This window comes from Dermacentor variabilis, chromosome 1 (assembly GCF_050947875.1).
Source record: "Dermacentor variabilis isolate Ectoservices chromosome 1, ASM5094787v1, whole genome shotgun sequence".
In the NCBI taxonomy this organism is placed as follows: Eukaryota; Metazoa; Arthropoda; class Arachnida; order Ixodida; family Ixodidae; genus Dermacentor; species Dermacentor variabilis.
The window spans coordinates 237,035,796-237,179,974 of record NC_134568.1 but is presented as its reverse complement, the minus strand read 5'-3'; the positions used below and the strand labels follow the sequence as shown (position 1 = coordinate 237,179,974).

The 144,179-nt window shown below is 43.2% G+C and overlaps 3 protein-coding genes across 6 annotated transcripts in view; 2 read left to right on the top strand and 1 right to left on the bottom strand.

Annotated features, from left to right (window-relative positions):
* The window catches only part of LOC142560047 (alanine aminotransferase 1), a 45,131-nt gene extending 3,437 nt beyond the window's left edge, over nt 1–41,694 (bottom strand). The window contains exons 1-9 of the mRNA XM_075671823.1: nt 41,236–41,694; nt 40,411–40,500; nt 30,833–30,941; nt 30,379–30,509; nt 30,144–30,257; nt 14,415–14,544; nt 9,885–9,964; nt 9,678–9,811; nt 1,245–1,353 (exon numbers count right to left, since the gene is read on the bottom strand). Coding sequence (XP_075527938.1) covers nt 1,245–1,353; nt 9,678–9,811; nt 9,885–9,964; nt 14,415–14,544; nt 30,144–30,257; nt 30,379–30,509; nt 30,833–30,941; nt 40,411–40,500; nt 41,236–41,490 — 1,152 coding nt within the window. The 5' untranslated portion in view covers nt 41,491–41,694. The remainder of the gene's footprint in view (nt 1–1,244; nt 1,354–9,677; nt 9,812–9,884; nt 9,965–14,414; nt 14,545–30,143; nt 30,258–30,378; nt 30,510–30,832; nt 30,942–40,410; nt 40,501–41,235) is intronic.
* Nucleotides 18,431–27,335, top strand: LOC142574679 (uncharacterized). The gene is made up of 4 exons (XM_075683716.1): nt 18,431–18,721; nt 18,797–19,052; nt 19,502–19,771; nt 27,002–27,335. The coding sequence occupies exons 1-4, from the start codon at nt 18,592–18,594 to the stop codon at nt 27,333–27,335; spliced, it is 990 nt and encodes a 329-aa protein (XP_075539831.1). The 5' UTR covers nt 18,431–18,591.
* Nucleotides 41,695–42,935: 1,241 nt separating the features above from the next.
* On the top strand, nt 42,936–121,191 carry kappaB-Ras (NFKB inhibitor interacting Ras like 1). Of its 4 annotated transcripts, XM_075671833.1 has the most exons (10): nt 42,936–43,154; nt 43,276–43,409; nt 43,490–43,609; nt 57,089–57,184; nt 67,475–67,525; nt 71,997–72,044; nt 101,380–101,475; nt 101,558–101,651; nt 113,860–113,946; nt 120,937–121,191. In XM_075671833.1, the coding sequence occupies exons 2-10, from the start codon at nt 43,359–43,361 to the stop codon at nt 120,999–121,001; spliced, it is 708 nt and encodes a 235-aa protein (XP_075527948.1). In that variant the 5' UTR covers nt 42,936–43,154; nt 43,276–43,358; the 3' UTR covers nt 121,002–121,191. The 4 variants fall into 4 exon arrangements, with proteins under 4 accessions (XP_075527948.1, XP_075527974.1, XP_075527966.1 ...); XM_075671851.1 differs by lacking the exon at nt 43,276–43,409 and having other exon boundaries at nt 42,942–43,154; XM_075671841.1 differs by lacking the exon at nt 67,475–67,525 and having other exon boundaries at nt 42,942–43,154.
* Nucleotides 121,192–144,179: the final 22,988 nt, after the last annotated feature.

Here is a 144,179-nt window from a genome sequence, read left to right as displayed (position 1 = left end):
TTTTCAAGGACTAGTGATTCAAATTAGCATAGTCATTAGGATAGCAAAAGTTTGATTAAGAATTACTATTACTGTAACTGCTATTCAGCTTCTTCCCCCCTCCCCCCCACCTCCGATACATATTTGAGCAATCTTTGGAATAATCTTTGGAATGCCATCGCTTATGAGTGACAAGGAAAAATTCCGTCATCTTTTAGCAATGCATTTCTCAAACTCTACATAACCTAACCTGTTATTTTTTCTTGAATTTCCTGTTATTATTGTGCTACTACCCCTTAAATACTGCTTCATTATAGCCAAATATTGTCCCACTTGCTTTGCAATTCTATTGGTTATATTTTACTTTGTGAAAATTTCTTGTTCACAGACTTCCCGCGTTCTAAAGCATTCAGTTTGTCTTTTGCACAATTTTTAACACTACATTACTGCATGTTAGCACATTTCTTACACTGTATTTCTTGTATATGTATTCACATATGTATTATAATTATTGTATAACCTTTGAGTGTACTCTCCCCCATTACACAATGCCTCTAAGGGCCTGTAAGGTATCTGTAAATAAATAAATAAATAAATAAATCCTTTGCATGAAAATAAACTAGTCCTACCTAGAATGTGGCAGAAAAATGGGTGTTTTCCCCCCATGATCCTGTGGTGCTACCAAGTTCCCAACAGCTTAGGAAAGATGATATATTTTAGTAAAAGCATCACTAATAGCAGTGGTAGTCCAAGCAGTTTAGGCTTTGGAGCAGCCACACCAGTCTTTTGGAACAGCTTTCAAGCAGAAAAAATTTGCTTTTGGAAAACTTGGAGCAGTATAGAAGTAATGTGTGGTTATTTGGTGCAGCTTCTTATTACTGCGTAATCGGTAAATGATGCTCAAGGGTAAAGGAAGACGCAAGGTCAACAGTCAGTAGCAGTAACATTTCGAGTATAAAATATACCACAATCGTGATAGCAAAAAAAGTTACTTAAGAAGCATTTTAATTATCTTTGGTGACTAATTTGTCTTAATTGTGTGCACCAAAGAACGTAAACTAGCTTTGAAAGCAGATTTTGCATAGCTAACATAGCGTTTTTGTTAAATTTAACATTAGTTTAATATTGAAGACCCTGTATATCCTGCCTATAATATCTTGAACAATCAGTTACAACATGCAGTAGTTAGATTATAGTAACCCTTTAATCATAACAAGAAATTAAGCTACTGTTCAAATCACAACTTAAAAGCCTCCTCTACTTACTTGGCCCAACACGGAGGAACATAGTTTGGCAGAAACTGATTTCAAGAGGACACGCTTGACAGCTGGATCAAGATTTATCACCTCTACGTAGCCACCACGTAATCCACATCTGCACGCATTAGAGTCAAAGAAATGATCATCCAAATAAAAATACACAAGTAATACACCAAACTTTTCATACTGACAACATGACACTACCACAATTGTAGTGAAGGAGAGGAATAACTGCATGAAAGAGGGGTAACAAAGAGTGCACCTGACATTACCAGTGCAAACCACCAGACTTATTAAAGGTAACCTGTATGAAAAAGCAACTAGAAATTATCAGTGAATAAAGGAAAGCAGGCAAATAATACACCCGATTTCAAATGCATGCTTTATACAATAACAAAGATGCACTGTCTTGTTAATGCAGTCATGCTTGTCTTTACTTATCTGACCTTTTTCTGCAGGGTTGTAGGCAAGGAGAACAAGGAGGGGGGTGCATTTCAGGATGCTCTGTTTTCCTGTGCTTTTCCCTCCACAAACTTCTAAACCTGTTGCACAACTGCGTGGCAAGGCTTCTGAGGAGCTTTCACTGCTACAAAGCTTTAGAGAACAAGAGGTCCAGGCCCATTATAGGGCCCAGTGCACAGTGCAATACAAAGGCACATGAAAGGTACTGTCTGGCTATGCAGCAGGCACGACACAAACATGGCTGCATTTTTTTTTTGTATGCTGTATGCCGCCAGATGGCCACAGGGTGTTGGAATCGTCATTTTGTATTGCCTGCTAGTGCCGTGATGCATTGTCCTCCTGTATTTTACTGCAACCTTTCGTGTTCTGCTTATTTTCCTTCATGCAATTGTGTACTACAATAAAGGCACAAAAGGTGCCTTATGCCCATGCAACACGGGCCGGATGTCTAGTGAAAATCTGGCCAAATTATAGCACAAAAAATTAGGTGTGGTTCAGTCAAATGTGGAGTGCAATTTCACCATCTAGTTTGAGCAACAAAACATGTTTGTTGCATTTAAAACCTGATCTTGAAAACAAGGAATGTATTCTGCCATCTGTCCCATGACAAGAGCACTGCTGTCGAAGGATGCTTGCCTGTATAAAAATTAAAACATCACATGAAATGTTGAAAATAGTAATGAGCCCTCAGATGATTGACAACCACTGTGCCTTCTGCAGGAACGTTTCTCCGAGACGTTGATGCAGGCCAGCTATGAAGTGCCTGAAGAAGCTGCAGTGTATGTTTCGGAGTTGCTAAGGGGTTGAAGTCTCCATGTCAGTTGTAACTTGTGCACTGACCTAATACAATGATTTTTAATATCCACTTGGCAGGGTATAATTTATGTGAAATTTGCAAAATTAAAAGTGTGTTTTTGTGCGACATGCATGCGGGAAGCTTACTCAATGCAGCACATTGTTTAATAGCAAGCCACGTGAACGTCTTTCTTGGCTGCATGAGCACACAAGTATTTTTCCAGCCTGGTTGCAGTGAGTGTTACATATGCAGTGGTGGGAATGGCCAAGAGCATTTTGGAGCACTTTGCAGCACTCACAGGAACTATTCCGAGTGGTTGACGGACGGACACTATTCTTGCACATCAGAAATGGTTCCAGAGTACCGGAGTATATCATTGCAAATATTCTAGACGAAGATAAACCGCATACACAACCATTCACAAACAAATTGAAACCATGCAGTCACACCGAGTCAACCTGCATGGCAGGAGAAAAAAAAGTGAGTGCTCAGTGGTAAAGCAAGTTACACAAAGGCACAAGAAAATAATGACAATACCGTCACAGGGTATGCAGGATGGCTATTACAGCAATTTTATTTTCGGCCTTACGTCTAGCTAGTGAAAAAGCTGAGCTACAAATCCACTACGCTACGAACATACGCAGATAAACGCAACACAGCAAAGCAGCTAATAACATGCAAGGGTGCGTTTCAGCTTGCCAAGTGCCATCACACAGTAGCCGCGCTGAACGCCTGGAGTGCATGTCATCAGCTGAGGAACACCTTCCCCACCAAGGCAACATCGCTGCTACAAAGTATGAATGCGGGACACTCCAACATTGTGGAACAGGCCAAGTGTACTCTACTAGGCCCAACAGAACTTCATCCTAAACTACACACAACCTGCAAATATGGCGCATAAGAGTTTCCTAATGGTGGACTGCGATCATGCGTGATTGCACACTGGATTAGATTACCTCAATGACCCTTTAGCTCATTTAACTTTATGGATGGCAGGAGACACGACGGCATTCTTGGCTGGTGGCGACTACCACCTGGCATTAACCACAACTCCTCTTCACCTTGGCGTATGAGATTGTGCAGTGGCTCATCCTGGAGCAACTTTGGAGCAGTTTCTCATTTGTAGCACGGATGTAACAGCTTTAACGGAATGTAGCAGATTGGAGCAGATGTAGCAACATTACTGCCACTGCATACCCCTTACAGAATTCAGCACTCCACAGAAGCAGGCTTTTATATTTATTTCTTAAAATAACTTGTGTTTACTTAAGTAAACCTCAACCTTTGTATACTCGAATACAATTAACATAACCCCACAAATAGCAGCAACCAGCATATTATACATCAATAATTTATCTGCTATCGGATTAATTGTATTCAAACAAGAAATGTCGCTGCAGCCAATGTTTCGACAAGGGGACTTGTCTTCGACAGGGCCCTGACGAAGACAAGTCCTCGTGTTGAAACCTTGACTCCAGTGACATCCTTTGACCACAGTTAATCGCCTGAAGCCTCCATCTTGCTGTGAACTTCATGTGCTACAATTTATGTCTGGCCATTAGGGCAAGTGCACACACAGCTTGAGCCGCACATTTCCTTCACTAACTAAATTAAACCATCTGGAATTTTTTCCGTAACTGTGGCTTCTCAACAATCATTCAAGTCAAACCCCCCCCCCCCATAGCATATTTATGCCAAAAAAGAAAAGTTCTTATCACCTTGACTGTTTGAAAACAATATGTACACATTATAGGCGTGTTTCCTTATTACCAATCATGATCGCAGAGAGTGCGCCAGAGTGCCATGCTTTTGCACTTGAAACTGACGCCCTGTGAGCCATGGCGCCATCTGTTGAGAGAGGTGGAGACTTCAATCAAGAAAGCAGTGTGTTCCTGGGCCTCATTAAGTACCTGTCCATTATTCTGCTATAGTCTATTAACAGCTCTTTTAGAAAGGCTACACATGAGGCGACTGTTGAACAGGGTTTCTTCGACACTTGTCTACAGTGCTTGAGCATGCCCAGGTGCATTACGACAGTTTTGCGTAACTTGTGCGTAGCTTGCACGTTGGCAAGCACACGTGTGGTCTCGGCTTTAGAGTAAATGCAGATCCCCGGCTTGAAATAACAGACATTGCACTTCACCAGCATAGACTTTAAATACAGACAAGATTTCCAGGAGACCCCTTGTGGACAACACACCACATTGGGCTGAAAATTGCTTCATGAACTTGCTCAACAACTCTCCTCCACCTCAAGATACCTTAATAAACTGACATTAAGCAGGGAGCAATAATCCTTACTGTTAATAATGAAAGCTAAGAATTCTGTATAGTTGCTTCAACTCTCATAATCACACATAAAGATAAGCAATTTTCAAGGGTCTAAGAAAATTTTTTGTCGCCCTAAACAACACTTGAGCAATAAAAAATGCAGCATTATATATTGCAGAAAACTAATAATTTGCTATTCGAAATACACATAAGTTGCACAAAAAATCTAATTAATTGTACACAAAAATTTGTGTACGTCCTTGGCCATGTGGGCTCAGAGGCCATGCATGCACTGTCGCACCCATGACAGCACAGTGGTGGCACGAATGCACTTGTAGTGTTTGTGTAATTGCTATCGAAATAAAAAGCAATAAAAATTCTATGTCTACGAACATATCAATGTTAAAAGAAATTTAGAATATATGTTCACACTCATATGTTCCGCGAGGACTTTTCTATAAAAATAGTAATCGGCACATAACTATTCTTCGGGGACAAAACACAAAAAGGATAGTCTTTCCAGTGCCCATGTCAAGCTGTTAAGCAGTTTCTCAATCTTGTGAGACAAAGGCAGACTGCATTTCTAGCAGCACACATTCATTTTTTTGCACTCCAGATAACACAGCTGGAAGTTTTGCCTCTTCTACATCTTCCTTGGTCAGTGTTGAAGTTCTGGCACTAGTTTTTGAGTAAGAAGGTGTTCACAATCTTCACTATCGAGCCCCAGCAGCTGCTGGACAAGGCACTTCTGAACAAGTGGCTGAATTTGACTTTTCTCTCAAATTGCAACTGGGCAATTCTACAAGAGATCCACATGGGTCTGAAACTTTATATTTTAGATCCCACTGAATATTTTATATTTTATGCACATATCACTCGGTAGCACGAATGTGATTTTTTTTTTTTTTTTTTTTTGCAAATGGATAATTTAAGAGGAAAAAAATACTAAGGTTTTCCAGTGTCCAGGCACCATTTTCATGCACTGGGCGTCCTCGCAACTTCACAACAATGTAAAATGCGAAATATTATGGCTACAAAGAATACATTTTCTTGTAACATTGAAGTGTTTTTGAAAAATGTATTAATTTTCACCACTTTTCAAAAGTTGCTACATTTACTAATTTTTATCTCCTCGACCAATGGATATAGCCTATAGAAACTTGGTTGGCTGTGAGAACTTAACCTGCTCTGTGTGCTGAATATTGTTGCTATATTGCTAATCAACATTTTTACAACATGCCTCAAATTTCTAGTTTTGACAAAAATGAACACTAAAAACCAAAGTAAAGAAAAACCATTGTTTTCTCAGAATCTTGTAAATATCTGTTCACAGACAATGCAAAAGAACATTAAAAAACATGTTGCATTATTAGACAGTTTTAGTTTAGCGTATGCAACTATAGCGTACGTTATACGCTATAGTATAAAGTACGCTAAGCAGCACACGTTTTTTACAGTTTTAGTTGGCCTGCAAGATCTTCGGATCTCAGAGGCCATATGCCATCGTGGCTACTTCCCAACTAGCGATAGGTGGTGCTGACATCTCTAATGTTTCTTTCGTTAGGCTTCAACTCATTCGAAACGAGGAGCGATCTCGAAAACACCACAAGGTCATCCATAATACTCTGTCGTCGAAGTGGCCTGAGACATGTTACACAGTCATTTGCTAAGTGTATTTTACAAAAGCAACACCAAATTCAATTCGAATAGGGCAGCCAGTACCGCCATGATGTTTGACGCAAACTCCGCAAACCACGCAAAGACACTAACGCTAAATCTGAGAAATAGTGTGCGCACGCTATACACTATGGGTCGTTTAGCATTCTGCGCATGCGCAGTCACGACCCATTATGTTATAGCCTACGCTAAACTAAAGCTGTCTATTTTGTTTGCGTTGACAATACAGGTGGTGGAATGAGAGCTTTGCCAGGATGCAGTGAGGTGCTGAGAAAAAGTGAAATCTGGATAAAAAACATGGATATGCCTCTGACTTGCCTAAACTTGGCCATCGTTGCAACATAAAGGCAGTTCATGATGAAATCAGTGACTGAAATTGTTCACCACTGATGATCTATTTTAATAGGCATGGTAATAAAAGAATTAACTGGTCTAACCTCTGAATAGGGTATGTGGAATGGGTCAACAAAATCTAGTGACAACAAACTGTTCTGTAAGCATCAAACCACAATGTACAGCCACATACCCTTTTTGGAATGATAGCTCGAAAAAGAATCCCTTCATGTCATTTTGTGGTGGGAGAAGAAGCATGGGACTCGGCCTTTTCAACTCTAGAAATTTTACCAAACCTACCCTGATTTTGTATTCAGTCTTGAAATTCTGAACTGCTAATACTTTTTTCTGAGTGCATGCTCGGCCTCATGACAAAAAGATTTAACTTATCAGATATGACACATCTAAGCTCCCTCTCAACAAGGCTAAGTTAACCAACAATATAATGAAGTTGGTTAAATCAGCAATTTGCTTTATTATATCGAAATTTCATTCTACTGAAAATCAACCTTTTATGCAAATAAATAGTCGCCGATCGGTTTTTCTGACATGGAAAGGGCTCCAAGATTTTCTGAATTATTGGGCAATTGAAGAAAGCTAAAGTGAGAAAAAGAAATGCATTTTGTTGAATTTGAGTCAGATGAAAGATGCTGTTTTATGCCGCGTTGACGATATCTTCACATCGGCGGTACGAACTAAATGAAGCTAGCCACTTTTTCATGTCCGGCTGATAGTACCGCACACAGTGTGACGACACTATCATGAAAAGCGCTGGCAGCATGCAATGAATGCTTCATCTGAATGCTTCAGTTTCAACAAGTTTCTGAAACTCGAAATTAAGCAACCTACACTACTAAACGCATATGAACACCACGCATATGATGCCATAGCATCTTGGCGCATCTACTGTTTGGACACGCAGCAGATTACCTCTAAAGCTATAATATAGTGTACGCTAAACTAAAACTGCCTAGTAGAGACATTTAGCGTGTCCGCTATGCCAGGAATCGGGGGCGGTTTGGGTGGACTGCCGGATGTGCAGGGGCGTAAACATGAGCAGTGCAGCCGCCTGGTGGCGTAGAGTTCAACCAAACACAGAGCTAGAATTGCAGTAACCCAGTATATCCTGCTTCGCTGCTGGTGCAAGTTTTCGGCAGTGAAGTAATCGTGTTTACAATTACGCCGCTGCCGAAAATTTACACCAGCGGCTAAGCAGAATATAGTAATTGGTTTTGTGTTTGTGTGGTTGAGCTTTGCACCACTAATCTGGCCACTCGCATTTATGCCCCCTGCTCAACCGGCAAACTGCCTGTGCTTGCCAGAATACCGGATGCACTAAAATTCTCTAATGAGCAGCAATCGTCGGCTGACCCTCGCAAGTCGACATGGCAAAAGTACGTTGTATGCGCCCGATTCAGAAAAAAAAAAAAATTTGCCGCTAATTTCCTTTACTGTTGCCGATAGTAGATTGTAGCGCGGTCTATTAATAGCGAACTTCGTTGCATTAGTAAAACAGGTAGAAGAAAGTAAGGCTGAAATAAGGTCCGTTATATCCGAAAGCCTGTTGTACCCAGGTCCGTTGTAACGAGCATAGATTGCACACACACACACACACACACACACACACACACACACATATAAACTAACTACTACATAATTTGTAAATAAATAAAATAGATCCAACCTGTGCAAGGTCGCTCGTCAGGTAGCATGTTGTAATAAAAATAATGTACACTAAAACTCCATTAATATGTTATTAAAGGACCACAGAAAAATAATGCATTATGCAGGAAAATTAACATTAATTAATAAATGCGGCAGCTCTACAGAGGAGGCGAAATGCTACTCACACACAAAATCTTAGGTTGAAAAGAAAGTAAGCTATCGAAAACCAAGTAAATAAGGCTAGCTACCTATGCCTGGCAGTTGGATTGAACATCAATTTTTTATAGCAGCCACAGCCATGATTCAGGCTAAACAAAGCCTCCAATTTTTGCTTGGTATTTAGGTAGAACGTTTGGTAATTGTAACAGCCTTTTTTTAAGCACTCGCAGCCCTTTTTCAATTTCCCCGTATATTAAAGTAACTGCACAAGGTATCAAAAGCTTTTGACAGCATCTGCAAGCCGGGTTGTGGCACACCCGCTCATGCCTTCACTCACCTCCTCTTTGCAATCAGCATCAAAAGCTGTACCGAGGTCAACGCCATGTCCAGCACGATCAGCGATTCTGATATTCGGAGACCATTACACGACACATATTCACGATGGGCGATATCGGCTTCTATTCGTGCCATAGCATCCTCAAGTTCCTACACCTCTTCAGCTGACTTGTTGGTACTGTTGATGTCTTACACAGCTTTGGCATGTTTTCAGCGGCACCGAGCAGCAGTCAACATAGATGCTGTCGATGGGCTACAACACGTATGAAGTGTGCCACTGAAGTTTTTGGACGTAACAAATGTAAACAAATGCAACTATGGCAATTAACCAGGACCAGTGTTTCAGAGCGCAAGAGCCAAGAAGACATAACAAACACGAATATATCAATGAGGTTCTACGGTAGTTGAAACAAAGCATCGAATATGAAAAGTAACTAAGCACACGTCGGTTATGATCTAAACACAAGTTTGAACTTGCAATGAAAACTTTACGAAATGTCTAGTAGTAATTAGACAATGTGGACATAAAGAGGTCCTTTAAGACATTGCACATATTCTTTTGCATATCCTGTGCCCTTAACAGCTGAATAAGGGCATCATCTTGTGTACAAACACCATAGGTCGATTTCACTGGTTCACATGGAAAAGTGTATTGCTAGTATGTAAGCATTAACTGTGCCACCACAGCACACCACGAAAAGCTGCTGTGCTCTACTTCAACACTTTCAAGTGTAACTCACTCTCCCATGTAGCCTTTTGAAGCAGACATAAATGAAGCAAGCTCCATGTCAGAGTAAGGGGGACCCATGTTGTGCATTATCTTGTGAAAACTGTGGAATGCAGCCCCTTCAGCATAGATGTTATGCTGATACACCTGCAAGTATCAAGAGAATGCAAGAGGCATTTGAACATATAATAGAAGTAATACAAATTAAATTACTTATTACCTCATCAGCCATAAGGAAAAGCTTGTGCTTATAAGCGAACTCAACTACTTGTTTGATATTCTGCTCTGTCAAGACTGACCCTGGAAGAGAAGAAGTTGCAGAGAATCAACACACTGTTCATTTTTTCTTTTGAACTGATACTTAGCATATTCAAACTTATATATTTAGAAATCAATGTAACAGCTCCTTTTAGCAAGAGAAAAGTACAACATTTTTTCACAGGCAAAGATAGTTAAATGAACCAATGAGCATTTCTAGCCAACAAGTCGGAAGATTTCAGATGGTAACACATCGGATCTCAATAATTCAAACTCGAAGGGGCCTGAAAATTTGTTTTAATTATAAGAAGGACTTGTTTTTGAAGTATTAGTGCACCATAGCACGATGAACGAATGGTGCGAGTCGTGAAATATCGCGGTGCACAAGCACACGGCGAGCGAGGACCACGAAACTGCCCATGCCGGCCAACGCTCACCTTCCCCGATAACGGCAGAAAACGAAACTTCAAACAGCAAGCTGGTGCCGGGCTGCCGGGGCTGGCGACACACCGGCGCGGAGGCAGGCGCTGCTGGGCCGCCGGGCACGTGTGTGCGGAAACCATCGAAGATGACGGAGTTGAGAGGGAGGGCGAGGGGAGCGGATTTGCTTTCCTACCAGTTTTATGGATGGCGCTAATTACCTCAACACCTTAAGGTGCCTGAATAAAACTAAAAGGTAGCGACATACTTTTATATTGCCGCCGCCACTGCTGCGAGGAGGCAGGAGAGAAGGCCTGCGCCTCTCAATTGGTTGAGTGCCGTCATGTGGTATTTTTTCGCCTTTTCTTTCCTATTTTTTCTTCCTTTCTACGCCTCGGCGCAATCACCATGACAGTTAGCCACCATGTTACCGCGGCGAGGCTTCCACAAGGGATTTCGGATGTTTTGGTTAAGTTTCGTGGCAAGCCGCATCATTGAAGAACTCAGTTTTTTTTGTTTCATGTTAGGGATTGATTTTAAGAGTACTGGGGGTGCAAACATGTATGAACGGAGCTGTTTCCTTTGATGACAGGGTACGGAACTCAGGCATGGGTAAGCTTATGCACGGGTGCTATTCTCAGTGCTCATTCAGATTTGTTTTCCTGATCCCACAGTTGCCGCCGCCGCGAGCCGCAAAAACAGGCCCAGGACTGATCCCTCTTGCGGCGCGCGTTTTACCACTAGTGCGGATGGGGCATTACGGCACAACACAGAAACGGCGACTTGCTGTTTGAGGGACAGTAAAATTTCTGCTACAGTTTTTGTTTTTTAAAGCAATAACGTTAAGGGCCTCGTGTTGCAGAAAATCCGGCGTCGGCGTACCTTGTCAGACATAGTTTCGGCAAACAAAATTTTTGAACCACCCATACCAAAGCCCTCCATGTGGCGCAAGGAAGTTACTGAACTAATTGCATTTCTTAAGCTAAAATATATTTAAAAAATCGTAAAGTATGACTTACAACCTACGGACATTGTAGGTCGGGTTGCAATTTGAATGTACGAGAAAACATAATTCTGTTACGCAAGAACAAAAACACCTTTTCCAGCGTTTGTACCATTTATAGACCAGCCACGGAGTTCGCCATTTGCGCGCGCAGGCGCACAAATATTTCGGAGTCCACGGAATGGCGTGCCCTTTTCCTTAAAACACTTGCAGATGGCGTTCACCTCTGCCGCATCGCAGCCCATGCAAGAGGTCGCGTTTCCACCACAATGCGCGCCTTCGTGTTTAGCGTTCACCACGAATGTTTCCCGGTAAACCTTACGGTTACATATGCTGCAGTTGCCGGGAGGCATGAAAAGCAGTCAGGTATCTTTGAATGCTTTTGCATGACACACTTAAAGGCGAAGCTTAAGAGTCCTTCAACATTCTTTTTTTTTTTTTTCGCGCAGCGTTGAGGGGTCTCTCCTAAGCTTTTCCTCTATGGCAAAGTCAGAGCTAGAGTATACTAGAATATGGTTGGAGTGGGACGAGCAGCTGGGGTGGTGCATGCTTTGCAATCGAAGTGGATTGGGCCACATCAAGGTTGCGCCGTTGGAAACTGCTGGCAATACTTCTCGGAAGGGTCAATTCATACAACTTCGCACACTGGTATGTGCGTCCAGACCACTCAAACGGTGCTTATAATTGCATATTACATGTATTTATGCCTTAGGAATAGATTCCTTTCTTTTCTTTATTTCATCTTTTTTTTTTAAATGCCACTCAGTGATTGCATGTGCATTGCAGCCACAGTGTCGACCTTCATTCTACTATTTTATTGTACGGTTGCCTTTGGAGAACAAATATTTTTCTTGTTCTTCAAACAGCATATAGTAGGTCTTCGAAACGCCGATGGAAAAACATTATGCAAAAAAGAGGTGAGGTGTGCAGACAGGACACAAGAGTAGAGAAGTGGACAACATGAACGTCCGCTTCTCTACTCTTGTGTCCTGTCTGTACGCCTCACCTCTTTTTTGCATAATGAATCCTTACTAACTAGCTCAGCTTTCTGTCGTTCTATGGAAAAACATATGTACATTTCCTGCTTACCGCTTCAAACAAATAAAACGTGCCCCATCCGGCCCCCTGTACTCAGATTTGCAGGAAGTATTCTTAAGAAAAAGAAAAAAAAAAAAAACTAGCACAACGTTTCATTCATTTTTTCATCTTCCTTACATAACAGAATACAGAGTAATTGGTACGGGCTTTTTTTTATTGCGCTCAGGCCTCGGGCGCCGAAAACAGTTCTAGGAAGCCATCATATATGTTAATCTTTGGCCTGTAAGCAGTGCGACATTTTTTGTTCTGTCCATGCTTATAAAAAAAATAAAAATAAAATAAAAGCAGTGTGGCAGCTTAATTATAGGCTGCGTAGTGGATATGGTGGTGCATTGTTAAATTCGAGCTCACGGGTTCAAACCAGGTTGCAGAATTCAATGGGAACAAAATGAAACTTCTGTTTAGGTGCATGTTAAAGAACTGCAGGTGGTGAAAACAGAACAAGGTGCCTCATAATCATATCGCCAGATCTAAACTGTCAGAATACGTTTAATTTTAAATAAGAGAGAGATAGAGAAGGCAACTGCGTCCTTTGGCTTTATTCTAGGGGTATAAAAATAAATTATTCTCGAGTCCAATTTTGGAGAAAAACATGTTGCGCTTATCTTATATTTCATCCCTAAATGTAATGCCGTTCCCAACTGTACGTCTGCTGAACTAAGCAGCTTCTGCATTATAAACGGCTTTCAGTTATCTGGTGCACTATCACAAGGACAATAATGAAGCAATTAGAGGAATGGCACGCCTCACATACATGTAGAGGTATCTCTAGATCTGCTGTTTGTTGAATAAGTATGGTACCACATTTGGCACCCAGTTTTAATGAGTTGCAGACATGGTGAGACTGTAAAAAAAATGTTTTCCTTGCCTGACCTTAAGAAAGGAAAGTCATTTACAGTATCGCGCACCTTATTCTTTCATACAGAAATACAACTTTTTTCTCATTTGGAAAAGACAAAAGATTTACTCCCAATGCACTTGTGATAAATATGAAATTCGCAATTTCGTGCAAAAAGCGAAGCATTGATTACGATGGCAAACTAGTAGACAGCTATACGAAAAGTAACGATAGTAGTTTTATTGGACGTGTAAACTTTTAAACATTCGCTTACTAACTAAATTAAGAAGCATGGTGCCACGGGCACACAAGCATGAACACGTATCACTCAATGACCGCGGAAACTCTTTAAACGCTGGAGTGAGGAAGTGAAGTAGCAAGAGTGAGGGAATGGACTTTGTGCGGCCTCTCGCTTCGATGCAAACTAAGTGACGAGAACACAGCGTGGTGCGCCTAGATGCTTATACTCTTGTCTCTGCCGCAGATACTTTCAAGATAGGGGCCACGTGGCCGTGCCATACGTAGCAACTGCCGGGGTAGAATGCCTCTCCTGTCTGCACCAGTCCCGCACACAAGTTTCAGGAACTCCGAACGCCCGTGATGAAGCACAATTTCCGTCCGTCCGGCACACGTGATTGCTTTCCTTTTAATTGCGGCATCGTGAACTCTGCATGTCTTTGCAGTTGGTACTTCCATGCTTATAGAGCAAATGCAGAAAATGGGAAGACGGACGGTGCACTATTGCCCAAGCACACATACTACATCACATGAAGAAAGCTACGGCAGCTAGGTTCAAAGCACGTATGAGACGGCCATTTTTAAATGGCGATGGCAATATGGTAACACAGATTTAGGGTCATACCCGATTCTAACACGCACACAATTTTTGGGCCCATTTTATGGGGAAGGAAATGCGCGTTAGATTCGAATAAATATGGTAACAAGTTACGGTGTAAAAGGATGACAAACGCTATGAAGTAACGATTGGACAGGAAAAACCATAAGTTTCACAAACCAACTAAACCAGCAACAAGTGGCGATAATTGCAATATGCTGTACTAGATAAAATTTCTAGCTATGAACCTGCTGTCTGCACAGAAACCAGTGCTTAACAAAACTTTTGTGCAACTCACCAGTAGGGTTTCCAGGATTGATTACAACCAGGCCACGGGGATTGCAAACTTTTTTAGCTTCATTGAGAGATCTTTCGAGTTCTCGGATGCTCAATGCCCAGTCATTCTCTTCATCCAAGTAATAGTTTATCTGCAGACACCAAAACAATGTGCAATTCAAACTGTAGAAGTGCAAGCTGTCACAGAACCACTGCCAGGTTAAATTGATAAACATAAAATTATTCGACAGGCTGTTCCTAAAATATTGTTCAACCAAGCTAAACAAGGAGTTGCTTAGTTTTCATTGGAATTATAGTAAGACCTCCTTAATTCGGATTTCACAGAACCAAAAAAATGCCAGAATTAACCGAATGTTGAATTATTGAGGGTACCAAGAAAACAAACAAATGCTTACTATGCCAACACACTTTTATTTACTGAATCAGCAAATCCTGTTTCTATTTTGCATAAAAGCAGTCCGGAAGCTGCAATTCTCATCTCATGACTGGTTAGTGCTCGCAGCTGTGAAGGCCTCGTGACTTCCTTTACAGCGCGGCCATGGCAAGTCTTCATCTGAGACATGCTTTTTACTATCGCACGCACATCCTGATTATTTTTTTTGCCAGAATGAATGAATGAATGTTTGATGTTTAATGACGTTTAAATATGGCCAAAGAGCACCATGCCCGTGGTAATGAGTTCACAGTGTGGTGATGAGCTCTATGAAGTTGGTGCGACGCGGCTGTAGAGGGGCCTTAAAATTAATCGTTCTAAAATGCATAAAATCTGTATAATAAGGTTATGGCCGTGACGGTTATGTCATAAGGTTAATAAGGTTATGCGACGTGTACTATGAACATTAGAATGCATTTGAAAAGAATGATACGATTAATAAAATATATATGATTCTAAAATTGGCTAGAACACTACTGCCTCCTTAGAGCCCTTGAAACACAAGGGCCTGGAGGCATGTGCTATGCAAAACAGTTATTGCAGCGGCATCCTCTGTAACGAGGATGCTCTATGAATTTATTGGACTTATAACATGTAATATAACATCATTAAGGAAACCGAGGACTGCCTTGGTGTTAAAAAGCGGTTCCTTACCAAGAAACATAGCCGGGTGAAGAGGAATGTAATAACGGTATGCAAGAGGAAAATGTTTCCTTCTCTCCACTTCGGCTTCCCGGCACTCCAACAGCACGTGGAGGACGGTCAGCCTCTCACCACATCTACCACAGGTTGTAGGTTCATTTTAAGTAAGTGATGGGTCCCAAATGTGTGTCCTATTCTGAGACTACAGAATAGGACATCTGTTCACCGTGATATTGTTGCAGAGGTCCAAGAACCTAACTGTGGCGTAATCACATGCAGTTTGTTATTTATTTCTACGTCCCACACGAGTTTACAGTGGTTTCACAATTTGTTTCGTATGAAAGGTTTCAGATCTGTGACGGGGACTGAAGCAGTAGCATTAACAGCATGCGATGCAATTGACATGCCCATCTCGTCTGCCAAAACATTACCTTTGATTCCCCTATGGCCAGGTACCCAGCATATAATGATATGCTGGTTAGATAGATAAGGTTTACACAGGTCGGAATAGATCTCAATAAGTACGGGATTTTTGTGATTGCAGAGTGACATCAAGGCGTTAACCACACTTAGGGAGTCTGCATATACAGTCAAACCCGGCTATATCGAACTCGCAAATAAATGCCTATCAGTTTGATATAGAGCATAATTCGATATAAGCCTGCTGAATAATTGGATGTCATAAAAGCACATACCATATATAAAATCACTTTATTGATGAAACTAGCTTAGTTTCACATGAAATAGTCCTGCATTTCTTTCTACTAGGGCAATTTCGCTGCCTGCGACGCATGCACTTCTCCACATTGTCTAAGGAGTCGGGAGCAGCTGATGCCGCAACCTTCCGCATTCGCACAGAAGCACCGGACTAGTGCGAGCGCACCAATCACTTCGGAGGATGTAGGCAAAGGACCGTCGTTGCTTTCCTCATTGTGCCCACTTTCACTTGTGCTCGGTATGATGTCGGCAATGTAGTCTTCGTTTTCGGGCTCTCCCGTGGTCGCGACACCATCATTTGCACTCACAAACTCATCCACTGTTGATTCGTCAACAGCTCCCGGAAATTCTGACAGCTCGCTCCAAGTTTCGGCAACACCGGCAACGGCTGCGTCGCATTCACCAGAATTTACAGTCATCACCGAGCACGCAGAAGCCGGCATGGCTGAAGCAATTTCGGATGAACCACTCGTACACGGCCGTGCGTACACGTCGGGCGCCACGGGCACCGGGGCGAGAGTTTGGCCACTTTAGCCCTAATTTCCCCCTTATTCTTCAAGATCGTCCTGAGAGTGTTCCTCGGAATCATTCACGATGCGGGGACACATACAACTTCTCATCGCGTTCGACCCGATTTATGATTACTAGCTTCACGACAAAAGGCAAATTCTGCCGCTTCATCACGGCAACACTGCGGGAGAAGGCCCACAAGGCACATACACAATGGACCAGAAAAGCACAGAGACAACTCACACTTTCGCCATTTTGCACGACGAGGGCACAAGAGCCTCTGATTGGCTGTCTGAGCAAGCGCTGCGGGCGGGCCAGGATCATTTTTTGCAGGGGGTGTCAGGCAGCGCGGTCATGGTAGGGAGAGCGGTTGCATGGAGCCACACCGTCGGGTTTCCCCGAAACCGCGAGGGAAAGCCAACTTCTGGGGGCACTTTTCCGCCGCTCGACGTTCAATATTTCGGGAGTCGCTGCTATTTTTGTTCGATGTAAACGTAATTTTTGCTATATACACTCATTGTAACTATACCGTGCCCAGAAATTGTTCGATATATAGAATAATTCTATGTAAACGGGTTCGATATAGTCGGGTTCGACAGTATAACAGCTTTTTGGAGTTTTGATTTCCTTATATGCTTTACAGCAGACAATAGTGCATTGGCCTCGGCCGTAAAGATACTTGTTTCTGGATGTAGTACATCGGATTCTGAGAGGGATGGACTGACGGTTGCATAGGACACACCAGCATGTGACTTGGAAGCGTCTGTATAGAACTCTGGGCACGAGTGCTTGTACTGAAGTTCTAGGAAATGCATTCGGATTTCGACCTCTGGTGCGTGCTTTGTAACCTTTAGAAAGGATTCGTCATATTCTATCACCTGCCAATCTCAAGGCGGTAATAGCTTGGTTAGGTGCATTAAGCGATGCTCGAGGAGTGGGACATGCATTTTATCGCTAAGCTCCTTCACACGCAGAGAGAAAGGCTGTCTTACAGAGGGACGATTGCGAAAAAGTGTAGCACACATCATATCAGTAAAAATATTAAAACATGGATGTTCAAGATTAGAGCACCACTTTAAGGAAATATGATCTCTGCAGGTGGAGTGACCACTCATTCGATTCGGCATATAAGCTTTCAATCGGGCTTGTTCTGAAAGCACCCGTGGATACCTAGATGGTGAACGGGATCTAGCATCTTTAGCGCGCTCGGGGTGGCAGAGTTATATACCACGGCACCATAATTCAATCGTGACCAAATCAGGCTCTTGTAGAGATTCGTTAAACACTTCCTGTCACTACCCCATGTAGTCTGGGATAGAAGTTTCATTAGGTTCATTGTTTTTAGACATTTTTCTTTAAGATGTTTAACGTGTGGAATGAAAGTGAGTCTATAGTCAAGTATAACACCTAGAAATTTGTGCTCTTTGTTTACAGGTATTTGTTGTCCACACAGTTCTAAGCAAGGATCCAAAAACAGGCCTCTCTTGTAAAAAGAACGCAAGAAATCTTGTGAGGATTGAATTCATTTTTCTCTGCCCACTTTGACACTTTGTTCAAGCCATGCTGTACCTGTCTCTCGCACACTGCGAGGTTACAAGATTTGAAACCTATCTGAATGCCGTCCACGTAGACGGAATACAAAATGGCCGGTGGCAAGGAAGTATGAAGTGTTGCCATCTTAACAGGTCTCCTCGATTTGGTTACACTTTCTACACTAGTTCAGGGGGTGCTGCACTCTAGCACTCGATTTGCCAGTGCAGCTAGCGCCACCTGCACTTCGGCACTCGATTTGACGTCGTGCTGCACGAGTTCATGTACACTTCGGCACTAGACGCCGCGTGAGTTCTTTTCTCGTGCACGTAGTGCAAGGCGCTTGATGGCAGACGACGCGTACGGCTCCGTGGCCATGCGGGTATTGCTAGACGGCATCGAAAAGGCAGTGTTTCCCGTGACAGAGAATGGCTGTCACGTGCAGTACGACGGAGCATTTCTGTATGAGACAGAAGGTGAGTGCTGTTATTTCAACACGTTGGCGATCGCAACGTTTGTGATGATTCTCTACAACTTTTCTTTTTGCTTAGACGGCCTTCACATCACCATTAGAAATGAGGCAGCGCGAGTTTCATCTCCGCTTGCGGCAGCGGCTGGCTTTGATGTCGCCAGTCAGGCCATGCCGCCGACAGCCACACCATCCATGGCCACACTGCCGCCGACAGCCACGCCGCCGCCACTGTCCGCAGACAGTGAACGCGAGGTGTGGAACACCAACAAATCAAAATTCCTCATCTCAAAATATAAGGAATTCAAGGAGGTAATTGGCAAAAAGGGCGGCTTCAGGTAAGTCGCCTCCATTGCTACCAACATGTAAAATGGCAACTAGAGAAGCGCTACTAATTTTGTGCACGCTTCAGTAATTGATGTGTATGCACGATAAAACATCACATAACGCAGCTGCAGCGGCGCTTGTTATTAGTAACGCAGCACGGACGCCAGTTTTCTTCAGCATGAGTACAGAGCATCTTGTTAAGGGCGCTTTTCGGGTTCGGCTGCTGCCAAGTGCACTAGAGGCCGGGATTTTACCACAGGTCACAGTCGTTTGTATTACTTTTTACGAGCTTACCGCTACCACGACATTAAGTTTACGCGAAACCACGTCGGTCCGTCGTTTGAAACGTCGTACCATATATGATTCAGAAAGGTGTGAAAACCGCGCTTGGTCATGCTTTCTGAATAATGCCGAAGTTCGAACTAATTTCCAGGTACTAATACATGAATTTTTTCCACAGGACCAAAAAGGCCATGTGGGAGAAACTGGCCCAAGAGATTAATCAGGAGTTCCAATGCCATATGACGCCTTTGCAAGTGGAAAACAAATGGAAATCAATGGAACGAGCGTATAAAAAAACAAAAATAAAGAATAGTTCATCCGGCCATTCCCGTGCAGCGTGCGAGTACGAAGGGTATGGGCAGCAGACGTTTTCACATCATTGTTTTACTCATGTCCCGACCCAGCATAATTTTTTCGAATGCGGTTTCTTAACAGAGAGCTTTCCAAAGTGTTGGAGCGGGAGCACCACATCACCCCTGTCGCATTGCTCGCCCCGGGGAGGATTGTTGCGCAAGTTTGCATTTAGCATCATCTTTATCTTATCCTCAAAACAATTTTAAAACGTCACCTGATGATGCATGCAAATTTTGCTAACATATTTTAATTCCACTTTGTGTGCATTCACACATAACTTAGCCAGCTTTAAACTTGCATATTGTGTGCGTGCATATTTTTTACTTAAGACACTGCTCCCATTAGTATGGCATGCAAGGACAATTTATTATTTATTTGTACAGAATTGTACAGAATACAGGACTGAAATTCATGTTTGTTTAATTTGTAATGTGGGGGTATGCAAAGTGAGCAAATGGTGATGAGTTTGTTTAGGAGAACAACACGAACCGCCACTTCTTCAAAGGGCGTTTGGAGCTGTAAACGCTGACACGCAATGCTTTTCTGAATAACAATGGCAACACCGACCGGTGATGTGACAGCATCATCGCGATCTTTGAGAAATGTAACATACTATCAAGGAAAGTTTGTGTGTTGTGATTTTAGGTATGTATCCTGTAAACACAGCACTTTTGGATTGTGTTCGTGGATGAGTTCTTGCACATCATCAAGGTTTCTAAGAAGACCTCTGACCAGGGTGTCTACCAAGTTGACATTTCCAAATTTCCCGAGTTTTCCAGGTTTTCCCTGAGTGATGCAGAACCATGTTTTAAGTCAAGACGGGCTGAAACCATATCGCCCGATGCTGTTACTCTCTAGTACGCATACGAAAATTTTTTTTTAGAAACTACTTAGTCCAATCTGAATACTAAGGAGTAGTGTTTATGTTATTCAAAAAGAGAAGAGAAGGGAGGGGTTAGGAAAATGCACATAAAATAATACGTCATAGAAAAAAAATGCAAATAGTCGAACATTCTCAAATACGAATAAAAAGGAGATTCATACAGAAGCAAATATTTTCGAATATGAGCCGTTTCTATCAACCGATAGCAAGCTCAGTGGTGTGAGGCCCGAACGTTGTCACAATTGAGATCATCTCTCGACAGCTCGTGAGTCAACTTCAACTGTCCTGACATACTCTCAGCCCGCGCACGACGCCTCAGTGTTGTGTTTCACTGCTTTAAAGAAGTTATTTGGTTTGGATGAGGGAAAGCTGCATCTCGGCATCAGCCAACACTTTGCTTTTTGAGCTCAAGCTCCTTCAAAATGGCGGCAGCATGTTTCCTTTCCCGTTCATTCCTCAATTCGTAGGTCCTTTCTGTTCTTCTCCACTTTCCACCACTTGTTCGCCCCACGGACCATTTGAAACATCTTCTTTGTCAGTTGCACAGTCCACGTCCGATATTTCCAACTCCCTAGGGGCCGCGAAAACATCCGAAAAATCGGCCAGTTGGAAAAAATAAATGCATGTCATTTACTGCCCTTAAGGGCTCAAACCGCCACAGGCACATTCGAAAACGCTTTGAAGGCCTACCGGTACACGTATTAGGCATATCAGTGCTCATACTGCGACAGGAAATACTGGGTGCACGCGTGTGTAATTAAGGAATACACACTGTGTACCATGGCAATAGCCCCTTCCCATGCTTGTTATGCTTCACTGCAATACTTTTGGGTATGCTTTACCAATTAACATTTGTGTACAGAGGCGAAGCTAACTTTCGGGAACCGGCATTATGCAACACACCGTGCTTTCCAAGCTTCTAAGCCAATCGCGAGGACCACAAAGGCGGAGTCCGTGCCATTTCTGACAGCAGTGAATTATTTCAATAAAAAACATGGCATCCAACGGCAAGAAGCTTCATAGCAAACGAAGCAACTAGGCTTAGCATTGCCGCCATGGTGGCTATGGCTGCCAGCGGATCTGCGTGAAAGAGCGCCGGTTCGAGGCGGCAAGGTAATCAAAATGGCAGCAGTGGTGGCTTTGATTAATGCTGTTTCGGACCTGCGGTCACAGCAAAACCACTAGAAAATTGGACGGCGAAGAGTTCTTATGTCCGAAATTTCAGACATTCTGATACATTGACTCTATGGGGCACGTGGTGGTGCCACAAAGCCATCCAATTATCGGGAATACGGAAAGTCGGGCGTTGACTGTACACTGGCAACTCCTCCAGCCGATGACAGGGCATCAAAGACGATTCATTACGATTCCTGTCTGTTACTCGAGCCAGCATTACCTCGACTTTCGACCCTTTCAATAACATTACAGCTAAATTTCCCTGATAGAAGCACAAATTCCCCGAGTTTTCCCTGAGTTTTTCCAGACTACTCAAAATCCCTGAGAATTCCTGGCTTTCCCGGATGGTAGACAACCTGTCTGACGTTCCATTGAATAATTTGTGTATCTATATTGGAAGTAAATTGGTGCTGTGTGTACAGAAACAGAAGTAGTGATTACATAGATTACAGAGATTAAATTACAGAGCTCGGGTTTTGTCCTTCTGGAGCGTTCAAGGGAGCCTCGCCGCTCCTTAGGCGCTTGGTGCACCGTGAGGACAGGTGTAGTGCAGTGGCGTAGCCAGAAATTTCGTTCGGGCGTGGGGGAGGGGGGCTCACTTTGTAGCTCGGTCTCCTCCTCATGAGGAAGCTTTAGCTCAGGTGCTATCTAAATACACGTAGAAGGTGAATTCGTTTGCTCAGCAACCTTCGCACCAAATTTGATGAGGTTTGTTGCATTTAAAAGAAAAACGAAGTTCTACTGACTTCTGGTTTCGGATTTTACATTTAGGTTGTCAATTCTTTATTAAAAATTGGCAAACATCGAAAATTTTCAGAAAACGAAACTATCACATTTAAGACTCTGTAACTCAACAATGAAAAATAATATCACAATTCTGTGAATCGCATCTAATAGTACATCTACAGAGGACAAAATCGATATGTTACAAATGAATCTCAAAAAATTTAGTATTATCGAAATATGGCTTTTGTAGAACCCTTGTACACCACGTAACCAATTCACGTAAGATAAGAATTGACATACTAAATTTATCTGCTTTGATTTTTATAATAGATGCTGCTTGAATAACCGCGATATCTGTTCTTGATGCACAGCTATTAATTTGTAAACCTCGTGCTTCTATTTTCTTTGCACTGTCGAATTTTACAAGATATGTTAAACAAAATTCAGGCCCTAAATCGAAATTCTGCTTAAAAAAGATACTAGAATTTAACTTTATCTCTCAAATGCAACAAATTTCATTAAAAGCGATCCAGGGGTTATCTCAGAAAAGCGTTTCTGCGTTTTACATGTATTTGAATAGGCCACGTCGGAGTTTGGCCAGAGATAAAGCTTCCTCTTACAACAATTTGTCGAGGGTTCAAATACATAATAACTGCATTGCCATTGCCAAAGATGCTGCAAACGAATTCTTGAACACTGTCAAAACAAAGTAATATATGTATTTCTTCATAAAAAGATATACTCGTATGTGCCAGAAATTGTGCTCAAAATAACTGATATCAATACTTCCATGTTTCTGTCTATTTAATAAGTAAAGAAAATATCACACAATCGTTAGAACTATATAAGTCCGAAACCAGCAAAGTAGTGCATGCCAATGCCACTGATATGAAAAATGTAAAGGCCATGAAATGAACAAGTTGAGGACAAATATGTTGATGAAACCTTGTCATTCAAGAACCTTGTCTACATTTTTGTACATATGCAATGACCAGTGAAAAATCTCAATGACGCTGTCATTTATTCCAATGTATTACGCAGGAGCAGCTGTCACTGGTCGCGTATCGTCAGCAATTGCGCCGAAATTATTGTCCCAACAGAGAGCACGTATATAAAGCCGTTCTGCAAAATATACGAGAGCGAGTCAAATGAAAGTGAGCCAATGCGAATATATGACAAACGGAGTACTTTATTTGAAAGTAGTCTCCATCAGCATTTAGAAATTTGTCCCATTCATTAACGAGTCGGGTGATTCCCTTCTCATAAAACTCCTTGGGTTGCTGCTTCAAAAAATCTGCAACTGACTCTTTCACGTCATCAACCAACATGAATCTATTTCCCTTGAACTGTTCTTTCATATGTCCCAAAATGTGGAAGTCACAAGGCGACAGGTCTCAGCTATATGGGGGATGCTGCAGCGTTTCTCACTTGAACTTTACCCGTTTTGCATTAACAACATCAGCGACGGGGGAACGAGCACTGTCATGGAACAATTAAAAATTAAATTATAGGGTTTTACATGCCAAAACAACTTTCTGATTATGAGGCATGCCGTAGTGGAGGACTCCTGAAATTTCGACCATCTGGGGTTCATTAACGCGCACCTAAATCTAAATACACAGGTGTTTTCGCATTTCGCCCCCATCTAAATGCGGCCGCCGTGGCCGGGATTCGATTCCGCGACCTCGTGCTCAGCAGCCCAACACCATAGCGAGGTCATAGAGCAAGATGACCACATTCGTCAATTTTCCACGTCGTTTATTTTTGATTGCAACACAAAGGCGATCCGGCGTTTCACAATATCAGAAACGATTGATAGTCTTTCCAGCTTTAGCAGATTCTATCAGTAATGGCCCCTGCCAAAGGAAAAAAAAAGTCAACAACACCTTTCCGGCGGAAATTACATCCTTTGCTTCTTTTTTGGGTGGTGAATTCGAATCTTTACACTGTAAGCTTTGCCGTCGTGTTTCAGGCTCGTAGTAGTGGCACCATGGTTCGTCCCCGATCACAGTTGCAGACAAGAAGTTGTCACCCTCATTGTGATACCGGATCAAATGAGTCAAGGAAGTGCCGAACTTCTCCATCTCCTGGCGGTGGTTCAAAATCTTGGGCATCCATTGCGCATACAAGAGCCGATAACCAAGATGTTCATGAATTATGGTGTGAACCGAACCGTGACTCATGCTCACACGCTCTGCCAGTTCCTCGATGCTTATCCTCCGTTCTTGTCTCATCAGCTCATCAACCTTTGCAATTTTGCTCGGGGGGATTGCGCGATGGCTTTGGCCTGGTCTTCGATAGTCTTTGCAACTTTCACGTCCTTCTTTCAACCGTTTGCTCCAACGCTTCACAGTGGCCAATGAAATGCAATGTTCAATGTAGACAGCAGTCACACGGCGACTAATTTCTTTTTGGGAAACACCTTCAACTGTCAAAAACCTCACGGCACCACGCTGCTCAACTTCTGAAGCGTCCATTATGTCACGCCACCATGTTCAACCCGGTGTATAAGAGCATTAAAGAACATTTACCCTCACACCTGCATGTCACTTGTGTAAATGAGAGAGGCCTGTGCGTTATGCACATGCCTTGCAGATAACGAACCGATCCATTATTGCACAGGGTGGGTAGGCTCACTTTCATTTGACTCGCCCTCGTTCATTAGAAATGCGAAGATACAATGGAATATACAAATGCTTGATAAAGGGCAAAAAAGTGTCACTGGAAAGAAAGTTCACAGCACGTATACACAAAACCTCGCAACAAGATATTTAAATGTACGTATAAGTCTCCAATAAATCTACGTATCTAAGAAAAAGTCACTGTATATAATGCCTCAAACAAGGCAAATAAATATGTTGCCCAATCACAGATTCACAGAATCCTAGATCCTGTGCGACGGAAGGCGGCCCACTTGCTCCCCGCTTTTCTCCTTTGCGTGCACAAGACTGAGCCACCATCGTCGGCTCACCCATTCCACCACCCCCCCCACTCTTTCACTCGCACATACAGCATGCGGCGCGCGGTCACGACGTTATCACCCAATACGAAACATGAGGGCGACGGCGACAGCAGGAATCTGCCTGGAGCGTTCATATAATTGCTATCGCAATAATATAATAATAGTATCCGGCAACTGAAGCGTGCCGTGGCCGATTACTTTCCGCAAAAGAAGAAGTAAACTTTCACCATGCGACAATTCACTGCGCCGCAACAATCTATTTTTCTTTCTTTTGTGGGGCGGGGGACCAAAATGAAAAAGAAAAGCACGCAAAGGAGAGTATGTTGGCTACAATCCAATGCCTACTTTGGGCAATTAATGTGGCTACTGAATGAATATCAAAGAAAACGTGATACGCTTCGTCCACCGAGAACCATACGCATATATTGCTCGTTATCCTACACCGGCGAGACAAGATTCTCGGAGAGGTTGGACTCAAGCGAACGCGGTGCAATCCATTGAGCCTTCAGTGATGGCGGTAGGCGACCATTGTTTCTTTTTCTCGTCTGCTAGCCAGAAGGCGTCCAAAACTCTGCCAGGTGGAAATCCACTCGGCCAGAGAAAACCAAACGCACACCGAAGTGCACCGTGCGGTGGTCGGGGCAACACGAGAAAAATGCATGCGCTCTGGCTGGCTCTTGCAGCCCGCGGGTAGGGTAGTGAGAATAAAAAAAATTAAGAGGCTCAATGTGTCCTCACGAATAAAAGTCAAGCTAGAAAAAATAAATAAGAACATAGTTACCCTGGCTGGCTTTAGTGCCTTGACATGGATGGTTTGGCATAGGTGAAAAAAAAAAGTTGATATTTTTTTTATGTGACATGACAGCCCAAATGAACCATCACAACGCTTCGTCTCATCGGATCTTGCTGCGTGTTTTGTCAACTTCTCCGATAGTGTGTTGATTTGGCTTGTCTCATTGTATGTTCCGATCTAAGACTTTAGAAAAGTCAATGCACCTTTGGCGTCAAATGTTTATAACAACATTAAACCCACAAACTTCCGCAATTGAATCTCTGAAGCACAACTTTGGAAATGTCAATGCACGTTTCGCATCAAAAGTATATAAGAACTTTATGCCAATAAAGTTTCAGAATTGAAATCTATGCGCTCCTAAGATTCCGCGGCCTCTGCGCGATTCCGCGGTGAGCCTGTTCACCATCAAAACGCCCTTGAAACTGTGCTAGGATGGGGCTGCTTGCGTTATGCGACTCCCGATGCATGGGCGTTGCCGCGAAATCCAGCCCGAGTTCGCAATGTTAGCGGTGAGATGTCTTTTCGAGCGTGAAAAAGACATCGTATACAAAATCCAGAATGATTTCCGGCGGTGGGGGTTGCTTTGGTCGACGGTGCATGGACATCATGAAAAAATTTCGGGGTGGGGGGGGGGGGGCTGGAACCCCATAAGCCCCCCCCCCCCCCGGCTATGCCCCTGGTGTAGTGTCCATTGCCTCTTGTAAGGTGCCGGACATGCGCTCTTGCGAGCGAGAATTATTTGAGAGAGTTCCACCTTGGAGGGCAAGACCCCTGCGCCCACCAGCCCGGAGGTCGATGGGGCTGCCTGTGGGATTGAGCTGCGCCGGCTGTTGCCAGCGCTGGAAGTGGCCGTGGAGGCTGAGGCAGCCTTGGCTGGGCCCACCTTCGGGGCCGCTATCAGTCCTGCGGGATCGCTGCATGTAGCACAGGTTGCTACAGATAACTTTTGTGGGGCCAGCGACCCAAGGGTAGCCTGGCCTGTTTGCTGGTTGGGTGGAGTAGGCTTACGTACTTCCACCCTGGGGGCAGGAGCCAAAGGTACCAGTTCGCTGCATGCGGGCTGGGCACTTGGCACTGGCCGCTGCGACGTCGCCCCCCGACACGATGCATCAGCATAAGGTGTACTGTGGAATGGTGAGCACCTTTTACATGCTTCCTTGAAAGAAATGTTCTCGTTTACTTTTAGAGTGATGATTTGCTTTTCTTTTTTCCAGTTTGGACAAGATCAGGAGTATGCTGGATGTTCACCATCACAGTTCACACAATGAGGTGTCGCTTCACACTTGTCTGAGGCGTCACACCTTGACCTCCACATTTCGCACATGTGAGTTTACCATCGCAGCTCTGTGATCCGTCGCCAAATCTTTGGCATTGGAAGCATCTTCTTGGATTAGGAATGTATGGTCTGACAGTTATCTTTGTGTATCCAGTTTCTATGGTTTGTGGCAGTTCGCAAGTGGCAAAGGTCAGAATTAGGTGCTTTGTAGGAATTTCCTTATTTTCTAGTCTGATAATGATGCGCTGTACATTGGTTACATGTTGCTCTTTCCAGCCATTAAATAATTCTGTCTCGGACAAGTCGATCAGATCTGCATCAGACATTATTCCGCGTGCTGTATTCATAGACCAATGAGGTGAAACGGTGACAGGAATGTCTCCAAATGCTACAAGTTTGTTTAGCGTGCTGTTCTTTGTTGTGGATCTCAAGCAGGAGGTCTCCGCTCGCCATTTTTGTGACCTTATAACCTGGGCCGAGGGCATCAGTCAAGCCTTTTGCAACAAGAAACAAGGATACGGTTCGAGCTGGTTTTTCAGTTTTTTCGCTCTGTACAACTTTAAAGCGGGGGAAATTTCTTTCGGTTTGAAGAGGCTTAGTATTTCATCGGTGCGTCCCCTCTTTTGAGGGTGACGATCAAGTAGAAGTGGAAAAACAGGTGTTCCCATAATACTTCGTTCATTTTCGGCGGCAATGGCGGCCACCCACCGTGGAGCCCAACTAGGGGATGCTGTAGCCCTTAACCTGTAAGGCTGCAGACGCCAGCCGTGCATTGCTGCTATAACCAAATACAACATACCGAAGAGAGGGCATATACACAAGGTTAACCCAAGCCGCCTACGAAAATGTAGAAGTAACAGAAGAGAAAAGAAGACAGGACAGCGGTGAAAGTATACAGGAAAGAAATAAGTTCAGAGAGGGGGACAGGAAAAAGCAATTAGCCAATTTTCCCTGGAGGGGTCAGCCCAGGGGTGCCATCTACGTGAAGCAGAGGCCAAAGAGGTGTGTTGCCTCCACCTGGGGCCTTAAAGGTCCGAACACCCGGCATCCGCTCAACTCCCAGGATCCCCCTTTCCCCTGACACAGCTAAGCCGCACACAGCTACGCGCGGGAGGGTCCAACCCTCGTGTGCTCGGGTATGTGGTGTCACAACACACCAAACGCCTGCTGACGCCGACGCCCATGCTGGGATTTTTTCGCCAGTGTCACCAAGTCGCCGCCCATTGCGATGTAGATGGTACTCTTCATCCTCGAGAGCTTTGCACCAAGTAAAAACGAAACTACTGCTTGCCGCAATTGCTGCGGACGAAACAGAGGCCACTGTCGACGTGATCATGGATGGCGACTACGCAGTAATGAAAGCATGGAGCTGACGTACGTACAAAGTCAAAATGAAACTACTGTTTGCCGCAAAGGCTGTTGATGAAATCATGGACGCTATCGAAACAACTGTGCATGACTACGCAGTCATAAAGGCATGCAGCCGATGCGCACACCGAGTCAAAGCAAAACTACAGAGAACAGCTGCGGAAGAAACTGCGGCCACTAAGGACGTGACCATGGATGGCGATTATGCAGACATGAAGGCCTGTGGCCAATACGGTGCCACGCATGGCGGTAAACGCAAGAATGAAGGTTTCAAAGGCACAAATAGGCACAAAGCGTTCTGGTGTTGCAGTCAATCATGTACAACTTCCACTGATGACTATGGAAATGCAAACTTCGCTGCTTCGTTTCGGTGGACGCCATTTTCGCTCTTTTGTGTCGCACATTTGGTGCGTCACATTTGTCGCATGACGGCACGATCATGCCGTCATGCTGTCCTGGCATAGATGGTCCATGCATGGACTGTGCATTGAGGTTTAGAAGGTCTCCAGAGATGCACAGTGTGTTTGGCTGCAAAAACGACAAAGCCAAGTGGATGCACAATGGCGCTTGGCTCAATGGGCTCTGCCAATGTCAAGGCAGCATTTTGGCTTCCACTGCAGACATGAGCGATACTTAAAAGCTGTGTGCATACCATGTCGTGATGCATACACTGGTCCGAGCGGAATAGACATTATTCACCTATCTAAATTTATGTAATCCTTTCTTTGGATGTTGACAAATGCCAATAGTTTTCCTTCGGTCACATCTCGTGCACCATCAAGGTGCGATACCTGCAATGCCACTGGCACACTCCTCATCATGCCAGCGTTCCGAGAAACCTTCAATGCAACGCTCAAAACTAAGGGCTCCAGTGATCAATAAATGAAATTCAATAATGTAAGCACACAGTCTCAGACACATTCGGTATATCATGATAATGAACGAAGAAACTTTTCACTTAGCAATTGGTCATGGTGACGTCAAAGGTGCTCGTCTACTGCCATATCTTTTTCTTTTTCACAATTCCATTTCAAGCTTAAATTGTGGAATAATCCATGAATGCAATATTTCACAAAATGGTCAAAAATTGTAAGATGGTCAAGATGCGAATTCTTTGCAGGACCTTTTTTGTGTGTATTTGAATGGCAAGTAATAAGTAAACATTTTTAAAAAGTGAGCACTTGCAGCAACCTTCAAGGTGCGTGATGTACTATGCACCTTGTACTAGCATTACTGCGCTTCATTTCTTGCTACATGAACAAAAGAAACAAGTATACCATACCTGATGTATACCATATTCAGCAAGGGTTGCAGAGTAGAGGGGATACTGGGGGATTGGAATCATGACTCCAGACGGTTTTCCATCCTTATGCACATTAAGCAAGTTCAGCACAGACTGGAAAGACAAAATTCCCAGTTAGAAAGGCTTGCTCCATGACAGCAGAAACTCAATGCAGGCTCACAACAAAAATATCAGCTTAAACAGAAATAGCAACAAAATAATGAGATCTACAAACCCGAACAGACTCGCTGGCACCAGTTGATAGAATCACATCTTCATATTTTGCATTCAAGCCATCACGCTCACTTATATACTCGGCGACATGTTTCCGAATGATTTCGACACCTGCACTATCACTGTAGGCACCTGGACAATAAAAACATAAGCAGGTGAACAATGAGATTCTGAAGTGCTCTCATGACAAGGAATACAACAGTACAGAACTATAAAACATTTATTGCATCTAAACCTTATGGTACATTAAAATGCACCAGCCCAAATGTATAACAGCTTCATAAAAATACACACTCGTGGTTTAGCATTTTCGCTAACATGATGAAGCACAAAGCACTTTTGTGTTATCTGCACTTTGCTGTTGTCATACTGATAATTTGTTTTGCTGTGCACAATGCAAAGTTTTTTAGCTCACGGCCAAACCTTAGAGCATGCTCCAAGTGCCTAGTGCTTACCTACGCTTTTTCCTCCACAGCCCTCTAGAATACGTTGAGCTCTTGACTTTACGTCAGCTGGAAGCAAGTCTCCTTTCATCAAATCAGGTTTTGCACACGCTGCTATGACCTAAGAATCAGGGAGCAGGGATGGGGCAAGATTTCAATACCATTTCTATGAATACAGTAGACACACGCAACACAGAATTTGAGTTAAAAAATTTAGCAACTTTACACAATCAGAAATTCCAGACTGGTACCTTGCTGACCTAACAAGTTTTAAGCCAAATTCCCTTTTAAAGAGCTCAATTTTGAACGTTCTGAATGAATACGAGTGTAAAGCAACTAGCAATGATCACTTCAGATTATTGTGGGAACCAAGAGGTATTGTGGGAGTCTAAAGGTTTGGCTGAATGTTTTGTTGTTATGGCAGTTCCATGCCATCAGCAGCAGGGCTGTGCTGCACTGATGACAATAAACTACTGGAGCTGACAATGCCAGCTGACAACATGTCAAACTGTTGCAGCTAGGAGGGGAACCGATTGATTGATGGGGCTTTTCATCCTGAGGTTGTACGATGAGCTACACAAGGGTGATGCAGTGAAGGACCCCAGATTAATTTTGTCCTCCTAGGGTTCTCGTAATGTGTATCTTTTTATTTTACACCCTAGGGATGGAAACTGGCCATGCTCAATAAAAGAAGACAAAGAACAACTCTGATGTAAAAGTTCTAAACATACGACCATTTCTCCGGGGACCTGTTGCTGCATACTGCAGCTAGACGACAGTTAAAGAAAAGAAGAGAGGGTGCCGATTTGAATTTTTTTCAAATGCCTTGCAATTGCACCATTTTACCTTTGAACAGGAATTTTTGTGAGAAAGTGCTTCTTAGCACCTCAAAGTTTTAAAACCTCCAGCGCTTAATGTTTTCAGCTTGGTGTGGTGTTGAACATATAAACGTTTCTGCTTCACTAGAGGCACGTAAAGGGCTGTCATAACAAGGTAGAGGCACCAATTCCCTCTGGAAAAGCATGTGGAACAAACAACATGGCCACACAGGGGTATAGTTAATTAAATGGGGTGTAGTGGTGCAAAAGCGACTAAGGCTATGCTGCGCCAAACACAAGGTGTTATAAAATCAAATTTAATATCTGCGAAAGCGCTGTGGTGTTCTATAGCTTGCGTAAAAAGGCAATGTTGTATAGAAACTTAAGCCCGTCGGGTAATGGCACGAGTCGATCATTTCCAAAAACTAAAGCAGTATGTGAAAGCATGTGTCGTTTATATAAATTGTGCAAAAGTTTTCGTCTTTATGTTTAAATATGTGTACCTGTCAGTAAAGTGTGCAGAACTGTTAGCTGTTCTTGGCACTTCTCACATGTTGGTGGGTCTCCCTTTGTAAGTAAAAAATTGTGTGTGAGGTGTATGTGCCCAATCCTTAGCATAAAACCGCTTCAATAAACAGTTTCTGGTGATTGCATGACTTCCACTTACCAAGTACAGCTTTAGTAAAATGTAGCTTGTTTGCACAATAGTCCCATTCATGTTGCCATTGTGTCATTAAGGCCTTCCAAATTGCTCAGATGCAATCTTTGTATGTAAGTGTTGAGTTGGTTATGCCTTTGTACGCTGCCATGGATGCACATGTGTCTGCTGCTTCGTTACCCGGTATTCCAACATGGCTTGGGACCCAGCACAAATGAACTTATCTGCCGGATTTGTCAGAAGCCACCATGTTTAAGATATCCCTTAGCAGGGGTTCACACTGATTTCGGATCTAGAACCAAGCGTACTTAATAAATCAGTGTATATGACTATTTTCATGCTTGTCAGTGATAATTTTTTTTAACTACATGCAGGAGGATAGAAAACATGCAAGAAGCTACAAAGGTAATATAGAGAACTGTGCATGCGCCACTGTAATGTTACCTTTCCATCTGTTACAAAAAAAAGGACAAAAAAAAAGTGGAATAAGATGTAACAGAAACTTTTAAACATGGGGCTAAAAGATTTTTTTTTTAAATTTAATTATAGGGTTTTGAGTGCCAAAACCACTTTCCGATTATGAGGCATGCCGTAGTGGAGGACTCTGGAAATTTCGACAGCCTCGGGTTCTTTAATGTGCACCTAAATCTAAGTACACGGGTGTTTTCACATTTCGCCCCCATCGAAATGCGGCCGCGGCGGCCGGGATTCGATCCCGCGAGTTTGTGCTCAGCAACCCAACACCATAGCCACCGAGCAACCTCGGCGGGTATGGGGCTAAAAGATTAAATGCACAGCCAATGTCCAGTTTGTTGAATATGATGTAGAAGTAACTGTCACGATAACGGTATGTTACTGATCTCAAGAGTTCTAAGTTCTAATTGCATTGCACATTTATAGTGACCACATTCATAAAGAAACACAGATGCTGCTGTGATGCATGGCTGTGAAATAGGTCTGTATACCACTGAGAGCCCATGACCGGCTGTAAATGCAAGTTAAGCCCAAACTACATGAGAGTGATTTTGTGCGCAATGGCGACAAACGACAAAATGGGCTGTCATGTGAACAGACTGCTTGCTCTTGTCACTCTTAACGCTTGGTTCTGAAAAATCTAGAATTTGTCGCTTGTCACCCAGAAGTGCCATGAGCGACTAGCCAATAGCGCAAAGCCGGAACTGGATATACATCAGTCAAGTACTACAGATTGTCACATGGAACGAGTAAACAATTAAATTTTGATACGTGCAAGAGTAAGAACCTACTACAAGACCTTCGGAAATATTTTAAACTGCTCTTTACAATAAAATACATCAACTTAATATAATAAAGCACACGTCATGCCAGTTTTGGCGCGCATTTGCTGCACTCATACTGGCGACATTGGGGAGACGTCGCTCAATGTTGTTCCTTGCGTAGGGTTATGCCTTGTAGGGTACGAGCGAACGCGACAGCCATGTCCACCCCGTCGCTTGTCACGCGCAAGATCGCTTGAATGGGGTTTGTACTTTAATGATAACCACCAAAAGAAGGTTATAACAGCTTCACATGCCAGGAACTTGCCTAGTTATTACTTTAACATAACAAAAAATTTCCGTTTGACATCTTACAAGCTCCTAGTATAATTTTCTACTAGGAACACTTTCAAATGCAAAAAGATTCACACAACACTGGTACACTGCCTTTATCTCACTGCACTCCTCTAATGTAGTTACTAGTTACTACTATAAATGTTGCCTCATTTGGCTTTCAGTTTCCCTCCCTTCATTTGCTCCATGGTGCTCATTAAGTTCCCTTTCTTCACATGCACATGTGAAAGCAAACACTCAGCAGCAGGTGGTTGTCCACCTGTTTGCATCATTACTTTAAAGAATTGTTTACTGCCTTTGTGTTTTTGTTCTTTACCCAGTGAAACAAACAGCTAAATATTTAAACATGCATTTCTATACAGAAAGGGTTGCTGATGGCATCATATGGAAAGGAAATGAGATCATTTCTTGAATGAAATTACCTACAAGTGTACAATGGGCCGAGGTGGCTGAAGATTCTTGTAGAGTTGTCCCTGTGATCAGCAGTGATGTAAAATCTAATATTTGTTTACAAATCATATGGCTTACCTGAGCACTTTAAGTATGGCCCTTAAAGGCCAACTGTAAGAAAATTTCGCTTTGGCTAAATTAGTCACGAATGAGCAGTATACAGCGTGTTTCATGGAACCTGAACCAAAGATTTTAAAAAAGCAGTTAACCACAGCTGAATGAAACCAACAACATATAGTTTGCTGCCATGTGGCACTCTTTAGAGTACCTTTTACACTCCGTTTATTTATTTTAAGAACTAAGATGAATTCAAAATTTATAATATTCACTTTAGAGCCAAGTGATTTCATTGTGTTGTAGAGGGGGTTCAGAAACAACCAATCAAATTTTTTTGTGGCAACGTACATGCTGTGTGGCAATTTTTTCCGGCGTTTAAAGAAAGCCTGCAAAATATGAAATAAAACCGCATGACTGCACTCATGCGCTATTGTATTGCAGCGCTTTCGACTGTGCATCAAGCCTATTGCTTATCAAAGACAGCGACCCGTCTTTTCAATGTGCCACTGCCAAAGATGCTGGCGCACAGTAAAGCCGATGCTAGAGCCGTGGCTGCTCACTTCGCCATGGTCCGCGCGCACAGTTCTTTCGCACAAAGCACGGTTAAGAGAGCTACAATATGATAGCGGATGAGCGCAGTCACATGGTTTTATTCCATATTTCGCGGGCTTTCTTTAAAAGGTGAAAAGAATGACCAGGCAGCATGTACAATGCCACAAAAAAAATTGGATCGGTAGTTTCTGAACCCAAAGCAACGCACTTGGCCCTAAAGTGAATATTAAAAATTTTTGCATAATTTGCCTTAGTTAAATAATTAAATTAAGCAGAATATAAGAAATACTCAAAGGAGCGCCACTTTACAGCAAACCATATGCTGTTGGTTTCATTCAGCTGCTGCTAACTACTTTTTTAAAATCCTTGGTTCAAGTTACGTGAAACACCCTGTATATACCGCTCAACCAATCTTGGAAAAGCCACAGGACTAGAATTGTGTATAGTTTTTCTTGTTAGCAGCCTTTAAACAGCATTTAAGTTGTTGATGCTAGCATCTGGTGTTTGTCGTTATGACATAAATCTCAACACGCCACCTCCAAGATTTTTCAGTGTACCGTGGGTGCCTGGACTGGCTCGCATTTCTAAATGCCTGTAGCTACATCACTCACAAATACCAATCGGAATACCCAGTTGTACGAGCATCTCAACAGTGAGCGGGCTTGTTGCAGCACGCTGGGCTGGCTACAGTATCTACGCTATGCAGCTGACGCAGCTACCTGCAACTGCTTGAGTACACGCTCACGCTCGTGTTCTCCAGTCTGGTCATGCTATGTGGTGCGGACCAGCTTTGTCCTGCACCAGCTTGACTGACAGATAGTAGCCAAATCCAGACTGCGCATTTTGAAGCAATATCAATAACAAGCGTATGGTACGTGTGGTCTGGGCTTATCGCTAACAAACGCCAACGTGACGTTTGTTAGGTCATATGTCCTTTCCGGCGAGTGGTCAGGGTGGTGTTTTTTCTTTTCAGTTTTGGCCTTAAAGACAGCTATTTTGTTAGCTTTCTGCGACGCTTCCGCTCATATTTCTAACGTCGAATGTTGCATGGAGGCTCCTCTATATCTACAGTACCTTAAACTAGGCTTTTATGTGGTCCAAAGTTTGTTGCAGTTGGATATTTAGGGACTTCCTCAGTAAAATCAATCTTATTTATTTATTTTATTTATTTATACAATACTGCAGGCCCAAATGAGGGCCCAAGCAGGAGGGGCAGAATACATAAATATTTACATATGTACGTATATATATACATACACATGCACACATGAAAAAGAAATACAAACGCAATGCAACATATGTAAATATAAAAAGAAAATATCAGAAGAAAACTAAAATGAAGGCGACAACTAATAAAATTAAGAGAAGGTACACTGAAGGAAGACAACCCAACAAACATTGGAACAGTATCACACACATATATGAGCACTTGCAACCACTATCAAGAGAGGAAAAAAAAAAAGAGGGAAAAAAAGAAAAAAAAAAACACCAGAAGTTGAACGAGCAACCATTGCAAAATACTGAAAATAATAGAACAAGGAACATCAAGAAAGTGTCAAACAAAATTCACGTTTAAAAAAAAAAAAGAAAAAAGGGGGGGGGGGACAGTAACAAGGCTTGCCGACATGGCAATACCCCTAGTATTCAAGACACATGCGTTCAATAGAATCGGTGTTTATCAATTGTGATAATGGCAGGCTGTTCCAATCTGTTACAGTGCGCGGGAAGAAGGAAAACCTAAAGAGGTTAGTTCGGGTGTTATAAGGTGTTAAAGAATCAGCGTGGCAATGCCGTGTTCGGCACGCTGTAAGTGGTTTAACATAAGCCTGTGGGTCGAGAAACAAACAGTTGCTTTTAAGCAAGAAAAGAAACTTCAGTCGTTGTATTTTCCTGCATATTTGTAGCGTTTTAATATGTTGTTTCATTAGGCTAGTAGGAGAGTCACTCAGTCGATATTTAGAAAAAATAAACCTGACAGCTTTACGTTGGACCATCTCTAAATGGTAATGTTAATTTTCTTATAGGGATCCCACACAATGCATGCATATTCTAGTTTTGGTCGGATGAGTGAAGTGTAAGCCAGTAATCTAGTACCAGAGGGAGCGTGTTTTAGTTTGTGCCTGAGGAGACAAAGCTTCCTGAAAGACGAGTTACATACGTTAGAAATGTGGCTATTCCAGCTGAGGTCACTGGTTATTGCGATTTCAAGGTACTTATACTGGCTGACTTTGGTCAGCGGTTCAGAGTCGAGGTTATAGACAAACGACATTTTATTTATTTTTTTTATTATGGACATGTAAACAGTCTTTTCTCTATTCAATTCCATGCCCCACCGACTGCACCAGGAAAGAATGTTTTGAAGGTCCGAGTTAAGCATTAATTGATCTTCGTGGCAAGTAACCTCGTTAAACAACACACAATCGTCAGTAAATAGTCTAACTTGAACAGGATGAGAAATTTCGTTAGTGATGTCGTTTATGTATATTAGAAATAGTAATGGTCCTAGCATGCTACCTTGAGGTACTCCAGAGGTTACTGAAAGTTCGTTAGAAGAGTAAGTATCAATTGAAACAAACTGCTTGCGATTAGAAAAATAAGCCACCACCCAGTTAATAATATAGGCTGGAAGGTCTATCGACTGTAGTTTTTCTATAAGTTTATTGTGAGGAACAAGGTCAAACGCTTTCTTAAAGTTTAAAAATATTATGTCAATTTGGCTTGACTTGTCAAAAGCACTTGTAAAGTTGTGAATAATTGTGGTTAATTGTGTTACAGTAGAGAAACCCTTCCGGAAACCATGCTGATGTGGGGACAGTACGTTGTTGTCACTTAGGAATTTGGTTATTTCATTAGCTATAATATGTTCGATTAACTTGCAACATGATGAAGTTAATGATATTGGACGATAACTAGTTACTAGGGTTTTGTCACCTTTTTTCGGTATGGGAACGACACGTGCAGTTAGCCAGTCTGTAGGAAGATTAGCCGAAGATAACGAGGAACGGAAGATAACAACAAGGGGCTAACACTTCAGCATATCTGCGCAAAAACGCGTTCGGTATGTTGTCTGGTCCTGGAGATGATTTAGTTTTGAGGTTCAGCAGCATCGACACAACACCAGGTTGCGAAACAATATCAGAGGTCGAGTTACCTGACATGCGGTTAAGGCTTATAACACCATCGAAATTTGAAAAAACACTCTGAAAATAATTATTGAAGTGCACCGCGATACGTTGTTTTTCGACAATGACATGGCCCTCGTGAACAATTAGGTCAATTGGTTTGGTTCTTGCGCTTAAAAAAGCCCAAAATTTTTGGGGTGCCGTTTGAATAAAATTTGGCAATGTTTGGTGAAAATACCAGCGCTTAGCTTGCCCTACTTCTTGGTTGAGCTTATTTTGGATTTCATGAATTGAAACACGTGAGGCACATCGTCTCCAGCACTTAACTTTTCTTTTAAGGTGCAAGATGTTTCTCGTTATCCAGGAAGTAGTCTTGGAAGTTTTTTTAGTTTTATTAGGAATAAAGTTGCTAAGGCAGTGAGTGATAATTTCTTTAAATTTATCCCAAAGCACAGTAACATTGTTAGTGTGAAAGTTATCAAGGCATTCTTCAAGATAATCCAAGACACTTTCGTCTCTGGCACGAGAAAAATCTTTAACAGTGGTTGTTTTAATTTTTTTAGTGTTAAGCACTTCCAAAGAACAAGAAAAATATACCAGACTATGATCAGAAATTCCAGGCTCAACCGAGACAAAAAAGTTTTCTAATGACCGACTTACAAAAACGAGGTCAAGTATGGTTGCTGACGTACCATAGGTGCGCGTTGGCTGTCTCACAACCTGTTGTAGATTGTTAGACAGAATGATGTCATGCAAGTAACCTAAGTGTGAATTAATCCCGGTGCAGAGAAACTCGTTCTCCCAATCAATATCTGGTAGGTTAAAGTCGCCTATAAGTAGTGTTTTATCGCTAGTGAATGAAACCATGTGTGCAAAAAGATCACGAAAGAATTCTGGGGGCGAGTCAGGTGCTCAATAAACTGCAAATAGCAAGAATGATTTATCCCAGCAAGTAAGCTTTATTGTAACAGATTCCAAGTTACCGGCCTGACATAACAGAGTAGCGGATATAGTTTCTTTTACCAAAACCGCCACCCCGCCCCCTCTAGTACACCTGTCACGGCGATATACTCGATAAGATGGGGGAAACATAACAGCATCTTCAATATTGTCATGCAACCACATTTCTGTTATAACAACCACATGGGGATTGTAACACATGATAGTTGCCTCAAGGCTTTCCGATTTATTAACGACGATTTGACACAATACAAGCACCAAAATCATATCATAAAATTTCTGTTCAACTTATTGCACCATTTTCAGCTGCCTCAAGCAAGCGGCATCTGTTCATTGCAACTGGCATTGATTACAATAATAAAGCAATGTTTTTCATTACATTAAATTTACTGGTGGTCCAAAAAACCTGCGTTTCTTTTTATTTATAAATTGTAATCACTTATCACAACACTTACTCCCTAGGACACTTAAAAGAGGATAGTAGGTCCACCTGGACCAACATCATGCACACATGCATGTGACTGTCAAAGCATAGTGCCAAAGCATATGTTCAGTCACATGCATGTGTGCATGATAGCTGTCACATGCATGTGACTGAACTATGCTTTGGCACTGCCCAAAAAGAATGCAATGGCTGTACTGTTTTTGACACATATTTTCTGTGCAATAAGTGCCAGTAATGTTTGCTGCATGCCACGTGTTACACATGAAGTCGCTTGCATTACTTTGGAAATCTTTAATGCAATGTGTATTTAAGAGAAATGCCATTATAGTCGAACTTTCCATAGAAAGCATATACCGAAGTCTGTACAGTGCTGCATCAGAGCATGAGCCTTGAAAATAATGTGCATGACTTTTATTGCCAATAATCCATGATCAACATTTGAGTTGCAGTAGCAATAACTAGTCAAGTATGTCAGGCTACCTACATCTTTGCTGCATGTAGTTTAGAGCAGTGGCGATTTGCAACACTAAATATTGCCAATATTTACACTGAGCAGATGGCTTCATTTAAATTAAGTTTACTTATAGTCAACTATAGTGAAGTTATTAGAAACAGCCAATGCTAGCGGCATTGCGAGCATGCACGTGTGTGAACGCACAATCACGATGAAAAGTATGGTGATACGTGCTGCACGAAATCAAATTGCACAATGCGCGTGTCCGACCAATGCAGTCATGTCCGAATTCCAGACCGCCATGGCCGCGCAAGAAGAAATTTAAAAATTTCCCTCAAATCGTGGTCTCTCCAAACTCCCTCTTGCAGCAACAGCAAATAAGGGGGGCATTTGGGGGGTCTTACAGCTGACAGTATCAGAAAGCTTTGGACTATGCTAGATACTTGCTCAAGTAGGGATTAAAAAAAAAGTTAAAAGATATGTACCTGGCGGAAGAAGGTCAATGGCACTTGACCCATTGCGTGGCAATCACCTATGTTGGCTCGAATCACTTCAGTGAAATTGAACTTCTTGCCCTAGAAAAAAAAAAAAAAGCCTTGCAGTAGACACAAAAACACTTAACTATGCTTATGGGTGCTAATCCGCTGGTTCACACGGTCATGTTTTAATATGATGTGCCCTGCGGCGCTCAATCAGTGTCATAACATTTAGCCGCGGGGAACTTCATAAAACTGACCAATCTTCCACGTCGATCTTCACCGAGATTACGCCAAGCACAAAGTTCACAGACCGTAAACTTCTCGACACGCCCGCGCAATCACAACCGTGTAATGCCGTCAATCACTTCTCCTTATCTGCTCCGTAATTCGCACTTCGCGGAAGACGGCCTCGCCATGGCCGCTGAAGCGAGCGCGTATTGTTTAGCGGACACTGCCTTTCCAAAAATTAGTACACATGTATTCCGTTGCTCGCGACTACTGCTACACGAAGATGGACCTCCCCCCCTCCCCCCCCCCCATCTAAAGAAGATTCAAACAAAAAATTTCTTTGGGTCACGTGCAGCCATACACGGAGACTGACACAGCCGGAGATCGAACACATTCCGTGTATCCGTCCGTGCGATTGCATGTAACCACTGAATTCCTCTACTGCGCCACTTTTCAAGCAATCGGTACTTGAAATTTCGCGGGCATGGAAGTATCAATCGCATAGCCTCCTGTAAGCGTGTGTAGTCGCTTCCAAAATAGACACGGGCCGCCGCAGTATGACGTATACGCGAAGTGTGGTGAACGGAAATGCACCGCACTCACTGCTTTGAGCTCCTTTTCGATTTCTCCTGCTCGTATAACGATGGGACCGCGAACGGCATACTCCATGGTTATGAGGTGAGGGTTCATGTTGTCAAGAGTTACTGTTCTTCCAGCCATCGTTGATGCGGCACGACCAACAGCTGCTCCAATACAGAAGTTGTGAACTTTCAGCGCTGCTACCTGCAGCCTGGAGTCACGTGACAACCGAGCCTCCGATAGGAGGCGAGCTTGCCGAAGAACTGCGCGCTTATGCATGCCTGTAGCACAGCACGCAGGCTTTTCCAGAATAAAAGCTGCTTTCCTAACAAGCTTTGCAGTCTGCAAAGTATTGCCGACTGTTCCCTTTGAATGCACGCGCAGAATAAGAGTGACACAGAGATTAAAGTTCACGATCACGGTTGCAGTTTGATAACCGCGTCGACGCGCAAATAAAAATACCGCAAGGTCAAAGCAGTTCCGCAGCAACTCTAAGCACGGGATATCAGCTGAACTATATTTAAACGTTGTATCCGTCACATGGTCGTTAATATGTTTTTATTAATGTAAGAAAAGTTTTTGGAGATTAATATTTTCTTAACATTTCTAATATGTTCTGAAACATCCAGATGAGGTTTTGCAACGTGACATGCGTATGGCTGCAGCGAACTAGTCAAATTTACCGCCAGAATTTCGACAGAAACAGCTCAACAAGAAGTTGTGATACCGGCTAGGTAGGCTGTTTGCTAGTAAAGAATTTCGTTGTTGTTGTTGTGTTCCTTTTTTTTTTTTTTTTGCGCAAGACGCCGTTGCGCCTGAGCTGCGTCGACATTCTTAAGAAACAAAACTATGCCATCGACAAGTTTGTGTAAATATGCTTCAAACGGGGGCAGCGCGACGCAACGCAGACAAAAGGAAGAGCTAGAAAAAAGAGACTACGCTTCCCCATTTAAATCTGGAGTCCGCAGCAAAGCCTTTCAGTGGTTCCACAAGAGCAGTAAAATTGAAACTATCAAAGGGGATCGTGATTGGCCCGAGAGCGTTCGGTTGGTTGGGGAGAACCATGCACTTGAAAAACTTGTTAATAAAACAAGCTGAAAATAAATATTTCATCGTGTCATAAATACAGTCGGGCAAGCAATACATACGCAACATGGCATGCATTTCTTAATGAACGGTAAGGATGAAAGTTGAATGAAATAAGAGGTTCTTGGCAGTCATAATGATGGCATGTAACTATCTCTCTTACCTTTGAAGTAAATATTTTATATCTGCAATGCAACAATTGACACCACATTGGTTCACTCATCATGACTAAACAAAAACATCCGTAGTAGTGTAGTAGTGATAGCTACAGTGTCGTCTGCTTCATTCCACTTTTATTATTTTCAAGTTCCGGTTTCTCAAGTACAAGACAACCTTGTGATTTAACAAAAGCATTCCGCTGCTAAGGGGACTAAAAGTGTTAGAATATATATTAGATTTTGATACAGTGGGTTGCATTATGTCGATGTATTCTTGAGCAATATTGAGATTTGTGTAAAATCAGCGCCTGCTAAAATGCAATGAGGCTCCGCATAATAAAAAAAAGATAACAGTGTTGTAAACTCATTTACCTAAAAAAAACTCAAACCTTTATTATTGACTTTTTCTGTAGTCCATTTAAAGATGAAAACATGAAACCATCGGCTATGGCAGGCTATGGGTTATGCCAATGCATTGGTTATGCTATAGCTATGCCATTGGTATCGGTATCATTTTGTCTGGTTTCGGGATTTATGGTTGTTGCTGTTGCGATGGTATTGAGGAAGTTGAGGTTGTTTTACACGAATAAAGTAGTGATTAGTCGATAGAACATGTCTGTCAAAGAAGAAGAGTCTCTGTAAAATCTCACTGGGAGATTGCCTTTTGAAGAGGTGCCGAGTGGCATCTGTGCTGTAAAGGTAAGCGTCACCTTATGCATGCCCTAGGAATTCTGTGCAAGGATGCTGTCAGATCATGTCAGAGTAGCTCGCCAGCTCGGCATCCGTAACTTACTGCGGCGTGTCTTTGTTTTCCTTTCAGTGAATTCTAAACCGAATGCGCGCAAGTCACCGTCCTTTGTTCTTGCTTGATATAGTGCTGTCCTAGTTGCGAATGTTTCTGTGATGCTTTCTGCTACTAAAAAGCGACGTGGGCATGGACAAAAACAAACAATTGTAATTATGCTTGCGTAGTATTTTGCTCGTGGTAGGTATAAGCTTGTGAATTGGACTGAGTAGCAAACTGCGGCGTGCAGATGCTGAAGTCATCAGTGTCATCGGGAAAGACAAGCAAGATCATGGTTTGCGGACACAAAGGCTGCGGCAAGACTTCGGTGCTGGAGCAACTGATATATAACCACCATCCCCTAAAGGCGGTGAGCCCACCTTTGCCGTTTATTCGTTTAGAAATCGTAGATGGCGTTTTAGTGTATGCCAGTGCTGCCTGTCGTCACATATTTAACGTTACGCTCCACGAATATAATGAACTGCCACGAACCTGTGTCAGCTTTGCGCATGTAGGTCCTCCTCATCGAGTGTCATTTAGCTGCGAAAGAGAGTTAAATTCTACGCGGTAATTTTTGCGCATGCGAAGAAGAAGGAATTATTGTGTACAAGTCGTTGCATGCGGTGTGTGTAATGGCTTGATGTACGTATTTAATTAAATTTTTGTCCTCTCATGTCTAAGTGACAAAGAGGAAAACATAGCAGTGACTGAGCTTTGCACTGCAGCAGAATAATTTCTTACTTCTTGATGAGCTCATTTTAAGTTTTCACTGTTACAAATTTGGGGAAGCCCATTTCTAAATGGCAGATCACTCCTAAAACATCAGCTTCATTCCTGTCGCAGGCTGAATGTTATCATTACCCGATTTGTGTAATAGGATTATTGGTGCAGTTGGACTTAGTAACGTTGTCCAAACAGTCTTCTTGTGATTCAGTATTTCCAGTTAAATATTACTGGAAATGCACATGTACATACCGAATTAGTGTTCCAAAGTTCGGTTTTTAACAACAATAAAACTACACTTTATAGGGTTTAGCAGCAATTAAAATATTAAACGTTAATTAATTAATCAACAGCAATTAAAAGATTACCCGTTGATTAATTAATCAATTACTTTTGCTATTATACGTGATAAGGGCATTGAGGGCAACTCTATAGCATGTTACTTGAAAACAGAAGCTACCCACAAATGTGTGGATACAACATTTTTGGCAGCCACACTTTGCTTTCTTGGCCCATGTGAACCCAACCAATTAATATGATTATTAAAAAGTAGGGGTGTGCAAATACTCAAAACTTTAGAATAATGACTCCAATATTGTTGTATTTAATTTGGTCCCCGAATTGAGTTGTCACTATTTCAATATCTGACTATATTTCTAAAAGTTGTAAAATGCCCTATGTTGGTGGCTGCACACAAGAAAATACGAAATTGAAGCAAGAATGTGATAACCAAAAACTAAGCACAAGTACCAGTACGTGCCCTGTGCCACCAATGTGGTGTACCAGTTTCCGCTGCAATGCGGCAGTGTTTACATTGGCCAAACTGGTCAATGTATTAATGATAGACTGCGGCAGCATTTCCGCTCCTTGGAGTGTCATAGCGGCGCCAATCTCCCCCAACATACTAGGGAATGCAAAGGTTGCTATCCCAAATTCAATCCAGCCATTATTGTAGGACTGGGAGACTCTATAGACTTAAGCGAGAAATTATGGAAGCAGCACACATGCGCTGGCTTAGACTAGACATGTGTGTAAATGAGCCTTCGGTGGCTCTCCTAGATAAAGAAACCCAGTTTTTGATTAACCTGTGATAGCTGATTTTTTGCCCCTTAGCACTTTCCAGTCATATAGGGTGCTTTCTATCGCACGTTTCATTTTGTTCATCAGTATGTCAAGGCACGCTGCGCGCAGATGCGACATTTTACTGCTCTGTGTTTCATGGTAATAAACCTCAGTTGCTAGTTACCGCTCGTCCTGTCCACTCCTTTCTCATGTCCGATCTGAAGTCGCGGTTCTTTTCCTCTAAAAAATGTGATAACTTTCATTCCATGCATAGTGGACATGACTACTAGAGCACGCTTTGTCGCTCATGCAGCTAGACTTTTCTGGCAAAACCACAATCAATCGCAATAAAATTTTTTTTAATCATAGAATTTGGCAGTGGGTATTGACTCGTACTGTTTACAGATTTAGCACCTGTGTCCTCTTATCAGATTAACTCTTTGAGACACTGTGTACACACTTGTGTACATTGTGAACTCGCATGTGTTTTTCCAAGCATTTTACAGATGCTGCCAGCTTCACATTTCCAGTCAAATTCCCCACTCTTTGTTTTGCAACTAGGGATTTTTACTGCATTATATATTGAATGCAGATAAAACGAATTTACAAAGTATTCCACATTGCAGCACACAGTTTGGCCTCACCAGATAAGCAATTTTTCTTAATTTTTTCTGCATTCCTGGCATTGTCTCCACAGTTTAAAAAAAATTACCAGCTGATATAACAATCATGAATGTCTCAAAATCAAAAACAGCACCTGCATACAGCGAGTGTCATCTCAGTGCCGGAATTTGTGTATGGTCATAAACGTGTGCAAAGCGTTATGGTAGATGTATTTGGAACGCTTTAAGCGAAACCACGCACAGCATGGAGCAGTGCTCGATTCAGCTAGCTAGTGAACTGCTCGTATATTGCTGCAGAGTTTGTGGCACTGACTTCTTCATTTTATAAGAAGAAACTGAACGATACGAAAAAGCAATGTGCGGACGAGCTCCTAGAGAAAATGCATCGAGAAACATCTCGGACGTTAACTCAAGGGGAGACACTCCTCGAAACTTTTTTTTTTTTTTTTACTACTTGCATTAAAGGTTGCAAAATTCAGTCAAGTATAGATTTTGCTATGCAGACTTCAAATATGGCACTACTTTTCGTGTAGCTGTTATAGTTTTAGAGTTATGTGATGCACAATGGGCAAAATATAGTCATCTTTATGGGCACTTATTTATGTTATAAATTTTCACAAAAGCATCGAGCTTTAGCTTGTTGACGTCTTTGTAAATCGTAAAGTGCCGATATCTAGCCAAACAGTGTGTACAATTACTGAAATTATGCAAAAAAGTAAGAACATTTCAACTAATTTTTTTCTCTATTCTCTGAAATATAACCATGTACTTTTGCAACTTACTGCTTGGAAATATTGCAATTTCAAGTAGGTATTAGCACTACATACCTTCAAAAGTATGTATGCCAAATTTCGTTAGTATACGGCAATTTAAGTGTACACGGTTATTTTCATGTGGTTGTGAAAGAAATTAGTTGAAGTGTCCTAATCTTTTTTATAGTTCCAGTAATTGTACACGCTGTTTGAATAAATATCGTCACTTTGCGGTTTACAAAGAGCTAAATAAGCTACAGCACAAAGCGTTTTGCAAAAATTTATTACACAATAAATTGGCCGCAAAATCACTCGTTTGCCATTGTGTAGGGTTTAACTCAAGAACTATAGCAGCTACACAGAAACTAATGACATATTTGAAATCTGCTTGAAATGCTTTATGAGTGGGTGGATTTTCAAATCTCTAGTACAAATATTTAAAAAATGTTTTTTCGAGGAGCATCTCCCCTCAAGTGACGAGACAAGGATGATGTTGCCCGAGTTAAGTTCATCAGTTCCATTTGCATTGAAGACGCAGATGAACAGAATGTGCAAGACGTATAACTCACAGGACCTCTGGTACTGCGAAAAATTCTGAAAGAAAATTTTGAAGAAAGGAATTGCCTTTTCTCCCTCTCCTGTAACACCACCGTCACTGTTAGGATAGGCCTGAAATTCAGAGTAGCTAGTTTGAGCAAAGCTCCAGCTCGCTGTCCTTTGCCAGGCTAAATGGCTTTCTTGAATGAACGTCATTGTGTGCACCCATGTCCACTCTGTTGAGGATGTACTGGCTTTCGGTCTGTCTGGCCCAGGCCATAGTTGGCACCCATGGCCACACCCTGAGATGACCTGACTGTACAGCAGCAAACCACGAGAAGGGAACCTCCCAAGGAATTCCCTGTTGATTGTCTCAAATATACAGCGACGGACCAAAAAAAAAAAAAATCTCACGTGAAATTCTCCACCAATTCTCAGGAGATGTCTGAACCACCCCTCGAGCTCGGTCAAATAACATGGTCCACGGGCAGTATACGCTGCTGTGAACATCTCAGCCAAATTGTGCTGTTGTACACGGTGCGTGGAGCTCGCAAGCAGATCGGGAAGTCATCTTTCTCTCAAACGCTCTCTTTTCAGCAGAAGGCCCTGCCCTCACTCTCTTCTAGACGCACTATTTTGTCATTCCCTTATGTGGCTGCTATGGGCCGATAGTTGACATCAAGCTGTGGTTGGCTAATGGTGTAGATACTGCGGTTGCCATAGAGTGGTGCCACAAGCACACTGGCTAAGTGCACTGCAGCTCGCTGTGAACAACTGCATTTGGATTATGTTTAGCGTGTCGTAGGCACCAGAAGTGGAAGTCGTGGCATCTACGTTAGCATCCAAAATTAAATTTGAATTGTGTGCTACAGCGACATTTAGAAGGGGGAGTGTTGTGGGGGGCACACCCTCTTGCACCGTAGCTTCCGCAGTGCAAGGCATTGAAGAAGGAATGGGAGCACAGCAGAGGCCATGTTTGATTGCGAATAGCTCCGGTTCCCCTGAACGCATTGAGGTACTTTTTGCGGCAAAGTATTACTTCAAGTGCCTTTTTCCACTTCGGTAAAAAGTGGTTAAAGGGACACTAACGATTAATATTAGGTCAACGTGAACTGTTGAAATACCATCCCAGAAACCTCAAAATGCTTGTTTCATCCGAAGAAGAGACTTATTTTAAGAGAAAATGCGTTCTGAAGCGTCCGCGTACCTCTAGCGCAGCTCAAATCGCCCGCCCTCCGATCGAGGATTGGTGACATCATGGTCTCATAGTGACGTTCCACCGTCGGTGAGTAGAACAGCGCCCGCAGACGGCGCTAAAGGTTTTCTGCGCAAAACACAAATGCGCGGCCAGAAACAGAGCCAAGACAGAGCCGACAGCAGCGCGAAAGCGGAACTATGGTGGCTAGCAGAAGGGAAAGCGCACGATGATAAGCTGGTTCTTTATTTTATGACGCCAACTTTGACGCTCTTTGCAGTGGACGTCCCTGACAATGACACATTGGCTCGCGATGCTGGGCTTGACTTCAGCGATTTAAGCACTGATGAATGTGACCTGCTACTGAGGGCTCGCGCTGCTGGCGTCGTTGCGTACTACTACGACAGCAACTGTATGTCATGGCTATACATATTCGCACATTTGTAGCTTTTCCTTCGTGAAAACCAAATGCTGCACTCACTGCCCCGTCTTCGACCTGCAGTTGTTCTTGCGCTTCAGAGAATGCAGACAAGACCGACGGAACAGCGCTACGGGAAAGCATTGCTTTGAAAGGCACTCCACACGGCTTCAGTAAGTCGGTGTTGAACTCGTAATCCTCTGGACGAAAGTGCAGCGAGCACACTATGCGATTTTTTTGCTCTTTGCCAACGCTCTGTGGCCGAGGTACGGCACTTAACCACTTCGAACAAAGAGGTTCACTCGTTGGCACACAGTGATAAGTAACGTTGGATTCGCCGCTGAAACTGCCCTTGGCCAAGCTTCGCGGACCGTTCACGCATCCCACGACATCACATGGACGTGGCATTCTCGCTGCTTGTTCCAAATGCAAGTTTTGCAAGCAAGCAGAACCAGCACAGCACAATGCGATAATGAAACAACTGAAACTCCAAAGCACGTGCGGCGCAGAGTCGAGCGCGCAGAGTCGAGCGAAAACGAAACCTTTCGACCCTACTGAAGGGTAACGTCAAAATGTTATTTTTTCTTAGAATCGACAAGTAGTATTTTCTTCCGTCTTATAACCTAATGAAATGATCTTTTTAATACGAGTAGTTGAGTACTAGTGACATAAATTATGATGAGGAGTGCCTTCGTCATCGGGCTAGTACCGGAATGTCGCTGGGGGGTCTCAAATCGTGTCCTGCATTTACCTCAATTTCTTGGTTACTAAAGCTCTATTCGTGATTATATTGACACCTTAGACGTTCTAGAGCATTGCTTTATCACTTTAACTTGACTTCATAGTAACCTTTAGTGTCCGTTTAAGGGCTCCTTTAAGGCCGTTGGAGTCCTACTGTTACCAGAACCACTCAAGACTTTTTGAGAGTCACTACCTTGTGCACTCATGTATACATTTCTTGTGTTTGTCAGCATGATGCCCATCTTCATCGTCGTCTTTCGATTGCTGCGGTGAAAACTTGCCTCACTCGGTCCTGGTTGTATCGCCACCAACACTGTGCTCAGTGCACAGCCCAAAAGCCTCTTGAATGTAAATAACACCCAAATGCCACACATTTTTTGGAGGTACATGCCTGAGTCCGTCATAAATTAATTTGTGAAGAAGAACACATGCAGTATTCAAGCAAAACATGCAGATATGAACATGACTTTCAGAGAATGGAAGAAGAACAAAACCAGAAGCTCACGACCGTGCCAGAAGCAGTACCAGCTCAGAGCTGTCTAACCATAAATTAGAAGGCTGCAGAGGCTGATCAAGGATATGCCACTGTACCTGATAAAATACCACAACTGCTTTTAGTTTCCATGCCGGAGACCCATTGCTGAATTTTGTGATGACCATGACGCTTTTTACACAATTGTGCACATACCATATTTTTCTGCATATAACGCACTTCCACATGTAACCCACACTCCCAATTACAACTCCTTCAGAATAAGAAAAATATCTGTGTGTATAAAGGACAGAAATAGCTTTGTACAACAATTCTCAAATCTTTGTCAAAACAGTATTCATTCGCAGATGCATGACTCATTCACACCGTATCTTTGTGCTCTGTTCCCCACCTGTTCGGTGATGCTGATAATCTCCACTAAAGGACTGTCACCAAGTGCAACTTATTGTAATCCGGGTTCTGGTTCACTGGCACTTCTTGCACTATTCGTTAACTAATAACAAAATGCAAAACGGCGATTTGAACAACAGAGAATGGGTGTCTATGTAAAAGCAGAAAATGTAGCTTCAACATGCGAGAGAGAAGTTCTCAAGGAGGTAATGAAACTGGGATAATGAAAATGGCAGAGAACTTTGGTGCCTCAAAGTGTGGACCTTGAAGTGTGGCTTCACGGCAGCATGCGTCAAACTGTCGTGAAGCCACATCTCAAGACTAAATGCGCATATAACCCGCACCTTGATTTTAATGTAAGGCTTTTTGTATTTTTGGTGCAGTTATAAGCACAAAAGTATAGTACATGTAAAAAAATACAGAATGGTAGTTTATTGTTTGCCACTGACCTATTTAGATTCACTGAAGCCTACTTAAGTGGCCTATTCTGAAAAATATCTTTCTTTTTTTTTTTTTTCATTCAGCAGTCACTCAGTTTTTCATTAGAACTCTTCTAATGGTAAAATAATGTCAGAGGTGAAATAACTTGCTTCAAGCAACTTTATACAGGCAAGTCCCCGAAACAGGTGACATTGGCAACAACAAAGTCAGTGAAAAAGTAACCAAGATCTAACACCTGTGTCTTGCTTGCCAGCCTCTACTGTTCGAGTTTGCTGCTGCTTGTGTGCGGCGCCTAAAGGTAAATCATCGTTAATGAAGTGCTTATGTATCACACAGTAGGGATGTGCTCAGTGCAAGCTTTAAAGGTGCCCTGAAACACTTTTTGAACGCAGTAAAACAATGTTGCCGATCTGTTAACAAGGCTTGTGTGAACATGTGAGCCAAATATTATTGCACTGCATGCAGCAGAGTATTTACAGTTTCATGTCAAAAGCAGTAAACAGTCGCTTGTTCTCACATTCATAATGTCATCGAAGGCAGCTGGTCCACCGATGCTGTTGGCCAATTTCATAATCGCGAGGACATTCTCAGTAATACATAATTGCTAATTTTGATTTAAATAAATTAAATATATATATGTCTGCGATCTCAGAAAAATAATTTCATCTTTGTACTGCGCATAGCTGTGTTTGCCGCACGTGGCATCCGAGATGGCGTGCTGCATAGCGGGCTCTACTGCGGCCAGAAGGGGGTGCTGCAATGAGCCCTTTCGCTGCCGCGACATTCAGCTTTTGGCCAGCACTTTGCTCTCTTTGCTTCTCCACTGTGTAGCTTCCAGTGCACTAGTGGAGACGAATAGAGACAGAAAGCCGGGTATCAGTGCGATAACTCCACCTATAGTTGAAGGGTTCGAAATATTTTTGCTGCATGAGATTCTTAAGACAACGTCCTTTAGTGGTGAGGCCATTCTATGATTACTTAGATAAAGTGTTTTAGGGCCCCTTTAAAGAAAAATGAATGCTATTCTGCTCTTCCCACTTTCCCCCTCCCTGCCCTCAATGTCATGTTTGCGGGATTTTTACTACTTTTAATGTATCCACGTTGGCAGATATGTAATTGTGATTGAAAGATTAGTTGCATGTAGTTGATCACTCATCCAGCTGTATTATTTGAGGACATTATGACTCGGAGGAAGAAAGTACCACAGAAACAGTACAGGTATAGTAAAATCGGCATGCAATAAATTTAAATTGATTACTATCGCAAAGAATATGAACTGAAATTACAGGTTTTCTGCACGCATGACTAAATAAAAGCCTCTTAGCAGTGTGCTTAACTTTTGATGAACCCTTTAGATATTCATGCAGTTTTTTTCTTAAGCTTCATCATATTTTAAAATTTTCACGGAGCATATAGTGCAATTGTGTCTGTCCAGGAGATTCACCTGAGCAGGCAGACATTATTTGCACAACATATTGCTGTGTCCAGGCAGTCAATTAAGAATCACTAACTTTCTGATTATTCACTTTAGGACATGCTGCAATTGCAAATGAAACTATGCAGTAGTGAAATTATCACTCCTTAGCAGAAATGCTAAGAGTAGCACCATTTAGGAGATACCTTCCTCAAGATATGTTCAAAAATTGCATTGCTGGTCCAGTTAAAATTGTCTCGAACTGCTAGAAAGACACTCTTGAGAGTCTTGGAATGCCAGTGTACTTTGTAGCACATTTAACTTTTTCATTATTCAAGTTATTCTCCGATCATTGATTTCAGCTTGTTAAAAACTGTTATTTAGATACATAAGGTTATCTATTTTGTTAGCCTGGGAAAAGGGTTTTCAGAATAAGTTTTGGTTTGAGCTTGTCCAGCAGCTGCTGGTGCTCAACAGTGGAGGTTGGGAATGCCTTCCTACTCAACTACCAGTACCATAACTTCAAAACCAACCCAAGAAGATGTAAAAGCAGGGAAACTGCAAGCTACACTATCTGGAGCACAACACTGGAACAGAAAACATTTTCTTGCAGAAATGGTTTGCAGAAATGGAGTTTATCGTTGCCTCACAAAGTCTAGAAACTTCACAGCATGGCACGGGCACTGGAAGGACAATTAATTTTTTTTTTTTGCTACCAAAATAACAATTGTGTGCTTAAAGCTTTTTCAGAAAAGTGTTCTTGAACCATCTATCTGTGAAGTTTACAGTTGTGAACAAAAAGATATGAAATTTGGCATTTGGGTCATGTGAGGTAAACTGTTTCAGAATGTTGGTGCTGCATTATGCCAAACTGCTAGCCTAGGACTATAGTATCTTGAGCACGCACTGCTAGCGTACTTTATTCGCTGACATAGCCCACCCATCATGTACGTTTTTTATCTATTCCAAGAATGTTTCACAAGAAGTCCGTAATATCAACCGTTAGGGAAAATATGTGTACGCTGGTGAGAGAAATCTTAATGATAGGTGTGGAGGTGAGCTGAACAAAAGGTTCTTCAAAAAGCTGCACCAGGAGTTTTTCATGTTGCTCTGCAATTTTCTCATTGACACTTTTCATCTAATTATAACATTTGAGAAGTTGATTAATTAAGATTAATTATGTAATGAGGCGGAATGCAAAAGATAATCTGAGTATCTCCAAGCAGCAGCAAACAACATTACCTTGGTTCTGTCCAGCTACGTGGCACTCACGCATTTTTAAGTCTTGGTGCATGATAGTTGGGACACCCTGTATATATACACTGTAAAAAGAGAGGAGGGAAAAAAAGTTTCTTATGTTGAATTCCAATGGCGGAGTCGGAGCAGCCGACGGACTCCGCGAGCGAGCACTTGACTCTGGCGCAGAGCAACCCCTCCGGATCTGCGAGTGGAACACAACCTGCGGCGCCGGAGCAAGGCGGAAGCAGAAGTTCTATCACAGAGTTACCCAGGATACCTTGCGTGTTGTCACTTCCTTCCGCTGTTTGCTCCCAGCACCGCCGCACCGGTCACTTATCTCTTAGCGCCGTTCACCTGTTGTTTATTTAAAAGTGCGGAATGGATATCTCGCCAAGCATGCAGCAGCTTTTGCTTCCTCGCAAGTCGTGACCGGTGGCGCCTCCCAGCAGACAAACGTGGTAAAGGAAATACGTCACGCAGAGTTCCGGTCCACTCCGCCGATTTTGGCGGAGCATCTTTTTCTGCTCCACGGGGTGACTCCCGCTCTGAATCCCCTCCGACTCTCTCATTGGAACACCTTACTCCCGCCCTCACTCTGCCATTGGGACAAACTTGCTCCGAAACGAGCAGAAAAACTTGCTCCGACTCCGCCATTGGAATTCAACATTATTCACAGGTGCTGATTTTTCAAAAAAAGAAATAAAAAGTAAAGGTAATTGATGGTGTCTTGCATCCCAAAGCCACAGTTAGCAGTGAGGGACACACCGTGGCGGTGGCTACAGACTACGTCCATGCAGATCTAAGCACTCAGAAGCACAGAAAAACAGAGGCACAAGAAATGAGGAGTGGACAAGAAATGGGCAGTGCCTGCCATATACATTTCATGCCGGATGTACTGCACATAAATTGACTCATGCAAAACTGTTAACTCCCAAGTATGAGCCATAGTCGTCATAGCAGCTTGTGCCATTTTCCTCAAATGTGGGTGCTGCTTTTCTAGACCATTTCTGGCTTTTTGCAGTTCTCCTGGAAGGGGGTGGGGGAAAGTTTAGAAGTGGGTATTAAAGGGAAGCTGAAACGGTTTTCAATTTCCATGAATTGCTGGGATTGGGAAGAACAGACCTAATAATTTATGGTTCCGAAATTTTTTTCTTCGTTTTATTAATATAAGGGGCGGAAATCGCTTTCTAAATCACCCCCGCGGACACGCCCCCATCGCTTCCCGGAGCGCCGGGTGAGGTGGTTGCCAGAGGAGAGAACCGGCGAGAGTGACGTCACTGGCGGGGACCGAGCTGCCGGACCGGCGTGCTGGCATGCGCTGGCATGCCTCTTTCCGTCCTGCGCTTTACTCAACGACGCTACCAGATATTTGCCGCCGCCGCCGCCGCTCACGTTTGTTTTGAGATTTTCGTTAACTGTTCTTTCCTTCTGTGCTGCGTGAGTGCCTACAGCCAAGGGCGCCCAACATGCCCTCGTTCTGTGCAGCATTCGGCTGCGCGAACACACGCGGGTGAGACGATGTGGTGTTTCACAGGTTCCCGAAGGACAAGAAGCTTGCAGCGCAGTGCGGTGAGGAGAGATAAGTTCGTGCCGACGAAATCAACTGTGCTGTGCTCGGACCATTTCCGCGATAGCCGGATAGCCTTACGACAAATGCGGAAACGCGTTGTTGCTAGCGTTGCTATACTCCGTTTCATACATCAAGTGCAATGCTGTGGAGGCTTGAGATACTTCTTGCAGTGGCTGCGTTTGCACTTAGAAAAAGTTCGGTGTTTCTTGACCCGATTTTTGAGAAAACTTTTCATATATAAGCTCAGTCCTGAATGAAAAAAAAAGAATTTACCCATAGAAACAATCCGTGTACTTATACGGCTGCTAACACGTTTTTTTAAATCAATTTTCTTTTCGGCATTGTTTAATTGCAGTCCGTCGCGGCAGCTTCACGTGCATGCTCGCGCGAGCAAATGCCGCTGGCACGCTGCGAACCATAGACGGAAACGCGCGGACTAATAAATTTTGGTAACCGGACTTCGTGCGTAGCTTCCACAGCGTTGCACCTGAGGTATGAAATGGAGTATAGGCTTGCCTAGTGACATTCGACGTACGGTTGCAGTTATCATGTTTACCACACGGCGGTGCTAAAACTGCCTAATATCTTTATGTCAACACTAGCATGGAGCGCGCATACCGATTCTTGATCGAGCCACAATCGCAAAGTCGTCGAACCATATTCTGAATATTGCACATATAATCCCCCTGACCATCTCGGTCTGGATGTGTATGATAAGCAACTTCCATGACTGTACTTCGCAGCACTGCATGTGCGCGCTTTGAAACGCGCACTTATGTTCGCGATCGTGTATCAACGCTCACAAAACCACGGGACTTTAGACAAGCAGCGGCAAGGTGCTTGACATCGCGGAATTGTACCCGTGTTTACAATCTAATGAGAAGTTAGTGCTTCGGCATTCTTCCAGCAGCAAGTTCCCAGTGACACTTTAGCGCATTTTTTCTCCCGTCATTGGAACGTGCAGCTACACGAAAAAAAAAAGCATACGTAACAGCTAAGATTTACAACGCGCGAGAAGGTGCACACATCACTCTCGCTTTTGGCACACTCAACATCGTCGTTGCCGCCGTTACCGCCATCGTTTTCCGTATCGGCTGTCGGTTCGAACATGTACGGCGAAAATACAAGCTGTCCGAGACAGCGAGAACGTTCCATAATGCTTACAACTCAGCTATGACGCCAGAACAGAACAGCGTGCTAACGGCGGCGCCGACCGGCGACCGCCGCCATTGATGTCACAGCGGCTCCGACCAATCACGGGCAACAGCGGTGTTCGCGCGATATCCTGAGGCGCTGGTGCGCGTTTTCATGAAAAAACAGCCGCTTGCGCTTGTTTCCGCCCTTTTTAAACGAGTTATTCGTGTTCAGGGGACTCAAAACTGTAGAATGCCGCAGAGAACTCATTTTTTTCGAAAAGTGTTTCAGCTTCCCTTTAAGGGGTGGGGATGTGTTGACGCTGTTTGGCGCATATGAGGGGTGATCAGAAAAGCTTGCAACTTGTGTATTAAGGAAACTGCTAGGGGTGTCAATGTGTGTATATATATATATATATTATTTTTAACATAATCCTCTGCCATAAACTGACTAAATATAGATAGAGACTACTTGCATCAAAACCTTGTGTGGCTTGACACATATATTCAACATTTCCTTCTTTTACTTATAATATTTATGAGTCCTTATTTTTAATGTCAAATGCCAGCGAGCTGTACCACTTGAGCATGGTATGCCGGGTGTTTCACATAACTTGAGTCAAGAATGTTAAAAAAGTTGGTAAAACACAGCTAGGTGAAACCAACAACATATTGTTTGCCATCATGTGGCGTTCTTTTTGCAGTATTTTTCAGTCCCATACTTGTCATTATAGACAACCTGGTATTCATTTTTGTCAACACTAGCTGAGATACAGGAACATAGAAATATAAGTTGCGGCTGTTTCAAGAGCTAGCATTTCTCTGTTGACGTGCTCATACATTGTCTTTTCCGCTGCTAACCGTATATAAGGCTTTTCTTTTGGCTCTGCTTTGAAAATTTCCTCAGAAATAAGTGCAACCACAATATTGTCATACATGATTACATTGCAGCGGTGCAGCTAGTGTTGTGGTGTTAGAGGGGATGGAATAAGTCTACGTAAGTGGCGAGGTCAGTCACATTAAACAGTAGATGGCCACCTTTGAGGATCAGGGGAATGCGCTATCGTTTACTTCATTTATACACTGGACTATACTACTTTTCGTCATCATGTTCGCAGGACATTCAGCCAACAATTGAAGATATCTACTGTGCTTTAGTCGACAATGACCGAGGAGGGAAGGAGAAGGTGCAGTTTTTCGACTCCCGTGGTGTGGTAAGCAGCTCTTTTATGATGTGTGCTTTGACTTTGGACTACTGGTGTTGAAACAATGACACTTCCTAATTCCTGACACGAATATTCAATAAAAATATCTTCAATTTTTGCATTAAAACATTGAATATTTTCTCATTTCTAAAATCAGAAGCCCACAAACAAAGACACAACACATAGTGTCTTTGTTTTTTGACTTGTGTCTTTGTTGGCTTCTGATGATATGATTAATAAAAATTGGGCCCCTCGGTTAACCCCTTTTCTTCTTGTTCTCATTTTTAAACAGTTATATATAAAGCATATTCAGATATATTGTCTACTGAGCAGCCCATAAATGAGAAATAACTGAGCCCATCCTATCTGGTGCACCATCACAATGACCATAAAGAAACACAGGAACAGCATGTCACCAGATGCATTTAATGTGCACTGTTCTTGAATGAGCAAAGTGTAATACAACAGCACCGCACATCATATTAAAGGGGTGTGAATATGGTAGGATCATCCAAATATTAAACTGCTTCATCTGAATGGAGAAATCCTAAGCTGCCTAAAGGCAACGCATTCGTATTATTTGACTGGAAATTATTGAGCTGAAGTACTCCATTTGTTAGCTCAGCGACTGGTGCCTCTGGGCAGTAACTGCGGCTCCCCTGCAGCAGAACTATTCCAAGTAGTCATTTACATCTGCATTTCGCCCTGTAGACACTTATTAAGTATTGTACATCTCTTGTATTTCAACGTAAACGAATATCCGAAAATTTTAACATAAACGAATATCCGACATTTTAACATAAACGAATATCAGACAACTTTTAATTGTGAATTCGCTAATTGAATAACAATCAAATTACATGTACTATTTCATTAGAAATTTCGAATCTTTGCATACCCCTACTTTCGACACATCTTTTCCTGTCTTGGAACTAACATAGTTGCTAATCTTCCAGTTTACCTGTTCAGTGTGTGGATTTTCAACATTTCATATGGTCACGTGGCTCACATAAAAAGCTTTCACAAATTCTAGAAACCTGTTGGTGAGTGCAGAAATATAAGCCCTGGTGGCTTGCTCAAGCCTTATTACCATTGCTACCAATGTGCAATTGTAGTAGCACTGCACAGTGCACCAACATTTACTGCATCATCAAGGAACTGGCCTTCGAAGTGGGGTGCTCTATGTGACTCATTTTCCCCTGTGGTGTCATTGAGAAACATCTCGATGATTGCATTACAGCAAGCTGTCTTTCTTTGCAATTGCATTTCAGCTTCTCTATTCTTTCTCTGCCGCATTAGACCTTTTTGTCATCAGTGATGGCTAACTGCCAAGAGCTGGAGGAGAGGTACCTGCAAATGTTTTTAAAGCAGTACACTGCAGAATTTCCATACATCAATTGAAGAAAGGCAAGGGCCTGTGTTCTGTACTGCTTGTTGCTGTAAGTGTCCCACATGGTGGGTAGAACACTATTGTTCTTCATACTGTTTTGAAAAACCATGGGAATCACCTTCACTAACAGGAGCAGCAGTGACAACAGGGGCAGGTTTTCTCATAACAGAACATAGATGTCATTCATACAGAGTGTATCCTTATTGTATATTTATTGGAACTTTACATTCTTCATTGATGTGTGGTTCCCTATGCCCAACCCTTGTTCGCGAGATCTTCCAGATTTGCCAGCAGTATACCTGGCACGTATAAAAGTATTTTTGATAGTAGTTATTGTCAATAACACAGAGCAATTCTAACGCAAAGTAACTGGTCAATTATATTGCTGCGAGCTCATAGTAACCATCCGTAATGTATCAGTAGCAATCGCAGTTTAGAGCCTATTTCAATTTTAATTGTTAAGTTTGTGCGAGCAATGAATCTGAAAGTGCAGCACCTATTGATGTAGTCATCAGCATAAGTCCTCTTTGTAAACACTATGATGTCACAAGTTTCAGCGATTGATTTCAGTGATGTGCAAGATCATTGGCTTGTCTTGCCCTTCGGAAGACGTTTCAGCACTGTTTGCATTGAATGTCTTGCGCTGACCACACACAAAGCACGCTTACATGCACACATCAAGCGTACGTGCAAACGTTTACAGAACGCCAAGTTACCGGTGCTGTGGCCAGCAGTCGCAAGCCTGGTGGTGACATCTTGTGACAATTTGTCCAACTACAATGTATTCAAATCTTGTTTGTATTGTGTTAGTGTTACTGTCCAAGGGAATTATCATAAATGTACAATATGTTAACGATTATGTTGCTACCAACACTTTACACCAGCAGTTAGGCAGAATACATAAGTTACAGTACTAGTTCTGCGTGCTCTGTGGTTAGGTACTGCATTACCAGATGTCGCCAATAGTGTTGTTCTTGTCATACACCTCTCCGGTTACCCAGCAAATTGCAAACTCTTATTGTTTGTGGACACACCAAAATGTGGCTAAAGCTCTCTAATGTCAAGACCATACTTCGTAGTGTACTTGTGCCCAGTGAAGTATTACAATGGTGTAGCAATGCACAGGTTTCCTACCAAACTATCACCAAAATAGCAGATGAAATGGAGCATAGATGGCATGGTAGACTGTGTGCTAGCAAACCTCATAGGTCTGCGTGCTCATGTGATCATCGCCTGGCCTCTCCTAAGCTTTTAGCATGCCTCTTAAATTACGGGGCGTGAAGTGCTTTTTGAAATCAAAACCATGACTGGCCGTCAGATACCAGCATGCAGTCGAATCTCAATAATTCTGTTATAACTGCAGTGTTCTTCTTATCATTTCTCAGCTGAAGTCTACAGCTACACGTGCCAATCTGGTTGCCTATCTTATGTTTTCTTACTTCGCTTCCCTTCCCCTCCTTCCCTAACCTGTCTTTATATTCCGACGTGCACTGCAAATAAACGCCCATTCTTCCAGCTTGTCAGCGTGTGTCTGCCTCGCCTACGTCAAGCGCAGTGTCCGACTTACGATGTAACAGTGGCGACGAGAAACAGAAAGCAAAACCCCTGGCAAAACCTTGAAGTACAGGACGGCAGCTACGCTATGAGGCGACGACTCGACGATGGCACACCAGCAACTGCCCGACTTCGACGACGAAAGAGACAACTGGAAGGCCTATGTTATCAAGGCAGAGGCATACTTTGAGGCAGCGGGCGTGAAGGAGTCTGCAAAGAAACGGGCGCTTTTGGTGGCAGCTTTAAGCACGCGCACCGTTCAAATATTAGCAGGACGAGTAGCGTTGAAGAAGCCGAATTCTTTGGAGTACGAAGACGTCGTGAAAGTCTTGGACGAGTTTTTTGATCCCAAGCGCCATGAGATTACCGAAAGCTTCCGCTTCTTCAACCACTGCCAGCTTGATGGTGAGTCTGTCCAAGAACTCATTACTGAAAGTCGTCGAATTGCGGACAACTGCAATTTCGGTACCATGCTCGACCGAATGCTACGGGATAGAATTGTGTGCGGCATAAGATCGAGTGCACTGCAGAAACAACTCCTGACAAAGAAAGATCTGTCCGTAGAGGAAGCTGAAACGATGGCACTGTCGGCTGAAGCTGCAGATAAGGACGCCAATAAAATGGCCGCAGACACGTCGGCGGTGCTTAAAATTAAGGCGCAGTCAGCCTCAACGAAAGAGGTACTGGCCGAATGTGGACGTTGTGGCAGCATAAAACACAACAGTAATGCCTGCCGTTGGAGTAATGCTCGTTGTTATCACTGCGGTCGACATGGTCACCTAGCAGTAAAATGCCGGAACGAAGAAAGCGCAAGATCTCGAACTCGAGAAGGAGCCCGGGGATTTCGTGGCAGAGTACTGGCTGTTAAGGAAGGGGAGACAGATGAAGACATAGAGGATAGCATGCACATTTGGACGCTAAAATCGACGCTGGAGGTACATGTGAAACCCCCAATGCGATGCACCTTCACATGGGGAGGTGTGGACGTGTCAATGCTTATCGATATGGGTTCCCCGGTCTGCGTCGTGTCCCGACAGCTATTTGAGCAGCACAAAAACACTTGGCCTTCGCTCCGGCCTTCACGCATGAAGTTATCATGCTACCTCGGAAAATTGCCAGTTTTTGGAGAGCTCCTCTTGCCGTTGTCGTACGACAGTGCAACTGTGGAATGCACATTGGTGGTGCTAGATTGCCCCGGTCCAAGCTTATGTGGTCTAGCCCTAATTTCCCTCCTGAGCGATGCAGGCTCCCCCGTCCTCAGCCTCTCAGCCAAGCCGCTGACCGCACAGCCGTCTACCGCCACGCAGGTCACTGCTGACGTGTTTGTCGAGTTTCCAGATGTTTTCAGCTCGGATCTGGGCCTCATCAAAGGACCCGCGGCACACCTACAGCTGAAGGAGGGAGCCACGCCCAAGTTCTGTAAGGCCCGATCTATTCCCGTCGCCCTACCCGACAACGTATCTGAAGAGCTTGATAGACTCGTGGCATTAGGCGTCTTGTCACCAGTGCCGCATTCCAAGTGGGCGACGCCCATTGTACCCGTCCTTAAGAAGGACGGCACCGTTAGGATTTGTGGCGACGTCAAAGTCACTTTAAATTCGGCATGTGAGCTGGAGCAGTACCCATTGCCAGTAATCAATGACATGTTCGCGTCCTTAAGCGGTGGAAAACATTTCAGCACACTAGATTTGCGTGACGCATATAACCAAGTCCCTCTCGATGAGGAATCGCGCAAGTTATGCGTGATTAACACGCATAAAGGTTTTTTCTTCTACAACAGATTACCTTTCGGCATTGCCTCTGCGCCAGCCATTTTTCAACGCAGAATGGAAACAATTCCTCCAAGGCTTATCAGGCGCGCAAGCTTATCTGGACGATGTCTTGGTGTCCGAAAGAGCAGGAAGTGACGACGTGCTCAAAGCCGTTCTACAGCGTTTCCGCGAGAATGGTGTTAAACTGCGCCTCGACAAATGCAAGTTTCGGCAAGTGTCCGTTACATATCTCGGCCATCGAATCGATCAGCAAGGGTTGCACCCAATAGAAAAGAATGTCAAAGCTATCACAGAAGCCCCTAGCCCGAAAAATGTAGCCGAGCTTCGTTCTTTTCTTGGCATGATCACTTTCTACCCAAAATTTTTGCCGAACATATCGTCTCTGCTCACTCCACTGTATCGGCTGCTGGAAAAGAACAGACATTGGCTCTGGGAACAAGAGCAACAAACGGCGTTCGATAAAGCAAAACGGTGTTTGCAGCAAGCAGGTGTGTTCGACCCTTCACAACCGCTGAAACTAGAGTGCGACGCATCGCAAAAAGGTATCGGCGCAGTGCTTTTTCACACGAAAGGGAACGTCAACAAGCCAATCGGATTTCGTTCAAGGACATTGTCGAAAGCAGAAAAAAATTATTCGCAACTTGAACGTGAAGCACTGGCCCTCGTATTTGGAGTAATGAAGTTTTGTGATTATCTTCTAGGCCGAGAATTCATCCTGGTCACAGATCACCAGCCGCTCCTGGGCCTGCTGAGACCGGATCGGCCCACTCCGCCTCTGGCTGCTGCTCGCATACAGCGCTGGGCGCTGTATTTGGGAGGATTTCGCTACAAGTTACAGTATTTGCCAGGCAAGCAGCTCCTGAACTCGGACGCGCTTAGTAGGCTGCCACAAGAAACTTTGGAGCCAACCACGGAAGGGGAGCCAGCTGACTACGTTCTGGCACTCGCATCTGTCCAGGAGGGGGTGGTCTCTGTAGAGGAACTGCAGGCGCTGACGGCAGGTGACGCAGTACTTTCAAAGGTCGTGCAATACACAAGAGATGGGTGGCCTCCAAGCTCTAAAGCATTAGAACGAATCTTACTCCCCTTTTACGACCGCAAACTAGAACTGTCATTGGCCCACCGTTTGCTGTATTGGGGCCGTAGAGTTGTCATTCCAGTTAACGCACAACATAGAATGTTGCACATGTTGCACGAGACACATCAAGGATCATCGGCGATGAAACCAATCGCTCGGTCAGCTTTTTGGTGGCCAGGAATAGACCACGACATGGAACAACTGTCAGCGGGGTGCACAAGCTGCATCCAAAATCGACCAATGCCGGCATCTGCTCCGCCAGTTAACTGGCCGACCTGCCAGGAGAACTGGTCAAGAGTGCATCTAGATTTCGCGGGGCCAATCAAAGGAAACATGATCCTTGTTCTCGTAGATGCTCACAGCAAATGGATTGAGGCCGTACCAATGAAACAGGCGACCACATCTTCGACTATTACTTGCCTGCGCAGCTTCTTTAGCAGGTTCGGCATCCCTCGCACCATTGTTTCAGATAATGGGACGCAGTTCACTAGCCAAGAATTTACTGATTTTGCGAACAACAATAACATAACCCACCTGCGCACGGCTGCGTTTCATCCACAGTCGAATGGCCTAGCAGAGAGAGCTGTCCGAACTGTTAAAGATGGGCTGAAAAAGATGAACCAGGGCAGATTAGAAGATTGCCTTTGCAGACTACTTTTCAACTACCGGAGAACACCCCTTGCATCGGGCAAATCTCCTTCGGAACTTCTTCTTGGCTACCAAATCCGGTCCCGCCTCGACACATGTTTTCCTCCTTTGGTTGCAGGAAGATCGGGAACATCGGATGACTGGACTCTTGCACCAGACACAAATGTTTACGTCCGTAACTTTGGTGAAGGTGATAAGTGGAAGACTGGCACGGTAAAGTCAGCAGACGGAGCTAGGATGGTGACAGTGGAAACGCCTGAGGGCCTCGTTCGGCGACACGTTGATCAAGTTCACACAAGGAAAGACCCAACGGCTACCTAAGGCCACAGGTAGCCGTTGGGTCTTTCCTTGTGTGAACTCCGGAAGAAACTTCCGAACCATAGGCAAAAGCCGAAACTCGTGAAACGTCACCACCACAGCGTGTCATCACCCCAACCCCTGGACGCACGAGAGAGAAACGGTGAACCTACAGTGGCCCCGGAACTCCGACGCTCAACACGAGAGCGCAGACCTGTGCAGCGTCTTCAGTATTATTGATGGAGAAATGTTATAACTGCAGTGTTCTTCTTATCATTTCTCAGCTGAAGTCTACAGCTACACGTGCCAATCTGGTTGCCTATCTTATGTTTTCTTACTTCGCTTCCCTTCCCCTCCTTCCCTAACCTGTCTTTATATTCCGACGTGCACTGCAAATAAACGCCCATTCTTCCAGCTTGGTAGCGTGTGTCTGCCTCGCCTACGTCAAGCGCAGTGTCCGACTTACGATGTAAGAAATTCGAACTCGAAAGGACCTGAAAATTTGTTCGAATTAAAAGGAGGACTTGTTCTTGAAGTACTCGTGCACCATAGCACGATACATCAACGGTGCGAGTCGTGAAATATCCCGGCGTGCAAGCAAACAGTGAGTGAGGACCACGAAACTGCCCGTGCCAGCCAACGCTCACTTCCTGATAACGACAGAAAATGAAACTTCAGGGACCTGGCTAAGCTGACACGGAAACGGGCACGCGCGGGGGGCTATCGAGTGTGTGTGTGGGGAGGGGGAGTTGCGAGTTGAGAGGCAGGGCGAGGAAAATGCAGTTGTGAGGAGGAACGGGAGGGAAGTGCATTTGCTTTCCCGCCAGCTTGATGGATGGCCCTAATTAGCTCTGCCACCTAGGCTTACTGCCATGTACGCCCTTATACTGTCACCCAAGGCTATCACGGCAGAGTTGCTGAGAGTTGCTGAGGCCGGACTGGGCCTTCGCCACTGCTTCCCTCTGCGTGCTCGCATGGTTTTTCCCTCATCTGCTGACAGATAGCCACTGCATTTACGATCTTCGTACTACGTTCCTAACGCACCATGTCTTATGAAGATGACAAAGTCATTGCCACTGATCATAATCATGTTGGTGTGCTCCCTTCTGTTGCAGTGTCGCCGCGTGTGAAAGATAAGAAGAATGAGGTACTGGGTGTCTGCTTCGTGTACAGAATCGGAAGATGTGCACTGGCTCCGACAACCTTTCCATCGGGATGTCTCGGTTAGACTCATCATTGTGAAAAAAAAAAAAGTTGCAATTTCGCTCGAAAGGCGAAGCATCGATTGCGATAGCAAATTACTGGACAGCTATACGAAGCAAGGATAGTAGTTTTATCGGCCGTATAAACTTGTAAACATAGGCAGTAAACATATGCATACTAATTAACCACTCGATGACCGTAGAAACTCGCTTTCAAAACGCTGGCATGAGGAAATGCGGCAGCAGCAGCAAACCAAGTGACATTTGTGCTGTCTATCACTTCAACGAAAAGTGAATGCCGAGAACACAAAGCACTCGCAAATCTAAGAACCGCCGAAGTACCTAGACTCTGCCCCCAATGTAGATCGCTCTCAAGATACGGCCAGGCAACCGCTCGCAGCCACCACACGTGCCGTTGCAGCCGGAATAGAGCACCCCCCCCCCCCCCCTGTCTCCTTCCCCCTCCCGGTGACTCGCAACGTTGGGTGCCTCGCACACGGTGGAAGACGGTGTGCCTCCTCCCCACTTCGTCTATTTCACGCAGGCGAGATTGAGCTGTGATCATCGCTTTCACTCGCATATACAGCGTAGGGTGCGTGGCGACGGTGTTACCGCCCTTGGACTTTATACGGAACCTCGTGCGCAGTGATGTGGGGCCTCTCCTAAGCTTTTCCTCTATGGCGGGGTCAGAGCAATGCTTGTTGGGGCGCTGCCACTTGATTTGTCATGCTTCTGAGAGCATTGTCGGAACGCGGTATGTTCGAATTAATCATCGCAAATGCTTGCACATTCGAATTGCCGGGCGTTTTGTCCCATTGAAATGCATATAACTATGGCAGGACCAAAGCGTCAGTTCGAATAAATCAGAAGTTCGAATTAAGCATGTTTGAATTAATGAGATTCGACTGTATAACTAAGCAATTGTTGCGCACTGTAGCAAACGAGTTTCTTTAGCATGATTACTGGGCTAATAGCTACTGATTAGTTGGAAAAAACAGAACCCAAGAAATTTTGTGTCAGTGCTTCATTAAGGCAGCTTATCATATTTTTTACTGAAGAGGTTGATTGTTTCGCGGCTTGAGGAAGCTCAGCTTTGATATTAAACACAGTGCTCAGTGTCCATTTACATATGACATGTAAGAACAAGTAGCTGTGATAGGCATCTTGTAGAAAGCAAAGTTCCACCTTTTGGTGCAACCACTCCTTCCAGCCCTCCACATTTCTTTAGGTAGCCTTTCAAGTTTTGTGCTACTGTAATATATTGAGTTATAGCTGGCATTTCTAATTAATTCACCCTATTTGTCACAAAAGGGTGCCTGGCCTCAGTGCTTTGTTGTTGAAGCAATTTCTCAGTGCCATTGCAAAAAATGGTCATCAATCAAGCATGCAGAATTCCTGGGCACAGAGAGTAAAAAGATGTATCAGATGTGTTTTTCAGCAGTGTGTCAGAAAGTTTATTTCATTCAGTGCCTCATCAAAGGTCACCATCCAAATAAAAAGTAATACAAGGGCTGTGGAACCTAGTACTTGGTTTTCAAGCACCGCAACTGCAGCAGTATCATTTGTGCATGCCATTCGCTACAAGGGCTGATCAAAAAGTTTTGGAACTCTTGTGTGAAGAAAACTATCTTGGCTTTGAAAAACATTATGCAGAAACCATCGATGGTTGTCAATGGGAGTGAATAACCTAAACATTCTGGAAAGCTATTTGCTTCATTAAAAGAATAATCTGCTTGACGGTATATATTTGTTGCAGTGGGGATTTTCAGGTAGCATTGTTTCATTACATAATTCCATAGAGTACAGAGTTGTTAACGAGAACATCTGTAACACATCTGTAGTATAGGTGGCTATACATATAAACCAATTCATCATGTGTGTTTTCTCCAGTGATGTGAGTGCCGGCGTGGAAGGCAACTGCCATTTTCCTCTCCTGTAATCGCCACAGGGGAGGAGGCAGTGGGAGAGGAGGAGGGCCGTCCTTCTCAGGCACGCCACCATGGCAACTAAACCTTCAGACTCCCTAAAGCTCTCATGTGGCGGCAAGTGCGTTTAGAAAAGCTATAATATCGTTGGTGTTCGAACGCGCTGTACAACTCAGTTGTGTGAGAGTATGCATCCTTTGCATTGGCACCTTTGTTTCGGCAGTGAAAGGCCGACCACCACTGACATCCACGAAAACTAGCAAAAGAGTTAAAGAAAGCTATTCGCTTTTAAATATGTAATTTTGTGATAAAATGCGATAAATTGCAAAAATAAATAAATAAATCTTTCATCTTGCTTGTCAAATCACTGCTCTGTGGAAGTTTGCAGTGTACTCAAGTCGTTGAACCTTGTTCCCTTGATGTGTACCTTCAGATTCGAGAACAGAAGAACGTCACTGGGGGCCAGATTAGAACTGCAGGGTGGGTGAGCAAACTCTTCAAAAGCACTCTCCCGAATGACAGTATGAGCAACACAAGATCTGTAAAGCAGAGCGTTGGGCAGGACGAAGATGCCTCTTGTCAACAATCCTCGTCATTTTTTGCAGGATGGCTCCATGCAGTTTTTGGAGAATGTTGGCATAATATTATCCTGTTACTGTCATGCTATTTTCCAGGTAATCAATCAGCAAGGTCCTCCTTGCATCCCTAAAAATGGTCGCCACCACTTTTCTCCCCAAGAAGAGGCTCTTGAATTTCTGGGGCGGGAGCAATGCAAATGCCTCCACTGTGTTGACCCTTTTCACGAAGCAGTTTGTTCTAGAAAAACGAGATGGCGTTTTTGGTGGCGTGCCGCACATAGCCTCAGTGATAGCGCGCGGATACAAAACCACTACTACTTCCACCTTGCTTCTGTGCAATCAGCTGTCAGAAATGCAACTTAGTTCTGCTAACATACTGTGCTTCAATCATGCTGCATCGAATCATGTGGAGTGAAGATATGTGCAGTACTTGGTTGCAAAAGTAGTGACTGGCATATTAAGGAATAGAATGAATCTGTGTGGCCAAGTTCGTGGACCACTGCTGCAACTGTCCGTATCTATTACCAGCACTTTGAGATGTACGGCTTTCCTCGAGGTTACAGAAATTTGTTCACCCACTAGCGATGTATTGCTAACCTTCAAAGAAAGTGCTTCAGCCCCAGGGCATTGGCAAGAGTGAGTACCGCTCGTTAAACAATGACAAAGGGAGTAGCGCCGCGTCCTGTCGTAGTAAGTTTCGTGCACAATATCAACACACCTCTACTGCATCTGGCACGGAAACTTATGCCCACTCTATCGCCAACGTGTCAATGAGTGAATGGGTGCACACTTGAATATATGCACAATGAATGACTGACTAAACCGATAGTGCACGAATTGTCGAAGCTGAATGTTTCATGATGGTCCACAAGAGTAAGCGAGTTACTAGTGATAATACATCTTTGCTACAAGGTATTGCAATGTACAAAATAGCTATGTTTCAAGCCTTGCACGCAGTAAGAACAAATCTATCAGAACTTAGCACGCCCGTGAGTGATTAGGCAGAAAATAATCAGATAGCGACCGCACCGAGGAAATTTACTGAGTCTGCAGTGTGACAAGCCGCTACTTCAAAATATTTGCCAACTAAAGAATGAAGATCAAAACACCCTAACCCTGATTCAATTCATGAGCAGAATGTTTGGATAGCTTGGAGTACATATTCATCCCCGCTTTTAGAGCAAGCACAACGTGCACTGCTTGCGCTGTTTGAACATAGCTTAATCAGATCCGAAAGCATTTTTGCTTGTTCTCTGAAGCTGTGGCCAAAGCTTTGTATCGTCCACCCAGTCACCATCTACGATATCCCTCCCAAAACAGAGGTTTGCTAAGCTGCACCGGCGTCATACACACCCGTTGTAAACACGGAAACAGAGGCAATTGAGGCAAGCAATGGACGCGTCACCACGTGATCAAACATGGCAGCGCCCACGGTATCGCCACGAAAAGGGTCAATAGACTGTCGCATTGTGTCTAGACCCACTTTTAAACCATGTTTCATTCCCCATTCACAAGACGGGGGAGGAAATCTTTGGGTAACTTTCATAGTGGCTCAAAAGTTATTTGATGAATGCAGGCAGTGGTGCCAATATTGCATAAAGAGGTTTCGATCCACTCCTTAAGCCAAGACCTTAAGCTCAATACGTCATAAATGATTGTGCTCAAATTATTATACAAATGTTCAACTTCATGGCAAATTTAAGCACTTTCATTTGACGATTGTTCATGAGAAGGCTTTCAGATCAAGCTGAATGATCCAAATTGGGCGAACCAGTGGGTCATCTTGCGCCATGTCTGAACTCGTTGAACTAATGACTTACTGTAGCATACCGAGGACATTTACTGCCATAAACATTCACTATTATGCTGTAAATTTCCCTCGTGCAACTCCCTTCTTTGCACAGGCACTTTACACTCAAGTTATTCTCAAGTTTTAAATCATGGATGGATAACATGTGGAGCAATGACAAAAATGCAAGTCTTGATATTGCTACCATGTTTGGCTGGATAGTTGAGCTAACTAAGGGAAAGATCAGTGTCTGACTTCTGGTTATCGCCTACTTGCAAAACTTTTTGATCGCCCCTCATAGCTTTGATGACATGTACTGCATTTGTGGTTCTTGCGAGAAGTATGGAAAAGTAGACATGGCAAAAAAAAATTTCATGGACAAGCGGATAGGTCTCCCTATGATTGCCCTTAGGCTCCCTTGCCCCCAAGTTATGAACTAAAGAATGCTTTCATTGCAGCAGGTGCTGCACTTGCGAGCTGCATGTTGGACATGGGACTTTGGTCCCTGCCACTTCTTGAGCTTGGTGAATGATCGCTTCTCAGACAGCCTAGCACAACGGTTACACATAGACAGATGGCTTTGCAAGTGCCTTGCCCATCAGCTGTGACTTTCATTCTTGGTTCTCTTTTTGGGCGAATAAGCACACTTTCATTGGGGATCTCGCTCTGTACCATGTTAGAGAGTTGATAAACCCTGCCACAGTGTCTTTTGTGTGCTGGAAATTGTGAACATGTGTCATGCTGCGTGGTCATTGCTCCAGCCTATCTTCACAAGCTACACATTTCAGGGGTTGCTTATTCGTCAGCATATTTTATGAGGTTTGCATCTCGCAGAAAAGGAGGGTTTGGTGATGGCTCAGGATATTACAGTGTGTACATACCTCCAACACTCTAGAGTTGGGTTGGGGATGCTACTTTTCATTCACTTGCTGAAACGAGCAGAGCGTTCGAGATTACCAGAAAACCTTTACTACAAATGGCTGTTTATGCTGCTGCGCTACCTGCTTTACTTAAACAGCTAGACAGAAAACAAAAATCCTAATTATGACCAAGGCTTGAATCTGGGTGACTTATATGAAGAATTCTACCATAATGCTGTTCAAAGGGATCGAGAACAAGCCACGGCACGATTATAGAAACACAGGAAGAGGCTATTTGCTGTATATTTAGTTTGCTAAAAGTGTGCAGTTTTTTTTTTTTTTGCTAACTTGTATTTTTTTTTCTGCAGGTGGGAATGGCAGTAGCATGTCGCATTTTCTTATATAGGCTTTTTTTCTCAGTTGCTTGTATGCTAACACTGTGATAAACATTAAATGTTTCCAACATGCCACCTAACAGCTTTGCAGTTCCACACATGGTAGTCCAATGTTTCCACTAAGTCTGTAGAGACCTTTTGTCAGGTAGGGCTTAAAAATTCAACAAGCTACATGAAGATGTGAGGTTTGCGTTGGCATGTAGAAATTGTACGGTCAGTTCCCTCCTTTCACCCAAGAACGTTACCATTAACTACTAAGTGAAATGCACAGGCGTAGTTCAGTCTGGGCGGTGAGAAGGTCAATAAAGGTTTTGGCTATGTTTAAACATTCTAGAGTCTGCAGTCTATAGGCTAGACCATTAAATAGCGATTTTTCCGATAGGTAAGAGCGAAGCAAGAAGACACAATATCTTTAATGCTACTCGCTGCATGCTAGGAAAAAGTATTCGAAATGCTGGATTCGGAAAGGGTAGGTGTGAGATTTAACGGGGAACATGTCGGCAAACTGCAGTTTGCACATGACATTGTCCTGTTCAGCAATGCTAGAAATGATTTGCAGCAAATGATTAAGAGACCTTTACCAACAAAGACTAAGGGTAAGTGTGAGGATTAATGTGCATTTGTATGTGATGTGACATTAATTTTCAGTAGCCTGGGATAAGAGTTTGGGATTGGTAGTCAGCCTCTTGAACCTGTGCAAGACCACATTTATTCAAGCCTAGCAGACACAAAGGACTTTGGTCATAAGAAGGAAATCATTAAAGCGGGTTGGAGAGCAATTGGCAAGTCATGAGCAGCTGTTTAATTTTGCCTTCAAAGAGAAGTTTATGCAGTCAGCATCTTCTACCAGTATGAATTCTGTGGTACTAAGCCATTGGGTTTAAACTTTGAGGATAACAAATAATCTTAAGAAGCTAAAGATCATTCTTAACTTGGAAAGAGCTACAAATTCTTCTTAGAAGAAGTTCCTAGCTACTTTTAAGAAGCTAAGATAACCGGTCTTGAAGAATAACAGAATTGGTTCCAAGGAAAGGAAAATGCAGTGGAGGATGCCAGAGGATTAAGTGGCGTAATGAGATTACAAAGTTTGCAGGCATATGCGATGAAGTCATTCAGGGGTAGTTGGAGATCACTGTGAAATGCACTTTATGTTGTTCTGCACTGGATGTAAAATAGGCTAAGGAAAAGCCAAACTGCAAAGGTTACAATGGCTATGCCATGAAATTTGTTATATTTGGTGATGCAGCTATGGTATTGCTGCATTGAAATATTGTGTGTTAATGCTCAAGAGGAAGGTGGTGCAGAAAACAATGTTGCCCTGTCTTTTTCCCAGGATAGCTCTGACGCAGAGGTTTCAAAGTCCCACCTGGCACATGCAGATGCAAGTATTCACATCATGTTCCCAAGTTTTATCTAAAGAACCATCTACCATAACAATTTCATACATGAAAACTTTTATTATAGTTGTATGCCCACATAACGATTGACACTGCTTGCACAGGATTTGGTAGCCTGAAAAATAAAGTTCCTTGTGGGCAAATTTGCTTAAAAGCAACAATAGTGTATGTAAATATGGAGAATGTTGAATGTCTGGCTCTTGTGTGTTAAAATTTGGCTGCTTTATTGGCAAACTAGGTGTGTGTCTACTGTGCCATGTGAATTAGAGCTCAGAATGACATTGCATGTTTTTAGACATGTTGGCATAAACAATCACTTTTAGCATTGAGCATGTTCCATTATTTAATTATTTATTTATTGATTGATTGATTTTTCATTTCCTCAAAGCAAAGCATTTTAAAGGGGAGATAGCAAATAAACCATGCACTTAAACATCGAAATGGTGAATGCAATAAGCCGCAGAAATAGATGTGGCCTGAAGGCAAATCTGCTGCTGTACATAAAGGTGTGCCAATTGTTGAAAAAGAAGGGCTTATCCAATCTGTCGCACATTGCTGATGCACTTTTTCACTACCCTTGGGCTCTGGCCTGGTATAAATGCAGAGAGAGCGGTATCAAATAGAGGTGTGAAAATACTAAAAAATTTCAAACAAATTGAACACATTTCTATTCAATTTGGTGCCTGAATCAAATAGTTAATATTCAAAACACAGAAATGGAATAATCAGCTCTGACATGCAAGCACTCAAAAAAAGGAAAACTAAAACGGGGAGGGCTCAATTTTTTTCAGTTTCAACCTTGGCCTACCCAAATCGGGGCTTAATGCATAGCCGAAGCTTTCATACCACTGTGGATGCAGTATTTATCTCAAGACGATATTCCTGCTTGATACTTATGCAACACCGATGCTCATGTTCGATCAATCTCTAATATAGGGTTCAGCATTTTCAGTCTAACAACCCCCCCCCCCCCCCCAAAAAAGTATGTCAAATGTTTTTTAGGAATTTAATTTTATCTGAAAATTGGTTATTGTCGCTGGCTGCTCAGGCATTCTTTACTCTTTCTTTATTTATGCTTGTTTCGCGCGTTGTTGCAACAAAAATGAGCAGCAGGGAGGGGGAGTATGAAGAGGGGCCAGGGTCCTTGCAGTCTTCATGCTGAGGCCACTGCTGTGGATAAACTGGACAAATTCACTGATAGGAACGAGCAGCTGTACTTCGTCATTTTTCTTTAATTATTATTTATTGGATCTCCCTAGCTGGTTAATGTTATGTTCCTTGTTCTATTTCTGCTCTAATATCTAATCCATTCTCTCAGTTCCTGCATAGTCACGTTGCTTTGTGGCGTTATGCCCTTGCTATAGACTGCTTCTCGAAATCTTTACTATTCTATATATAGGACTCAACTACAGTGTTGAAGAGCAGGATGTGCAGTCATACAGCACATTTCACGGTCAACAGAATTAGCAAATGAGAGTCACCGGGAAGAAAAAACCGGTAAGCTTGTCACAAAAATTATATATAGAAAAAAAGCCAATTGAAGCTGATCTATAACAATATATTGACTATAATGCAGAAAAAACTTTCATGTAAAAATTAAAGCAGATAAAAGTACACCAAATTTTTTTCAAAATGAAATCTGAAAACGCTGAACCCTACTCATATTATTGTATGTTTAGAGGCTTGGTTTATCTCTTGCATTCTTTCAGGAAGATCATGCTTTCAGTAGTATTCTGATACTTGTGCTTTGCTCGTTAATCTGTCGTTTTCTTAAACATTTCATTTTTTTTTTTAATTTTTAATGCCTGGCTTTTGTTTAAGAGATGATTACAAAATAGCACCTTGAATAGTCGGTCACAGCTGTATGGGAGCTCGTTTCGGTGCATAGTGTTTCAGTCTTCCTTTTGTTGTAGGCCTAAATTTAGGAATACTTAAAGTAAAATTTTTTAGAACACGAGCATTGTATTGAAAGAACGTGTCTTATTCGAAAAGTGTTTGATTTGTATTCAATTTGGTTTTAAAAATTACTATTCGCAAACCCCTAGCATCAAAGCAGTTTTCGAGAGAACGACTAAAGACTGAACAAACTTGTGTTCATTCAGTCCTTTGTCACGAGGGCTTCCTTCATGGCCACCACATAATTTTATTAGTGCATCGCAGCCCACAACAGTTCTTTGCAATAGAACACAATATAACCGCAATCAAAACTACCAATGTAGGTAGTGCACCCAAACTGGCACAGCAGTGACTGAAGAGGCAGCAGCCTCTTATGGAAAGTGCTAATGCAGCAGCATGTCAAATAACATTTTTTAGAGAACAGGAAGGAAGTTACGGTTTTGATCTCTTGCAAGCTTGAATGAGATAGGGTAGAATATAAATTGTGAATCAGGTAGTCTAGCATGCAATCAACCTTGTTTATAGAAATCCTACATACATCTTTCAGCTGAGATTACAGGTGTTGTGAATGTCGGGATAGTATTTGTGAGAATGATGCTTTCAAAGATATGTAAGTTGGCACAGTGCAGGAAAATCAGCTGACCTGCATGAATTTGCACTTGTTCATGGTCAATGTCATCTGCCACTTCTGGTACCTGGTAGAGATGACATAGAAGGGACAAGAGGTATTCTCCATAATACTTACTTTTTTTTTTACAGAAGATTGATGCAAAGTTGGGGGCATAATAATTATGTGGGAAGATTTCATAGGTTCTACACAAGTAGGAATGGCAAAGGCCCTTAATTTGTGGACACTAGCTGAACCTAAAGCCACTGGATGAATTCTAAATGAAGTGACTCTGGCCTGCCCTATTCGGAGTCGGTGTCAACACTGGTGTCAGGACAAGCAGATGGCTTTCACTGCAGTGATTTTCGAGACTAAAGAATACTCAAGAGAAGAAGAAGAAAAATTACATTCTTGATGCCCATTGGGGGGGGGGGGGGGTGCGAGCATTATGCTTCTAAATACAGTAGCTTATACTCTGGAATACCATATAGGTCAGTGTTAATAGGAGCAGTAGCTTGTTTAGTGGGAAGGGATCTAAAAAATGAAAGAGAAGTGCTGATCTCACTTTCAAATTTCTGCACACACCAACTGCGCATTGTGGATTTTCACTGTGTCTGCTCCGAGACAGTTGATTCTTTGCCTGTAATGAAGACTACATTGCAATCAAGAGCAGCCACAAATGCAAACTGGCAATGTTTTGCAACTGTTCCTATGCAAAAATGTCCCAAATCTGCAGAAATGCTACAGGCTTGTGGCATCATTCTGACATTGTCAGTAACATTGTTATTATGTGAAATTTGGAGAGAATTTGCCCTCTATTTTTTTTCCTCATTAATTCAGCTTCATCTGCAAAAGAAATGCAAATAAAGTTTCCAAACGACTCTCTACTGTGTTGCTTTCATGTCCCTTTAGCATCAGACTGAATAGCAAGTATATTTCCTTGTTTAGTAGTTGTTTCGCAATAAAAAATGTAGTCACAAGCAAGTATGCGAACCAGTCGTGATGCATAGTTAGGCAAGTCGATAATATGTAAACAAAGTAAAGAATTATGGACAATCTCTTGCAGTGCACCAGATATAGCAGTGGCTAGCTAACGTTGTTAACTCTGCTATATTTAACAGAAATTTGGGCATGGCACAATATTAAATGCCCACATTCATTTGGTAATTACGTTTCATGAGAGAAAGATCTTTAGGTCATTTAAGCTTACCCTCAGTGGTGGTGTAGTGACTTTGGCATTGTGCTGCTAAACCCTAGGGCATAGATTCAAATCCCGGCCATGGCGGGTGCATTTTGATGGGGGTGAAATGCAAAAAAGCCAGTGTATTGTGCATTGGGTGCACCTTGAAAGTGGTGAATATTAATCTGAAGTCCTCCACTATGGTGTGCCTCTTAATCATATCGTAGGTTAGGCAAGTAAAGCCCCACCATTCAATTTTTACTCATTTAATCCTAAGCTCAAGAAGTTTGGGGGGGAGGGGTGAGGGGTTTTGATGTAAATATGTTATGTTTTAATGTTCTTGGTGTTCACTTTGTTGTCATTTGGCAATTATTACGTGTTTGTTTCTTGTAAAAACTTAATATTGCCTTCCAAATTATAAATAATTTGGCATTTAACATGTCGACTGATGCTGTTCTTTCATGAAGTCCTAATTCCTTTGCCCATCATGACGCACCAGTGGACTTCATGCCAGGTGTGCCAGGTTAGTGAACAACCCATTTGGCCAATGGCCAGTGGCCCAGGTTTCACCTAAAAACTTATACCAGCTGCATTAAATATAAGATAATACCAAAAGGCCTCAGAATAAATTTTACATGTTCCCCCAGCTCTTTACCCTCCAGGCTATTATTGAAGCAGAATGCTGTCCTAGAAAATGTATCGCTTTCTTAAATTGATATTCCAGAAGAACACTGCCGGGAACAACTTACGATAATTACTTATCAGCTCAACAGAATAAATTGATCTCAGCCGGAAAAAATAGAACTTGAGCAATTCGCCGGAACTAGGGAGGAAAACCTACTAGATAAATACCAGTGCAAAAGTGTTGGAGCTGCAGATCCACCCAAGAAAACTACCATGACCCCTACAGCACATAGCTCCACCGATAGTGCTACGAGTGAGCATCCAGAGCACTGCAGCAATGTAGTAGACATATCACAGAGTTTAAATCCTGATGAAGTTAATATCCCCAAATGTGGTCTAACGTTTTGTCCTACAAACAATGCACTAAATGAATACGAACTCCACAAAGATATAATAGATAGGTTGACATAGGAAAACAGGATAAAGACTCTCTTGGACCACCTAGCACGTGGACATCAGAAACCGAACAGTGCCCAGACCTTGATTTATACATAAAGCTAATCTTAAAGGAAATTCTGCCGCATGCGCAAAATTTGTGCCCTGCTCAGTACCAAATTCTTAATGAACTTGTGGAAAGAAAGGATATTGTAATAAAACCAGCAGACAAAGGCAGCAGTATCGTAATCTGGCCTATAGAAAAGTGCAAAAGTAAGGCCTCCGAACAACTGAGCAACCATACCCGCTACAGAAAACTCAACTTTAATCCAACTTCAGACTACAGCAACCTTGTGCAAAGTACAGTTGTGGAGCTCCTTTCCAGAGAACTAATCACCCAATCTGAATATCACTTCATGATGCCCAAGAACAAAGCATGCCATTTTTATCTTCCTAAAATACATAAAGTTCCCGTAGAAGAAATATTTATAGCAGAAATCCCCACGTTGGCCTATAGTATCTAATAACAACGCACCTACCGAGTCACTATCTAAATTCTTAAACCACCGCCTGTCAAACATCCCGACCACCCTTCCATCGTTTGTTCAAGAAAAGCCCCACTTCCTTCGAATTATCAACTGCATTAACATCAACCAAATCCTTTCCGACCACGCTATTCTAGTCATTTTATATGTTTCTACCTTTACATTAACATACCCATGAGTGAAGCAATTAAAGCCATATCAAAGTCCCTCGCAGTCAATACTCAAGCGCACGCTCCTGAAGTTTACCTGTCACTCCTTCAATTAGTTCTCACGCTCAACTATTTCAAATTCTATTCTATTCACTACCTGCAAACTTTCAGCACAAGCATGGCAACACCATTTGCTCCCACGTATGCCAACATGTTCTTGAAACAGCTTGAAGCAAACCTGATAAAATCATATCCTTCAAAACCCTACACCTATCTGTGCTACACTGGCGACATATTTGTAATATGGGAACAAGACACAAGCACGCTAACCGACTTAATTAGCCATTTCAATCGCTTTCACCCGAGTATTAAATTTACTGCCTACCACTTTCCTAGTCAAACCAACTCCCTCGACACGACGGTCTACATAGAAAATGGAAAAAAGAGGACGCTTAAGCTTCGCCTTTGAGAGTGGAACGTGAGATAGCATTCAAAGATCCTTACTGCTTCTCGTGCTTCATGGCAACTGCAGCTTATGTAACCATAATATTTACCGAGAAACGCTCGCAGTGAATGCTATGCGCAAAGGCGGGCTTTCTGGTAGAAACGCGGCCTCTTGCGCAGGCCATGATGCGGCAGAGGTGAGTGCTATCTGGAAGTGTTTCAAGGAAATGGGCGTGCCGCTCCGTGGACTCCGAGGTATTCGCGCGCCAGCGCGCACAAATGGCATACGCCATGGCCGCTCTATGAATTGTAGAAACACTGGAAAAAAGGATTTGAGTTTAGAATTATGTTTTCTCGTATATTCAAATTACAATCTGATGCTGTCATGTCTGCAGGTTGTGTGTAAGTCATACTTTACAATTTTTCTACATATTTTAGCTTGAGAAATACAATTAGTTCAGTAACTTCCTTGCACCACATGCAGGGCATGGGTATGGGTGGTTCGAAAATCTTTTTGCCAAAACAACATCCAACGCTGGATGCCGGACGCCGAATTTTCTGCGACCTGGGGCCCTTAAAGCTATCGTGTTAAAACTGAGAACTGAGAAGGTCACTTTACAAGACACCTACAGATAGCCAGCAATATTTAGACTACACCAGTCATCACCCGCAACACTGGAAGCAAGGAATTTTTGTCGGACAAGCAAAACGAATCAAGAAGAATCTGTAGCTAAGACAACGATTATATCCACCACCTAAATGACCTTAAAGCAACACTAGCAGAAATAAACTATCCCCAAGTTTCTCTCAACGAGGCTTATGACATCGCATCAAGATTGGAGAGGCAGTCAGAACTATTTAAGAAACAGGCTGCACCAGACTTGGAGAGACCACCAGCCTTTATAACGAAATATTTTAATGACCTCCCAAACATAAATAATATCCTACGAAAATATCATCCAATATTATCAAGTAATGAGTGTCTGAAAAAAGCATTCCCGGTGGTACCAAGGGTGACCTATCACTGCAGCAGAAACTTTAAAGACATGTTAGTGTACACAGAAAATCAGCCAACATCATTCCACCATAATAAAAGCATGTTCTTGCCTCAGGTGGAAAACCAGGAGGCACCTTCAAAACGACCTTACAATAAGTGCTATATACATGAAGTGAAAACTAGCTTTACTTGCATTAGTTCTGTTGTAATTTATATGCTTGAATGTTCCTTCTGTAAGAAACAATATATAGGTGAAACGGGACAATCAATAAACGTCAGATTAAGCGGACATCGCGCGGACACAGCTAAAAAGCTTATCAAAGCTGTTGCTGTACATTTAAACCAACCAGGTAATAACTTTGATGAACTGAAACCCTACCTCTTACAATCATATCTCTGTTCTGCGCGAGACAAAATACAGAGAATCATTCCTCATCCATAAGTTTGAGATGTTGCGGCCAATAGGCATAAACTTTTCAAAGGGAGCTTTAGAATCTATTCGCTATGCTAAATTTCAAACTCTAGACAACAGCACCTTGGTTGGGTTGCTTAGTTTTTTTCTTTCTCTTCCTTCCTTTCGGTTTTTTATTTTGTAATTTTTTTGCCACGAGCACCATTGTCTGCTGCTACTTTTATTCTCTCTTTCAGAGAGACAATAGTTCACTGACTTCCAATAGAGCAGATAATCCCCTCCCCCCCCTCACGTCGTCCAGGCTCCTTCCATGAAAAAAGGAACCTACATTGACACGTCAACCGGCTGACACCCCATGACGCTACCTCACATTCCTCTACCGACGTTGAATAGCGCACCTCTATTTCCAATTCTACACCCTCACTGCTAGCACACCCTCATACATTGTCTCACCTGCCTGCCTCATTCCCCTCTCCCCCTCAGAAAAACCGTACCTATATACCATGCTGAGGAACGCATATGTTGCCTTGGAAAAGACAAGTCCGCTTGTCGACATGTTGGCTCTGGCTTTCACCTTGTTGTCGTTTTGCTAGTCCATTGCAGATCATGGCATTTTCGTGTTGCCAGCAGTTCTTTATTCCCATTGCAAACCATATACTAGAACAATAATTAGGCAACTATATTAGTTTTTCACGTAGTATATAGTAGGTTCTGCAATACAGTTAAAAGTCTGTGTTCTCTTTTCTTATGACTCTTGCCTTTTTCGCCCTGCTAATGCACACACACACACAGCAGAGATGCCTAATGGGACCCACTAGTGGAACTTGACACGGTGACTGTGTCAATTACATTATAGTGCAGGCTGTTAAAAGCTAATCAGGAAAAGTAATATTAAGAAAAATAAGCAGGGAAGGATGCTGAAAGCAATTTTATTTACCTGAAGTGCTCATCTATTTAAAGAAATCACTGACACAAAAACGTTTGTTTTTTGCTTTATTAAATAGCTTCTTATTCTATCATCTTAGTACGGAGCCTCAATGCCTCAAACACATAATATATATTCAACTTATATCGTCTTTTAATGTGATCTATTCAAAATATGTGCCCAGTGGAGCACATATTCATGGCATAGGGTTTCATCATGAAAACTGGAGGTGGTGGTCACATAGGCCACGATTTTGTAGTGGTACCTTGTCCAATTCTATTACTTTGTGCTTTTCATGCTTCATCAGTGGTCAGAGCGAAGCTCAACCCGTGTTATCAATAGGATCAGTCTGCCATGAATGGTGGATAAGAGGGGCATAGAATCGAGCAGGAGGCATTGCTATAAAACTGTGGCCATGATATGACACACACAGGTATGCTGGCTGCAAACTGCACCATAACAGGGTAACTGTGTTGTTCTTGGATGCTAGACCCCATCAATTTAGCTACCTGCTAAAAAAACTAATATTATTTAATAAGTAATAAAAAAATAAATTGAAGTGCCCAGAGCCAGCTGCCAGTGACTATTAAATTTTTCAGTGTCTCAAATTTTAATGTTTATTATTTACATAGTAAAAAAAAAAATCTGCTTCTCTTCCACCCTGTGAAAGTGTAAGTACAGCGAAGCTGTTGCTGATGTTAGACGAAATTACAAAAGCACCACCACCGCAAGCAACACATGTCACTAGCACACGCCCATGTGGGGAAGTGCAGCCTACATCCTCATCCTTCTAGGCCCTCTGCCAAGTATAAGTGCCTTATTGAACTAAATGAATGCTTAAAGGCAAATTGTGTCAGAAAATGTGTAAAGTACAACTTATGCACAAGCTTCAGACATGATAGCTTTGGATTGAAATTCAAATATACGAGAAAACACTATTGTGCTATGTATAAAGTGAAAGACAAAGCCCATTTCCAGCTGCCAATTGAGGTCTGTCTGAATGAATGTGGCCACTAGGTGACAGTGCCACTTTTCGACAGTGTTCGCCATAACGTCTGTTACGCCCTCTGCCTAGCGCATGTTTGTTATTGAACTAATTGAATTTATTAAAGTAAAATGTGTCACAAAATTCATAAAGTACAACTTACACCCAACCTGCAGACATGATAGCATTGGATTGTAATTCAAATATACGAGAATTCCTATAAACGCAAACACAAATTGAATAGGTTTACGGTAGCGCCATTAAAAGACACGACAAAAGAAGACACACATGGGGACACATGACGCTAACATCCAACAATGTTTATTATTGAAAACCAGGTCATACTTATACACTCAGCCATCATGAGTCAACCCAAGTGAACAGTTAACATTCAAAGCGAAACATTCTTTTTATACACAGATATCTTAAGGCATGCACAAAAATTTCATTTCTTTATCAGATATTAAAATTTTTTAATGTGGAAAGTTAGTTAGTTAAATGTGGTTTAATGGCGCAAAAACAGCTAGGGCTACGCTGCGCCAAACACAAGGTGTTTTAAAATCCAGTTTAGGAAGGAAAAGTGCTAACTGGCAAACGTTTTGTGATAAGCTAAGTGGTACGCTGGGCACCGCGAGAACGTGGGCAATCCTTCGGTCGCTAATAAATCCGAGAAACACGAAATCCCATAAAAACCGGCAGCTTCAAATTTTCCTCCACCAGTACGGAGGAGACGGAGACCAGCTCCTGAAGGACCTTGAACAAAGGTATCTCTCCCATAACTCTAAGCCAAGCTATCCGGACTATCCGTATAGAGAAGAAAGTGACCCGCTAGGCACTGACATAACTGTCCAAGAAATCAAAGCCGCACTTGCAGACATTCATAGGAACACCGCACCCGGAGAGGACGGGATACGTTACACTCTACTGCGAAATCTCCCGGACGAGGACCTGAAAACGCTCTGTGCTATGTACAATCAGCACTGGCACGCCGGCACTCTTCCTCTAGAATGGCGACGTGCCGAGATCACTTTCATGCTCAAGCCCGGAAAACCCTTGTCGATCCAAAATTTGCGGCCGATTTCCCTCACATCGTGCATCGGAAAGCTGCTCGAGTATGTAATCCTAAAACGGCTTCAACCTTTCTTGGAGATGCAAAATTTCTTCTCCCACACACAGTTTGGATTTCGCCCCTATTTGTCCGCTCACTATGTTCTTCTTCAGATAAAAGAGGATCTCGTTGACCCCTTCATCAGGGCCCAGACGAGAGCTCTTTTGGCGCTTGATGTCAAAGGAGCTTTCGATAACGTTTCCCATGGTCTCATCCTTGAGAACCCGGCCCACTCCCACTGTGACTCCCGTATTTACAATTACGTGCGAGCCTTTCTCAAGGACCGTGTAGCCACAGTGGGAATGGGCCCATATCGGTCAACAGACATTAAAGTTACCGGAGCGGGGACACCTCAGGGGTCGGTGGTCTCGCCGACGCTATTCAACATAGCTATGGCGAGACTACCCCAGTTACTGGAGAAGGTTGAGGGGCTATACCACGCGATATATGCTGACGATTTGACTCTCTAAACGTGCACCGGCTCGGACGGAGACATTCAGGACCGCCTACAGACGGCGGTGGATATAGTGCAGGCGTACCTCGCGACTGGAGACCTTGAATGTGCGCCAAATAAATCAGAACTATTACTAATCCAACCCCAAAGCACCTATGAAGCGCCAATTCCAGTGATTGAAGTGAAAATACAAGGCATACCAATTCCCACTGCACAAAGGGTCCGAATCCTTGGTTATCACCTACAATCCAATGCCAAAGCTCACTTAACGGTAGATCTCCTTGGTAGACAGTGCGAGCAAATCATCGGTATGATGAGACGTGTTAGTAACCGCCGCTCAGGACTCAAGGAAGCCGATATGCTGTGGTTGGTCAAGGCATGCATTATCAGCCGGTTAACCTATCACCTCCCATACCACAACCTGACGCTCTCCCAGACCAACCGTATAAACACAATTATTAGAAGAGCCGTTAAACAAGCACTCGGAATTCCTGTATATGCTTCCACGGAACGACTACTTGCTCTCAGGGTACACAATACCATCGAGGAACACATCGAAGCACACAGAATGGCACAACTCGAGCGATTGAGACTCACCCCTACAGGCAGGCATTTGCTCTCACGGCTGGGCTACCCACAGCATTCACCCTCTACGCGAGAGCATGTCCCAGTCCCATCAAACATCCGAACCTTACTCACCATAGCGCCCATACCGCGCAATATGCATCCAGAGCATCATAATGGTCGCCGGGACGCACGTGTTAGATACCTTCGGAAACTGCTCAACGCCCAGCCGGAGGGCACCGTCTATTATACCGACGCTGCCCACTATGCTCTTGCGACCAGAAACAAAGAAAGACAAGTGTCGGTGGTGGCGGACGATCAGGGGAATATCGTCACCTCGTGTAGCGTCCAAACCGAGGCTACGCTCACAGGGGAGACGTTGGCCATAGCACTCGCCTTCAATCACATCGTCGGTCACATGAAAAGATCACCAAAACACGACCACATCATCATTACAGACTCACAAGACGCATGTCGAGCCTACCTCAGGGGTCATATACCCCAGGAAGCCAATCGCGCTCTCACCAGCACACGTAAGCTCCCCGCCATTCCAGATCCCTCAGTACCACGCATCAGGCTGATTTGGACACCTGCTCATGCCTCACTGTCGGGCAATGACCGCGCTCATGCGGCTGCCCGAGAGCTAACCTGCCGGGCACCTGGCAGTGAGGCGAGCAACCCATATCAAGCCTCCCAGAATTTGCCCAACACATACCGGGACACTCTAGACTTTTACAGACTAGGGCGCTTGCAATATCACCCTCCTCCCAAATCCTTCTCCCGGAATGAAGCCGTATCCCTGAGACGGCTTCAAACCAACTCATATCCGAACCTCCTCCTTCTCAACAAGCTTTCCCCAACCTTATATCCCACCACGTGCCCAGGGTGCGGTGCACCACCGACGACGTTCCACGTCACGATTGAGTGCCAGAAACCACCTAAGGATATCCGACTTATACAATCCCCCCAACCAACATATGCGCAGTGGGAGGCGATCCTCCGTCGCTTCGAGCCTCAGGTCTGGCTGGCCCTGATACGACGAGCACGAGCGGTAGCGACAGCCATTGGGGCCCTGGACTGAGGGCCCCAACCACATAAATCATTCCACTTTATAATAAAGTTTCTTCTCTCTCTCTTACCAACAAGCCCGCACTGCAACCCTCGTCAAACACAGATCCCATTTCCAGCTGCTGTGGTGGTGGTACTGTTTTTTTGGGTGAGCGCAGACCGAAAAATCCTGATCAAGTAGAGGCTAACAACTTCTCTGTCAAAAGAAAGGGGCCAGGACACCAATCAAAAAAGATGTGAAAGCTTTTTAACATTTCAGCTCCCCCACGTAACATTGTTTGCAGTGAGCGATAACCGGCACAGTTCGCAATTTGTATGTATGCGCATGACATCATTAAGGGGTGACACGGCTTTCGCATCGTGAAAAATTCCCAATAAATCGTTTTGAAAATCACATTTTCAGTATCGTAACCCTTTTTCTATCTATTCCGAAATGTCACTGTAAACCACGTAGAAGTGATCAAGAAAAATTTGTTTCATCAGCTAAGGTGACGAAAATTTCGCAGAAATCAAGAAACAACAGTGTTTTTCAAGCCATAATATCTCCATAACGGCGCAACTGAGCGCCGCCATCTTGGTCTCGTTGGAAAGTGCATTTCTCCGTCTTCAGATTTACTGCTTAAGAGGAAGGTTTAGCTCGAACCCAACTCCGACGCGGCCTATCCAAATACATGTAAAACACTAAAACATTTTTCTTAGATAACCCCTGGACCGATTTTAATGAAATTTGTTGCATTTGAGAGAGAGATTTAAATTCTAGTGTCTGTTGGAAGCGGAATTTCAATTTAGGACCTGAATTTTGTTTAAAATATTTTCTAAAATTCGCAAATTGAAAATTTTAGAAGCACGAAGTTTACAAATTAATAGCTCTGCATCAAGAACAGATATCGCGGTTCTGTAAACGGCATCTGTTAGATCCTTAAAAGCAGACAAATCAAATATGTGATTTTATATCTTACATTAATTTGTTACGTCGTGTACAAGGGTTCTGCAAAAGCTGTATTTCCACATTACTCAATTTTTTTAGATTCATGTTTGACATCAATTTTGTCCGGTTTAGATGTACTGTTAGGTGCAATTTACGGAATTGTGATATAATTTTTCATTGCCGAGTTACGGAGTTGTAAACTTAATAGTTTTGTTTTCTTAAAATTTTCGATTTTCAGCAATTTTTAGTAACAAATTGACGACCTAAATCAAAAATTCGAAACCAACAGTCGCTAGATTTTAAGGCTTCCTTTATACACAACAAACCTCATCAAATTTGGTGCAGTGGTTGCTGAGAAAAACGAATTCTCCTTTTACATGTATTTAGATAGGAGCACCCAAGCTAAAGCTTCCTCTTATGCCATCTCCTCCTTACAGAAACAAGCGCATAAAAAGCAAATAAGTTATGGTCGTGCCGAAGTTTGCGATTGGTCGCGCCCGCCACGTGATTCTAGCGCGGTTCACCATTGGTCCGGTGCTCACGTCGTCTGCTCGGCTCTTTGCACCTCGCGAGTTCGTACGTCTCCACTTGCCATGATCTCAACATGTCAAAACGGGCGCTACACAGACATCGCAGTAGCGTGGTCAATCCCTACGTTTGTGGACGTCTCAGACCTGCGGCTAAGCATACCGAGCATCGGCGACGCGGACATCGTGACCAAGATTCGCGCACGCAATCCTCGGACCCGCAGCTAAGCATTTCACGCATAGGAGTCTCCAACTCGGCAATCAAGCACATCGTTCGCGGTCTTCTCGGACCCTCGCCTAAACGTTTTGTGCATCGGCGTCTCCGCCTACGCCATTAAGTACATCGAGCATTGACTCCTCGAGCCCGCATCTAGGCATTTCGCATGTCGGCACCTCAGACTGCACGACTAAGCACGTCGAGTGTCGACTCCTTGTATCTGCGGCTAGGCATTTCGCACATCGGCACCTCGGACCGGCAACCAAGTACATTGCGCGTTCACTCTGTCACAGGCGCGTACGCAGGAATGTTTTTCGGGGGGGGAGGTCCAACCCAAGGTAACTTTTTCTGTCCAAATGAGGGGGTGGGTTACCTTTACTAGGACAAATGTAAATAATATTCGCCATTCACCGTAAAGACTCGTAAACCCGCAAAATAGAAATGAAATAAGGTGTATCTCACAGGTACACCTGTTAGGTACACCGCTCCTTCACTTGACAAACAAGGAACCACATCAAATGGACTCGTGCAGTAAAGAAGCACAGGAAGAACACTGCCAAGAACAAGTAAACAAGTAAATGTGTAAAATGAAGATTTCTATAGTAGATTACAACTTAAAAAAGAAAGAACAGCAGGTGGCAACCAAGGCACACGTACCGCGCAGGGTTGTGTTACTCCGCCAGCCAATCACAGAAGCAAAAAAATCATCGTCATGCGGCCTTTTTTAAATGGCGTCGTACTTGATACCTCCGGAGCGTCTGCTGTTCTTGAAGAGTCTTTTCATTGGCGGAAGTAATGAGGTGTGCAATAGACATAGACAAAATGTATGGAGTCTGAGCATTCTACTCTTCAAAAGTCTGCGGTATAGTTCATTTCACTGCTGAGCCCGTTTTAATCATGAAACTTCGCTGCCACCTGAAGAGAAACTTGACAATACATAGTTGCAGCGAAGCAAGCACTTTATTTCAGTTCAATAAAGAATTAGGCTTTCGGCATTCCACTATAATAGGCAAGGGAACACATATAAAATTACGCGCTAATAAGTTTATTTTTGTGGTTACCGCCTTACTTGGGTAACACGAAAAGTTTGAAGTATGAATTATTTGCAGCCTCACGAATGAACAGTGGCTGGCGGTTATGAGGGCGTGGGCGGGGCTTCACAGCAGACTAAGGTTGTATCTGACTGTAGTAGTGCTTTTTAAAGCGTAAGCCTTTAGTGGTTCATGAGTGTCCGGGTGCATTCCGCGGTGGACGCAGGAAAGCGGTGATCACCGGCGAGCGAGCTTTCCTGTTTGGCTGTTACCTTGGCTCTCTCCCTTAGCAGATGGCTTAATTTCTCAGCTCCTTGTGACTCTTGTTTCCAGTTGCCAGTTTTGCGCGAAAAGTGCTGTGCAATTAGGGAAAAACCAGATGAGGTTACGGGTGACAGTCATATTGCTTATGGGTCTAAGGGTTATTGCAGGCTTTGATGATGGACGCTGTTGCGCATTATTTTATTTTCCACCTTGAGCCGGCACTCGAGGAAGTAATGAAGCAACAGGAAAAGCTGAACGCAACTGGCATTTTCTCCAGCCGCAACTAATTCCACGAGCATACAGACGAGCTGACTACGAACTGAATTCCTTTCCTGGTCTCTGGATCAGTCTGAACAAAGAAGGTTGAACTAACGAAGCAACAGCAATGCGCATGACTGTTGAATGGACGGTGACAACAGAACGCATCTCGAGTTAATCGTGCGCAGAACGCATCTCGAGTTAATCGTGCGGGCACAAATTCTATGAGAAAACTTGCCTTCACACCCCAGGAGATGCAGATAACCATCGCTATCCAAAAGTAGTAAAAAAGGTAGCAAAATGCTGACAGCCGAATAGCTGTCCAATCTCAACATTAATGTGGCGGCGGTTTAGGGATTTGTGTGAGGAGTGGTGGCGTGGGCGGGGAATGGGAGGGGGGGTGCATGTCGCTCAATTTCGGGGGGGGGGGGGGGGGGTTACGTGCCTGCGCTGTTATCATATTGTCACCATATCTCGTAACAAGATTTATCATACCACTCTTTCATAAAGAGAACCTCATCATGAGCTCTGTTCACTAGGCCCCTTGGGCTGGCAGAGACAGTGGCTGCAGAAGTGATCGAGGCATCATATAAAAGTACAAGCTGGAAAGCACCTAGCAGCTGCATATCACTGGCTCTCTGATCCTAAGTTCCACAGCCATTGTCAAGGAAAGATCACATGGAATGCTGCTGAGACTCTGAGCCTTCAATTAGTAACATGGTCGATTCTTCCAAAAGAAAAAAATTCCTCACTGATTGTACTGAAGACTGCTATCAATGAGGCAGCCTGCAGGTACAACACTGGAACTGTATCCATGCCTACACAGAGTTCTGCTCCTCACTTGGTTTGAAACCCAGGCACCATACTCTTTGTAGAGCAGCAGCAAAAAATGCCATACGAAAAAAAGGGAGGTGGGGGAGGGGGGGGGGAACAAAGGCAGACCAGAGGCCACATGTACAAAAAGCCCCACATCACAAAACACCCCAAAGACTACAAATTTGGGGTTGTTTAGAGAATTGAAGAGAAGGTAAAACTTTGAGAGCCGTTTTCCCAAAACTGTTTTTTTTTTTTGCATAATTTCTGGAGCTGATTTCTTTGTTACCGTTTAGCATATTTTGACTGCTTTTTTTTTTTTTTGTCATGTTCCTTGGGCTACAGTGCAGATTGTGACATTCTCACTTTCTGGACTTTTTATAAATTTATGACATGGCTATTCGTCTAGCTCGAAAGTGTGCTTGATTTGAAGCTAACATAAAAAATGACACTCCAAAAAATTTGTGTAGCGAAAAAAAAAAAACAAGAATGTCACGACCTTCAGCACACATTTAGCTATGCAGTCAATACTCAATGAGCCTTCTACTTTGTTTTTTAAGCTCCCCAGGCCCTCTAGAAAGTTTGAGGGAGAAAAATTCTGCTCAATAAAGTTCAATAGAATGTTCTCAAGGTATCACTCTGAAACATTTATGGAAGCATCAGGGAGACATTCTAATCATTTTTGACAATTTTCATCAAAATCCATGAAGAAATAAGGAAGTTGATTTTCAAAGCCACGTCCCCCCTTTAGGCATCTGGCATACACGGGCAGAAGATATTGGTCATTACGATTACAGGTGTGTGACATGGTTTAGATGAACAATGACTCCAGATAAAGGCGTGAAGATAGACTTTTTTCCTTGGCAAATACAAGTGCTTCTCCCCATTGGCACAACATTTGGCATTTGACATTTCCTGTGCTGTTCAAGTCGTGCCCTGAAGTTGCCAGTCTTGCCTATGTAAATGTATGAGCAATCTGCACATGGCATGACGTGTACAACAGCTGGGAACCTGGCCTTTTTTTCTTTTTGGTCCTTCATGTTGACAAGCATGTCTGAGTTTTCTAGATTGAATGTGCATTACGTGCATGTCACAAAGCCTAATCATGGCATGTGCCGTACATAAAAACTGCACACTGTGCCGCTTTTCACCCATTGGCAACAAGGCTCCTGTGAGGGAGTCTAAACATTAAAATGCTTTTAAATCTTTTTGGTTGGTGTCCTAGCCCCTTCCTTTTTACTTGTATGTTATGGACTAACTTCAGTTTCTCAATACAGTATTTTTCTCATTGAAGTGCTAAAGAGGTCATGGGTTATCTTAAATATGAAAGCGTGCCACTAGCCACACATGAACCAATGAGAAAAAGGTTAACCAAGTTTCAGTCTGTAAGTTCTACTGCTTTTCAAGTCACCAGTGCAGTGCCTCTGTTGCATTGACATAGCTAAAACATATACAGAAAAGCCTTATTGATACGATACTGTTGCATACTATTTTTTGGTGCTTACATTTGCAGTCAAGAACACAAAAAATGACCCAATACAGTTAAGCTTCTTTTTTACTAATTGATATGTTCCCAGAAAACACTATCTCAGCGCCAACATTCAGCACATCGCCAAACTGTGATCGCATGATACATTTTCTGGCAACTAGAAGACATGTACGCAAGAAATTGCGGAAGGCGTATGTGTTGGAGAACAATAGCCTCCCGCCGCAGCAGCTTCTCAGCTGTACTTGCCCGTCGATGCCATGTGAAAATGCCACTGTGCTCTCAGTTTACTATTCTGGTACCAGCAAATATCGCAGCCGTCGTGCGCTGCGTTCACAGATATTGCCAACCATATTGTGATAAGCATCTTCACCTGCCTGTGTCGCAGCACGCATGATGTAGTGCCATTGGGAGCATACTGCACACTTTCAATAGGTGATAAACCAAATGAAGCGAAGTGAGCTTCATGTATCGCTCTGGTGGCATCATATTCTGGCACTGCCCACCAGCTTGATTTCGTTTCAGTTTCCTGCAACTGTCTTAACTCTTTCGTTACCGCACCTATGTAGATCAATCAGTTTGATCGACAGTTTTTCTGCACACTGTTAAACATTTGATTTGGAATTGTTCTACTAGCAACATCACCCACCATTTGAAATATGACTGAATTTTAACTTTGTCAGATTTGACAATGTTCGGCAGATTAGGGAGTCTGGAAAAATAATTCTTTGACTGTAGGTATTGTTGAAACTAGCTTCCAATGCTCCAAGGTCTTCAATAAAAATGCGCTAAGTTTGCATTTTGGTTCACTCGGCAACATAATTTTTAAACAATAGCAGTGGTGAAGACACAGAAGCTGCTCTCGGGTTGTCAGTTTTCTGATCCGTCATATAGGTTGTTTTGACGATGCGTCAAACAACGGTAAATTCTCATGAGTGCATGTTATTTTGATAATTGTGTTCGACTAATATCAAGTGCAATTTTATTTCCCCCCCGTGGTTTGGTTTTATCCATCAGTGCTTTGACAGCATATGTACAAATTATTACGAATAGTCCTTCCCATTGTGTGGGATTTTCACTCGCACAAGAGCATGCACTCGATTTGAGACGAATCTTCCACTGAAGCTTGACTGGCTGTCTAATCTCTTACATTTTGAACACTGCCTGTGCAAGGGCCCTTATTCATTACTGCACAATATTGTGCAACACTCCTCATTACTGTACAGCACTGTACAGGAACTGAACAAAGCACTGGGAGGCTCCAGCACCATTTGAACAGACACTATACCACCTTGCTTGCACAGAAAAGCTGATTGAACCAAATAGTCAAGTATGAGCAGGGTTCTGCATGCACCCTGACCTGATAACCATTGCTTCATGAGCCTAAAGAATGCAGTAAAAACAAACAAGGTGCCTGCTGCAATGAGTAAGAACAAATGCTCCCTGTAGAATAGAAACTTACCCATTTCCCCATTTGTAAAGCTCCCCGCAGGGACGTCTGCGTCGGCAGGCATTTAGTGTGTTCCGACACCACGTACCCGAGCACACGAGGGTTGGAACCTCCCACGTCTAATTGTTTGCAGCTTTAACCATGTCCAGGGAAAAGGGGATCCTGTGGGTTGAGCTAATGCCCGGTGTTTGGACTTTTACGGCCCCTCGGCAGCGGCAACACACCTCTTTGGCCCCAGACTGACCCACCCAGGGGAAATCGGTAGTTCCCTTTTCCTGTCTCTCTCTCCCTCCAACCTTTGTCTTTCTCTCACTTTCTATCTTTCCTGTCTTCTCCTAGCTTCCCTTTACTTCTAATTTTTCCAGGCAGCAAGGTTTAACCTTTTGTGTGATAGCCAATCTTGATTATAACAGATTTGGTTATAGTGACAGTGTACAGCTGGCATTAGCAGGCCTTGTTTTAACACAAATCCTGTCACATCTGCTTGTTGGGCTCCATGGTGGGTGGCTGGCACCACTGCCGAAAATTCCATGTTACTTATGGCAAGCTCTTTCCCCCAACTCCTCGATCGCCCTCAGAAAAGAGAGCGAACCAATAAAGGAGGAAAGAGGAGGAAAGAACTTGATTGGGTCCTGAGGAACCCCTTCCCCCCCACTCTTGGTTTAGTGGTCGGCAGGTGTCGCGGGCCGCACCCACGTTGGGACGGGAAGCCTGTGAGCCACCGCCCTTTCGTGAGCCCACTGGACGGCCCGGAGCTGGGTGTTCGTTTTTTGGGTGGCACAAAGAAAACCTTCCAATATATCGCCTAATACATTCAGAGAAACCAGAAAAGACAGTGAGAATGATCTCACCTTTCGTAGTTGCCAAATCACTTACTGAAATTCTTGGCACAGGCATCAAAGATGGTGATCAAGATGGCCTCTGGAGCTCCATGAAAAGAAGCAACATGAAAACCTATCTAAGCTAGTGTCATTTGGAGACATCCCGGTGACAGTGACCCCACACCGTACCATGAACACAATTCGAGGCATTGTTTCCAACTATTTGATGGAATTGACCGAAGCTGAACTTTCTAGAAGGACGGAATGATCAGAATGTGATTAACGTCAAGCGAATTAAAATGAGGCGCGACAGTAAAGAGATCAATACCAAGCACTTAATGCTTACATTTGGCTCAAGCATCCTGCCTGACACTATCGAGGCAGAGTATGTGAAGATTTCGCATCAGACCGTATGTCCCAAATCCTCTGTGATGTTTCAGATGCCAGAAATTTGGCCACAGTTCGCAGAACTGCTGAGGCTGCCAAACCTGTGCTAAATGCAGTGCTCATGAGCATCCATCAGAATCCTGTGAAAATACTCCACACTATGTCAACCGCCATGGGGAGCGCGCCGCCTACTCGTGATCCTGCCCATCGTTGAAGGAAAAAAAGGATATTGTAAGTAGCATTGTCAAAGAGAATATTTCATTTAGAAAGGCACAAAGGCACGTGTCATACCTGCCCAAAAACAACTTTGCCGATGTGCTGCACCAAGGGGCAGCCACATAACGGCTTCCGGCGACTGTCTGGCCCACATGCAGTGAGCCGCCAGCGACGCCATCTGCCCCCTTGGTAGGTGCAGCTAGCCCTGCTCTGCCACCCCAGCAGATTGACCTTCGGGATGGTGGCTCTAAACGTCTTGTCTCCTGAGACAAGGCCTTCACATCAAACAGAGCGCTCATAAGAGCGCGTGCCCAGTGCCTTGCAAGAGGCAGCGGACACAACAACCAGCCAGACGGCGCTGCCAGTGCCTAAGGAACGGCGAGGTTCTTGCGATCACTCCAAAAAAGACAAATGTCGCGTCACGGCACCTAGAAAGGGCCCGTGAGCTAATCTTCATCTTTTAAACACTCAGCGCTAAACACATTAATCATACTGGAGACAGAAATACTACAATGGAATGTTAAAAGACTTCTTTATAACCTCGATGACATTGGAGAACTCCTACACAAACATCATCCAAAGTTGCTGTGTGTTCAGGAGACACATCTTAAATCTACACAAACTTTCTCCGGCAATACACTATTTTCAGGAGAGACCGAGATGATGCTGCTGTATTGTCTGGTGGTGTAGCAATAGTTGCGGACAAGTCTGTAGCTTGTCAACATGTGGCCCTTGAGACTCCCCTTGAGGCAGTGTCACTTCAGACAATTATTTTCAGTAAATTGGTAACTGTATGCCTTATTTATGTACTCCTGAATCATCACCTCGAAAAAACGGAGTTTTATAACCTCATTGATCAGCTTCCTGATTTGCTTGTGGGTGATTGTGGGTGATTTTAATGCTCACAGCACAATATGGGGAGACTCACGATGTGACGCGAGAGGTTGATTCATAGAGAACTTTTTAGTAAACACCGGTACATGCCTGTTCAATAAGAATGAGCCAACTTATTATAATGTGTTTCACAACTCTCATTCTTCTATAGACCTATCTATTGACTCTGCAGCTCTTATCCCTTACTTAGAGTGGAGCATTATTAAAAATCCTTACGGAACTGACCGTTTTCCTGTAATTTTAAACTTAATTCAACAACACGAATGTCCTCCACATGTGCCTCGGTGGAAGCTAGCTTCTGCCGACAGGGATCATTTTAAGGAATTGACCTACCTATCACGGCATTTTATCACAGATTTTAGTATTGACGTTTTTATCATCGAGGCAGTAAATAACTTCATTCCACAATCAAGCGGTAGCCCATCCAAAAAACGAGTTCCGTGGTGGAATAATGAGTGCAAGGAAGTGCAAAAAAAGCAAAATAAAGCGTGGGGCATACTTTGCTGATCCTCAACTGCAAAAAATTTTATAGAATTTAAATATGTTAAATCACAGTGAAGGTGAACACGACAGCAAGCTAAGAAGGCAAGCTGGGAGAGATTCTTGTCCGGCATTAACTCGTACACTCAGGAGGCAAAAGTGTGGAATGGGCTAAGGACGCTTAAGGGACAACGAATTCATCTATTGCCCCTGGTTGATAAAGAAGGAAACAATTTGGAAGACCAGGCCGACACTCTCGGTGAACAGTTCAAGTACGTATCTAGCTCCACTCACTACTCGGAGAACTTTCTGAAATGTAAAGCAATAAAAGAACTTAAGCCACTGAATCAGAAACGTAGCCGAAACGATCCTTATAACCGTCCTTTTAACATTGCCGAACTTAAAGCTTCTTCATCAGCATGTCAGAGCTCTGCACCGGGCCCCGATAGAATCGTGAACGATATAGTTAAGCACCTGCACTTCGACATGCAAATCATGTTACTCACACTTTTCAATACTATCTGGGCTGCTGGCTATCTCCCATCTAAATGGCAAGAAGCTATTGTGATCCTAGTTGTAAAGCACGGTAAGATACTTCATTACTGACGAGCTATCGTCCTATAGCGCTTATGAGCTGCCTTTGTAAGCTTTATGAGAAAATGATCAATCTCCGCCTCGTACATTTCCTAGAGTCCAGCAGAGTGCATGACCCATTTCAATGTGGCTTTAGGGAATGCCGATCTATGACTTACCATCTCGTGCGCATTGAAACAAACATCCATGATGCATTTGTACACAAGCAGTACTTCTTGTCTATATTACTCGATATGGCAAAGGCGTACGACACGACATGGCAGTATGGTATATTACGAGATCTATCGCATATGGGCATTTGAGAAAATATGCTTAACACTATAGAAAGCTACCTGTCCAACCATACGTACTTTCCAAATTAGAATCGGCAATATATTGTCCTTTCTATTTATACAAAAAACTGGTGTACCTCAAGGAGGCATGCTCAGCTGCACACTCTTCATTGTTAATATGACCTCGTTCCGTGCATTGCTACCTCCAGCAATTATGTATTCTGTCTATGTAGACGATGTACAGTTAGGCTTCAAATCTTGTAACTTCACAGTTTGTGAATGACAGGTACAGCAAGGCTTAAACAAAGTGTCTGAGTGTGCAGAAAAAAACAGATTCAAGCTTAACCCCCAAAAAAGTTCTTGTATACTTTTCTCAAGAAAGAGAGGGCCAGTTCCAGATCCCAGTATCGTACTGAATGGGCAATGAATACCCGTGAACAAGGAGCACAAGTTTTTAGGTATGCTTGATGCAAAATTAACATTCATCCCACACATTAAATATCTGAAGGCAAAATGCCTGAAAACAATGAACTTATTGAAAATTCTCTGTCATACAACACGGGGAAGTGACAGGAAGTGCCTATTGAACATTTACAAGAGCCTTGTTCAGTCACATTTAGACTATGGTGTCGTGGTATATCACTCTGCCATGCCGAGTGTGCTAAAAATACTGGATCCCGTGCACCACCTAGGTATCTTTCTGGCCACAGGCACCTTCAGAACAAGCCCTTGAGAGTCTATAAGTTGAATCGAATGAGTGGTCCTTTAACCTACAGTGAACATACAGGAGTTTCACATATTTCCTCAAGGTACAGTCTAACCCTCGACATCCTTGCTACACATCTGTTAAGGATATGACATATGCTGCACTATTCCATAATCATCGCTCAATGAGGGAGCCTTTTCCAATGCGGGTCAGGAAACTCGGTGAGGAAATGGGTGTCGCAATCCTAGAACATTGTCTGACGGCTCTAGTGAAGCTGTTGCCACCATGGCAATGGCAACTTATTGAATTTGACACATCATTTATTGAGGTAAGGAAACACGCTCTAGGTGTTCACATACAGATGCACTTTCTGGAGCTTCAGTCGAAGTACAACTGCCTAGAGTATTACACAGACGCTTCAAGGTCGCAAGCCAGCATCTTTTACATGGCTGTTGGCGCGTCTTTCTTGGACCCCAATGTTCTACACTCGGAAGCAAGCATCTTCACGGCAGAGACCTATGCCTTACTGTCGGTCACTAAACACATTAAGAAAGCAAAGCTCCCAAAGGCCATTTTATTCGCAGATTCCTTAAGTGTCGGCAAAACCTTACAATCGCTACGAAAACACAAAAATCCTGTAATCAACGACCTGTATTCATTGCTCTGCAAAATGTATGCATCCAGCCAACAGATTGTAATATGTTGGGTGCCTGGGCAAAGGTGTATACAGGGTAATGCTTGCAGATAGAATGACAACTTCAATAGCAACAAAACCTAGAAATCTGACCATACCTGTTCCTTGCACAGACTTAAAGCCATTTTTATGATCTTATGAAAACAACTCGGGAGCTATTAGCAACACTTGTGGGATGTGTGAACATTGAATAAGATCCATGTAATTAAGCCCTTTCTAGGGAACTGGCCATCATTAGCTAAGTCGCAACAGATCTGGCATCCTCTTTTGTCGCCTCAGAGTAGGGCACACATACGGTACCCATTCACACCTTTTGACTGGCGCTGAACCTCTCCTCTGTAGCAGATATGGTGAAAGGCTGACTGTACTCCACGTCTTGCTAGAGTGCCTGGAAGCAGATGCAGAATGGAAAAAGCACTTTCCTCTGGCATACAGACTACAGATTCCCTTACATCTGACATTGTTTCTTGGAACAGAACCTTTGCTTGAGACCAAAGCACTTCTTAACGTCTTGAATGATGTTGTGTTGCATGTTGTCAGCCCGAGAGATTCATAGCTGTCCCTCTGTCTAGAGGGCATTGCTGCGAGCGTACTGTTTTGTAGAGCATGTGCATCCAGACCCTTGTGCCCAAGGCTCTTAACGAGGTGGTTAGCAATAGTGGAATCGACACATTTCTTTTTCGTGTTTTTTCATTTTATAATATATTTTATGGTCATCGCTCACATCACTTGTCCTTAACATTATTTGAATACTTTTATATTTTACGTACCTTACAGGGAATATTTTAGGCCTCTTACAGCCTTGATACATCTTACAGTTGTCACTCACCGCATCATCGACTCTCCCACATCATTTCTTGGCGCTCTTTGGCCATCACTGGCCTTTGCACCAAAAAACCCTATACGTCATCATCCCATTTGCGAAGCTACTGCTTTCCCACATAGCATGGGCATCACTATGGCTAGTTTTCACGGCAACAAATCTTCATAATAATTATTTTGCGTGATCTCACTTACAAAAGTTGGGAACTAGGAACCAAGTGCATATTTTTTGTATATTTCAGATTTTTGTTACTTTCAGTACTTATACTAAAAATAGCAAATTATTATATTCATTCGTATTCCTTAAGGTGCTTATAAGAATTCTAAAAAGTTGGCTGATCAATTATTACTGCCTTACATACATCCAAACACCAGCGATCAGGCTATAAATATTTTTCGCAGTATACATTGCGACCACTACGTCTTGAGAGGAAAGGTGAAAACATAAAAACACTGAAAATAAGCACATTTCTAGAGGTAATGAAAGAGCTAAAACACTATGCAATAAGAGAATGACAATGTGTGTCTCTGGCCTCTCGTGCCCCACCAGCTCAACGCGCTTGTGCCACAAAAATAGACCTGTCCTGGGGTATGTCACAGTGTTACGTCACCGGCACACGTGCAGTGACCCTGGTTGGCAAAACACCGCCTCCACCAGCTCTTGGCGGGGTGCAGTTGCACAGTGTTTGTGGACACTTCTTTTTTTTTCTTATTTTTGTGAAACAGCACTCTTTTCAGTCAGATTAGCAGTATTGTGTGCCGGAGAACATTGGTGTGTTGTAAATGGCAGAAGTTAACAACATGATGGTTATTGGTGACAGTAACATCAGCTTTTCTTTGGAAATACACCACGTTTGTTTGTCATGATAAAGTGTGTGGTAAAAAATAGTGACAGTATGGGCTCATCTTTGTGTAGGGAAACGGAGCACATTGCTGTGTAGATACGCATGTGGTGTAATGCACGATTAGCAATATATCATGTTTTCGAAAATGTGGACATGCTGGCATGTAATAGGGGGCAGTCTTAGTGACCAGGCATCAGCAGAACTCCAGGGCCCGTCATTTTTGTACAGGTGGAAATGAATGAGACCCAATGACCAGTGAGCATATTTATCTTAGTGCCGTCTGTGCTGCGTGGAGAAAAAAAAGTTTTAGCATAATCTATCGGCCTAACGGTATGACTGTAAATGAGCTCCTCGCATTTCTATTTTTACCATTCCCAGAACACCGTACGCCTCGCCGCAAGGAACGTGCATGCACTTTAAGTATGTTTTTACCATTGCCGAAGCTTCGTGTGTGTGCTTCGCCACAGGGATTGCAGTAAAGGCGACTCACTAACCTTATCGCACTTTCCAGCAGATATCATGAGTTTTAGCTAAAGCAGTGAACTTTTTTGTTTTATTTCTTGCATTATTTCTTGTTACTATACGTCTCTTTACGACACAAAATTTATGCTGCAATTATGCACATAAACACGTAAAACTGCGTCTTTAGAATGAAAACGAGGAAAGGGAGACTGCAGGCACAGCCATGTTAACACGCAACAAATGCAGTATGATTTATATATGCTTTGTGCATTCGCATTTCGCTGACTAAGAGGTAAAATTAATTATGATGTGGTGTTTAACATTCCTATTCCACAGAGTGGCTTATGAAGAATGCTGTAAGCAAAAGCTCCAGAATAATTTTGAACACCTGGGGTGTTTCACCATGCACATAAAGAACGGTAATGACGGTTTTTGCCTTCCGTCCCAATCAGAATTTAGGCGCCACCACCGGGTATGGCTGATGGTTGCAGATCAAATTATTTTGCGTATCGTTTAAGATTGCAGTGTAAATGGATGGAAATTAAGTACATTCACGTCAGCGCAATGCATTTTCTTTCCCCAATGACCAGGCATTTCAGCAAAGTGCCGTCTCAGCACGGAGAAAATGTTCATCTTCTGCGCTAATATATTCCCTTTCGTAAAGTAATGTAATATTTCTGGCTGAGGGGGGGGGGGGGTCTGATCTACGTAAGAGGCATTCTTACGAAATCACCATGTGCTGACTTAAAGGTGCTATGGAATTGGAAACAATGCTACGTTGTAGTACCAGTAAAATGAGGATGGCTACTTTTTGAGCACAGTTCATAGATGCCGCCACTTCAGAAACTAGCAGTGTACGAAAATTTCGATCGTAGCTGCTCAGATACAGGCAGCGCTCCTATGCAGAGAATCGGTCGGCTAAATGTTTTTTGCTAACCAGCGCCCACTTTGGAGGTGCGGCAGATGGGAGGGGCACTCCCAGTAATGTCGCACTGTTTGCAAACAGGAGAGGTCTACTCGCACCGAGTGGGCACCTCAAAACTTGCCAGCAAAATGCCCCACTGAAAAAAGTTGCTAACCCAGGCCAAATTCGAGGTGCTTAAATGGAAGTTTCTGAGGCTGCAGACACGACAATGTGCATCTCGGGCCAATCAGCCCCCGTGTCCTACTGCAACAATTCGCTTAATGCTTCACATTGGCAATTTTTAGTGACTTCACATCATACGTTTTCCCAGTTAGTACATTTTTTCCTGTGTTTTCCTGCAAAATGTATGGACAATGTTCTACTGTATATTGCCATGTTGCTGTCTTCTTCACAGAAAGCTAGCCTAGTCAAGCTGCCATTACACAGCCTTTGTCCTACCATCACCACCACTGATGTATGAAAGTGAGCTGCGCTAGTAGGTAGATGTCAGACTTGAGCAGTTATTCGCTTAACAAAGTGTCATACATAACATGTTACAGTAGCAAAGGTCTGTGTGCTGGAATGGAATGAAATTCTTAGACAATGAGTATTAGGAGTACTCTACAATGGATCACATCCATGTCATTCATCAGGTTATGGAAAAATCCGCAGAGTACAATAAGCCTCTCTATATGGCTTTCATAGATTACGAAAAGGCATTCGATTCAGTAGAGATACCAGCAGTCATAGAGCGGCATTACGTAATCAAGTAGTAGAGACCGGTTACGTAAATACCTTGGAAAATATCTACAGAGGTTCTACAGCTACCTTAATTCTACATGAGAAAAGCAGGAAGATACCTATAAAGAAAGGGGTCAGACAGGGAGACACAATCTCTCCAATGCTATTCATTGCGTGCTAGGAAGAAGTATTCAAGCTATTAAACTGGGAAGGCTTAGGAATAAGGATCGACGGTGAATATATCGGCAACCTTTGGTTTGCCGATGACATTGTTCTATTCAGCAACAATGCAGACGAATTACAACAAATGATTGAGGACCTTAACAGAGAGACTGAGAGTGGGGTTGAATATTAATATGCAGAGGACAAAGATAATGATGAATAGCCGGGCAAGGGAACAAGAGTTCAAGATCGCCAGCCAGCCTCTAGAGTCTGTGAAGGAGTATGTTTCCCTAGTCAATTAATCACAGGGAACCCTGATCACAAGAAGGAAATTCATAGAAAAATAAAAATGGGCTGGATCGCATACAACAGACATTGTCAGCTCCTGACTGGAAGCTTACCATTGTCATTGAAAAGGAAGGTGTACAATCAGTGCATTTTACCAGTGATGACATATGGGGCAGAGACTTGGAGACTGACAAAGAAGCTTGAGAACAAGTTAAGGACCGCGCAAAGAGCGATGGAACGGAGATTGCTAGGCATAATGTTAAGAGACAGAAAGAGAACGGTTTGGATCAGAGAGCAAATTGGTATAGCTGATATTCTAATTGACATTAAGAGAATAAAATGGAGCTGGGCAGGTTGTGTAATGTGCCGGTTAGATAACCGTTGGACCATTAGGGTTACAGAATGGGTACCAAGAGAAGGGAGCCGCTGTCAATGACGGCAGAAGACAAGGTGGAGTGATGAAATTAGGAAATTCGTGGGCGCTAGTTGGAATCGGTTGGTGCAGAACAGGGGCAATTGGAGATCGCAGGGAGAGGCTTTCATCCTGCAGTGGACATAACACGGGCTGATGATGATGATGGTGATGACTAGGAGTCTGTTTTCTTTCTTCATTCTTTTAGGCACCTACATTGTTAAGGATGTTTGGCAATTTGCTTCTTTACAGGGGGTTGTCTTAATATATGCAATCAACAGCAGGGAGTCCTTCTTGTTGTTGGAGCAGCTGAAGAAGGACATTGACAAGCACAAAGACAAGAAAGAGGTAGCATTCTTGTTTTTTTTTTTTTTTTAATTTAGTGGATCTTGTGGTAGCTTGTTCAGTCTCTAACACTTTATTATTGCAGCTATCTTTCTTAGTGCTTGGAAACAAAGCAGATCTGAGTGCAGAAAGGCAGGTTGAGACACAGTCAGCCATCAACTGGGCCACCAAGGAAAGAGGTGAGCTTTTGATGGAGAGCTTTTATTTTCTTGTGTTGGGAAGTGCAAATTCTTTCTTTTTTCTTTTGCCCCCCCCCCACACCCCCACCCCATATTTGTATATTTATTCTTATCATTCATGTATTTATTTCTGTATTTTTGTAATGTCTTTCCTTATGGGCCCTTCGAGGTACATAACATTAAAAATTGGTACATAACTTCAAAGTTCAAACATGCAAAAGCCCTTTCTTTATGTGTACTTGAATTGTATTAGGCAGTCTGTTGTTTCTAATTGAAAATAACTTGCTTAGCTACTGGGTAAAAAGCAGTGTGCGAGTAGATCCCAAACTTCAACTCAGGTTACAGTTTTATGCAATTTTGGTTTCTTTCAGGTTCAGGAAAATGGTTTAAACTTGTTTAAGTTAATTCATAATGGCTAAAGCTTGTGACAACCATTTCTTTATAACGTGCTAAAATTTTTTGGATATTACATGTGAAAACTGCGATCTAATTATGAGGCACACTGGTAGTGAGGGGGCTCCGGATTAATTTTGGTCACCTGGGGTTCGTTAATGTGCACCTAATGCATGGTACATAGGCATTTTTGCATTCTACCCATATCGGTACAAGGCCCCCGTGGCCAGGATCGAACCCTCGACCTCAAGTTCAGCAGCCCAACGCCATAGCCACTGGTCAACCACTGTGAGCTTAAAGGAGCCCTGAACCGCTTTTTTTTTTTTTTTTTTTTTTCAAAGAGGAGAAACGTATTTGAAGTTAAAATAAGTTATTTCAGAAATACTTTGCTGTGAAAAGTACTTCAACGCGTTCAGCAGAAGCGGAGCTATTGGCAATCAAACATGGCCTTTGCGGTTCTGCTCCTTCTGCAATGCCTCGCACTGTGAAGGCTACGGCAGAGCGGGGCATGCCCACAATACTCAGCTTTCTATTTGTTACCATGACACACAGGTCAAATTTCATTTTGGATGTTAATATAGACATTCTTTCATCCGTAAATGCCACTACTATCGATTTTGGTGCCTACGACTCGCTAAACATAAGCCAGACGCAGTTGTCCTCAGTGAGCCACAGAGCATTTAACCAGGTGGCTACGGTATCTGCGCTACGTAGCAGACTGCAGCTACCAATAGCAGCCGTGTATGGGAATCGGCTTTATTACGAAATAAAGCATCCAGAAAAGATTGAGGAGCAGGCTTCTCTTGAAAAGAAAGTGGGTGAGAGAAAGGTGACTTCGCGCTCCGCTTGTAAGCTCTATGCAGCGCTTTAGGCTGCAAACCTTGCCTGAGATGTTCATAGCATCATATGCTACCAGCGGACTATGTTATTTCGCCAAGCCTGAGGGGGTGGTTCAGAGCCCCTTTAAAGCATGTTATGGGTAAAAGGTGTGTTGGGGGAAGACAAAGTCTCTGTGTATTTAGAATGATAGCATTCATTTGTAAAATATGTCTGTTGATTTTTTCTTTCGATGTATACAGTCTATGTTTCATTCTTTAAATTCGAAGATTTCTAAAATATCGCTGGTATTTGGATTCTCTTTTCGCTTTGGTTGAATGAAATGGTGGATATAACTTTCATGACAAGTTGGTATGACCAATTCACTATTTAAAAGAATTGTAATATCTGAGATTACCGATATTTGAGGTCAGACATGATTTTTGTAAAACTTTCCAGTACGATTATGCATTGGGGGGTCTGTCACCAAATATCTTTTCAGATACATGACATGGGTAGGCAATATGGTCGCATCAGCACACTGCACCATTTAGTTCTTTTACACGTATATAAGCAAGAACACTGTGACATCACTAGCAAACTAATGCATAGGCTTCTTCTATGCAGAAAGCATATGTGTTGCATAGCATCCCTCCTTGCATGTTAATAAAGATCCAAAGATACAGCCATGGACTAAAATAGACAGGAGCATTGATTCACCTAATGAGGCAATGAGGCACCTAATGAGGCAATGAGTGTTGGTGAGCCAGGTGCTTTGTGGTGCAAATTATGGATGGTGCAGAAACTTGTTACTAGCACCCAAAGCAGCATCGCCTGCAGAAGCCTATGCACAGTAAGGTATAGAGCGAGGTAAAGTGGGCTTTCTGTTTCTTGGCCAATTTGCTACAGTGCTTTTTTTTTTTTTGGCAACTAGTAGCAGCAGTGCCATATAACTAGTAGAGGCACACCATAGGCCCTCAGAAGCATCAATACACTTGTTTTATGTTGTAACTCTGCCTAAAAAAACTGCAATTTTATTCAAGTGATGGCCATGCATGTAATAGCCAGGCTGGCACCCATGCACACAGCATTTCATTTTGCTTCCTACTTAATACCAACTTGCTGCCTGCAAGCACCTCCCCAAGCCAATATGCCACTGCTGCTCCGCTCAGGTAGCACGCAGTTATAGCATTTATCTCTGCGAGCAGAACTGCAATAGCTAACTTTGGCACCACATGAATTCTTCACGCCTAGAAATAGGCCGATCGCATCTTGAGCAGTTAAAGTCGCAATCAAATGACATGCTGCAATGATATCTTGTTTCAAACGGTGACATGGGAAAAAGCACCCCCTCCCCCCCTGCCACTTAATATTTTGCAGAAAAGGTTCTCGATGTGTTCGTTTCTCAACTTGATTCACGCACATTTGGCGTCAACAGCTAGAGAAGGAAGCAAGGGAGTAGAACGCCTTGGAAAGCCATGAAGAAGAAAGGAGATGAGTGGAGACAGAGCGCATGGTGGAATACTGGGCACCTTATTGCTTTGGCATTAGTTGGCCACGTCAAATTCATTGCAAGATAGTTGAGTCAGCCCTTCTAACTTACTCCCTTTAAGGGCCACTAAACCACCCTGGAAACTGAACCTGGCAACATTCAACACATGAACCCTCTTGAGTGAAGCTAGCTTAGTGGGACTCTTTGAGGAACTATCAGGCATTATGTGGGATATCATTGGCCTTGATAAGGTTAGAAGAACTGGCAAGGCTTATGCAGTGCTGAATATCGGCCATGCTTTTTGCTATAGAGGACTCCCAGATTAGAAGTGATATGGGGTAGGATTCCCAATTTATAAGGACATTGTGGGCAACATTGACGAATTCTACAGCATTAATGAGAGGGCAGCAGCAGTCGTAATAAAGCTATGTAGGAGTACGTTATGGAATAAAGGTAGTACAAGCCTACGCTCCAGCCACCACTGACGATGATGAAGAAATAGAACAGTCTTATGAAGATGGTAAATTAGTGATGAGAAAAGTGCAAACTCGTATACTCTAGTCATGGGCGACTTCAATGCAAAAGTGGGCAAAAAGCAGGCTGGTGAACAAGCAGTTAGCAACTGCGGCATCGATTCTAGGGTCACTAGAAGAGAGATGATGTTAGAATTCGCTAAAAGGAATAAGCTGTGAATAATGAACACTTTCTAAAGGAAGCATAGCAACAGAAAGTGGACCTGCAAAATCCCTAATGTAGAAACAAGAAATGAAACAGATTTCATACTTTCTGCCAATCCCAGCATATTGCAGGATGTGTTAGGTAGGGTAAATTGCAGTGATCATAGATTAGTGAGGTCTAGGATTCACTTCAATATGAAGAGAGAAAGAGTAAAATTGGTCAAGAAGAAACAGGCCAACCTAGACGCAGTAAGGATAAAAACGGACCAATTCAGGCTGGTACTTGCAAGCAAATATGCGGCCTTAGAACAGAGAGATAAAGGTGACATAGAGGTAACGAATGAAGCCGTAACTAGGCTGGCTTCAGAAGCAGCAATTGAAGTGGGAGGTAAGGTACCAAGGCAGCCAGTAGGTAAGCTCTCCCAAGTAACAAAGAATAATATTCTAATAAAGAACCGACAAAGAATTAGTGTTCAACTCAAGAGATCAGATAGAATTTGCGGAACTGTGAAAACTGATCAAGAAGAAGAAAGTAAGGGATATTCGAAAGTATAATGTGAGAAAGACTGAGGAAGCAGTAAGAAATGGATGCAGCATGGCATCAGTGAGAAGAAAACTTGGCATAGAACAAGCCAAGATGTATACAGATAAGCAGGGTAATATCCTCAGCAATTTCGAAGATAGGATAAAAGCAGCAGAAAAATTCTATACTGACCTGTACAGTACACGGAGCAGTCATGATACCTCCATTCGAGGTAGTAATGAACAGGTTACAGAGAGTCCTTCTATACACAGCAACAGCATCCAATCAAGTGGACGCAATCTTTATTGACTTCTCTAAAGCTTTTGATTCTGTGATTCATTCTAAACTACTGGTAAAATTAAACGCCATATTCCATAGTCCCAGTCTTGTTTCTTGAAGAGCCAGTTTTCTTTGTTTTCACTCACAATTTGTTTCTTTTAACTCAGTGGAATCAACTCCTGTCGACGTTACATCAGGCATTCCTCAGGGATCCGTATTAGGCCTTTTATTATTTCTAATATACATCAATAATTTACCTCGTAGCACCTCAACTAAAATCAGACTTTATGCAGATGATTGCGTATTATACAAATCTATTAACTCCATTGATGACCACCACCGTCTTGCCCAGTCCCTTATGTCTTTCTGCGCTTGGTGCAAAATGTGGCAAATCAACATCAACTGTAGTAGAACAGTCTGGATGTCATTTGCCTATAGACAGAGCACCCTCTCATTCGGTTATTCTCTGGGTGGCATCTAACTTAAAAGAGTGTCTCAGTATAAATACTTAGGTGTCATTCTAACCGAACATCTTTCATGTTCTAAACATATTCAATATGCAAACGGTAAAGCCCTAAAACAAATTAGGTTATTTGCACTGCACTTTAGCTAAGACCCCCGCGATACTAAACTGCTATATAAAATGTTAATTCACCCTGTTCTAGAATATGCATCTGTTGTTTGGTTCCGTCACAAACAATGTGAAATAAGCTCTCTCAATAACTAACATTCAACGAAAATCTATCCGTTTCATTTGCCAAAATTAAAGTCACAGTTTCTCACCAACACAGGCTCAACAATCTTTGAACATTGAGCCATTACTTTCACCTCATCACATTGAAGCCTTAAAACTTTTATATGCAGTTAATAACTCCATCTCTGGTCTTTCTGATTGTAACTAGATCAAATTTACTAAGGCAAGTTGTACCCGAACATCCCACGTCTTGAACATAACACTTATTTATGCCCGTACTAGCACACTCAAGTACAGTTTTTTTCTGTGTACAAGAGAGCTTTGGAATTCTCTACCCGGTAACATTCGTTCACTATCACTAAAATATTTCATAGCTACCACTGGTAAGCACTTCGCTAACATGTAAAGTGCTTCTTTTTGATCATTCATCTTTTTGTTTATATGTGTGTTTTAATGTGTAATGTATAGTAATCTACGAGGGGGTGCTGCAAAGTTCCTGGCTTTGCGCAGGAAAAATAGTCACAGTTTTGAAAGTACACATTTATTAGACATATTCCGTCCTCAGACTGATGGAATTGTTACATCATTGCTTCAGCTTTTCTAGTCCATTTAAGAAAAAAGTATTGTGATAGGTCACCCACCCAGCTCTCAGCAACACGTTTGACATCAACAATGTTGTCAAAATGGTGACCCTTCAGATGTTTAAGTTAGGAAACAGATGGTAGTTGGAAGGCGCCAGGTCAGCTGAATAGGAGGTATGGTAGACAAATTGGAAACCCAGGGTCATCAGTTTGACAGCCACAATATTGTCCTGCTACAAAAGGATCCCTTTGTTCAACTTTTCCTGGCGTTTCATCTTTACTGCCTCCTTCAACTGCTCCAGGAGGCTGGCGTAGTACTCACCCAGTTATACTACAGCCCTGAGGCATGTAGTCCGCCGCAAGAACATAGTCTTTGTCTTAGAAAATGGACACCATGACTTTTTTGGCCCATTTATCGGTGCGGAACTTTTTTGGTCGTGGGGACCCACTGTGACGCAATTGTTTTGACTGTTCCTTGGCTTCTGGATCATAAATGTGGAGCCAGGTTTCATTCTCGATATCTAACCTATCCAAGAAATCCTTTGTATAATGAAAATGGGCCAAAACAGCTCTGGATGTTTCAACTTGTGCCTCTTTATGTTTACTGTTCAAAGACTTTGGCACCCACTTCGCTGAAAGCTTGCGCATGGGTAGAATATTGGTATTAATGAAACCAACGCACTCCCAGCAGATGTCCAGTGACTGTTCTATTTTTTGGTTGATATTTGCCTATCCTCAAGAGTCAGCTTATGGACAACATCGCTTGTTGCCAGATTTGTTGAGGTTGTGAGGCGCCCACTGCAGGGTTCATCTTCAACGGTAAAATGCCCTGTCTTGAAATAAGAAACCCAAGTTTTTACTGTGCTTTAGGAAGGACACTTCTCCCCTAATGTTTGTGACATCTCACTGTGAATGTCCTTTGCAGACTTTCCCCGGAGGCAAAAAAATTTCATGATGCCTCATAACTCCACGGATAGCCGAGGCACAACTTGCTTGTGCCTCAGCCATCTGTGGAGTTACGATAGCCCTATATTGGTCTGCAGTATATGTAAACAAAAAATAAAAATAAAACACTAGCGATAAAGTTAGAAGGGCCTTGCAAGACATGCAACGAGGAAAAACAGCAGGAGAAGATGGAAATAACAGTAGATTTAAAGATAGAGGAGATATCATGCTTGAAAAGCTTGCAGCCCTTTATACAAAATGTCTCTTGACTTCAAGGGTTCCAGAGAACTGGAAGAATGCCAACATTATACTAATCCACAAAAATGAAGAGATTGAAGAATTGAAAAACTATAGGCGCATTAGCTTAGTTCCAGTATTGTGTAAAATATTTCCAATTTCCAAGATAATTTCCAATAGAATAACGGTAACACTTGACTTCAGTCAACCAAGCGAACAGGCTGGCTTCAGCAAGGGATACTCTACAATGGATCACATCCATGTCATCAATCAGGTAATCAAGAGATATGCAGAGTACAATCAACCTCTCTATATGACTTTCATAGATTATGAAAAGATGTTCGATTCAGTAGAGATACCAGCAGGCATAGAGGCATTACATGATCAAAGAGTACAAGAGGCTTGTGTGAATATCTTGGGAAATATCTACAAAGATTCCACAGATACCTTGGTTCTCGAAGTAGAAAGAAACCTCAAAAAAAAAAAAAAAAAAAAGCTCCATTCTTGTGTCTCGACGCCTGACCTGAAAGGTAAGGCGTGGAGACACAATCTCTCCAATGCTATTCACTGCATGCCTGGAAGAAGTATTCAAGCTATTAAACTGGAAAGGCTTAGGAGCGAGGATCAGTGGCAAATATCTTAACAACCTTTGGTTTGCAGATGACGTTGACCTGTTCAGCAACACTGGGGACGAGTTGCAACAAACGATTGAGGACCTTAACAGAGAAAGTGTAAGAGTGGGGTTAAAGATCAATATGCAGAAGACAATGATCAATAGCCTGGCTAGGGAACAAAAGTTCAGGATTGCCAGTCAATCTCTAGAGTCTGTGGAGGAGTACGTTTACCTGGATCAATTGCTCACAAGGGACCCTGATCATGAGAAGGAAATTTACAGAAGAATAAAAATGGGTTGGAGTGCATATGGCAGACGTTGTCAGATCCTGACTGGAAGCTTACCACTATCACAATCAATGCATTCTACCAGTGCTAACATATTGGGCAGAAACTTTGAGGTTGACAAAGAAGCACGAGAACAAGTTAAGGACCACGTAAAGAGCGATGGAACGGAAGAATGTTGGGCGTAACGTTAAGAGAAAGGAAGGGAGTGGTGTGGACCATAGAGCAAATGGGGATAGCCAATATTCTAATTAACATGAGAAAAAAATGGAGCTTGTCAGGCCATGTAATGCGTAGGTTAAATAACCGGTAGACCATTAGGTTTACAGAATGGGTGCCAAGAGAGGGGAAGTGCAGTAGAGGCCGGCAGAAATCTAGGTGGGGTGATAAAATTAGGAAAGTCGCAGGTGCAAGTTGGAATCAGTTGGCGCAGGACAAGGACGAAGAGAGGCCTTCATCCTGCAATGGACATAAAATAGGCTGATGATGATGAAACCACCCTGAGCTTGAAAATGAGTTACATGGTGGCTGATGTGTACTTGTCCATCATGAACCTGTAGCCACAGGAATATTTTGAAATGGTGCAGTTAGAGAAAAGTTACGGCCATTTGTGGAACAAAAACGTGTCCTCTGCTTTTTCTCACTCTCCTTCACTACACTCCTCACTCGGGCTTTCTTCCCTTTGCCACGTATGCTCACCAACTATACGCAGTGTACCGAAAGCTATGGGTCAAGTCCGCACACCAGATGAAAGGCCATTGTCCGCCCCTAATCGCCCTCTGTGTGAAGTGGACTGAATAGAAGCTTTACGTTCAGTGGCGTACGATGGGTGAGCCCCTCTCCATTCTCGGGGCACACAGTCGACTTTTGTCATGTTGGCACTGTCATCCCTCGACGACTGGCCAACCGACAGCTTTTACCCCGGGTAACATCACCTGGAGCACTTTGGAGCACCGAAAAGGCCAGGAGAGGAGCAATGGGTCGCTTTTTAATATGTGATGCTCCCACAGCATGTAGTGCCGCTGCATTCACCAGAAATTAGGGTTATGGCACTCTCTGCATGCATTTGTTTAAAATGTGTAGGAAAATGTCAGAGGTTGTTTAAGGGCCCTTTAATACAGCTGTGCAAGACACGTCACCTCCAACCAACAGTTTCTTCCTCCTTTTCATGGTAGCAGTCAGTTGGCTTGTGAGGATAGTCACTCTTTGGCATCTGGATTCAACAGTTCATCCATTGCCGATAAAAGTCTCTTCCGGAGCGAGTTGCTCTTCTCGAACCTAAACTGTTGCCCCTTTTGGCTCACTGTAGGGCGATGACTGTATTGTTTATTTACTGACAGTCAAGTTCAGTTTCAAGTTCAGTTGAATGAAGATCATCATCGGCACTCATAAAATGAACTGTTAAACTCGTTTGAAAACAGCCTATTGTTTTTCTCTTGATAAGATTTAGCTCCAAGATAGCAGCACACATTTTGGTTCAGGTTCAGTTAGGCTTTGCAAAAGTAAGCGTTTCAATTCCACTTACAGTTCAACACTTTGGTACAAAGCACTCTTCTTTCAGTATACAGTCACCGACTGATTTTCCTGACTCCAAAAACTTGGACATGCCCGATTATTCGGTCAGCTTCGCGGCACCGCCATTCTCCCCATTGACCATAATGTATAACAACTGCCGAATGTTCGGACACCTTGCAACCTCTCGTCTGATTTTTGGGACGCTCCTTGAGCCAACTTGATCGAGAGCACCATGCACCGACTCTGACCGGTGCATGGTTCAACTTGCTGAACGCCATTTTTGTTTTGAACGGAGCCTCCTTGCTGCCCCATGAAGTGGCGCTACTGGAAATCCCCGCTCATCATCATCGTTACTGCCTGGTTCGATAGAGTGGCTCTACAGCAGTTGCGGTTTCAACTTAGTAAGCCACGTCAAGACAATCCAGCAGCTGATTTGTTTCTTCACGCACTACTCTGCGAGCAGGCCGCGTTTTTCGTTTGTGCGACTGGTGTCGGCACGGTGGTGTTTGCTTTGTGTGCTGTGTCGAGGTTTCGGTGATCCAACGCGGCATACATAAACATCGCGTCAAGTGTCTAATGGCGCCAACAGTGCTTGCGCAGAGTGCACTGGGGAATGCCGGCAAGCGGGTGCTGGGAGGCCTAAGATTTGTCGCCTTCCGATGTGCTCCCTACTGACGCGGAAAATGTTCTACTGAGACCTGCGCAGTGGTTGCATTGCGATTCCGGACATCGTCTCATTTGACAGTTTCACAGGTGCTGACACTGCTGTATTGACATGCGCAGAACTCGACGACGGCGAAACCATTCGTCAGGTTTCTGCTGCACTGCCGGACGATGTCTCTTAGTCGGAAGATGACGCACCATGTGCTACGCTGCCGTCGCATGCGGAGCGTGTACAAGCAGTGACTGCTTTCAGCCGCCTTAAGTGACCGTACGACCCTCTCCGAGATTCAGGCTTATCTGATTGCGCGTAAACAGAACAGCGTGCAACGGCGCATTCACGATTTCTTCAAGCCGACTGCCGAGCCCAAATAAGTGCGTGGAAATAAAAGATTTCATTTTTTTTTTTCTTGATCTGCTTTTTCGGACACCTGTTTATTCGGACATTTCCGCAGTCCCCGTGAGGTCCGAATAAACGGTCGGCGACTGTACATTGTGCAGTGCAGACAATACGTTGTGTTCTGCATTTGTATATTGACAAGCCAAGCAGCTATCTGCCATGCTGAAGGTTTATTACATATAGGATTGTAATTATTATCATTTTAATTTTTCGCAAAGGCATGACTATTTCTTGATGGCAAAAAAATTGGAATTGGGGGCTTGGTTGCAGCATGTTAAAAAAAAAGTACACAGGATAGGGCACATACTAGAGGGACACATAGTAGCACATGTGCCTGTTATTTTAAAATAATACATGTCATAGTTCCCAAGCTTTACGACTTCATCATGAAGTGCTCTATTTTTCTGACTTGTTTATAAATGTGGTAATGAGGTGAACAATTTTACAATTTCGATTAGTGCCCAGTTAAGCAGAAATCTGATTTCAATAGTATACAAGTACTTTCATCAACCACTTTTTTAGGTGTGTTATTATTTTGACTTGCTCAGTTATTCAATATTCTTCGTGAAACCACCACCACATCTATAATCATAGCTATAACAATGACCAAAAGTGCAGTTGTCTGCTTTTCATGGGTTTTTCAGTCGCTGCTAAGAGCTATTGAATGACGGAACCAAACCATAACTGTCATTCATTGACTCCCTCTGAAATGGCACTGGTTAGGCTTAAATCTAAGAGCACGCCTGAGATTATATATACATGCTATACTAGTGGCCATACAAGCATTATTTGAGTTTGCGGATGACCACTCTCGTTGCCTGCAAAGCAGTTTGGAGATGGAAAACTCCAAACTAAAACTAATTGTCCAGGTCACATGCAATATCAACGCATCACATATTGAGCTGTACAACAGCGAGACACACAACACCTACATAATGTCCACTACCATGAAATGTCTACTCAGTATTTCACAGAAGAAACAACATTAAACAGAACCCTGTAAAGGAGTTTTTGGTTCAGCTGCCATAGGCCTGTTGTCCTAATGTTTTGAACACATTGTGGTGCAGTGTGGTGGCAAGCAAGATGGTTGCATAGTGCAAGCTTCAGCTTGGTGCATTGACTTATGCCATCAGTGGGAAGTAGGACACTTCTCCCTTGCTTTGATTTCATGTCCGAAGATCATTTCTATCCTTATTTGGGTGTTCTGCATTTGAAAAAGCTATCTGCATTTGCTGGAAGTACATAGCTTGCCTCTGAATTCATTGAAAGGATGCTGCCCAGTTCTTTTCATGATTTATTTCTTTGCCTTTGTCTAAGTGTTTTTGTGCTACAAGTAGTTTCATGTGCGTTGACCAACTAGACCGCAAAAAAATATTTTCTGATTCAAGCACTTTTCTTTTATGATGGTTGTTTTCAAAGCAACATTATTACTAATACGCATTTTAAGCCACTGTTCTCATTTGAGTGTTATTTTTGTGATGAGGATGCAGCTGTATTTTGGACGCCTGAAAAGAATGCTGTATTTGTGAATTGGGGGGGTAGGGTAAGGTGGGTGGGTAGGCAAGCGGGCGGGCGGGCTGGCTGGCTGGCAGGCGGGCGGGCGGGCGGGCGGGTTGGCGGGCGGGCAGGCAGGCAGGCAGGCAGGCCGGCAGGCAGGCTGGCAGGCATATTAATGTCTTGCACTTTCTCCATTTTATTTTTGCTACTGCTGGTCAAAAAAAAAAAAGAAATTGTTTTTGTTTTTATTTTACATATTTTCTGGAGTTTTCTTTGCCTCTTTTGCTCCTCCTCCTTTATATATTGGCAGTTTCTGTTTGCTTTAATTTCCCGCTAGTACATTTACTATACCCAATATTAACAATATAAATTTTTTTCTTTATTGTACTTGTCTCATACTTATTTGTTTGGAAAACGACTGCCGTTCTGTTAATTACTGCATTCATTTTATGACATCTTTTTTTGTTATTTCTCTTCCTCCCCTTATGTAACGCCTTGTGAAGGGCCCTTAAGGGTAAAGTAATGACGATAATGACTAGAATTGTACTTAAGAAAACTTGACTTGCATGCATTTGCTGACATCAATATTCTATTTATTTCAGTACGCTTTGCCGAAGTGTCAGCATTTGATAGGAAATCTCTTATTGAGCCATTTATATACCTGGTCTCAAAGGTCAACCCACCTCCAAGTAAGTAAAAATCACTTTTTGTTGCTTTTTTAAGGCCTTAACGCGAACTAAATTTCTGTAAAAATCTAGAAAATGGAGGAAGAATCATGAAATGAAGGCTTGTCATCCACAAATTGTAGCATATTATTTTCCTTTTCTTTTTTGTGATACCTCAAAAACCCCTTAAGATGTGGTTTTGTTTGAGGGGTGGATATAAGGAGGTGTTAAAAAGGAGAAGTGCGTGTGGTTAGTATGAACAATGATGTCCACAGGAAAATCGTTGCATTTCATAGCAGTGAAAAAAAAAAAAGAAAGCGTTTAGGTGGGTAGTTGTTCAAGCATATGGCGGGTACACTGACCTCTGGGGGCTGATAGCACTAGAGTTTTGGTTGGCCGGTTTGATAATAGAGCTGTTAAGAGGTAGTCAGTGACAGAATATACGAAAAAGGCAAAGCATGGACACTTCATGCTGTATTTGTAGGCTGGACAGGCAAGATTTGGTATAATGCTGACATTGTGCGAGTAAACAGAGAAGATAAATCTAACAGTTAAATTCGGGACGTGTGCAAGCATTTGAGTTACGTTATTAAAATTGAAGGTGGTACAAGTCTATGCCCCTACATGCAGTCATGATGACCAGGAAGTCGAAAGCTTTTATGAAGACGTGGAATCGGCGATGGGTAAAGTCAAAACAAAATACACTATACTGATGGGCGACTTCAATGCCAGGGTAGGCAAGAAGCAGGCTGGAGACAAGTCAGTGGGGGAATATGGCATAGGCTCTAGGAATAGCAGAGGAGAATTATTAGTAGAGTTTGCAGAACAGAACAATATGCGGATAATGAACACCTTTTTCCGCAAGCGGGTTAGTCGAAAGTGGACGTGGAGGAGCCCGAATGGTGAGACTAGAAATGAAATCGACTTCATACTCTGCGCGAACCCTGGCATCATACAAGATGTAGACGTACTCGGCAAGGTACGCTGCAGTGACCATACGATGGTAAGAACTCGAATTAGCCTAGACTTGAGGAGGGAACGGAAGAAACTGGTACACAAGAAGCCAATCAATGAGTTAGCGGTAAGAGGGAAACTAGAGGAATTCCGGATCAAGCTACAGAACAGGTATTCGGCTTTAACTCAGGAAGAGGACTTAGTGTTGAAGCAATGAACGACTATCTCATGGGAACCATTAAGGAGTGCGCAATAGAAGTCGGTGGTAACTCCGTTAGACAGGAAACCAGTAAGCTATCGCAGGAGACGAAAGATCTGATCAAGAAACGCCAATGTATGAAAGCCTCTAACCCTACAGCTAGAATAGAACTGGCAGAACTTTCGAAGTTAATCAACAAGCGTAAGACAGCTGACAAAAGGAAGTATAATATGAATAGAATTGAACATGCTTTCAGGAACGGAGGAAGCCTAAAAGCAGTGAAGAAGAAACTAGGAATAGGCAAGAATCAGATGTGTGCGTTAAGAGACAAAGCCGGCAATATCGTTACTAATATGGATGAGATAGTTCAAGTGGCTGAGGAGTTCTATAGAGATTTATACAGTACCAGTGGCACCCACGACGATAGTGGAAGAGAGAATAGCCTAGAGGAATTCGAAATCCCACAGGTAACGCCAGAAGAAGTAAAGAAAGCCTTAGGAGCTATGCAAAGGGGGAAGGCAGCTGGGGAGGATCAGGTAACAGCAGATTTGTTGAAGGATGGTGGTCAGATTGTTTTAGAGAAACTGGCCACCCTGTATACGCAATGCCTCATAACCTCGAGCGTACCGGAATCTTGGAAGAACGCTAACATAATCCTAATCCATAAGAAAGGGGATGCCAAAGACTTGAAAAATTATAGACCGATCAGCTTACTGTCCGTTGCCTACAAAGTATTTACTAAGGTAATCGCAAATAGAATCAGGAACACCTTAGAATTCTGTCAACCAAAGGACCAGGCAGGATTCCGTAAAGGCTACTCAACAATAGACCATATTCACACTATCAATCAAGTGATAGAGAAATGTGCAGAATATAACCAACCGTTATATATAGCTTTCATTGATTACGAGAAAGCGTTTGATTCAGTCGAAACCTCAGCAGTCATGGAGGCATTACGGAATCAGGGTGTAGATGAGCCATATGTAAAGATACTGGAAGATATCTATAGCGGCTCCACAGCCACCGTAGTCCTCCACAAAGAAAGCAACAAAATCCCTATAAAGAAGGGCGTCAGACAGGGAGATGCGATATCTCCAATGCTATTCACAGCATGTTTACAGGAGGTATTCAGAGGCCTGGAGTGGGAAGAATTGGGGATAAAAGTTGATGGAGAATACCTTAGCAACTTGCGATTCGCTGATGATATTGCCTTGCTTAGTAACTCAGGAGACCAATTGCAATGCATGCTCACTGACCTGGAGAGGCAAAGCAGAAGGGTGGGTCTGAAAATTAATCTGCAGAAAACTAAAGTAATGTTTAACAGGCTCGGAAGAGAACAGCAGTTTACGATAGGTAGCGAAGCACTGGTAGGGGTAAGGGACTACATCTACTTAGGGCAGGTAGTGACCACGGATCCGGATCATGAGACTGAAATAACCAGAAGAATAAGAATGGGCTAGGGTGCGTTTGGCAGGCATTCTTAAATCATGAACAGCAGGTTGCCACTATCCCTCAAAAGGAAAGTGTATAACAGCTGTGTGTTACCAGTACTCACATATGGGGCAGAAACCTGGAGACTTACGAAAAGGGTTCTGCTGAAATTGAGGACGACGCAACGAGCTATGGAAAGAAGAATGATGGGTGTGACGTTAAGGGATAAGAAAAGAGCAGATTGGGTGAGGCAACAAACGCGGGCAAACGACATCTTAGTTGAAATCAAGAAAAAGAAATGGGCATGGGCCGGACATGTAATGAGGAGGGAAGATAACCGATGGTCACTAAGGGTTACGGACTGGATTCCAAGGGAAGGGATGCGTAGCAGGGGGCGGCAGAAAGTTAGGTGGGCGGATGACATTAAGACGTTTGCAGGGACAACATGGCCACAATTAGTACATGACCGGGGTAGTTGGACAAGTATGGGAGAGGCCTTTGCCCTGCAGTGGGCGTAACTAGGCTGATGATGATGATTTTGATGAGGGTCTCATACAGCACTAGCATATTCAAATCTTGGCCTAATGAGAGTTATATAGGCCAATAGTTTTACTTCAGGAGGAGCAAGAGCTAGATTACATTTAAGAAAACCTACATCGTGGTTAGCTTTGCTATTAATTGAAGCAGCCAGTTAACTCTTTTGTTACCACACCTATTCAAATCGATCACCGGTGATCAATCATTTCAAATACCGATTTCAGCTCCTTGAAACACTTTCTCAGATACAGAATGCTGTACAAAGTATAGCCCAATAAAAGTGCTTTTCAAATCAGTTTTGGTTTTGGTTCTGTGACAAAACTGATTTTAAAGGGCCCCTGAAACGGTTCGGACAAATTTTGTAGATGCGCAGGGCACAGCTTAAGTAGAACATTCGTACCACAATTCAAGTGAATCGTTACATATTAATGGAGCTACAAGCGATTACAAGTTACCCTCCTCCCTAGCCATGCTTTTCCTCCTCAACACGTTCGCCGAGCGATCGGGGCTAAGCTCCGCCTTCACTGGTTCTGCGTCACGATTCGACGTCACATCATCGACTTCCGGTTGTTTTGGAGCTCGCCCACGTGAAACCTCTCCGCTAGCCGCTTGGCCGTCGACCCCAAGCGAGAGCTATCGAAGCAGCGCGCTTTGTGAGCATTCTGTCGTAGCGCCGAACGTGTCTGGTATTCCGGTAATCACACACTAACTGAAGATTCGACGGAACGGTGGAGGCATAAACTCAAGCTGATGAAGGAACTTTAGCGTAGACATACGTGAGCTGCCTCATCGGTTTTCACGGTCCAGCCACCCGTTGGCGCAGAGCTTAACCAGCCAAAGAAAGAGCTAGTATTGCTCTAACCAAGTGTAAAGCATTTTAAACATTTACAAAAACAAAGTGTTGACGATTACACTCCTGCGAAAAATTTACAACAGCAGCAAAGAATACGTTTTGTTACTGCTACTGTGTGTGGTTGAGCTCTATGCCACCAGGTGGCTGCACCGTGCAGACCATTCACATTTGCGCTTCTGTTCATCCCCTGTGACACAGGTGACACAGCCTTGCACTTGCGTTTACTCTAATACCACAGTCGCGAAACGCCATTGTGTTAGTAATCTCCCGGTGTAAAGTGACGGCTGCAATCGCGCAAATCCTGGCGCCAATCGGATTACGGCAGTCCGATGCGCTGCAGCCAGTTCGCTCGTCTACTGGCTTGTAGAGGGACACAATGTCGCAGCTTGACATATTACCAGTCGCTACGTTTGCAGTCCACAACGCAACAAAGTTAAATCATTGCGCTCGCGAAAAGAGACCGACACTGACGGCGGAGCTCTCTTCAAAGACTGAGCACGTTGTAACACCAGCAGACGACACTTGCTGTGCGCCGGAAGTGCTTAAGTGTGCTGAAAAATTGTTCTTGTGTATTCTCCTTAGGTTACTTTCTTTTTATAAAAACAAATTAACTAACATTACAACTATTACGAACATTATTTGTTTACCATAAAGTTGGAAAAATTATCGATGACGCGCCCTGGTCAGCCAATCGGATAGCTCGCCCCACTGACGTCATATGAGGGACTTCCGTCATATGGGTAGGGGCGGCTTGAAATTCCGCCAAGCAGTGTGCTGCGATCAGCAGCGATGTGCATTTTTAAAACCTTATAATAAATTACGTGCTTTATGCGGAGCACTTAGATGTGTCAATTAATGATCAGAAGGACCTACTTAACGACTCAGTACGTTTGTAGAAAATCGTCAAAATCGTTTCAGGGTCCCTTTAATGCAAGTTTTGGCAAACTTGGGCATTAATGTCGTGGCAAAACTTCACATGTCCTCAGATAATGTGGAGAAGTTATTGTTAGCAAGCACACACTGGGGGGGGGGGGGGGGGGGTCTGGTGATTTGCTAGTCTTTAATCCACTGTAGCACCAAATGAGGAAAGTAGGAGTCACTTATGTGGAATCTTATGAAAGCCTTTTTTAATATCCAAGAATGTGGTGTCCATTGTAATGTTTAGGTCAAGATTAGAGCTAGTGCCTTTAAAAACAGTGTGAGTTGTGTGTCGCAGAAAATACCTTTTTGGAATCCCTGCTACTTACAATAAAAAAAGGAAATCATGAAAGGGGAAAAAATTGTCATCCACCTGACTGTAGCACAAAGCTACAAAGGAGGAGTAACAGCTAGAGCAAGAGCTTTCTGAGAGGTCCATATTGAGGTTTGCTTTTTAGCTTCATGCTACAGTCAGGTGGATGACAACTTTTCCCATTCATCAACTTTCTGCCACCTTGAGGGCTTCTGCTGAACTGATTTGCAGTTTTTAAAAATCAGACATTAAAAGGTTTATGTTGAAGTAGACGACGTGTTCTTCGAACATATTCATGGGAGGGAAATGGGAAAGATAAATGTTACGTGAGGCCTTCTTCGGATTGGAACGATCTTGCCTACTTTCCAACCTTTTGAAACAGTGCCACATAAAAGGGACTGCTGGAAAATGTGTGTTGGAATTATGCTTGTGTGTTTTGTTTGTGTGTTGTTAGTAGGCCATTTGGGGTCACAAACATGCTCTTGGGACAAAGGAACAACAACAGTGTAGTGAGAACAAGCAAAAAAGAATTTATTGCACCTTTATACACCAATCTAGCAAGCCAAATACTACCTATAGAAGATGCCGATGGGCACTGACGAATCGAAGAATTCCGGCTCGCCGTGACAGGATATTGAGCAAATATGTTTGCCCCCATGCCGGACACCAACACCTAATTGTTTGCATGTACAGTCACATGAATGGTGGCATGTTTGAATGATTGTGTTCGTGCATCCCGGTGCCCTGCTCCAAAGCCTCTCGTGAGACAGTCCCGCAGAGAGTGCCAACAGGCACACGACAAGTCCGCACCATCCGCCGACCCCAGGCCAAAGAGGAAGCAGCTACTCCCTTTAGCAGCTGAGTAACCCTGCCATTAGGGGGCATTAGCAGCGCAATGCTTACATGCAATGCGTACTATTCTGCAAGTACACCAACCACCAGTGGTGCTTGGCTGTGTGGCAAAGCCAGATTACAGGAGATTCAAGAGCCATGCAGGGGAAAGAACATCAGGGGACGCATGAGTCGAGCGTCCCCACAGCCGTTAGATATAGATTTCAGTGTAGCATTGTGTGGTCATTCTTGGGAAAATATTACGTTTGACGCATTATTTTCCTAAGATTTCATCACATACTGCAGGACAAAGCTACATGAAATACGAGTGTACTTCAAGACAAGTTGAAATTTTAGAAACATATGTATTGAGAAACTGGCAGGCTGCTGTCGCTGATGGTATAGAGTAGAGCAGAGAATTAGGCTCCTATACTTAAGTCATTGGTTCAAATACCCACCCAAACTCTACTTGGGGGATAAGAAGCTAAGGAGAAAAGCAGCAAAGGAAAATGCAACTAGTGATAGAATAGAAACTTGCAGGCACAGTGTTAAGAGACAGGAAGGTGGCATTATGGATTAGAGAGCAAATGTGGGTAGATGATATTCTGGTTGAGAGTGAAGTTGGGCTGGGGGGGGGGGGGGGGGTCATGTAGTGCATAGAGCAGAGAAGCGGTGGTTTTTTAGAGTAGCAGATTGAATGCCAAGCGATTTGCATACGTAGAAAGGAACGAGCTGATGCAAGATGGGTAACTGGAGATAGCAAAAAGCACCATCATACTCTACACACACATATACACTTACTCCCTGTGGGGGAAGCGGTCAATGTGATGACAGAAGCAGAAAAACTGTTGTGCTTTCACAACAGGATTGTGAGCCACACGACTATCTTCAAAGAGCTATATGCTCTCTACAAGGCCTTGTGTTGGTGACTTTGATATTTGTCTAACTTGAAAAAAAAATGTTTTTTTTTTTTTCCAGGCAAGTCTACATTTCCTCAGTTAGGCCGCAAAGGCAAAGCTGGCAGCATCACCATGGAACTTTGAGTAACCAGGCAGCATAGCCCACAACATTGAGCGTGGACTTGGCCATTCCATTTCAACTGCCTAAGAAAGATCTTGGCTGAACAAGCCGTGCATGATTCACGTCCAAAGTCCTGGAAACTGCAACTGAATGTGTTCCGAGTTTGTAGGCAAGTTGCCGGTCGATAATAAAGAGGCTAACTTATTTTAACAATGTGCTTGTATTTTTAGACGTACATTTCAATGGCTTTTTGCATTGCAGTCATGGTTTTTATACTAAAAGAAGGAATTTGCAATCATCCATTCCCCCCCTTTTTTGTATTTTAAATCTTGGTTGTAGACTGGCAAAATAAACAGAACACTCAATTTTGCAGGCCCACAGCTTGCCTAGACATGGAATCACCAGCTCACAGTTAAGGTATTTGCTCAGTTAAGATTCTATGTGCAATAAAAGTATGTGTGTTAGCATCACAGTTGTCTAGTGTTGGCCCTGCTGCACCTACATGGTTCATGTGAAGGTGGAGGTGGTGAAAGGGGATGGGGAGATCTGGACACACTATGAAACATTGTAAGAATCATATATTTTAATAGTGTTTCTCAGTTTGACTTGAATGCAGAATGTCAAATTGAATATGAACTTAAAACTGCATTTTAGTAGGACGTTCTTGAAGGTTAGTTGGTTCATACTTGAAGGGAGGTTAAAACGGTGCGAAAAAAATGACAAGCGCAAGGAACACACAACACACCACAAGCGCTCGTAGTGTGTTGAGAGTTCCTTTCGCTTGTCCTCATTTTTTTCGCGCAGTTTTAACCTCCCTTAAAACTGCACCCAAACTGAAATTTTAACTGATATTCTATGAAGGTACCTACTGTAAAAAAAAAAAAAAAAGTATGGCTACCGGTTTGGGACCAAACACTCGAATCAAGAAATGTATAAGGCAAAACAAAACAGCTTTCCTTCTTTAGTCTGCACTCCCAACTAGCAGTCTATTCAACTAACAATGCACTTTTTTTGTGTTAGTTGTGAGAGAAGCTGTGTACTATATGCCAGCCAAAAACTATGGGCATGTAAATCAAGACACTTGCACTATGACAGTCAACCATGCCTGCTTGGTTGTGCAGCAGATGCTCTTTTCAAAGGAATCAAGGAATCGCTAATTGTTTGAACTTTATTGTTCAATCACTAACTTGGGCAACTTAAACACCAACCGTAAATGAAAAAGAAACTTGACTACAGTAACAAGCAAGCCCTCAAGTACACCCATGAGGAAAAGTGTAAAGCAGAAGAAAGATGTATTCATGGAGGGAATGCAGCAGGCCTAACCATAACAGTGTATCATAGGTCTTTTAATACTGCAATGAGTGAGTGTCGCTGTTCCAAGAAGCAAAGCAATGCCGCGAGGGGTGTGGGGCAAACCACTATAGGTGCCACCTGCAATAACTCCGTTTCGTAGAGAACAGTTCTGATTGTGAGACCTCCGGTGTTCAACCGTCAATCTGCTTCCGTCACCAGCACAAGTTTTAATTCAGCCGTTTTGAGCATGCTGTGTCCTATGTAATGATTTTAAAGCAAATAGCTTTCTTTGGCTCTTTCAGCTGTTTTTGTAGGTTGGTGGTAGATACGACGGTGGTTGGTGGTCAGTCTTGGGCAGTGGAAGATGAAGAAATGCGCTGAGGAAAATGGCATGTGAGTTTGTACAGTGCAGCCAAGTTGCGGGGAAGGGCGGGAAGGAGTGGAGCCACTGTCGCTTATTAGCTCGTTCGCTCGCTCGTTAGTCATGGGAAGGCAAGAAAAATGGCATGTGTTTTTGGGCAAGTGAGTTACCCGGAAGGGGCCAGAGGAAGGAAGGCTGTCACTCGCTCATTTGCTCGCTTGTTTATCACGGGAAGGTGCCAAATGAAAGGTCATGTGCTCTCCGGCAACCGAGTTAGGGGGAGAAGCCAAAGGGATTTCATTTTTCACAGAGGGGCCGGAGGATATCGCTCATTCGTATGTTTGTACATTCAATGAGCTGTTTGCTTGCATTTATTTTTTTATTCATTTATTTGTGTACCTTCAGGGCCATATGGCATTATACAGGGGAGTGGTAATACAAAACTTCACAATAAGTATAAACAGAATATGGTGAGTGTCATTATTACACAATAAAGCTGCTCCTAGTTATACAATGTTAGGTAAGGCTTTATGAAAATGTTTATTGTTAGAGGTGGCCACAATTTCTGCAGGAACGTGGTTCAATTCCAGGTATGTGCGCAGAATAAAAGACTGAAAAAAAAAAACTTAGTGTTGCATGGTTGAATTCAGACTTTGTACTGATGATCGATGTGGTGTGACACATATTGTGAATGAGTAATTAGGGCGTCGTGAAGGGTGGTATAATGGTATAGCTTATGAAATGAGCATAGTCTTGCAACATTACGACAATATGCTAGAGAAGGAAGGGAGAGTTTAGCTTTCATGGAAGTTATAATAGCGGTTTGGTAATTAACTTACATAAAAAATAGTAAAGGGCCTAAAATGGACCCGTAGGGCACACACCGGTTGGTTATTTTAGTCAGAAAATGAATTTTGAACATACAAGGTTTCTTCCATCATATAAATGACTTCGTTGAAGATTTAACGCAGGACCAGTTATTCCATACACCTCAAGCTTTTTGAGTAACATGTCATGATTAATGATATTGAATGCTGTTGTGAAACCTAGAAAAACCGAACCCACTAAATATCTAGCATCAATACCTTGCCTCATATGGTCTGTTAAACAAAGAAGGGCTAAACTAGTTGGAGAACCCAAAATAAAACAAAATTGACATTATGTAAACTGTTGAACTTTGACAAGTAATCACTAAGCCGCACTACAAGAAGTCATTCAAACAGTTTACTAAAAGAATACAGGATAGATAAGAGGCGGTAGCTAGAAATTGGTTTATCACCTTTGTTATAAGCAGGAATAATCTTTGCTTTTTTCAAACACCTAGGAAATATGCCCGTTTTAAATGTGCAATTTATAACGTGTTAGGTTTAGAAATAATGTTGGTCACTATTTTCAAATGACGGGAATTGGTGGTCTTTACTGTCATTAATGGCTGAGAATACCTCTTAAGTAGACACAGGCCCCAGGAAAAAAGAGTGCTCAAAACGAGGTAGGATGTAGCTTGCTGGTTTTGTCTTCTCTTCAATTCGATAAAATTATTACTGAACGTATTTGCAATGCATGAAAGTTCATCATAAGGTTCTCCATTGTGAATAATTCTTTTTAGCCAAATTGTTTTTAGAAGAGTGATCCAGGAAGTCATCATAGAGTTGCCACACCTTCTTAAAATTATTTTTGTGTTTATCAAACTCCTTCTCATAATACTGTTTTTTTTAGCAATTTTCAGCAAATCGTTTAAAGTGTTGCTGTACTACCTGTATCAAAGTTCCAATGCGACATTGAAAGGGAACCTTTTTGTTTGTTTGTAGAGATTCTTGTTTTTGTGCATGCTTTTCAACAAAGCTTTGGATGGCCATGGATTGTGGGGCGAACCAGTAACATTTTTACATTTAATGTGCACTGTACTGTCATGTACTGTTTTTAAAAATATTTAAGCTATCTTGGGCATCTTCTCAGTCAGATAAGGAGTAAATTCACAGTGCTGCTCACAAGACAGGATGCTCACACTGGGATGATTATGAAGACAATGTTCATGCACATATGAGCCTAATAAAGGTTAGTGCTATACACTTAACACACAACACTGTACGAAACATACAGTACACAACATAACACAGCAGCCCTTAACCTGCACACAAGGCCTCACATTTGAAAAGAAAAGCTTTTTGACACAGAACGTGCAATATCAGCATCTGTTCACAAAGAAAATCTTTCACTGTGCCATTCAGGAAAATTTGACAAAACACAGCAGGGTATTGCTTGAGGTAACCAGGCAATGGGCCAAAGTGCACGATTTCAAATACGCCTGGCATCAGAACGGCAAAGTTTTTGTCCGCCAGAAAGATGGAACAACAGTACATCATGTAAAATGCAAGAAGGACTTAGCTAAGATTAAATAGACTTAAGTTTCTTTTTTTTTTCTTTTCCCTATTATGGCTTCATACAAAGATTACATTACACCATCCAAATTTAAAGATGTTTGTGGTCTGGAATATGCCAGTTCACTTAAGCTGTTTCACCTCAATGCCCAGTCAGCTAAGAAAAAATCCGCTCAGTTTGAAATTTTGTTCAGCAACTTTGATTTTGCTTTTGACATCATTATGCTTACGGAGACCTGGTACACAGAAGAAGCTAATGCATTATGCTTACCCTCCTACAACACCTATTTGGTGAACCGAACTACCTCTCGCGGAGGAGGTGTGGCAATGATGAAGAAACATCTTGTCTGTGACCAAGTGCCGAATTTTTCTTGCGTGCATGAAGACTATAAAATTTTATGTTTGACCGTCGACAAAAAACTATTAAGCGTAGTATACCGGCCTCCGAGCGGAAATGTGCAAAACTTTTTGGTATTTCTAGATTCTTTGTTTACTTCTGCAAATGAAAATAAGCTATCTGTAATCATCGGCGGAGATTTTAACATTAATATGCTTGGAGATGTGCCTGCGAAACAGGAATTTGAGCAATTAATTAAAGCCTATGGATGTATGAATGTAATTAATAAGCCTACCAGAATTACTCCCACATCTTCTTTGTTGCTTGATATGTTTATAACCAACTTGCATGCATCTAATATGAAGGCCGGAATTATGTACACACATATAAGTGATCACTTCGGTATATATATGTGTTTAGATAAACATATGCGTAAAACGAAACCCACACAGCAATACTTTCAAGACTTTTCGTCAACGAATATGGACATTTTCAAATTACAAATTTCTGGTGTAGATTGGCGTATTGTGCTGAACGAGACAGATGCTGAAAGTGCATTTAATATCTTTCTGAGTCTGTTTTTAGATGTATACAATAAATGTTTTTCCAAAAAAGTCTTTTCAAAGCCAAAGAAGATACGTAAGCCATGGATTACAAAAGAACTTCTCAGACAGATTGACATTAGAGATAAATTGTATGCAAAATTCATGGCTACACGCGACCCAGATATATTAAAGACGTTTAAACTATTCTGCAATAAATTAACGAAGGAGATTAGAGCTGCCAGAAATGACTACATTTGCAATTTCTTTCAGAGTTCTGCAGGAAAGACAAACGAAATATGGGAAAAACTAAATACAGTTCTAAATCGCCACAAAAACTTTAGCTTTGTTACAAAGATTGAGCGTAACAATGAAGAGATCACAGGCGCTCGTTTAGCGGATGAATTTAACAAATACTTTGTTGATATTAAGGTAAAACGTCCGACTGAAGGAGCACTCGATTATATCAGAACTAAAAACCAGGAATCCCTTTTTTTTTTAGACCTGTAATGGAGCCTGATGTTATTTCGGCGTTCCGAGCACTAAATAACAGTAAAAGCAGTGACACAGACGGTATAAAAGTTGCACCTGTCAAACATGTAATAGAACTAATTTTACCGTGCCTAACGCACATATTTAATCTGTTTTTTACAGGAAGTGTTTCCAAAAACAATTGCAGGTTGCTAGGGTGACAGTGCTCTATAAAAAAGGCGATAGGACTGACATCGGAAACTACAGACCCGTGTCCATACTCCCTATTTTTCCTAAAGGGCTGGAAAAAGTAATTTACGCCAAAATAATGAATTTCTGTGATAAATACGGTATGCTTTCCCAGTCACAATTTGGCTTCCGTAAACACAGGTCGACGGAACAGGCTTTGCTGGAGCAGAAAGAATCTTTATTTTAAACGCCTTTGAAAAAAGGAAGTAGCCTTGGGTGTTTTTGTAGACTTCACAAAAGCATTTGATTTTCTTAAACATTCGATCTTACTCAAAAAGTTAGATACATATGGAATCCGTGGTAATGCACTAGCACTTTTAGCATCTTATTTAGAAAATCGACAACAGTATGTCTGCCTCAATGGTTTCTCTTCCGATAAAAAAACAATAACATCAGGAGTACCTCAGGGAAGTATCCTTGGACCACTTTTATTTAATATCTATTTGAATGACATTATATGTATTAATCCGAACGTTAAACATATCATTTATGCCGATGACACGACTATGCTTTTCTCAGCTGCATGTCCGAATGACTTAATTTCTGAAGCAAATAGCTCACTATCGCGTTTTAATGAGTGGTCAAGTGCTAATGCTTGAAAAATAAACATGGCCAAGACGAAAGCCATACTTTTCCATCCAAGGAATAAGAGCGTTTTTATAAATACAGATCTTTTGTTAGGCGATTCAAAAATAGAAATACTCCGCGCATTCAAAACTCTTGGCGTTGTGTTCAACGAGAACTTAACGTGGGAAGACCATGTGGAACATGTTGTTTCTAAGATTTCAAGTGTCGTAGGAGCTACGTACATTAATAAAGAGATATTGCTTGTGCAGGTCAAGGTTATTCTTTACAATACATTATTTCACTCTCATATTAATTATGCACATTTAGTTTGGAGAACTACGGCTGTTACAAATTTACGTAAAATTTTTGCAATGCAAAAAAGAATGTTGCGACATGTTCTCGGTGTTCCTCGAGATCATCCATCTCTGCCTTTGTTTGAAAAGTTGCAAATTATGAAAATTACTCACATGTATCCATACCGTCTGTGTTTAACATATAAAAAGGATGTGAAAGAAAACATAAACTTTCTCTCAGCTTTAGCTTCTCTGTCAAAGAAAGCTCCTTTATACATTACACGTAGTAAGGAACTTTGGAAAATAGAGACATGTAGAATTTAACTTATGGACAGCAAATGATGAAAACTGCCAGAATTATTAAATTTTTGTCACAGACACGCTATACAACTAGAACATACATCAAAACAGCAATTAAAATTGTTCTTTTCTGCCTCAGTTGTATTTCCCTGAACATTGTTCTCGTTTGTATATTTCGTATGCATATCAAATTTCTGTTTGTCTTCTGATGTGCTTCCTGAACTCTTTCTTTTTTCATTGTGAAATCTAGTGATGAATGTTCGTGATATACTATTATGCAGATGTTAATAAGCCGTTGTTGTGTGTACGATGTTTACATGTCTTCTAGCAGTGTCCTAAAAGCGTAATGTCATTACTACAGTTACATGTTCACATGTTTCGGAATGTGCATATTTATACGCCACAAAGATGCTTGTAGTTATAGGTATTATTTTTGTACAATCAAAAAATGTTTTTATTTCTTATCGATAGCTGAACTGTCTGCCTTTATGGAATGTGCTTTTTTTTTCTTTGGAGGGGGCGGGAACTAGTCAAGCTGTCTGTTTCAGCTTTTTTTCCCTTACCTCCCCCATCACGTTGATGGAAAAAAATAAAGGTTATTATTATTATCATTATTATAAGCTGATGACATACATCATGGGTTACATGTGCACAAAATTACCCACAAAAAAGAGGAGTAGTGTCAGTCATCTATTTGGTAGGGCACAAGTGTTATGATCAACCTGTCAGATGCCAGAGACATTCAGGTGTACGTTCCCATGACAAGATGATTTGCCTCATCACTGAAAAAGCTGTTATGGTAAGCCTGGGCATCAACCTGTCAAGTGTGAGAAGCGTTCAAGCGGGCGTACCCATGCCACCATAATTGCCTTCTCCGAAGCAGCGTCATCTCTTTTTTCTCGAGCTGACACAAAGGGATGGACGAAGAGAAGACAAACTGAAGGGCGGCAGGCCATTGACAACAGAGCCTGACGAAAGCACTAATGCTTCCTCAGGCTTCCTGGGAAGACGTCGACAACCACAAGACCGAAAGGTGTGATTAAGGCTGTCTTGACCCCCGTATGATTGACTTGTCAAGTGTGAGAAGCGTTCAAGCGGCCATCCCCATGTCGACATAATTGCCCTCTTCTCCGAAACAGCGTCATCCCTTTTTATTCCCCGAGCTGACACAAAGGGAAGGACGAAGGAAAGAAAACCCGAAGGGCAGGAGGTCGCCAATGACAGAACCTACTTCCACAGGCTCCTGAAGAAGACGTCGACGATCACAAGACCGCAAGGGGTTATTTAAGGTGGTTGTGGCCCCGATGTTAAGCAGAACCGCTTGAGACTCGGATGAGAGTCACAACCATGTCCCAATCAAGTGAATGCAACCTTTTCTTTTTTTTTGATCATTGCGATGCCCGCCTTTGTTGTCGTTTCCTGATTCTTGTGGTGAAGACCCACCTGACCAGGTCGAGATGGTATCAACAGGCTAGCAGCAATGGGATACTCCACCCTTCGTCTTGGCTTCGGCAGAATGGTGAGCATTTGACTTTCTTTAAGAATTTGCCAAGTTTTAGCTCGTGTGTTTTCTAAAACTGCAAAGTAGTTTCTGTACGTGCAGGCTCCACTTGAAAGCTTCCTCACTTTAAAGCAGAGTAAGAAAGTCCTCATTCGGGATTGACCGTGGATTTAAGCAAACGAAAAAAGCCAGAGTTGTTATTACTATGTGTGATAACAGAGTGATGTGACTGAATTGGCTATCTTGTGCGCATGTCTTCCCTGTTTAAACCTATCGCACATGTGCCGATAAACAATGCACCGTGCCTACATAAACCCTTGTTTTTTTATGCAATAAAGGAATCTTGCAAAAGCTGCTGCTGCGTCCACATCAGTTAGTACACTGGCAATGAGGCACGGTTGTGCCTGTGCGGGGAGGATGTTGCCGGCAAGATGGCCTTCAGCGTTCGTGTCGACGAATTTCACTTAAATGTAACTCTTCATGGGAGGATTACGTCAAGCATATAGAGCTATGATGCACTGCAAACAAGCTCACGGAAGACGCTGACAAGAGGGCAGTATTGCTGAGCTGCTGTGGGGAGGATGCATACTCCCTGATAGCTACCCTTATAAAGCCTCTCCAGCCACTGAAAGCTGACTACCAGTCCATTGTAAAAGCTGTGAAGAACCACATCAACCTGAAGCCATTCGAGCTATATTCAAGGTACGTGTTCTCGAAGCGAGATCAGCACGATGCCGAATCTGTTGCAGACTACGTTACAGCTTTACGTAAGCTAGCCGAGAACTGCGGATTCAACAACAACCAGCTTCCTCTTGATGTAATGCTGAGGGACCGGTTGGTTTTTGGAATCTCCGACAGCATTGTGCAGCAATATTTGTTGGCCGAGAAAGACCTGACTTTTAAGACTGCCTACGATCTAGCAATCATAGCAGAGGCTGGTGCAAAACATCAAAAGGTTATGGGCAGCCTGCGTCGGGACGTCCCAGATTTGACAGCCAAAGTGGACAGGCAACACATGAAGCAGCATAAGAATGGACAAGATGAAGAAACTTCAAGCAAGCATTTGAAACGGCAGTGTTTCTGGTGTTTGGGCAACCACGCTGCATACTGTTGCAGGTCTAAAACCGCAGTATGCTTCAACTATTCCGTGAAAGGACACTTGGCCAAAGCGTGTCGAAAGAAACAAAGAGGTCAGGTTAACCACCAGTTGGAAAATATACCAAACTTGGAGCAAACTGAGTATGATGACATGCTAAATATTAGTCAAGTGACTAGCGGTTGCCCGAGGTTTATGGTGGCCGTAAGTAGAGGCGGTGAAATAGTGCCCATGGAAGTCGACTCAGGAGCAGCTAGATTGATTATCTGTCAAAATACGTTCCTCAAACTGAAAGTGGCAAGGCACATTAAGCTTGAAGAAGCGGGCACCAAGCTCGTAACTTGGACTAAGGAAGGATTGGACGTCGTCGGAAAAGCCACACTTCCGGTTAAATTCAAAAAACAAGACTTCCAGCTACCAATACTCATTGTAAGAAACGAAGGTAGTACGCTTTTGGGTCGTGATTAGTTCACGGGCTTGAACATTAATGTCACTGGGCTTCACAGCATTGAACAAAACGCAGAAGCCCTTATCAAAAAGTTTCCGGATGTTTTTGGCAAAACATTTCTAGGCGCCGCTCTGCCACCACTACACATCCAGCTGAAGCAGGACGCCCGGCCCAAGTTTCTAAAATGCCGCAGCATTCCGTTCGCATTCAAATATGATGGCATCACAGAACTGTAAAAACTGGAACATCAAGGTGTTCTGCAACCGACGCAGTACTCCGAATGGGCCACCCCTGTGGTCATAGTCCGAAAAAAGGATGGGTCATTAAGAATATGTGGCGACTATCAAAGTACAGTCAACCAAGCGGTAAGGAATAATGTTTATCCTTTACCTACTAGCAAGGAACTTTTCGCAAAGTTGGGGAAAGGCCATATTTTTTCTAAAATTGACTTGACGGAACCGTACCAGCAACTTGCAGTTGATGACGCTTCAGCAGAAGTGCTCACGATAAATACAGTAAAGGGCCTGTACGAAGTGCGCCGTTTGCCGTTTGGTGTGTCGGTGGCACCCGGATTATTTCAAAGCGCAATTGATACAGTGCTTGCAGGTCTATGCCAGGTAGCGGCATACCTCGACGACATCCTTGTGGCCAGCGAAACGGCAGAGGAGCACCACGAAGTCCTCACGGAGGTTCTCAACTGACTGTCAAAAGCGGGACCACGTATACAAGGCGCCAAGTGTCAGTTCTTCAAAGAGAGCCTAGAGTACTTAGGACGCCGGATAGATGCAAATGGCATCTACCCATCAAAGGCTAAAGTCAAGGTGATTCACAAAGCATCTGCACCAAAGAACAAGAAGGAACTACAAGCTTTTCTAGGGATGGTGAATTTAATCACTTTCTAAAGGGTCGGTCTGAAGTTGCAGAAGTCTCTACCACCTACTGGACAGCGACAATACGTGGAAGTGTGGTGAAGAGCAGCAACTAGCTTTCGAAAGACTAAAGATGTTGCTGACGTCCGAGTCATTTTTAGTGTATTTCAACCTTGATGCACCCTTAATTCTGTCTTGTGACGCATCACCCTTGGGTGTGGGAGCTGTATTAGCTTACAGCAATGGTCAAGGACGCGAGCAACCTGTTGCTTATGTGTCAAGAACACTCACTAAGGCGGAACGTAATTACGCCCAGATTGACCGCGAGGCTCTAGCTATTGTCTGTGGCGTCCGTCAATTTCACCAGTACCTCTGTGGGCGAGAATTCCGTATCTTGACAGTTCATAAGCCACTACTCGGTATATTTCAATGAGACAAGCAGATGCCCATTGTTTTGTCACCGTGCATGTTGCAGTGCTCTTTGTTGTTATCTGCTTACGAATACAAACTGGAGTATAGAAGGATGCAAGATCACACAAACGCTGACTGTCTAAGCAGGCTACCGATACCCGGTGACAGGAGGGACGTCGAGCCTCCTGGCGACGTCCTTTTGTTGGAAGCAGTGGAGTACCCTCCTGTGAGCGCAGCAGACGTCGTATCAGCCACTCTGCTTGATCCTTGCCTGTCACGTGTGAAGAAATGGGTTGCAATTGGTTGGCCAGAACAAGGTGTGCCCCCAGAATATGCCACCTACCAGGTGAGGCGTGAAGAGCTGTCTTTTCACCATGACTGCCTTCTGTGGGGTAATAGGGTCATACTGCCAGAAGAACCGAGAGAAAATGTCCTCGTCATTCTGTATGCAAATCACCCTGGCATAACGGCCATGAAAGCTCTGGCAAAGTCATATGTGTGGTGGCCGAAGATCGATGCCCAGATTGAAGATTTTGTGCGTCATTGCAAACTCTGTCAGAGAACAGGCAAAGCAAACCTAAAACGCCTGTGTATTTCTGGACGAAACCCAAAAGCCCATAGAGTAGAATTCACACAGATTTTGCAGGGCCGGTGAAGGGCGTTTTCTTTCTTGTTGTCGTGGACGCGCCATCAAACTGTGCTAAGATCGAGATAATGCCATCTCTGAACTCCTCAGCTGTAATTGAAAAACTGCGAAGAATGTTTGATTCATATGGATTGCTGAAGTTAGTTGTTTCTGATAATGGCACAGCCTTCTCAAGCAACGAAATGCAATCTTTCTTGAACAAAAATGGCGTGTGCTACATGTACACAGCACCATACCATCCCGCAAGCAACGAAAGGGCCAAGCGCATGGTTTGCGAGCTAAAGTGTGCGCTCCGAAAGCGGAGCCAGGGCACAGTGGCGTGTAAAGCTTCTCGTTTTTTATTCAAGCAGTGCTCCACGCCCCACTCGAAAACCGGGAGGACGCCAGCAGAACTCATGCTGGGCAGGAGCTTCCGCTCTCTACTGTCGAGACTTCAACCTGAACGTGAAAGGCCCTGGATGTACCAAGCCGCCATCCTCGAGGGAGTTTTTACACGGTGACCCCGTGTATGTGCGGAACTTCTCTCATGGTCCAAAGTGGCCAGCCGCACAGATACTGCGTCACTTGGGCCACGTCATGTACAAAGTACAGACTTCGAATGGTTCAGCACACCGACGTCATTGCAACCATGTGCAGAAAGCATGGGATGCTGTACCGATAGTCTATCACGCTAACCCCTGCTTCAAGCTTCCAGCGACCAAAACTGCAGTGCAGAGATCACCTATGCCACACAAGGACACGAATGCCGCACAATGCCACGAATGACACAAGGACTATGCCTATGCCCCACAAGGACATGAATGTGAACTGAAGTGCACCGTGTGCAGGGCGGCGGGGCACGAAAGGTGTCAGTGCTCGAACAAACCGATTGCCGCCAAGCGCGTGAAGACGACTCGCCAATCTCGATCGCGGGAGCGGTCGGGACAGAACACCAAAAAGGCACCGGGGCGCTGCTTCGAGTCCACGGAAGAGGAGGACTTCTACCGGCACCGATCAAGATCCAGATCTCCACACCGAAGCAGAGCGAAGAGCAATACCCCCTCGAGGGTCCCCTCCAGCTCCAGAGCTTCGCAGCGGTCAAATTCGCCACTGCCTAAAAAACAGCAGGTGAGCTGGGCGAGGGTTGTTTCTCCCACTGCTCCAAAACAGAATACTGGTGAAAATGATAAACTTATTCAAAAATTGGAAAAGGAAAATGCCCGACTAAGAGAACAGCTCTCAGGAGAAGAACGCAAACGACAATCACTTGAGAAACAAATGTCAGAGTTAGAGGCACGCTTCAATAGCACAATACAACAGTTGGAAACGCCGCGTCAGTCTGAAGAAATAGCCAAAATGAAAGTGGCGGTAGATATAAACTCCGTCTCCGCGCAGTCTCCGACAGCCCAAATCTCAAATAACGTGCAGATAATGGCAGCGCAGATCCAGACAATGATCGCGGAAAACTGGAAAATATTTATGCATGAAATTATGACGTTAGTTACCCAAAGGTTAACGGAATTTCAACAACTATGCACAAACGACTTCGAGAAACACAAGGTATTCGTGGCGGAACAGCTTAAGGCAGTCTCAAAGGCTGTTCCCACCAAAAAACACACAATTGCGATTGGAGCAGGTTCGGCAAAAACTAAAATAAGCCACTGCGTAGCAGAATCCGACGGCTCGGGCACGGAAACGTCACAGGCTTAAAATAAGAGTGGACAACATGGCTAATCACGCTAAGAAATCACAATGAATACAAAATTCAGACCAATTACAGATATGGCAATGGAACTGCCGCCTCCAGGAAAGCGGCAGTGTTCCACCAGTTTATCAAAAACCCCGGAATCGCTCCGGACTTGATATGTCTGCAGGAGGTCGGGGCCAAGCCGGCCAAACTGCAGGGATACTACACTCTGACCGATCCTCAAAATTCGAAGGTTGCCACGCTGGTGAGCAAGTCGATAAATGCTCAATTATTAACACTTCCGCAAACTGAGGGAGAGACCAATTCCATAGTTTCCATAGTGTGTTGCCTTACTTTGTTTCCAAAGAAACAAAGTAAGGCACACACACTAATCACAAATCTGTACAGTCCTCCCAAAAGCAAAGGGGACGAGCTACCCCACATTCTCTCAGCAACAAAAGATTTAGCGGGCACCAGGGATAAGGCGGTGATAGTGGGTGACTTTTATGCACCCCACATACTATGGGAATACGCGAAAACATCACCCAAAGGGTTCCTACTCGAGCACACCGCAACGGCCTTGGGCTTATGGGCAATCAATCAGATCGGCAAACCGACGCGTGCGGGTAACAGCGTCAGCAGAGACACGGCGCCCGATCGTGCCTTTACAATTAACATCAGAGACGCACAATGGGTTTCCTTTGACAAAAATTTGGGAAGCGATCATGACATAATCCGAATAGCGCTCTCCACGCCCAACATACGTTGACTAAATTAACTGACTGGCCTCGTTATAGAGAACTGCAGAGAGCACTGGAGGAGTCGGATACAGCCCCGACCAACATGCGAGAATGGACTGAATTCCTTCGACGAGCGTACAGCGGAGGTGCCGGTGATAGACTCTCACCTGGTCAGCCTATGGGAAGAGAGGCGGAAACTAGCCAAGAGGTGGAAAAGGCAACATCTAAACAAACACCTGAGACAATGCATCGCTCTCTTGGCAGAGCAAGCCCAAGGCCACGCCAACGAGCTCGCTAAAAATTAGTGGGCGACGTTCTGTGGAACCCCATCAGGAACTCTTGGAACGACCAGTACGTGGCGAATACTACGAAGCATGCTAGACCCGATGAGCATGCGTACTGTGAATAACAAGAAGCTCCAAATTATAGCAGACAACTTCGAGGGTACAGACCAAGATCTCGTCCATGCTCTTCAGAAAAAGTACATAGGACCCTCACCTGCCACGGGATCGTCGTATGCGAGGAGACAATATGCGGGGAAGGCGAACCCTAAATTAGACGATGAAATAACGTACGTGGAAGTGTATGAGGCGACACAATCCGCAGTTAAATACTCGGCACCAGGCCCAGACTCGGTCACAAATGCAATGCTTCGAAACATGGATTCGGTAGCCCTAGCGAAAATAACAAAGATTTTCAATAGCGAGTGCTGGGCCAAGGGAGACTTGCCCCAAGAGTGGAAATTGGCTAAAATAATCATGATCCCCAAACGAAAAAAGAATCCCTCGATTCATACACTACGGCCGGTGTTGCTCACGTCGTGCCTAGGTAAGCTCTATGAAAGGGTCGTCCATAGCAGATTGCAGCGATATCTGGAAGAGCGGAGCTGGTTCCTGGACTCCATGATAGGATTTCGCACGGGTTTATCTTGCCAGGACGCGTTCCTCCTACTTAGAGACGAAATTCTAACTAATATACCGTACGGCGACGAGAAACTAGTCCTAGCACTAGAACTCAAAGGAGCCTTCGACAACGTCTCACGCCGCAATATTGGAGGAACTTGAACTCGCGGATTGTGGTGAGCGCACATACAATTACTTAAGAGCGTTTCTTTCCAACCGCGAGGCGAGCATCAGTATTGGCCAAATCACTTCGGATTTATTTAAAATGCCTGACAAAGGAACTCCTCAAGGAGCTATATTATCTCCTCATCTCTTCAACATGGTGATGTGTCGCCTCGCGCGCGATCTGGATCGTATACCCGACCTAGGTTACACGCTCTATGCGGATGACATCATGCTGTGGATGAGCAGAGGTTCACTAGGGGATAAGGAATATATGCTCCAAAGCGCAGTATTAGCAGTGGAGAAATTTTCTACATGGAGTGGCCTGAAGTGCGCACCCGAAAAATCTGAGGTTATCCGGATACACGCGAAAGGCTACAAATCCAGAGGATCGATTAACATTGTGGTTGAGGGCCAATCAGTCCAAGAGGTACACATGATGCGAGTCCTGGGTTTGTGGCTTCAGAGCGACGAGAGAGCAGTACAGACACTGAAGACTCTCAAATCCACAGCCAACAACATAGCCCAAATCATACGTCGCGTGACGTATCGAAAAGTGGGAATGCGAGAAGACGATACCCTAAGGCTCGTACAGGCCTTAGTGGTTAGTCGAATAACGTATGGCTTACCATACCAAATTCTGAACAGGGAGGAGGAAAAGCAGGCTAACACAATAAACCGAACCGCTTTCAAACCTGCTCTGGGCCTGCCTAAATGTACTTCAACGGAGCGCATGTTAGCTTTGGGAGTGCACAATACTTTCGACGAACTGAGGCAAGCCACCCTGATGCGACAAAGTGAGCGCCTCAGCTTGACAAAAACTGGTAGGGCAGTATTGGCTAGACTCAATATCTCAGCATACCCCATTTATCTCACAGAGCAGGCCGTACCTCTCCCTCCTTCGATGAGATCCAAAATTACAGTAGCCCTAATCCCAAAGAATATGCATCCCGAGTACAACAAAGAAAGGCGCAAAGCATGCGCACAACACATTCAATCAGCATACTCTAATAACCATAGGTACAACACGTACTACACAGACACAGCTCTGTATGCAGAGGCGACCGGGCAGCGCTACCAAAGGAGGTATGCCCTGGCAGTCAGGAACGTTATCAGCCAACAGCAAATTACCGCGTCGGCCACGGCGGGATCCCCCACCTCGGCTGAAATATTATCAGTGGCGATCGCACTCGCTCGTGCGGAGCATTCGCAAAGGGACTCAGTCGTGGTCACGGACTCCCAGGAGACATGTCACATGTTTCTCAAGGGGCACGTGACTGCGGCTAGCCTCGCAATAATCCCCAAATCCTTCAACCACCATCATCGCCTACTCTGGTGCCCGGGCCACACGGGGGTACAGGGGAACGAAAAGGCTAATGCATTAGCTCGAGGGTTCACTAACCGAGCAATGGCGTCCTCTTCTATCCCCAACCACCCGCACTGTCCCTCACAACATTCCACCAATTTAAATGCCGAAGACATCCTTGCTCATTCGCGTGGAGTCCGCAGAAAATACCCGCTGCCTCACGCACAACTTAGCGGGGAAGAGGCCGCCGATTGGCGTAAAATACAGACCGGGATATTCCCCCATTTAAAATTGCTAAACGCCATGTATCCCACTCGTTATAGGGCCAACTGTCCTTGGTGCGGTGGCATACCTAGCCTAATACATATAACCTGGGAGTGCACTAAGCACCCTCATAGGCCGAATACCAGTACGACAATGGAGCAGTGGGAGGCACAGCTCGCCCGCTCCAACCTGGCAGGACAAAAATCCTTAATTAGCCAGGTCAGGCAGGCGGCAGAGGCCAGTGGCGCTCTGGACTGAGAGGCTCCAACCACCCTTCCTTCAAATCTTTTCAATTGCAATAAAGTTTCTCTCTCCCTCCCTCTCTCTGCAAGCATGCTATAGCATGCTTGCAGACCTGTGTACGTACGTCGACCAGTGCTTCGTTATGGCATTGAATACTAGGTGCGAAGGGATGTGATAAGAGAGCAGTGTGACTGAATTGGCTACCTTGTGCGCATGTCTTCTGGGTTTAAACCCATTGCACGTGTGCCGATAAACGATGCACCGTGCCTACATAAACCCTTGTTTTTTGTGCAATAAAGGAATCTTGCAAAAGATGCTGCTGCGTCCACGTCAGTTATTACACTATGTGAAGAGCTGGGAATTGGGGTCGGGAAAAGTCAGAGAAAGCCGCAGTTTATTAAGGCGATTGAGAAGTGTGGGGCTCTAGAGGACGAAATTTCAGAAGCATGGGAAGAGATAGAGAAACGAGCTGAGAAAGCTGAACAAAACGCTGTAGATGAAAGGGGGAGAGCTGAGAAAGCTGAACAACACGCTGCAGAAGAAAGCCATAGAGCTGATCAAAGGGAAGCTGCTGAAAGAAAGGAATGAGAGGAACAGAGAGGCTCATCAACTAAAGCTAAAAGAACTGGACAAGCAGCGGGATCTGGCCATGCAATCTGCAAATAACATCTCAGTAAATGAAAGACGTTCAGGTGAAGCAGGTGTGAAAATAAGGGATCTCTTGCAATCGTACAAGGTAAACGATGACATGGGATTGTTTTTCGTTACTTTTGAACGAACCTGCGAGAAAAACAGGTTGGCACTAGAGAGCTTGCCGCAACAGATTCTGACCATTCTTCCTGGCAAAGCAACCGAAATAATTGCAAGGCTAACGAGAGACGACACACATGACTATCAAAGCAAAAGCTGTGTTGCTAAGGAAATATCGGCCCTCGGTGGAGGCTTTCCGTGGTCATTTTCGGGAGACAGCTAGAACGCCGGGCGAGTCTTTTGGAGATTTCACTTACAAGCTGAAAACCAATTTAATTGAGTGGCTAAAAAGGGAAGATGCATTCAGTTGTCACGACAAGGTTGTTGAGTTAATCTGTATGGAGCAATTCAAATTTTCATCATGCAGTATGGCTGTAAAAAGGGCGACCGCTAATAACAAGACCAGCCTACCATGTTAACAGAAATTACAATGAAAACAAATATGCAAAGCAGAAAAAGGTGAAAGAAGAAGCCGATAAAGGGCTTATTGGTAAAGTATAACAATCAAAAGTGCAGCAGTATGAAAACAAGTACCCATCACAGTGTTTCAGTGGCTGTGGCATTGCACGGCTGAGCACAAGGCCGCAAGTTGGATCTAAGCTGTGGCAGCCATATTCTGATGGGGTGGAATGTAAAAATGCTCCTTTTTGATACACATCAAAGAACCCTAGGTGATCAAAATTAATCCAAAGCCCTCCACTACGGCGTTTCTCATAACCCACTGTGCAGTTTTAGGATGTTAAACCCCACAATTTAATTTAAAAGCAAGTATGATGGGCACATCAAAGAATTGTAGGCTTCCAAAACGACAATGCAAGAAAGTGGCAGTTTTACCCCAAGGATGAAGCAGTGACAGCGATAATAAGGTTTAGCGTTGTGCTTGGACTCTCATTTGGGGCCTCCACTCTAAGTTTCAGCCGCAAGGATGTCCGCTCCACTGTCCCGCAATTTCTTTTCGAGTTTAACCAAGTGGCCCTACTAAATTTGCATCCTTTCCTTTCTTTGTGTAATTTTCAATTAATAATAAATTATTCTTCCTGATATTATTTGAACATACACTGTCAAACGCTTCTATAACGAAGTTCTGTGGACCTCCAAAATCCTTCATTATATAGGTCAGATCACTGTAAAGTTTACGCACCGTACACAAGTCAACCATCGCGGACACCTAAATTTCTTTGTTGTACAGGCAAATCTTTGTAGTGGTCTTCATTCTAGTGGTGTTCACAACACATGTGAAAAATAGGAATTCAGTCTGGACATAAATCAATCCTCCATCACACTGGTCATTTCACTGTAGAGGCGTTCAACTGTAATTTCACCTTTTAATGTGATAGCATTAAGGACTCTCTGTCGCATAAAATCTGGTGTGGGTGCCTTGCGTCGGACATCATTGTGCGAAAAATCATTACGAACCACAACCAGCCGCAGGCCACCACGCAGGCCTTCCGCATGGCGCTGAGGTGTTACTGAGCTAATTGAATTCCTCAAAGTAAGACGCATCAGGAAAATGGTAAAGTACAACCTAAACACAACCTACAGACATGACAGTGTCAGATTGTAATTTGAATGTACCAGAAAACGTAATTCTGTTACACGTAAACTCACCCATACATACCTTTTCCAGCATTTCTATCATTCTAGAGCAGCGCGCTGCGCTCGGTTCCTCGCAACACCACCATCCAGATGGCGCTCACCTCCATGCGTTCATGGCCCTTGCAAGAGGCCATGTTTCTACCAGAAAGCTCACCCGCTTGCCTTGGTGCATAGTGTTGGCCGCCAGCGTTTCCCGGTAAACATTGCGGTTAGATAAGCAGCAGTTGCCGGAAAGTGTGAGAAGCAATAAGGGATCTTTGAATGCTATCGCATTTCACTCTTAAAGGCGAAGCTTAAGTGTCCTCCGAAATTTTAACAGCACTTACTCTATAGCAGTCCTGAAAGTTTATTTGTGTTTATAAATTAAAATAATCCACCCATTTCTTGGCCGATCTCCCATAGTGGGTATGCACCAACAACAACGACCCTTCGAATAGCGTTTATAGGGGAGTGTGACATATTGGTGCAACACATGGCACGCTGGGTAAAGACAGCACTCTGGCAGCTACAAAACACCCTTGCACGCAGGAAATTCTTAAGGGTGTTCTATTCTGTGTGATGAGGCAAGCATCTGTGACCTATTTGTGAGAGTATCGGGCTTCTGTCCTAGAAGTCTTGTGTTCAAATCTGGCAGTTGCACAATTTTATTTTTGTTTATATATATATGCAACATATACTGTCCGTATACTTGCTATCACAATAGAAAACTTAAATGTGTAATATATATAAAGAATAAGAGCGCCCATCATTAAAATTTCTTTAATTGCTTTTTGAGCAAGTATAAAAATGATTTTATTAGTCTAGTACTATATTGTTCCATGATGAAATGATAAAAAGAGAACTATCTGTTTGTCATAATTAGTCTGTACTCTTGAAAGAAAGTTATTAACTGAAGCAAATCATGTTAGTATTGACCAAATATTCTGTTGGAATTAATGCAATTGGAACTTCATTCTTGAGTAACCTGAACAAAAGTGTATAACAAGGTTGTAATTAGCTCATTGACTGTCAGAATGTTATTGTCATGAAGGAGTTGTTTGCTATTAGTATGGAAAAGGTTCAATGTAAGAAAGCTTATAGTTTGATTTTATTAAGTTTGCAACAATATCAGGTTGAGCTGTATGTACTTCCCTAATACAATGTACCATAATTAATATAGGAATGAATAAAAGGGTAGTGGATGTAAGTGCTGAGGGATTTAAAAAAGCACGAGCTTTGGTGATGGATATCCATACGCTTTTATATTTTATACTAGTGATGTCATCGTGATACGGCAGATTACAGTAAAGACATAGAAATGTGCAATGGTCATCAGGTGGAATCGAATGCAATCCAACTGGAATACTTGGAATATTGCTTGGTTGTTTGTGGTGAGCTAAAGGCTACAAACTTTGTTGATTTTCGAGAGATTAATCTGTGATATTTTTTTAATGGCACCATTTTAATGTGTTTACCACATCACTGTATAATTTAGTAACTAACTAAATAGGTATATATTGCCGCATCGTCTGCATATGCAAGATCGTGGGGTAACATGGTCATGTGTGCGCTAGGGTTGAGAGTGGAAATCAGGTGAGTGTGCATCTCCTCCCCTAGCCAGGCTATGGCTGCACATGGCTGTCAGTATGGCTGAGCGCATACACGGCCCGCGGCTTTTGCTCATCTGCACCTCTTTTTCACGCTGGCTGTTTGTTAACATGGAACCACACCAACTCATCCAGCTTTCAGTTTTGATATCTTTGAGGTAATCTGCAGCGGGTGCAAAGATTGGACGAGCACAAGATGGCCGTGGCTTCATGTGTGCCGTGTTCCTGCGCAATTAGTGCTGGAGGTTGCATAATCTCGAGTTTTGGAGATGTGTTGAATCGTAGAGGAAAATGAAGCATGAATTTGCTTCCCTCTGCCTGCATTCTTCATAATTTCCCCTACTAGATTACAGAAGGCACACTTCTTTTTCAATCTTTCATGTTGCATTTACAATGGATAATATCCTGTAGCATTCAAGGCATTTGTTTGCAGAATTCTTTTTTCACTTGTTTGGCACAGTCATCTGAGCAGAAGATACAAATGTTTTTATATTTTTATAGCTGTTCCAAAGCATGCCAAGATTAACACCAGTGAAATAGTGAGACACATTTCCAAATGGTGCGTTACGCCTGCATCATTGACAAGTGAGCAAGTTTATTTAACAGCTTAAAAAACTATTATTTTTACAAAGAAAAACAAATCATACTGAGACTCACTAGAGTGGGATAGACCTTGTTTAGCTTATGCAGTATACTTTACAAGATCACAGGACTTAAACACAAAATCCAAAATAATACTGCCAACACATTGAATTCACATTGGTTTTTGGACTGGTTGTCTGAAATATTTGCCATAATGATCAGCAGCGTGAAGGCACTCCATATTAGCATAATGTCTGCAACTAAGAGGGTCCTGCCACCCTGGTATTTGGCCATGTGGGCTTGTAGTTTAGGGAAGTTACGTGCTGTGGCACTTGGAAGCCTGTACATTGCATGTATAGCATAAAGCTGCAACCCCAACAACACACCGTTACACACAGGCATTCTTGTTCAAATACAGTAGACTCTGCTTAAACGAAACTCAAAGGAACAGAAGCTTTTGTTTCATTTATCCGAAGTTTCATTATAGGGACCCTGAAACAATTTTGGCAGTTTTGTACAAACATACTGAGTCAGGGCAGGTCCTTCTAATCATTAAGTTACACATTTAAACACTCCATGTAAGGCGTGTAATTTCTCAAGCTCTTCCGGCACACAGCCAATGTTGTCTGCTTGAGTTACGTTCTCTGTGTTGACAAAAGCTGCATGGTGATAAGTGTTGGTCTCAAGGTTTCTGTTCACAAGGACCCTGAATCACCTTTGTTCCACTGTGGGCTGGAAACAGCAATTGGTGACATGTCAAGCTGTACGTCTGTCTGCCATCATGATTTGTACTCGAATAACCTTGGGCACGCCAGTCTGCTTTTACTCTCTCTTCATCGGCGCTCTGTGCATGTGTCACTCCTCCTCCGCTGATGCTCCTTCCGTCGTTGAACCAGCAACAGGTGTGGATTCTTATGGCGATTGTTTCACCCCTGGTGCACCGTCTTCTCTTCCAAAAAAAAGAAAAAATGACAACACTTACTTTCGGAACATCCCCCGTGTCTATGTCTTCGTCGATTTAATCATAGTCATCACCATGAACTTCAATAATATTTTCAATTGTTTCCTCAAAGCAGGTAACAAGGACATCATCTGAGGTCTCTTATTCATGGCTGTATGAACCAAGCAGTACTAGTGACAGCCCAACTACAAGATCCTACGTACTCTATAGTACTACTCTTCCTCCTCAAGTATCATTACTTGCCTAGTGAAGTCCTCTTAATGAAAACACCATGGTAACTTCAACACCTTTAATCTTGTATTAACTTTCCCGTAACTGCCTGATGAATTGAATTTTCCTCCCTATTTATGGCATCACCATATGACGTGCTCGTTGAGCTTTTTCTGTTCCATAAACCAATGAGGTAGGCGATAGTTTCAGCTAAAGTTTCGTTTAACCTAAGTTCACAAAAAGATGGTTTCCGTTTAACCCAAGTTTGTCAACATTGCCAGTATGGGAGGCCAACCAAAGTTGATACTGTTGTTCCATTTATCCTGCATTTTTGTTTAAGTGAGTTCCATTTATTCAGAGTCCAGTGTACTTTCTTTAGCAAAACTGCTTCAGTTCAGTTTTAATAAGCACTGCTACATCACTTTCCCTGGAAAGCCTCTCATTTTTAAACTGAACAAGCACCATGATGGA

Bases quoted from the DNA above. Each gene is read 5' to 3' on its own strand.
- LOC142574679 (XM_075683716.1), top strand. From the start codon at position 18,592: ATGGCAGACGACGCGTACGGCTCCGTGGCCATGCGGGTATTGCTAGAC. The intron at 18,722-18,796 runs GTGAGTGCTGTT...CTTTTTGCTTAG, and splicing joins ATTTCTGTATGAGACAGAAG to ACGGCCTTCACATCACCATT. The intron at 19,772-27,001 runs GTGTTGGAGCGG...TGCGCCCACCAG, and splicing joins TTAACAGAGAGCTTTCCAAA to CCCGGAGGTCGATGGGGCTG.
- kappaB-Ras (XM_075671833.1), top strand. From the start codon at position 43,359: ATGCTTTCTGCTACTAAAAAGCGACGTGGGCATGGACAAAAACAAACA. The intron at 43,610-57,088 runs GTGAGCCCACCT...TCATGTTCGCAG, and splicing joins ACCACCATCCCCTAAAGGCG to GACATTCAGCCAACAATTGA. The intron at 57,185-67,474 runs GTAAGCAGCTCT...GTGTACCTTCAG, and splicing joins TTTTCGACTCCCGTGGTGTG to ATTCGAGAACAGAAGAACGT.